The 122553-nt window shown below is 38.9% G+C and overlaps 2 protein-coding genes across 5 annotated transcripts; one reads left to right on the forward strand and one right to left on the reverse strand.

Moving 5' to 3' along the window:
- Window positions 1–244: 244 nt before the first annotated feature.
- Window positions 245–32802, reverse strand: stam (signal transducing adaptor molecule). 4 transcript variants are annotated; one of them, NM_203906.1, is given in 16 exon segments: window positions 245–1615; window positions 3406–3481; window positions 4613–4742; window positions 9062–9234; window positions 12553–12706; window positions 13083–13137; window positions 13518–13605; window positions 14373–14461; window positions 15954–16048; window positions 16638–16824; window positions 17756–17846; window positions 18307–18453; window positions 21157–21252; window positions 22984–23059; window positions 23788–23872; window positions 32363–32470. In NM_203906.1, coding segments are annotated over 16 exon segments (1626 nt in total). In that variant the 5' UTR covers window positions 32403–32470; the 3' UTR covers window positions 245–1571.
- A 6445-nt stretch (window positions 32803–39247) lies between these two features.
- hacd1 (3-hydroxyacyl-CoA dehydratase 1) lies at window positions 39248–73659 on the forward strand. Its single transcript, XM_002939003.5, has 7 exons — window positions 39248–39440; window positions 63086–63203; window positions 65851–65869; window positions 65971–66059; window positions 67032–67153; window positions 70354–70532; window positions 73406–73659. The coding sequence occupies exons 1-7, from the start codon at window positions 39328–39330 to the stop codon at window positions 73486–73488; spliced, it is 723 nt and encodes a 240-aa protein (XP_002939049.2). The 5' UTR covers window positions 39248–39327; the 3' UTR covers window positions 73489–73659.
- The last annotated feature ends 48894 nt before the right edge of the window (window positions 73660–122553 follow it).

A 122553-nucleotide genomic window follows, 5' to 3' on the forward strand; every position in this document is an offset into this window, starting at 1 on the left:
GCCAAAGGTCATAAAAAAATTGGACAAGAAGTAATGCAGCAGAGTGGGCGAAAAGTCTGGGACAGGACAGATAGGGCAAAGAATCAGGGAAGGATGGAGTGGGATGGAGCAGGCAGAGAGTCATTGACAGAATGGAGAGGGCAAAGAGTCTGGGGAACACACTTTTTGGCCCATTTATCCCCCCCTCCATACATTAGATGTAGTGTACAGTGGCTCAAATTCAAAAAAATGTATCTGCACAGGGTTTCCAGGTATCCAGTTTTATTTTATAACATAATAAAAAATGAGATTATTCCAGAGAGCAGTTTGCAACATATAATAATACATAAATGGTAGTGAAATGCATTTATTCCATGTATGAGCAGCTTTCCTGAAAACAAAAGTAACAGCTAAGGTGCACGGCATGTTGCCTGTAGGTGTAAAAACCCAAGTCCTATAATAAAGAAGTTTTCATGAAGCTGAAATACATATTGTACATATTGCCCCCTCTCTTCTAAGCTTATGCTCAATGCTGAATACTGTTCCAGAGAATTTCTGTTTTTTTTTTCCATTTCACGGACCAATGATCTAATTCTTTATATGGTAGTGGTCAAGGATATAATTAAATTACGCCAGAGAAGCCTAATTAACCTTTGGGCAGGATGAAGGCATCAACATAGACAGTCATGTTTTAAATGGAAGTGAATACATGGTTTAAAACCAAATTTCTAACATAAAACAACTAAACCTGCAGAGAACTTTCCTTATGAATCTTCTAGAGAGCTTTCTATTTAACTTCACCCACATACCTTAACAATACTAACATTGTCTGCGCTGAATACCCTATACATGATTTATGTCCTTCCTGTTGTCACTCTGCAAAATGCTACAATGTCAAATAAATATAAACTTCTGATAAAAACTCAAATTAGATAGGTATTTAATTACTCCAACTGTCCGATATTCAATACTAATTATGTTATTAAAAGAGAATGGAGTCACCTTATACCAATTCAGTCCACTGCTAAGGCCTCTCCATCCTGAACCACACCACCCATTCATGGGAATATGGCATATAAAAGCATATAAGCACGGTTGGTGGCTTCCATCTCTGGCTACTTGACTTCCTCTTCCTGGCTCGCTGGCAGGAAATGGCAACCAGAAGCATGTGCAGTTGAAGCTTTTCTGGTACTGCTCCGGTCCTGGCTCCATGCTCCTGGATGCCATACAGTCAGGGAGAAAGTTAAGCAGCCAAAGGTGGCAGCTGCCAACCCCACTCAACTACTCTGCTTTTTATTATGAAGTATGAGGGAAATGGATAAATTTTAGAAGTTCTTTGTTAGAAGGGTTTGGGGCTGGACTGTATAAAGGGGTTCCATTTTGCATTATGAAATAAACTAAGCTTTGCACATTACCAGCACACTAAAATCACTTCAGGTGGAGGTCACCAATACCCAGTTGCAGCAGCTCTTCATTTGTGCACTACTGCTGGGCTCTAAGTAGTTAGCCCCTTCCTTGGTGGTGCGGCATTACTGGAGGCCCCTGACATCACCTGACGTTGGCTAAGGGTCCCTTCTCAAACTCAGGGCAGTTTAAGGCTCATATTGAGAAGGGTCGTTAGGGTGATTGCACATCACTAAGAAAAAGGGCATATAAAAATATTAGTAGTGCTTTACCAATGCATGGATAGCTTTTCCTTACAGGCCAATATTCTAGAATTTAAAAGTAACAAATACTCTGATGAAACGGATGAAGGGGTTGGTGTAAGGGCAACATGCAGCCTGTCTACCCAAGCCAAGAAATAACTTATTTACTAAATTAAACATTTCTATACAACAGTGTATTAAACCTATATACAAGTGTAGGCTTCAATTAAAAAAAAAATCACAATAAAATTTGTTGTTACAAAATAAAAAAAGGTTGGAATGGGTGAACCTTTTTTGTCCCTTTGTCTCATACTGTATTAAGGAGTTAAAATCCTAACCACACTGCAATGGTTTCTGACTCTCAGTTTAAGCTCCCCTTTTTGGCCATGCCCTGTAAGCTCATAACTAGCGATACAGAAAACACCACCTTAGGAGCCATTCAGCCATAATTCCAAGAATATCTAAAAAAAAGTTCATGTGGTCATTTAATATCTCCCCCTAACTTACCTTCAAGCCAAAAAAAGTGGATCTAGAAGAGCAAAAAGCAATCTCCCCAAATCTCAACCTAATAGGCTAACCTTTCCTTTAGCCACAGCTCTACACCCCACTAGGGGAACCAGCCCCACAGTTTAGGAACCGCTGCCATACTGTATTATACTGACCAATGGAATATCAGTCTCATCAAACCTCTTTCTTTGGTGTAAGTACTTCTAGCTGGTCATTTTAAAGATTTCTAAAAGACAACTAAAGCCTAAAAAAGAATAGAGTAAAAGTTCAATGGACTTAGGGGCAGATTTATCAAAACCCGAGTTCGAATCCCGAATGGGAAAAATTCGGATTGGAAACGAAAATTTCTGAAGATCGCAAATATCCCGAAAATGCTTACGAAAAAATCGTATTAGTCAGGAAAAAATCGTATTGGCGATCCGAAAGTCACGTAATTTTCGTACCAAACCATTGCAAACAGCGGCACGACTTTTCGCACGACTTTTTCGTGCGCCCGCGCGAAAACGCCGCGGCTGCTCGAAAAAATCGGGCACGAATCCGCTCGCCGCGTTCTGACCCGTTCGGGTCTTTATAAATCTCCCCCTTAGTGTAGCAACACAACAATATGGCTACCATTGACATAGTAGCTATCCATGCCTCTAAACTTGCATCCAGCATTGCCTCATCTTTCTTGGTTGGCCCTACCCCGAGTGTCTGAGGCATGCACATGCTCAGTTTGTTCTGAATTGCTCTAAATTACATTTAGGGATATTTGTAAAATATCAAATCATAAGCTGAAAGTGAGCCGACATACGTGAAAAACATTTTTATCCCAAATAAGGATAAAGTGTTCAATCTATTAATTCCTTTTTAGGTTACATAAAACGCATGCAGCAGAGAGCTGCAAAAAGACTGAATGTAAAGGTCAATGTGACACATATGGATGATATACTATTCTTTATGCAAATGTGAATAATGAATTCAAACGAATTAGTTTGCTAGCAGATCACATGAGACTAAGCCCCATTTTAGGTGCTTACTTTAGAAGGTTCTGGGTAATTTTATTCATTGCAGTGTGACCCCTGCTGTCAGCAAGAAGAAAGTAGTGATCCCATAGTCCCATACCCACAGTCCCATATTCATCTATCTTTCAATGGAGATATTCCATGCACTTTAACAGTAACCTCCCTCAATAAGGGATATCATTCAAATGTTGATGTATTTAGTTTAGGAGACTGAGTGGAAAAGATTTATTGGTTAACTTTTTATAAAAAATGCATGTCGGACTGCTTACTTGTGATGAGCTCAGATGTATGTTGCAGACTGCTCTGGCTTTTGTTCAAGCATGTGGTGAAATGCCAGAGGGGCTGCTGTAAGATACCATAGACAGTTATTATTTAGTGAGTCTGTTTATGCCTCTGTAAACTTGAAATGCCTGGGTCTATCTTAAATTCCAGTTGGGGAAACACTGAAGTCGGCAGTATCCATGCCAGCTGCCTATCTATTAGCTTTGTAAGATAGGGAGCAGACTTTGTGTGTTGCTCCTAGATGAATGGGTTGCGGGTAGAGTCTTTTTGAGTCTTAGGAAACTTGGAATCCAGATTAGTAAAAGGCACAAACACTAACTCTTAGCCAGTTTGAATGAAAAGGTGAATTTGTCAGACATGACTTTCTGCTACTGTGTACTAATCCCTAAGTCCTGCAGCCTGACAGCAGCCAGAGCAGGCCAAGCATGCCCTATGCCTGAGCAGAAAAGAAAGATCTGCCTCAACTCTGTCAGTAGGAATCCTCAATTCTGTACCTCAGACAGTTGGACTCATACATTCCCTGAAATGGGCATTTTTAGTTTAATCAAGCTCTAGACCCCTTTAAGCAAAAGATAAAATAACTGAATGACAAACTCATTGCTTGTGTTTATATCTTAATTACGCACTGCATCACGGTGACATCCATAATATCTTGTTTCACATTAACAGGAGGTGTCGCACATTACTGCGCCTCCTACTTTGTTCCACAGAATGTGATTACAAGGATAATTACGCTGATATTCTTAATATTTAACAGATAAAAGATCACCACGTTATATTTTGTCATAGTGCATGGGGAAGAGAGGTTGCTATTGGAGCTGAAACCAATGAGCATATTATTGTGATCACAAAACACAGAACATTGCCATTTGCCCACCATGAAAGTGTGACTTTTTGTTTTTAAATATGCAAGCTCCATGCTGGTCCATTTAATTGTTGTATTCTTCCCAATTTTAGTGTTCCGTAGGTAAATAAAGCTGGAAAATTAGTGCACGACAGAATTTTGAACTACATTTTAAAACTGTTTCTATATGGAAAAAGACATGGTTACAGGGACATAAGAGGTCACATTGTGGGTTTCATTGAAATATTAATATACAAAGTCCAGAGCTTAAAGTCCTATAGGAGAGCATTCTGAGCATCGCACTGTTGATGATCGACACTTCCCGATGAGGTTAGTGTGTAGTTTTGTACCTGGGGGGCACCGATTCCGTTCTGATAAGCAGTGATATCGATGGGAGCAGCGCTGGCGGCAGGATTCAGGCTATGTCCTGTAGCCTGGTTCATATATAGATTTCCTGGTGTAGAACTAATCACTGTGGTACTGAAAGACAGCAAAAAGATAAGAACAAAAATGATACAAATAAAGCAGCAAAACCTTTAATGTACGCAGTCATCATATTGAGGTCAATAATTACAGTGGTGTGAAAAACTATTTGCCCCCTTCCTGATTTCTTATTCTTTTGCATGTTTGTCACACTTAAATGTTTCTGCTCATCAAAAACCGTTAACTATTAGTCAAAGATAACATAATTGAACACAAAATGCAGTTTTTAAATGAAGTTTACGTTATTAAGGGAGAAAAAAAAACTCCAAATCTACATGGCCATGTGTGAAAAAGTGATTGCCCCCCTTGTTAAAAAATAACTTAACTGTGGTTTATCACACCTGAGTTCAATTTCTGTAGTCACCCCCAGGCCTGATTACTGCCACACCTGTTTCAATCAAGAAATCACTTAAATAGGAGCTACCTGACACAGAGAAGTAGACCAAAAGCACCTCAAAAGCTAGACATCATGCCAAGATCCAAAGAAATTCAGGAACAAATGAGAACAAAAGTAATTGAGATCTATCAGTCTGGTAAAGGTTATAAAGCCATTTCTAAAGCTTTGGGACTCCAGCGAACCACAGTGAGAGCCATTATCCACAAATGGCAAAAACATGGAACAGTGGTGAAATTTCCCAGGAGTGGCCGGCCGACCAAAATTACCCCAAGAGCGCAGAGACAACTCATCCGAGAGGCCCCAAAAGACCCCAGGACAACATCTGAACTGCAGGCCTCACTTGCCTCAATTAAGGTCAGTGTTCACGACTCCACCATAAGAAAAAGACTGGGCAAAAACAGCCTGCATGGCAGATTTCCAAGGCGCAAACCACTTTTAAGCAAAAAGAACATTATGGCGCGTCTCAATTTTGCTAAAAAAACATCTCAATGATTGCCAAGACTTTTGGGAAAATACCTTGTGGACCGACGAGACAAAAGTTGAACTTTTTGGAAGGTGCGTGTCCCGTTACATCTGGCGTAAAAGTAACACAGCATTTCAGAAAAAGAACATCATACCAACAGTACAATATGGTGGTGGTAGTGTGATGGTCTGGGGTTGTTTTGTTGCTTCAGGACCTGGAAGGCTTGCTGTGATAGATGGAACCATGAATTCTACTGTCTACCAAAAAATCCTGAAGGAGAATGTCCGGCCATCTGTTCGTCAACTCAAGCTGAAGCGATCTTGGGTGCTGCAGCAGGACAATGACCCAAAACACACCAGCAAATCCACCTCTGAATGGCTGAAGAAAAACAAAATGAAGACTTTGGAGTGGCCTAGTCAAAGTCCTGACCTGAATCCTATTGAGATGTTGTGGCATGACCTTAAAAAGGCGGTTCATGCTAGAAAACCCTAAAATAAAGCTGAATTACAACAATTCTGCAAAGATGAGTGGGCCAAAATTCCTCCAGAGTGCTGTAAAAGACTCGTTGCAAGTTATCGCAAACGCTTGATTGCAGTTATTGCTGCTAAGGGTGGCCCAACCAGTTATTAGGTTCAGGGGGCAATTACTTTTTCACACAGGGCCATGTAGGTTTGGATTTTTTTTCTCCCTAAGTAATAAAAACCCTCATTTAAAAACTGCATTTTGTGTTTACTTGTGTTATCTTTGACTAATAGTTAAATGTGTTTGATGATCAGAAACATTTTGTGTGACAAACATGCAAAAGAATAAGAAATCAGGAAGGGGGCAAATAGTTTTTCACACCACTGTATTTACAAGGTACCTTTCCTAGCACACATTCTTGCATTCCCTTGTCTACTAGTCCATGCCCCGCTGGCTTCTTGTATGAGAATTAGGACACCACAGGAAGGTCATATAAAGAGCAAAATGTACAGGAGGTTGGAACTGTTAGCCTTCCCTTCAGACATTGCGTACTCTCCCAAATTGTACCCTACAAATACAAGCTCAGTACAAAACTACAAAAAGAAGAGTACAGAGGCATGCCATATCCATGGACTGTAAATAGCATAGCAGTGCTACACTCCTGCAGGCCTCAATCCCAAACAGGATTCATATATTGACTCATTTAGAGACAATCCTGGACAAGTGAAGAAAACTCAGCAAATCACTTGAAAAAGGGATGTGTTCAGGGAACATGTCGTGATATGCACCAATAAAAGGTGTTTGCAGACTAAACACTGCTGTTCCCTTGTTTGTTTCTACATTTCATTTGATGCAAGTAAAGAAAACCTAAGGACAACTTGACCATCCAGGAAAGAAAGGTCATACAGTCCTTTAAGAACAACAAGGATATTCTAATAAAACCAGCGGACCAGAGGACTTATACTTCTGACTACATCACAGAGGCCCCCAGACAGCTGTCTAACCCCAGTCACTACACCAAATTGTCCCAGCAGGGGCCTACATTAAAGGGGTGGTTCACCTTAAGGTTAACTTTTAGTATGTTATAGAATGGCATATACTTAGCAACTTTTAAACTGGTCTCCATTTTTAATTGTATTTACTTTTTGAATTATTTGCCTTCTTCTTCTGACTCTGCAGATTTCAAATGGGGGTCACTGACCCCAGCAGCCAAAAAATTATTGCTCTGTGAGGCTACAATTTTACAATATTACAATTTAACTTATCTTTCTATGTATGGCCTCCTCTAGTGATATTCCAGTTTCTTTTTCAAATCACTGCCTGGTTGCTAGGTTAAATTGGACCCTAGCAACCAGACAGCTGCTGAAATTCCAATGATGGATGATGAATGGCAATGATGGATGTTGAATATGTGTATACTAACATACCCCATGAAGGTGGGGCAGCAGCATGCAAGGAATTCCTGGAAAGTCACAGACTACCAGCGATACTACTGTAACCCTGATTGGATTCATACTTACAGCACTATTTCTTATTTGGCCAGAAAGTGTGCACCCCAGTATAATAACCTTTTAATGGCTAAACTTGAACAGGATTTCCTCTCCTCCTCCTGTACCACCAAACCCCTGGCATACCTCCACTATATTGATGACACTGTTATCATTTGGGCAGATACTGAACAAAAAATCATTCCACAAACAATTCAATAGCTTTCACCCCACTATCAACTTTTATTAGCTTACTCCACCACCCACATTCACATACCACCTTATATTGGAAACCCACAGACAAACCTTCCAGGTTGATATATGACAATTTCCACCCGGACCACACCAACCACGCCATCATCTATAGCCAGGCCCTACGCTACAACAAAATCAGTTCTAATACCTTAGAAAAGGACCAAGGAAGGAAAGACTTTATTAGTTGAGGCTACAACCCAATGATTGTAGCCCACAACATACACAAAGTTGCAAAAATTACCAGGAATAGACAGCTAAAATACAAACAAAAAAGAGAGACAAACTGGGTACCACTTGTCACAACCCATAGCTAAAGCTCTCAGGAAAATAGCTACAAGGCACACTACAAAAAGATGAAAGGCTAAATATAAGAACATAATTCTGAATCCACTTCTTCTGGCATTTAGAAAACCTCCAAACCTGTGGAAACTTATAAAAAGTTCCCTTTCAGTACCCAGCAGCGATGGAGCCGACCCATGTTGAATGACGAGATGAAAGACACATGCTCTCCTGGCACACTAGAGGAATACAATATCCACGGGCAATACACTTGCTCATCTAGCAATATGGTTTATGCAATAATATGCACCAGTGTCCAACAGGAGGCAGTCATGCAGGGGAAACTGTACAAAGCCTCAGAAAAAGGACTACCCACTGGTTTACCATAAACAATAAAAAACTTGACACTCCAGTAGAAAAGTATTTCATAGCCCCAACCACAGCCTGTATGACAGTTATCAAAGGCAATTTCAAAACAGAAAATTAACAATTAGTGTGGGAATTCAAACTTTTAAAAGTCTGGAAACAGGGCTGAATTTACAAATTTTTACAAATTAAAAATATACATATCAGTGGAGACAACAAACTATTACTGTAATATGCATTCACTTTAGGTCTCATTGGTGCCTTGTCTGGACCCCTTTGCATAACCCACCTCCCCAATCCAAATTATGCTTATGGGGTATTTCTTTTGTTTCCCAGTTTTTTGGTGTACAAAATAATACATATTTATGTCAGAGCAAACATAACGTCTTTGTATTCAGCTCTGAAGGCACTGAAAGCTCCCTGTGATTATCATCTTAGCCAATAAAGGAATCACCTTTACACAACTTTTTGTTAAGCTCCATATCAAATGTTTCACCCTATAACACGGTCTAATATGCAAGCACAGTTATCCATATTATCTGAATGTAAAGTGAAAGTAAGACAGAGTAGTAATATTGTTTAAGTAGAAAATAAATATTCACATTACTTATAGGAAGCTTGTGGGGACTGGCTGGGCAGCTCATTGCTTGCAGGATGTGGAACGGCTCCCTGATTTAGAGAAGGAAGTTGTTCTGTCGGGATTGGGTAGGTCTGAATATGACCCATCTGCGCATTCCCTGTAACAAGATAGGCAGCGTTCGGATGGGGGCCCTGATAGGACTAAAGAGGAAAAAAATAAAAACAAAACAGGAAAGAGGAAGTGAATACAATGCTTGTCAAATAAATTTCCATCCCTATCATTCCCCTCCCTTCATTGAAATATCAGTTGATGCAACTTTGTGGAATTTACAACATATATGTCCTGATATAAACTACATCCCTAAAGAGACAGGAGCCAAAGTGACAAAATATACTGGTTATACAAATGTTGCTGGGTTCTTGTTATCTGCACTAGGCTCCAAGCAGTGCATTCCAGTTTACGATATATTGCTGAAAATATTTTTTTATTCAGAATGAACTTTATTCCCACAAGCAGTCCAACAGAAATACAGGTCCTTTTCAAAAAATTAGCATATTGTGATAAAGTTCATTATTTTCTGTAATGTACTGATAAACATTAGACTTTCATATATTTTAGATTCATTACACACAACTGAAGTAGTTCAAGCCTTTTCTTGTTTTAATATTGATGATTGTGGCATACAGCTCATGAAAAACCAAAATTCCTATCTCAAAAAATTAGCATATTTCATCCGCCCAATAAAAGAAAAGTGTTTTTAATACAAAAAAAGTCAACCTTCAAATAATTATGTTCAGTTATGCACTCAATACTTGGTCGGGAATCCTTTTGCAGAAATGACTGCTTCAATGTGGCGTGGCATGGAGGCAATCAGCCTGTGGCACTGCTCAGGTGTTATGGAGGCCCAGGATGCTTCAATAGCGGCCTTAAGCTCATCCAGAGTGTTGGGTCTTGTGTCTCTCAACTTTCTCTTCACAATATCCCACAGATTCTCTATGGGGTTCAGGTCAGGAGAGTTGGCAGGCCAATTGAGCACAGTAATACCATGGGCAGTAAACCATTTACCAGTGGTTTTGGCACTGTGAGCAGGTGCCAGGTCATGCTGAAAAATGAAATCTTCATCTCCATAAAGCTTTTCAGCAGATGGAAGCATGAAGTGCTCCAAAATCTCCTGATAGCTAGCTGCATTGACCCTGCCCTTGATAAAACACAGTGGACCAACACCAGCAGCTGACATGGCACCCCAGACCATCACTGACTGTGGGTACTTGACACTGGACTTCAGGCATTTTGGCATTTCCCTCTCCCCAGTCTTCCTCCAGACTCTGGCACCTTGATTTCCGAATGACATACTTTGGACCACTGAGCAACAGTCCAGTGCTGCTTCTCTGTAGCCCAGGTCAGGCGCTTCTGCCGCTGTTTCTGGTTCAAAAGTGGCTTGACCTGGGGAATGCAGCACCTGTAGCCCATTTCCTGCACGCGCCTGTACATGGTGGCTCTGGATGTTTCTACTCCAGACTCAGTCCACTGCTTCCGCAGGTCCCCCAAGGTCAGGAATCGGTCCTTCTCCACAATCTTCCTCAGGGCCCAGTCACCTCTTCTCGTTGTGCAGCGTTTTCTGCCACACTTTTTCCTTCCCACAGACTTCCCACTGAGGTGCCTTGATACAGCACTCTGGGAACAGCCTATTTGTTCAGAAATTTCTTTCTGTGTCTTACCCTCTTGCTTGAGGGTGTCAATGATGGCCTTCTGGACAGCAGTCAGGTCGGCAGTCTTACCCATGATTGCAGTTTTGAGTAATGAACCAGGCTGGGAGTTTTTAAAAGCCTCAGGAATCTTTTGCAGGTTTTTAGAGTTAATTTGTTGATTCAGATGATTAGGTTAATAGCTCGTTTAGAGAACCTTTTCATGATATGCTAATTTTTTGAGATACGAATTTTGGGTTTTCATGAGCTGTATGCCACAATCATCAATATTAAAACAAGAAAAGGCTTGAACTACTTCAGTTGTGTGTAATGAATCTAAAATATATGAAAGTCTAATGTTTATCAGTACATTACAGAAAATAATGAACTTTATCACAATATGCTAATTTTTTGAAAAGGACCTGTATATATGGTAACTGCCAGCAGAAGTGTTACAGTCTAAAGATCTAGTAACTATGGTTTATGGGTGTCTTCAGTTTGGTAAGCCTACCTAAGGAACACTTGCAGCACCAAAACTGCTGATAAACTGACTGATTTTTAAGATCTGTGTCCATTTTCTACATAGCCCCAGCCAATCCAAAGGTCATCCACTTATTTCATTTTCAGTGCCATATAAAATACAAGCCACTTCATAACCAGTGATCCTTTTTCTCCTATTTGTCACTGAAAACAGCAGGTTAGAAGTTAAGCTTGACCAATCTCGCCTGGCAATAGGACTGTGGGTCCAAATAAACTAGACCTGCACCCTATGTGTAGTGTGCTTTGTCAGCAAAAACCTATCAATAACATGTGTTTCAGGCTGGCCCATGTACCTCTATCAGGTTCCATAACCGTGCCACTAGTGGCCCAAATATAACTGTATAGCACTATAAAACTTTTCTAAGTTTGTGGCAAACAAAACAATTGGAAGTAGACTGCTACATTATTACAGGTGTGGAACCTATTTTCCAGAATGCTCAGGACCTGGGGTTTACCAGATAAGAAGTTTTTTTCCAGAATTTTTTCTTCATACTTTAAGTTTAGTAAAAAATTACTTTAACATTAAACAAGCTCAGTAGAATTGTTTTGGCTCCAATAAGGATTAATTATATCTAAGCTGGGATCAAGTACAAGGTACTGTTTTATTATTACAGAGAAAATACTAAAATTTTGAACTATTTGATTAAAATGAAGTCTATGGGAAATTAACTTTCTGTAATTCAAAGCTTTCTGTATAATAGGTTCCTGGCTAATGGATCCCATACCTGTATCTGTTTCCTGATAATCTCTTATACAAGGGATAAAAGGAGATTTCCATGCAAGTCAATGAGGCAGTTTTAAGTATCTTGGCACATTGTTCTTGGGCTACTTAAAAACAAGGCACTCAGTGAACCTGAATTGCCCCTTGCTCCATTTCCTTTAAAGCTATGACACACAAAGCTGTTTATAGCCAGCTACTTGTTGCGGCTACAAAATGCCAGAAAATACCCTGCCATAGACAGTACTGAAATTGTCTGTGCTAAAACACACAAATTATTAATTTGTCCATTTTGTAGTTGCAACAAGTTGCTGGCTACAAGCAGCTCTGTGTGTCATTGAGACCCACTCATTTTACATATACATACCAAGGTTGGCAGACATACAGAGATATATGGGTATATAACATCAGCACAGTAACGCAAAAGTATTACCATACGGTAAGGTTTAAGGATCTTCGGTATAGCCGATTACATTTGTGCTCTTTTTCAATTGACAAACAAGATACTTATTCTGACCTATCACTTCCTGCTTAATGCCTTAATAAATTGCAGTCCTTATTTACAGGAATCGTACCTGTTGAGGTGGAACAGCAGCTGACTGCATGTAAAACTGTTGGTTCTGCATCTTTGCATACATAGAATACATTGGATCCTCATTCATTAATTTGGTATATAATGAGAGTGCTTCCATTACTTTAACATTTAGCTCCGAGAGTTCAGAGTGTTTCCTGGAAAACAGTAAATCATTTAACCAGTGCAGGAATAGGATAAATGGAGTTGAAATGTGTGGGATTCATATATTTACATAGGAGTAACTGAATGCATATTCAGGGGAGGTAGAGGTGTAAGTTACACATTATTTTAAAGGTGAACTAAAGGCTCAGGGGAAAAAAAGTAAAAACGCAGATTTACTTCCCTAAACCCTTACACAATGTTCTTCAACCCCAGAGCTGCAGGCACTTGCACAGAAAGGAAAGCCCATATTTCCCCATAAAAGCTAAAGCAAAATGGTTGCATATATCTAAAAGATGAATATTCTTGTTTCTTTGAATGTGCTGTCTAGGAATACAATGTGATGTGAAAGGCTATTTTTATTGTACAGACCTGTCAATGTCTTCAAGTTTTTCATCTATTAATGGTCCCATCTGATGGCAAGCAGCTGAAAAGAAAAAGAAGGTAAGGCCTTTAAGAGCAATGCAAGGGAAACAATAGTACTAGACCATTTTGGTACAGGTGGATATGTATTAGTTTTAACACACATCCCATGTTCCCGCTGATATACCGAATATCTGTCTCATTGTATGCCAGGGCACAGCCAATTAAACATCATCTACTACATCAACCTTAGAAGGCAGACAATTGCCAGGGATATATTATGTTTATGTGCATTTGGCAACAACAAAATAAAAATTGTCCCACCTATTTAAAAAAGAAATGTTGCTAATGCCTTACAAGAAGACTTTCTTATGAATAATAGGCTACACAGGACAGCCAGTCTATTATTGACAGTCTATTTAAAACAGAAATATGGAGAATCACCTTCCAGATGAAGTAAATCTGTAGGATCAGGCAAACCATCTGTTGGATCTGCACTCTGAAGCATTTGTAGTAAGTGATCCATTTTATCCTGTAGAAACATGGGGGGGAGGAAGCATGTTAGTTCACACCAAAAAATTAAATGCACAAAATTCCCACATTTCCTTAGTGTCCCGTAATCCTAAAACACCAGTTTTTATAACATCTTCCACAAATGATGCCAGGTTGAAAAGTAACAAGTGCCATCAGGAAGTAATGGCCAAGGAATGATCTTTTATCCTTCCTTTAAAATGTATGGGCATGTATGTAAAATATAATTTAAAATGACACAAAACAGCAGGATGTAACCTGTAATATATACTGTATGTGCCTATGGTTAATATGGGTACTTGCTGCACCCAGTCCTACTGCCATCTAGTGTTTATAATATGATACGGTGCTATAAGGGGAACTAAAACATAACCATGTGGCAATTTTTTTTTAGAGTAGACCTATAAAGCACATTTTTACCATTTTTCCAGAGAAACTGTTAGTGTAACATTACCTATTACCTTGAGAAAATATTGGGATATTGAGGAATATCAAGATGCCAGCTATTCTCAGTATCGCATTTTCCTTACTTGTTTATTTTACAAGTTTAGAATTTTCTAGATGCTTCTAAAGCTGTATCCTTCAGTACCCCCCGCCAACATTTACTAAAGACCTAACTTTTTATACAAGCCACTTCCCCAACCATTCAGCTCTACTTCCAGATCTCTTATTTCATTGTACTTGCAATCCATTCTACTCTATGGCCTTGATTCCTCTTACTGGAACAACATAGTAAGAAAGCTGACCCTTAAGGACATCTTTACTCACCTCATCAATGTAAACTGGCTCAGGTTCTGGCTCAATGGTCTCTACTTGAACTTCATCACTGAACTGTACAGTTTTCTTCTCAGTTTTTACTTGAAAAAATAATAATAATAATAATAATAATAATAGCATGAAACACAGGACCACAACACTGCAAAGTGTTCTAATGACTGGATACTTTCTCAGAGATCCACAAGGTTACTTGTGCTGTAAAATACTTTCAACATAACTATAGACTGTACAAAAAATACACTTTCAGCACAGACAGGGGTAACAGTGCAACTAAATCAAGCAATCACCAAATTGCTAAACTAATGTCTAGTCACAAACATTAAGGACAGTGTGTTACTTATCAGTATTGTAGCAAGTTTGCATTTGCTGCTTACCCAATCTTACAATTTGCAATATAGGTCTGGGCCAGAAAGGGGTTCTGAGTTTTTATGGCTAAGCAACAGCTGAGAAATGCCAGCAATAAATGTATATAATTGTATCAGATTATACCAAAGTTTAAAGTTATGGAACATGCTAGTCTGGCCTGGACTTGCAATCTGTGGATTCTGGCAAATGCCAGAGGGGCTGCTATAAAATGCCACAGACAGTCACTATTTATTGGGATGGTGGGGGGCCGCTGTACTTGAAATGTAAAAAAAAGAGCCTTGGCATGGGAACTGAGCTTGCAAATTCACCCAGGCTGTACTCAAGCAATGACAATGATATAATTTTTCTATGTTTGTGTGCAGAATGTACAAATCACCTGTTTAAAAGCAAACATATTTGGTTGCTAAGAGTTACTGCATCCGGGCAACCATAGTGCCTTTTATTACATACGGGGATAAGTAGCTTAACCTTTCTTATGGCTTGATTTAAAAAGGTTAGGTACCATTATCTACAGCAGCGTTTTTCAACCACTGTTCCGCGGCACACTAGTGTGCCGCGAGATGTTGCCTGGTGTGCCGTAGGCAGGGCACCAATGTACTAGGGGGGCACTGCTCTTGGCACCAATGTACTAGGGGGGCACTGCTGCTGGGCACCAATGTACTTGGGGGGCACTGCTCTTGGCACCAATGTACTAGGGGGGCACTGCTGCTGGGCACCAATGTACTAGGGGGGCACTGCTGCTGGGCACAGAGAATTTTTTAACATTTTCTAATGGTGGTGTGCCTCGTGATTTTTTCATGAAACAAGTGTGCCTTTGCCCAAAAAAGGTTGAAAAACACTGATCTACAGTATTTATATTTGCAAGTAGTGATCATTTTGATCATCTTTGCAAGTATTTTGTAAAGGGATTTTCTCTCTGTCCTGTGAAACTCCTTGTTTTTAGGACAGGTAGTTAACTTGCTCTTCAGAACAGATAAATTGTCCTTTAGCATATTTTGGTGTCTTTTTGTGCCAGAAGAGTGCAAAGAGACAGAAAGACAATGCTATGTTCAAGTGTGCCAAGTGTGCAAGCTGCACTTTCTATCACTCATTCTATGGTCCCGTTATGTTGTTTTTAACAACACTCTGTTTAAAGCCTGGATGGTTTCAATTAGAACCCTGAGCACTGCAGCATTTTTCAACTATATATCTGATACATGAACTTACTCATCTCCAGCTCAGCAGTAAGGTCGGCTGTGACAAAATTAGAGGGAAAGAGTCCAATTCCTTCATTAGTTTCGCCTTTCCACCAGTTGGGGTCACTGAAGGAAACAAACAGCAGTGATTAGTTATAAAGTGAGGCAATGCAATGCTACATGTCACTTTAGCATCACCCCATTAAAATAGCCAACTGGACATTTATACATCCGTTCAATACAATTCTGGCTGGCCAAGGACAGCATGAATATTGCTTCAGCAGGGCACCTGCTCTGACATGTTATATTACTATAAAAGATATCTAAAAGCAAATGAGAGAAAGAAAAAAAGAGGGGGACAGATAGACATCTTGTACTTTTGGCTTCAGCTGTACTGCACCGTAAGCTGGGACATTTTGCAAAGTTTCAAAGCCATGCAGTTGTTTCTTTGAGGGCACAGCAAAATATTTACCCACAGTGTTTACCCTGTGTGTGCCCATCAGTTCTTCATCTTGCAGTGTTGCCGTGTATATATCGCGGAAGTAGACAAACGTCCTGACATTTTGCATTCTTGCACTACAGTGCTTTTATACCAGTGGCATAAATTATATGCAGGAAATCTCATGGATAAATCTAAAGGAGTTCCATGAAGTAGTGCATAAATTGATAAGAATATGTGTAGTGTTCTACAAAAAAGGCTACAATGTGAACTCACCTGTCATCCAGCACCGTAACTATGTCACCTGCCTTAAAGGTCAATTCATTGTCCTCAGCAGCCTCAAAGTCATAAATGGCCTGCACTTTTCTCCCCTCAGGTTTGAGTGCGCTCAGGAGGCTGGAGCTTGGATATAGACCTGAAACGGTGCTTTGTTGCTTTTGCTCCTTTAGTGATAATTCTATTGCTGCAAAACAATCAAAAAGGATGATTTTATATTCACAATCAATACAAGTTTAAATTGTACCCTGTTTTATGCAGGTTGTCTCACACAAAGAAGGGAGTTATATTTTCAATTCCCCCGCCTCCAGCTTTCTTGCTTTAAGATACAAGCTTCCTTATCACTAGAATATTAACATTGCTATTAGTCGTTAACATTAAGTAAAATACAAAATATAAATCAGACCACTAAATATACACACACACACACAATATATTCCTTGACTGGTAAAAGACGATATGATGTTGCACCAACCAAAGGTATGTTCCTTTGCCATTTCACCATTTATTTTTAAGCTAATGTTGTGTCTGCTGCCACTTCCCTTGTATAACCTATAGTCGACACAGTTTTCAGCTGCAGTTTTGTGAAACTCTAAAATATACATTCTCAAACTGTGGAGATCCAACCAATGGGAAGAGGGACCCAGTCTGAAGGGAAGATGGGGATGAATGCTTATTCACTATACTGAATATTCCTTTAAACCTAAAATAGGGTAACTGTACAGTATGTTGGAAAGCTTATTATGAGCATTTGATATCACAAAGGAAGCCCTGAACCCAGGTACTGAAAAACCCTGCCTAAAACATAACAAAATTGGTGTACTTAAAAGCTTGACAACTTACATTTGTACAAAATAGTAATACAGTACAATGTATGATATTATGCAGCATAATAAAATAAGGAGCACATTTAACTTGTCTTTCTGTACAGGCAACACAGAGCAGGATGGGTCATGCCTCCAGGATAATGGAGAGGAATCAGCTGACCATTCTGCTGCAATACCCAAGAGTTACAAGTACTAATCCATAATGTTTCAATGTGTTTCAAGTGGAAAAACAGATTTGGGATGGGATTCTGCAATCAGTTGCCCCACCAAACGAGATACATTTATCTGTACCTTTTGCAAGATCCTCTTCTTCTTTCTTAGTTGCTGCTGTTCCAGGGTCTTTAGCGACTAATGCAGGACTGGCCTTTGCTTGATCTGCAGCCTTCAGAGGAAGAAAATTTGAAAATCATTCTAAACCTGTAAAAGTACCAGCTCAAAAACAATTCTGGACAGTTCTGCCATACTGTAGTTATGGGTACAATGTTGGCAAGCAATTACATGGTAATTAGCAGAAATATGAAATAGAACTGGTTCTGTAGTTAGGGTTACTTCCTAGTGTAAGCTGATTTTACAGCAGTGCCTACACTGACTTGAACAATATAAATGTACTGTATATGTGTACTCATAAGAGTATATTTAGATGCTTTTAAGAGTAAAGGAGTTTCCTAAAGGTCAGTTAGTTGAACCTGAGATCTCCAGCTCTTTTGGTTGGCTGGCAGTTGTCAACCAACTGTAGGGGCATGCATTTGCCACATTTTGAGGCCACTACCTAGGTAAGTACAGTATATGTATATCCGCCAGTAAGTGTCACAAGACAGAACAGTTTACCACTGGTCTCATACCTGGGAGCCAACTGCAGGGAAAGTGACTCCTTGCTCCTTGAGATTCTTTATCATAGCTGATATTAAACTCAGTTGCGGGTCATTCTTGAACTCGTCAGCCCATTCCACCATCAGAGCTTTTAACTTCTCACACACCTTTGGATGTCCCTGTTAAGAACAACAAACTAGAAGCATTAGAACCACAGGAATGTTTGCCAATTAATGCATAATCAGAATCCAAAGCCAAAGGCACAGGACTGGAATATTTAGTGTATGAGTTCTCCTTAAGTTTGCGTATATTACAGATGGAATCGAAGCTTCAATTGTATGGCTATTTTTATTTTTAATTGCTTATTTTTCTTCTCAGAACCTCTACTATTCATCTTCTATAAAGACTTCAAGACTGCAGCTTGGTTGCTATGGTTAGCAACCAGATTACAGTTTAAATTCCAAGCCAGACAGCAGCATTACAAAAATGTAAAGACAAATCAATAAATAAAAATAACTTTGGAATGTGATGTTTTCTTTCTGTACAAAAATATATAACTGCCTGCACACATTTCTACCCAGAAATGATAGAGAAGAAAGTAGATGCTGTGCAAGATTATAAGGCTGGGGATGGTTTTAAGGCCAAGGTCTGACTGTTTCAAGCATTACCTGAAAGTCTCTAAGAAACCTACAGAGTAACCCTATGGGAATCATGCAGCAACCAGATGGACTAGGTGGCCAGTCACTTGGGGAACACAGAATCATGATGCTGATCGACAGCACTGTAACACCAAAAAAATGAAAGTGTTTTAAAGAAATTAAAATATAATGTACTGTTGCCCTGCACTGTTAAAAGTTGTGTTTGATACAGAAACCCTACTATAGTTTATTTAATAAACTGCTGTGTAACTGTGGGGGCAGCCATTCCAGCTTGAAAAAAGGAGAAAAGGCACAGGTTACATTGCAGAAAACAGATAAGCTCTGTAGAATACAATGGTGTTTTAACGGTTATCTGCTAAGTAACATGTGCCTTTTCTCCTTTGAATGGCACAGCAGCTTTGTTTATATAAACTATAGTAGGGTTTCTTAGGCAAACATACCAGTTGTTCCAGTGCAGGGTAACAGTGAATTATACTGTAATTATGGTTATACACTTTCATTTTTTTGTTGTTACTGTTCCTTTAAGCAAGTCACCTGTGACTGCACTACATACTGGGCTCAAACACAATTTTGAGGAGTACTGACCCATATTTAAAAAAATTGGCATTGAATAAAGTGAAAGCAAATTAATATTAAACGTGTGTGCTATAAAGCCTTAGCCTAATTTTGAGCTATTCCTGGCAAAAGGTGGCCACACACAGGCCAATTTAAAGCACAATCCAATTGGAGATTCTACGTAATGCTGCTCATGAGCAGAGATGTGTATGTTTCACCCCCTGTGTTCATGTTGGACTCATCGAACTGCACCTTATGTGCGAAAAGTAAATGACACAGACATGATGGGTATATAATACAGATGTAAAGCTGCTGCAGCCCATTTCTGTGGCACTTAACTAGCTGGCAATAAACACCGCTAACAAACCCAACAGTATTTCCATTTTCCATATAAAAACTTGTTAATTAGCTCAAAGTGGCCTTTAAGAATGTTTAATTGAATGTGACACAGAAGCAGGAAAATAATTGGAAATATGAGCAAATTAAATTCTTCGAATTGGGAAGATGAAAAGGAGTCAAGTGTTCCTATGGCAACTTTAGAGAGGAAGATTAAACCACAGCCAGTTGTTGGAGAGCTTTAGATGTTCCATCTCAAAATCAAATATATGAAATTAGTTTAATTTAAAAAAAAAAAAAAAAAAAAACCTGCGCTTATTGATTTCATTATTCCACAGAAGAAAAGGCACAGTTCAGGATTATTTTACGGACTGCATTTAAACAACTCAACTCCCACTCTTATAGCAGCACTATTTGTTAAATAAGTGACAGATATCTAATTTACTTGCTATTAATGTTCCCTCTGACACAAAATGTGCGAGTAACACAGTAGGGGGTTCTGAGCAAGTACTGACTGACTGCACCAAACACTGCATTGGCTTTTATGGTCCTATTTATAAATTGTCAAAACAGAGGGGAATTCTATTGCAATGGCATAGACAAATAAAACTGGCTGTCTATGTATAAAGCATTGGAATGGATCTCTTTGATAGCCATAGGAAAAAAAAATGAGAGAGAGAAAAAATGTAATGAAAACATTCATCAAAAATACAAGTGACTTGAAACAAGAGATCTTTATAAATAGCCAAAACAGATGAAATGTGATAATTCAACCAAAAACTATTTTCCTGTAACAACTGTTAATGGCATATATGTGCATTCCAAATGTCTTTAACTTAATTGAAGCTAACTACCTCATGGCCACAGCATTTGAATACCACTACCTGTGCTGTCATCAAAACTCTATTAAAGCCCCATATGGCTTCCCATTAAAATGCCTTGTGTGCCTCTGGGCAAGCACCGCATTGGACATCTTTATCCTACAGGTCTGTTAATATCCCTGGGCCAAGGATCAGATCAGCCTAATTGGGGCTCAGTGCGTATGGGAAGCTTTGATGGTGAGAACCAGGGTAAATGCTTATTTGCAGTCCTAGACATTCCATGAAATCCAGCCAGTTAGCATAACATTTAAGCTCACCACATATATGTAATGTTTTTATACATCTGAGGGCTCTGACCAAACTGGCTCACACTTTAGTCACAAAGTGGGGACTGAGCCCACAGTCTGACAAACCCAAATGTAAAAGGAGCCTAGGATATACAGTACCTTTGAAATTCACATTGCTTTGTATGTGTTTACCATACAAAATCCCTTGCCAACCGATCACTTACCTTATTTAAAACACTGCTGACTTCACTTGCAAAATCTCTGGAGCATACTTCTAAGTGAAAGATCTTTCCACAGTTTGAAACACAGGCACCGAGTAACTGAAAGATAATAAGGGGAATTATACTGAACAAGCACTAGATAACATACAGTATCTATAAATAATGTCTATAAATCTAGGAAGTATTTTCCATGCATAGATAAGCACAACACATTAAGACAATTGCCTATGCCCCAGCTCACATTAATACATATATATTATATATAAGCAATGAAATAAACATAAGCCAGGATTCTCATTCATCCCACCTACAATGCAAGAGATTAAGCATTTTTGTTTCCTTTACTGCTGAACTGAAGGTGTGCTGTTGAATTCATTAGATCAGTATTTTAAACAGGGAAAGAGGGGCAATATAAATCTATATGCACCTTTGTGCAACAAAAGAAAAATAAATTGGACTTGTGTTGGAAATTTACTCTGCTTACTCTTTATTTTAAATATAGCACTAATGGATTATTGAAGTGTTTTATCCTCACTGGTACCTCCACCTTAGAATAATCTTCATGAGTTTGCCAAAGAGCACCATAAAGGCCTTTGTATAATACAAATGTAATATAACTGGTCTGCTACTTGGGTAGAGTTGAAGAGGTGCTTGTTTAGTTTCTAATGAAGGTCGGTACGAAAATTGCTTAAAGGAATACCGACATGGGAAAACATGTTTTTTTTTTTCCAAAACACATCAGTTAATAGAGCTTCTTCAGCAGAATCCTGCATTGAAATCTGTTTTTCGGAAGCACAAACAGATTTTTTTATATTTAATTTTGCAATTTCACATGGGGCTAGCCATATTCTTCATTTCCCAGGGTGCCACAGCCATGTAACCTGTGCGCTGATAAGATTCAGTCACACTTTCCTGCAAGTTGGAATGATATCACCACCTCCCCCCCCCCCCCAGCAACAATCAGAACAACAATGGGAAGGTAGCAAGATACCAGCTATCTAACAACTGTATTGCTAAAAGTGGTAGGTATGATAACAGCACTCAGTAGTAAAAAATTCTGGCTTGGGACTCCTCCAGTTACTTGGGAGTAGGATACCTGAAAGCAGTTCTAATGTGTAGCGCTGGCTCCTTCTGAAAGCTCAGACTCAGGCACAATGCACTGAGATGGCACCTACACACCCATATTACAACTAAAATAAAATACATTTGTTGGCTCAAGAATAAAATTTTAAATGGTAGAGTGAATTATTTGCTATGTAAACAGTGTAATTTAGAAATAAAAAGTAAACCATAAAAATCATGACATAATCCCTTTCCAGGCCTAAACTTTATTCAACCTGCTGAATTCCCAACACCTGTAATATCGATCCACAGCGCATGTCAATTTATCAAAATATCCTACTTATTAACCAGAGTTCCACGGTGACATACTGAAAACATGACTACATTGAAGGCCCAGTAATCTATATTTACAAACCAAGTACAGGTATGGAAACCTTTATCCTGAAACCCGTTATCCAGAAAGTAACGAATTATGGAAAGGCCATCTCCCATAGACTCCATTATAAGCAAATAATTCTAATTTTTTAAAAATGATTTCCTTTTTCTCTGTAATGTTAAAACAGTACCTTGTACTTGATCCCAACTAAGATATGATTAATCCTTATTGGAGGCAAAACAAGCCTATTGAGTTTATATAATATTTAAATGATTTTTTAGCAGACTTATTACGGAAATATCCCTTATCCAGAAAACCTGAGGTCCCGAGCATTCTGGATAACAGGTATTATACCTGTATTAGCAAATAACTGTTATAAAGGGGACACTTACAGTAAGGGCTTGCATTGCCACATGGGGATCCTTATGGTTCACTCTCCTCATTATGGACCGCAGGCAGTCTTTAGGTCTGATAGGGATTAAACACAATGTATTAGAAGTGAGACATTCTGTGCTGTAAATATACTATAAAACACCAATAAAAAGATATTTTGATTTGTTATTGGCAGTAACAGCAGAGAGGGAGGCATCTATGTTTTTGAGTGCAAAAGAAACATTGAGTCATTTTTCTTAGGAATATACACTAACAGGAATGTACATTAATTCCAAAGCAACTATCTGTCAGTACAGTTAGAGTACACAGCTTCAGCACTTGCAATTAAATACATCACAACTTTAGTACTAATGACTTATCATATTTGAGTCATTGACCTGTGAATAATGGAAGCTAAACCTGACTCCTGACAAGCTGCTGCCTTTGACACCTGGAGGCTAGCTCCTAGAAAGCTTTTGTTACACACAATGCACCATAGTACAGACGGATCCAAAGAAAGAATTGCAAAACAAACATACCCAGGCAAACGAGCATATCAAGCTACAGAAATAGAATGGTGTACACCCACACATGCAAACATTTCTGGTCAAAATATGCTCACATAGACTCAATGTGTGTTTTATTTCACACATATATGCACCCCCTATAAACATCACTGTGATTGCAGATGATTCTGGTAACACTGCACTAATGTAATTACAAACTGTGTGTATCAGGCACTAGCTGTTGTGGTACAAATGGTTTGTAATTACATCAGTGGCCGGCTCTGCTCATATGTTATATATAAATATATTAAGGCTTACCCTGTTCGCGACTGACCAACTTTATCACAAAGATCCAGGATAAGTCCCCAATCCTCGGCTGTGTTCAGTTCACTAGTTGCTTTCTCTGTACAATAAAAAAGAAAATATGCACTGTTTTAAGTAACACTGCCTTCAGCTGAATGTTAAGCTAAAGTACTGGTGGGAAATTGATTTACGTATTTATTTTGATTTATTTATATTGGCATTTTTGTTTTTGAACTCTACTTTCCAGCTCTCTGGGAAGCCAGCTGATGCCTCATCTTATAGCTAGGATTCTAGGTATAGGTGGGACGGAATATTTAGTAAAATTCAAATGTCTGCTTATTAAAAAAACTTGAAATCAGCATGCAAAAACTTGAATTGCAGTATAAACTTAAATTCGAACATTGATAAATCTGATAAATAAGCACGATCTTACAATACTTATGGTAGAAAACAATTACCCCTTATCTGTGTTTATTTTACAATTACAATACTGCTGGCCAGAAGACAAATAGGACAGATTTTTGTACAAGAGCTAGGTAGATAGGGAAGGGTATCTTAAGCCAAAGGAATAAAAGTCACAAAGATATAAATTATATCTGCACTTTTTATGTCCACAAGATAGCAATACACTGCTCATGTAATCCAAACTGATGTATACCGTTTAAGGGCCCGTGCGCAGTTCAGCCAAACTTGCTATGGTTTTGTTCATTTGGGCCAACAGCAATGAGTGATATGGTGTTGCAGCTCCTTATCTGTTTATGCAGTGCAATCCACTGGCCAACATGTTCCACTGATCATAAACCTGTCTTATTGCAAACCAACCAAAATCCATGCTACACAGTAATTGCTGGCAATTGTCCATCCAGGATACAATTAACAAAAAAACAATTTTATCAACAAGTGTACAGCCAAATTCAATCACAGTTGGCTGTGCCATGGTACAAGCAGTTCTTTCAGGATTCCCATTAACCATATTTTGTGATGCCAGAAGTTGTGCTGTGGAACATTAAGCCAGCGTTTAGTTTCTATGTACCATTCTATTTACCATGTTTTGTATTGTAGTTCTCTGCCATGTCCCGTACAGTAGGCATAGGGCAGACAGCCAAGGTGTCTCAAAGTGTTCATAGACATTAATGTCAAATATTGGCGACTAGTTTTCTTGAAACGGGTTACATTCTTCTAACAGCAGGTCATGGGATGCAGGTACATAAATCCCTACTGAATCACAATGAATATATCTTGTGCAGAAGCAGTCAAAAGAATGTCAGCTTCGAAGTTGTGACAGCCCCTGAGCCAACATAATCGGTACAGTTTTGACTAAAATAAATTTCATTGTAATTATATAGCACATTACAAACATATTTGTGTTGTTGCCTTTGTGATTTAATAGTGATACATGTGTTTTAAATGACGTACATATTACATACCTTCATAAGTGTTAGGCTCAAGTGAATGTTAATGCCTGCACAAGTGCCCCACCGTATTAGATCAGCACAACAGATGGCTGGTAAGACGATGATACCCATGTAGCTTGAGTCATAAATAATCATTACAAGTAACTGGCAAAAAGTACACAAATATTTGGTGCAGTATTGTATTACTGAGTAAGACAAAATATAATTTTACAGATGATAGGAAGCCAGGTCAGCTATGCCCCACCTATTATACTTAGTACAAGCATGGGATCTATTATCAGGAAACCCGTTATCCAGAAAGTTCTGAATTATGGGAAGGCCATCTCTCATAAACTCCATTATAAGCATAAAATTCTAATTTGTAAAATGTATTTCCTTTTTCTCTGTAATAATAAAACAGTACAGGTATCGGACCCCTTATCCGGAAACCCGTTATCCAGAAAGCTCCGAATTACGGAATGCCCGTCTCCCATAGACTCCATTTTAATCAAATAATTCAAAATTTTAAAACTAATTTCCTTTTTCTATGTAGAAATAAAACAGAACCTTTTAATTGATCCCAACTAAGATATAATTAATCCTTATTGGATGCAAAACAATCCTATTGGGTTTAATTAAGGTTTTATTGATTTTTTAGTAGACTTAAGGTGCTGAGATCCAAATTACGGAAAGACCCCTTATCCGGAATACCCTTGGTCCCGAGCATTCTGGATAATGGGTCCCATACCTGTACCATGTACTTGATCCTAACTAATTGATTCTTAATGGTGGCAAAACAATCCTATGGAGTTTAATTAATATTTAAATGATTTTTCAGTAGACTTAAGGCATGGAGATCAAAATTTTGATGAGATCCCTTATCCAGAAAATCCCAGGTCCCAAGCATTCTGGATAACAGGTTCCAAACTTGTATAAGATTTTGCCAAGGATGAGCAAAAAGTCAAAAAGTTACCATACAACTGTACAGGCTATAAGCACAGCCTAATGTAATGCCTAATGCATTTCAGGTTTTCAGTTGATTATCCCTAAGTACTATACAGGAAGCAGGCCCTGCAACTGCTGGGGGCACAGGAGGCCCAGTAGGGTGCTGATTGATAAGCAGTTATAGTTTACATTTATAAAATGTCTTATTTTGAAGTGTAAAGTGGTTAAAGGATTTTGCAAGAACGCCACTGGTTACCTCACAAACACCCACAGACCAATAATCTTTTCCAAGCCAAATGCATTTGAATGGAGTGCTTTAAGTATGCTTAAAACCGATCTGCGTGTATTATTGGTTTTCAACTGTCAGAGATCCCAGGAGAAGTGCTAAAGGGAGAACGGAGGCAGGATAGCGCTGCCCAGAAATTCTCAAGCAGAGCGATGGGACGTTAAATGAAACATTTATCTGCCCATGATGATTTCAATTACAGGCTTTCAAACCTCACACCGGCCTTAATCAGTAAGAAAAGCTTTTTTACCGCAAGACGCTCACCAAATGCTTATAATTTCAACCATAAATTGGCCCAAAGCAAGGGATCAGCCTGGCTATACCACTCCAGTTAAATACATGCCTCCTTGGGTCTGGGCTCAATTGCTCTGTGGGAGAAAAGTGATTTCTATTTTGCTTTTGTAACAGTGGTTGAAGCACTTATAGTGTTAAAGGTGAACTAAAGCTTAACACAAAAGTAGGCTAGAAATGTTGCACATTTTGTTTTGTGCTTCTGTACCAGCCCAAGGCACCCACAGCCTTTGGCAGGGAAGATCTGTGCCCCCAAAGATGCCCCAGTAGCCCCCCATCTTCTTTCTGCTGATTCCCTGCACATGCTCTGTGCTGCTGTCACTTACTGAGCTTAGGGGCCCACTCACTATATACTGTATATACAGAAAAGTTTTAATAAATAAAGCTGATTGTAAAAATCGGCCCTGTAGCCTCAGCTTAAGTGACAGGGAAACCTCTTTTCAGCTTGGAGATGAGCCCTAAGCTTAGCTTCCCAACAGCTACCTAAAGCACACTCAGCATGTGAGGTCACTGATACTACTAACAAAATCCAAGATTATGACCCCCTGTGCACAACTCTGAAGACCTTCTAGAATCTTTGGGCTGGGGATTAAGCTCTGTTTATAAAATATGGCATTTTCAGACATATTTATTTTTAGGTTGTAGTTCTCCTTTAAGGATAAATACACAGAGCAGACTGCTGTTCTTCTGGCACACAATGAAAATGGCACCCCATCACTGGAAATGGATGTGGTTTTGAGTACCAGATGCTTCAATTAATAATTTATCTACATCCATCCATCAGACCTGTTATCCACAATGCTTGGGTCCTGGATAACAGGATAAGTGGTGTTTCAATAATTTGTATCTCCATACATTAAGCTACTAAAAATCATTCAAATATTAAATAAAGTCAATACGATTATTTGCCTCCAATAAGGCAACAAGGATTAATTATACCTAGTTTTTTGGTCCCACCAATATATAATGCATTTACCAGACATTACACCAAAAAAAGGTAAAGTGGGGGGTTCGTATACACACATATATATATATATATATACACACACATATATATATATATATATATACACACACATATAATGTATACACTGGGGCCACCCATACCATAACTCAGTGCATTCCTACTGTAGCCTGATCCAGTAGGGGTTATGCTGCAAATGGAAAGAAGGGTTCAACATTTAGGTAGCATAGGGTAATTAAGGGGCACAGTGGGTTATAAGAGTTCTGTTTCCATCCCAGCTAAGATAAGTACATTCAGCGACATGCTCCTATAGCCAGCAAATGAAGCTTGTAGCATACTTTTTTACTAAAGGACAAGTTTTATTGCGGGGAGGGTGCTGCCTGAGTGATTTTGAGCTTTACAGGACAGGGACAGCTTTTTTATTGTATCTGTTAATGCTTGGCTTTGCATATAACTGCAAACACTGTACAGTCACATAAAACAGTAAGTACCCAATGGGAATTTCTACTGTTTTCAACATTTTTGTGCAAAATAGGTCAATTATCAAAATCCACAATTACAAGGTGCTTGTAATAAGATGGCCATGGCAAAACCTTCTGTACAACCCTGAGCCTAGCATGAAAAATCATCATACATTTGAAGGACCTTCATTTACCGACCCAATGCCCTATGTGAGGGCATACTACAATATTATACTCAAAGGAACTTTTATGGTCATGGTCTTATTACAACATTCCACACGTACCAGACTGAAGCATGAAGAAGGAAAGGCTATTCTGTTGCACCCCCTTGTCTGCCAAGGAGGGAAAGCAAAGGAAAAGTAAACCTCATGCAATGTATGTTATTTCAAACTTTGAAGTCATTTACACATCTGCAAATGTTACAGTTAAGGTAACTGGTATATATTGCTGAGGACACAGGGTACTATAGCTGGCACCAGATGATACAGATTTTACTATGTTTCCACTTTATTTATTAGGGTGTGTATAGCCCTGCAGAAAGCAGCATCCCAAGCAGCCCATAACTGAGCGCATCTCCCTAATGTAAAAAAGTGCAGGTTGGGAATCTGGAGAGAGCCCTGGGACCAGGCTGAAAGCTTCCAATGCCAATTGCAAGACTGCCTCATCCATTAGCCCTTCCTGTATTACACAGCTTGCTTCTCAGGACTGTTACTTAGCATGCTGCTAATCCTACAAATGTGCCAAAGAGGACAGATTTCAAAACCCTCTCTGGGCCTTACTCTTGAAAGAATGTAACAGGAGTTGGGTCTTATGCAGGTCTGTTAATCAGCTGGCTTGCAACAATGTTTCAGGAGTCAGTGTCAGGAGTGCAGACAGACAGATGATGCTTTCAATAGCAATACCATTTACACCATAGAAACTTGTGATGACTATATATTGGAAAGATTCTTGGAATTACATTTTCTTTATTTATGCAAAAATATTTGTTTTTAGATGAGGAACCCCTTTAAGGAGATAACCTATTTTATGTTCTAATAATATTACATTTATATTAATTTAAATAGGCTCAGGCCACAACAACTGTCTATAACTGAAAAGTCACCTAACACTGATCTATTTGTACATATAAAGTTTTTAAAGGAAATATAAGCCCTCAAAACAAATGAATGGAAAATTGCTCAAAAAATTGCAATTTACCTTCATTTTGCTTGTTGTAAAGGTATTATTAGTTTTTACACTGTTACTATAATAAGTTTGAAAGAACAGTGCCACCTACTGTTCATTTAGGCCAACTAGCAGAATATTAAATTAGGGACAACAAACAGATGGCTTTAAGTGGCCATACATGGGCCGCTAAAAGCTGTTGATTTTGTCCCTATGGACCGAGTCAGCAGCTTATTTGCCCATGTAAGGGGCCCTCCTATGGGCCTATCTGCCCAACATCAGGCTAAAAATTGCACAGCTATTTATCAGACAGGTTTAAAAATCCCATCGGTTCGAAGACCCAATCAGCAAGCTCATCCTGATGGCCTGCATTAACAGTCGTTGAGATTTTGATGGCTAGGCAGAAGGGCCAAGTAGTTGATAATGGGCTGATCCGATCACCTCAAGGTGGGCAACTCAGAGAAAGATCCTCTTGTTCGATGACCTTACCAAACAAGCAATGTATGGCCTACATAAGTTGAAATCTCACTGCTTTACACCTTAACAGAAGTAAATGCACATCTTTAGCGGGTAGAACCTCTAGACCAGTGCTGTCCAACTGGCGACCCCCCTCTGTGTGGCCCCCCACCTGTCTGGCTGCTTTGATGCCTTACCTTTGAGTAAGCATTAAATGGTATCAGTACTGAGATTAACTGGCCCCCTGCATGGTTCTCACCTCAGATTCAGGCTGTAATCCCTCTGTATTGTTTAAAAAATGTAATCCCCTGTGTTTTTCACACCTTTTAATACCTGCATTGTTCACCCCCTGCAGTGTTCACACCTCAGGCTCAGCCTGTAATCACTCCCATTGTTCACTTCTTCACACCTCAGACATAGGTACTGTAGGCAGAGTATGGCACATACAGCCAGCATAGGTCAGGGAGGGTATGGCACACACAGTCAGGGTAGGGCAGGCAGAGTATGGCACATACAGGCAGGGTAGGGCAGGCAGAGTATGGCACACAGAGGCAGCATAGGGAAGGCAGAGTATGGCACACACAGACAGGGTAGGGAAGGCAGAGTATGACACACAGAGGCAGCATAGGGAAGGCAGAGTATGGCACACACAGGCAGGGTAGGACAGGCAGAGTATAGCACACACAGACAGCATAGGACAGGCAGAGTGCTGCCTGTGTGTGCCATACTCTGCTTGCCCTATGCTGCTTGTGGGAGGTGAACCTGGCAGGGGTTTGTTGTGGGAGTTTGTTAGCAGTTGGAAATAGCCATTAAATGGTCCCTAAGGTGTGTAATTATGTACTGGGGGTTGCTCTGCTATCCACAGGGGAGGAGGAGGCATATGGAATTTAAGGGTATATCTTAATATGACATAATTCTTTCACATATGAATGATGGTTGATATCCCCACAGTAAGGACCAAGCATTTGGGATTTTGCTGTGCTACCACCATTGTGATAAAATAGGTGTGGTTTGAAGTGGGTGTGGTTTCAAAAAGGGGAGTGGTCAAAACTGGCTTCCATTAGCGGCCCTCCACCATGTATGCTAGAGAAATTCCGGCCCTCGGCACTGTAGAAGTTGGACAGCACTGCTCTAGACGAAGGGTGCAGTCAAACTAATTTGGCATTTTACATAATACAAAGTTTGATGGAACCGGAAGCATCAAAAGAGTTAGAGTTACTGTCCCCCGACCTGAGTGCTTTCAGTAATTCAGAGATGTCAATCTTGCAGTAGGGCCCTAGTTAGAAAAGAAGGGGTCCCGGTAATACAGTAAAGTGACAGCTGCTGAGTGAGGTTGGAATTGTATAAATAAGGAATATTTGTAGATTGTAAGCTCTTTTGGGCAGGGCTCTCTTCACCTCTTGTATCGGTTACTGATTGCTTTATATGTTACTCTGTATGTCCATTGTATGAAACCCACTTATTGTACAGCGCTGCGGAATATGTTGGAGCTTTATAAATAAATGTTAATAATGATAAAATAATAATTCGACCTTCAGTCCTCCAGGTGTTGTGTAACTACAATTCTCACATACACCTGATGGCTTTAATTTGTTAGTGGGATGCTGAGAGATGCAGTCAATAAGAGCTGGAAGGCTGCAGGATATATGTATTTAAAGGAACAGTAACATCAAAAAATTAAAGTGTTTTAAAGTAATTAAAATATAATGTGCTGTTGCTCTGCAAAAAACTGGTGTTTTTGCTACAGAAAAGCTACTATATAAATAAGCTGCTGTGTAGCCATGGGGGCAGCCATTCAAGCTGGAAAAAAGGAGAAAAGGCACAGGTTACATAGCAGATAACAAGTAGATAAGCCCCATATAATGGGGGTTTGTCTGTTATCTGCTATGTAACCTGTGCATTTTCTCCTTTGAATGGCTGCCCCCATGGCTACACAGCAGCTTACTTATATAAACTATAGTAGTCTTTCTGAGGCAAACACACCAGTTGTAGCAATGCAGGGCAGCATTACATTATATTGTTATTACTTTTATACACTTTCATTTTTTGGTGTTACTGTTCCTTTAACTTGCAAAAGAATACAATATGTTGTGCCAAATTTCTTTGTTTCTCCCTAAACCCAGACCAGCAAAACTAGTTCCAAGTTACTGTGACCCAATAGGCAAGCTGGAAGCAGAAGTCACATGTTCTAGGGTCTTCTGCTAAATTGTTTCAGAAGTCAGAATCAACAGTGCAGCAAATGTATGCCATGAAAAAAAGATTCTGCTATGGCTAGCAATTACATTTCTAGCTGAAGGCTTTTATTAAATGTAATTGCTAGCCATAGCAGAATCTTTTTTCATGGTATACATTTGCTGCACTGTTGATTCTGACTTCTGAAACAATTTAGCAGAAGACCCTGCCTTCAGAAAAAAATGTTTAATACATGTCTGTAGGAAAGTGGCTTAGAAAGACATTTTTTTCTTTCATTGCTCAGACAAGAAGAGTTTTTGGGTGGAGTTACCCTTTAATAAAAGCCTTCAGTCACTCACCTGCCAGTGAGCTCAAACAATGGGGACAGAAGAGCAGTGGAAGGGAGAAGGGAAGAGTGGAAGGCACTGCAGAGCTGAAGACAAAGGGGGCACCTTACCTACATCAGGATCAAATGGGTTGGATGTAAAGAGAGGCATGGCTGCTGCTGTCTGTGTCCCGGGAATTCCTGCCTCTCCCTCTTTCCCTGACCCGCTGCTCTCTTCTTCCACTAAAGTAGCGGCTCCAGCAGCAGCAGCATCTGATCTCTCACAAGGGTCCACTCAGCTCCCTGTGCCAACGAGCATGATGGGAAACAAAGCTGGCTACGCCACTGCCTGTCAGAAAAAAACAGCAGAAGCCGGGATTGGTTTCTCTGTGGAAGCTTGAAAAAAAAAATAATGTAATGACAATCTTGAGACGCAACCCAGCCTCCTGTTGTAGTCACTGGAAAACGCAAGTAATACGGAAGTGAATAGCTGAAGATGACGCTTGCAGTAATACTTGGCATCGGATCCCTAAGTTTCCTCAGGAACGGAATTCATCGACGCTCCCTAAACAGCAAGGGCTGTGTGCGCAGGCGCAGGGGGAGTTTGCTTCATGTATTGGGTTTGTTTTGCCCGCAGCTATGTCCCACTTGTGCGTTTTTCATTTACTACAAGGTTTTTGGATTCGTATTACATAGTATGACTCCAGATATTGCCGTCTCAAGGTGATCCCAACACGTATAGGGGATAACCGCACAAAGTATAAAAAAAAATGTTTTTTGCCTAATTCAGGAAAATCTACCTTTCCAACATATAGTCATCAATATGCCTGTGCTTTTAAAGTTAACTATAAATATAATTGTTACGAGAATAAAATTGTTTAAGAATTATATATAAATATTTACACTGGATTATAGATTCTGTGGCTTTCTAAGGTTCATAACTTCGTTATTGTTTGTCATGGCACACATGATTTTAGAAGGGCTGGGTTATATATATAAGTTCTAAGTTGCGGTTAAAAAAAAAAAAGATATATATATATATATTTCAATCCAAATGGTGTCCGCATTCCAAGGCTCAATATTCTGCAGGGTGCTAGCCAAAATTATGTCTTGTATAGAAAATAATCATCTGTGGCCAGCACACCCTTTAATGTTTCATCAAAATTTTTTTTATTGTAGATATATTGTTAAAACCAACGTTTTCGGTCCTTATTAGGACCTTTCTCAAGGATAACATATATATATATATATGGACAGAGAGCCGCACACACAAGCCGCACACACTTAACGATAAAGTGAAAAAATTTTATTAAAAAAAAATCCAACGTTTCGAGTACTAACTGTACTCTTCCTCTGGTTTGTCCCTGAGGAAGAGTACAGTTAGTACTCGAAACGTTGGATTTTTTTTGAATAAAATTTTTTCACTTTATCATTAAGTCCTTGTGTGTGCGGCTCTCTGTCCATATATTGTCTCATTTTAGCCAGCACCCAGGGCAGTTGAACTTTTATAGGGTGTGCTCCACTCTTCCTTGTATATATATATATATATATATATATAGTCAAGATGTGTGTCTGCACTCTAAACCATTTTTAATAGGTGGTTGCAGAAGTCAAAATAAGCAAATACCTATAAACAGGTGCAGCACACCATTTCACAGCTATTCTATTTATTCGTTTACCGTGGGTAAATAGAAGAATTACTGTGAATTGGTGTGCTGGTCCTATTTATAGGTATATATATATATATATATCGAACCAAGAGTGGCACTCTGCTTCAGTCTTTGTCTTGGGTGCAAGGTGAATGGTTTAAATATCGGAAAAAAGAGCAGCAACACCGAGTTTATTGCAAAAAAATTACCGTATTTTCCGGCGTATAAGACAACTTTTTTACCCCAAAATATCTGTGCCAAAGTCGGGGGTCGTCTTATACCCCGGGTACTGCAACTTGCTTCCTCATATGTCCGGCCAGGGCCAGGGCCGCCGTAATTGGTGGCCAGCGGAGAATTCGATTGGTTGTGCCCCGTGCGTACGTACGCACGCACGCACGCACGGGGCGCAACCAATCAAATTCTCCGCTGGCCACCAATGACGGCGGCCCTGGCCCTAGCCGGACATATGAGGAAGCAAGCTGCAAAAAGGAAGGAGGAGGTACTGTAGCTTGGATGTAGCTTGGATGGGGGAAGCTGAGGGAGGCCGGAGGAAGTTGCTGGGGGGGGAGGAAGCTGGAGGAAGTCGCTGGGGGGGGGTGCTGGAGAAATTCCACTGCGCTGACTTGTACATTGCTAAAGGGTAACTTTAGCCAAGCACTATTCACAAGCAATGATTTGTTTCTTTATGGCTGCAACACAGAAGTGACATTCTGATTCGTTTATGCTCCATGTACACTCACAGCTGCCTACCTGCATGATGTATTTTTTAGGGGGGCCCTGGTTACCAATGTTTTAGGGGGCCCTGGTTACCAATGTTTTAGGGGGCCCTGGATACCAATGATTTAGGGGGCCCTGGTTACCAATGTTTTAGGGGGCCCTGGCTACTAATGTTTTAGGGGGCCTTGGCTACCAATGTCCTGTGTGAGCACTCTAACCAATGAAAGCAGTTGTATAAAACAACCAGCCAGTCGCCTGGCCTTTGGTGTGCGTTGGAAGAGGGGTAGTCTTATACAGCGAGTATATTCCAAACACTATATTTTAACTGGAAAAGTTGGGGGTCGTCTTATACACCCAGTCGTCTTATACACCGGAAAATACGGTAGTTGTGTATTGAAAAGTGCATGAACAGGCTGTTCATGCATTTTTTAATACACAACTAATTTTTTTGCAATAAACTCTGTTTTGCTGCTCTTTTTTAAATAAATATATATACATGTATATACAAACCTACCAGAAGCATGTTTACCCAGCAACAAAAATCTAAAAATGTGTTTATCAGAATCTAAAGGACAACTGGCAATATTTACCCAACAAATATAAAATCTTAGCAGCAGGCTGATAGGCTGACCAGTCAGTATTTTAGTGAGCCATTAGCAAAGTGACAACACCACAGTGGTGTAATGTTAATGATATGTGTGATTGGAAGGTGGAGTTGGGCTGGCATAAGGGAAGAAAGCAGCTGGTCACGAGGAGTGGTGTTGGCCTTCAGCCACAGAGTTTAAGGATAATCGTGCATTGTTTCTCCAGACGCCAGAGTCAGGGGGAGCTGAGTCAGAGGAGAAATCATGTGTTTCCACACTGGATTGCAGCTGGCTCTGCCTTGCCATGCTTTAGAGATACCAACCAAATGCCAGTTGCCTTGCCTTTGCCCTGCAGTCTTATATTGTAATACCCCGAAGAGATATGTAACACAATGCAGTCATTCCTTTTCACAAGTAGTGGGGAACTGATTTAGATTTAAAGTGTTTATACACGCAAAAAAACTGTAAATGTAAGCAGTTTTCTAATATACATTTGTTACAAATTTTCAGATGCTTTTAAGTTATTTGAAAATGTAATTGGCATTAAAGGGGTTGTTCACCTTAACATTAACAATTTGCTTTTGGTTTTCATTATTTGTTTTTTTTATGGTTTTTCAGATATTAAGCTTTTTGTTCAGCAGCTCTTGAGTTTGGTATTTCAGCAGCTATCTGTTTGCTAGGCCAATTTACCCTAGCAACCAGGCAGTGCTTTGAACAAGAGACAGGAATATGAATAGAAGAGGGACTGAATAGAAATAAAAGAAATATACAAAAGCAACAAAGCGATAATCTTTTTGGCTGCTGGGGCAGGGTTGGACTGGGGGCTCCCGCCCTAGGGGCCCTGCAGGTGCCCCCACAGGTGCATCCCCTAACCCTCCCCCCGCAGGGGTCCCCCGAACCCCCCACAGGGTCCCCTACCCGACGTCCTCCCCTGAGCGCACGATTTTTCCCGGTGTCTATTGCATAGTTGCTAGGAATAGGACATTCTATAACATACTAAAAGTTAATTTAAAGGTGAACTACCCCTTTAAAAGCAGTATCTTTTTATGAACATATATTGGAAGGTTCCCTGTTGAAAGTCAAATTAGTTGCTGTACAAATGTTAAAAGTCAGGTTGTAAGAAATCAGTACACCCCTTTTGACTCCACAATATGATATTCCTCCTGCTTGATATGAACCAGGACACTGTTTTTTAATATCATATTTAGAATTTCACAACGTTTGTTAAATCCATCCCCTTTGGTTAACTAAATAGAAGAAAAGTGTGGTTGAATTAACTTCCACAAGATCTGTGCTGTCCCTCTGGAGCCCTTTGAGTTGGATCAACCTGCCAAGGGGTTTTTCTGGCTCCTAGCCCATCTGTAGCCTCCACAGAGTTTTATTTTTCATCAAGATTACTGTATGTCTCCAATAATGAGCCTCTCTTCAGTAATGATAATAAAAATTACATTAACTCCTTGGCCAAATAACTGAGGATGGACCCCCTTAGTTTTTATGGTGTGCAGGTATTATAACCAATGTCTACTTTAGAGTAGTTGTGCCTCTAGTAGTATTCTGTCTGTGGAAACAGCAGCTAGTAACTTTACAGTGGCCATTGTCTTCGGCCTGATATGGGTGGATTCAGTAGTAGCTGTTTTGAGCAGATCACTAGTAGCAGGCTGTATTTAGTATGCAATATGCAATAAAAGCAAAGTACAGGACAGAGCAGAGCTATAAGCATTAGTAAGAAAAAGGAAAATACCTTAAAAAAGTAATTTTAGAAGAAGCAAACTGACCCAGGATTGTTATTCTTACTAGGCAATACTGGAGGAGAGCAGTACAGAGTCTATTAGGTTCCTGCTCCCTACTGAACCTCTGGGCTGGTACAGTATATTCTGTATATAAAATACAACATTTATAGCTGCAATCTTTAGGCTTCAGTTCTCAGTAGTCATTTCTTTATTAAACTTGTCCCAAAACCTGTACACTAGGGGGCAGATTTACTAATCCACGAACGGTCCGAAGGCGTCGGAATGCATTTTTTTCGTAATGATCTGTATTTTTGCGGCTTTGTCATCGGCGTCGCAACTTTTTTTGTATGTTCCGCGACTTTTACATGGCCGTCGCGACTTTTTCGTATATTTTCCACGATTTTTTCGTCGCCGTTGCGAAAAAATCGGATTGGTTTTTCCACTGTTTACAATCGCTCAATACGAAAAAATTGCGACGGCGTCGAAATAGTCGCGCAAAATACGATATAGTCGCGTAAAAAACGATAAAGTCGTGGCGGCGACGAAAAAGTTGCGACAAATACGAACAAGTTGCGACGAAAAGACGGCTAAATTTTCGTTTCCAATCTGAATTTTTCCCTTTCGGGATTCGGATTCGTGGATTAGTAAATCTGCCCCTAAAAGTGGCAGTTTTCTTAGCTTAATTGACATGCAGTCTATTCCAATATCACCTTATTCTCACTATGGTGGACTTTCTGCAACCTTTCTGCTAGTCAGATTGTATAGAAGCTGCCAAGGTCATATATTCGTAGTGGTTTTCCAAAAACTCACAGTAGGAGTAATAGCTACTATACTCTTGTGGATTCTCCATGATGGGCTGCCTTACTCCAGGGAAATATAACACTGGTGACGGAGGAATTAGAATAGAAGAAAAATTGTTGGTGTATTTCAGGATCACTAGGTTTCCCAAAAAAGGGGGAATACATTTATAACCTTGATGTGGATGATGGGAACTCTTGGAGATTATCTACATTATGCTGCTTGTACAAACCATTCACTGTATAAAATCAGCACAGTGTACTGTATGATGAGTACATAGGTGAACTGCTGTGCTGCAAACTAAAAAGGAAGACCCTATACCTATATAGCGCTGCTTAGCTTAACAATAAAATCACATTACCAATAATATCTAATTCATAACACTCAATCACAAGCAATTTGTGAATTCAGAATCTTTGATTTTTTTCTAGCAAATTGGAGAGCCATTCTGCATAGTTTGACTTGCTCAGCTTGATTTCCTTATTATTATTGTAAGGTTTTAAAATAAATATACTTTCCAACATAGCTCTGTACTTGCCACTTTATGTAATAATAACAATACTTCCAATGGCTTCTTTTTATTAGAATGTTACGCTGCAACTGTATAACACACTGGTCAACTTGTTGAATAATGTCATTAAATCAAAGCAGGTTCGGACATGTGTAACTCCGTGACGGTAAAGCAGTGGGAAATACATAAGTATTGTTGTGCAGGAAGGAAAAACATTCTATTATTTCAGTGTGAGGTACAGTATGCGCAGAGTAAAACCCTGACCAGCTCTCTGTTGGTGGCCTACAAAGTTCTGAAGGATAATTTAAACATTTACAACATGCCACAAACCTCAGTGCAGTAACATCTGTTGTTTGAATGAGTGTATAGACTCACAATCCTTTCATGTCTGGAAAACGGCAGGTGAAGGTTGTGTGCAACTAATTAACATAGCTGTGCCCATTCCTCTCAAAACACCACTGAGAAATGGAGAAGGCTGCTAGAATAGGATGAAAAAAATAAATAGAGAATATAGTTCATGGCAACTTTAAGTATTACCTTCCCAATTTATTGACCTTCAAGTCAAATTATAGTGGATATAATGTTCCTACCTCTATTAATTACCAAGCAGTACTTGTCATGCATTATTGCAGACTGTACGCCCCTTGATGGCTTCCATGGGTACCGTCTTATCACAGGGAGCTTGTCTTATTAGTATTCTAGTTTATCATGGCTTTTCTTGTTTAGTAACCTAAGGCTGAAAGTTGCCTTTTTAAAATGATTGCTTGTTGAAGCCAAGCAATTGCTGTGTCATATTCATGTTAATTTATCCTCTGTGGACCACTGTGTCTTAAGATTTTATTACTGTTACTTGTAGAGTTACAATATTTCATGTCTTATTCCAGCTTGTGTTGCTTTGCCTATTGGATATTCTTAAATAACTCCTATATAAGTCATACTGTTTATTGCTATTGCACTGAGCAGGACAAGACCCTACCAATGACCGGCTCCTCCCTTGTGCTCTATTATTGGAGGGCCTGTGTGTCATTTAACTTTAGATTTGTGTCAGCTCCAGCTGTCAGCCTGGCTTGAAGCTGCAGCCTTACTAGCAGCCTGTGTCTGTGAAGCCATGGCATCAAGCGATGATGAAGGTTCTGTGGAAGAGAAGGAACATACCAAGAAAAAGATCGGTCCTTTGGCCACAGCATGGCTCACCTTTTACAACATTGCCATGACAGCTGGGTATGTACTTTTGTTTGGCCAACTTTATCCATTTGTTCATGGCTTAATTTCATGCCTGTAGAAATGTACAGTAATGTGATTGCCTTGAGATAATTATATCATAACTATAGTAAATACTGATTGTATGATTGTACACATGGCTACATTTTATCTTTGTTTGAAAGTTTAATGTAAACTTCAAGGAACATTAATGCTTAAGGGATATGAAGTGCCGTTTCCTTTCTGGACTTCAGAAGTGAGGGCTGGATTGTATTTCCCTTGAAATCACTAGAGGAAGAACCCGTAGAGAAGCCTGGCACTAAAGCTAGTTGAAGCTCTTAGCTCTTCCTTACTAGACATTACTAAATGTTCATAGGAATTCAGGTTTGGAAGTTTGTAATTGAACACCTCATATGTTTCCTCCACCATTGACAGCTGTGAAATATAATCCCCTACTCATGGCTTCAATAGCTTGGTATCACAATAATGGGTGGCATAATTGGCGAAGAGGAGCTAGTCTGTCATTTCAGCTGTTTGATCATGGTGGTTATATAACAACCCTTTCTATGAAATTGCATAGAGGGAGAGAAAGGTGATGGGCTCAGTGGAGAACTGTAAGTTGTACTCCTGGCTTGCCTTGCATTTCCTAATACGGTGCATTACAGCAGCTGTGTCATCCTATTGCCGGTCCCTGTGGTTAAGTATAGCATGATCCAAAAATGCCAGTGGGCGGGGAAAGTGCTTCCCTAGGCACATTTTACAGTAACTAAAGCATGTAGCCCTTAACATAGCTGTGAGTCCAAAGTGTAATCATGCTAAAATAAATCAGGGTCAGTTCCCATTTTGTTTCTACTAAATGGTTAGGGTAGTACAGTTATGATAAGTATTGTTCTTTTATCACCTGCTATATATGAACACATGTCCCTGTCTACTGTTAGGAAAAGCATTAACTATGCAATTGTTTTCTATAGAATGATACCGGATTCAACATTTTTTTAAATATGGTGGCCAAGATGTATAAAAGTGAGGTTAATAGATGAGCTGCAAAGTTATTGCACAGTTTGTATTAAAGAAACAAATTCCCTACTATATGGAGTAGTAAGAATTACTTGTTAAGACATGTTCAACATCTTTGACCGATTTCTGACTCTCATCAGGGACAAACAGAACATTTTTGTGTGTCTACAATTGTTATTTCTTGAAGATGGTCAGATAATGAACCAGATTCAATTTGACAAAAAAAAAAAAGATATCTCCTAATTCAGTTCCCGATTTCCCTCAGACAGCTATTGATTCACACAATGAAATAAGGGTTTTTTATGAAACTTAAATCTGGCCCCAAAATGTTTGAAATAACTAAGAATTTTTAGGCAAGTTAGTTTTACCATGGATTCTTTCAAGCCAATGATCCTTTTGAGTTTGAGAGTGCAGGCAGAAAACCAGCTGTGGATTTCATGCAAATGAAACAGCTATACAATATTTCGTAGTAGCCGATGGCCAATTTTAATCATACTGCCCGGCCATCTGGGCTTGCAGGGCAAAGTGCTGTGGCCATTTCAACAGATAATCCTTTGATCCTGTTAGGTTAAGAATTATCCCTGGAATTAGCACCGCCCTGAATGTGGTGGTAATTCCACAGTTCCCTTAGTGGGTTATGTCAATAAGCGAATGCCCTATGAACAATACACTAATGTAATTTTTGATACAAGTGGTGAAAGTGTACTCAGTCTAAAGAAGCTAGCAGGAACTTAAACTCTATTCACAGCAATGCACAAGGTACTGTGTGCGTGTTTTGACGCATCGGGCTCAATGGCAATGGACACAACTCATTTTTTGGCCACAATGTACAGGTATGGGATCCCTTATCCGGAAACCCATTATCCAGAAAGTTCCGAATTATGGAAAGGCCGTCTCCCTTAGACTCCATTATAAGCAAATAATTCTAGTTTTTAAAAATGATTTCCTTTTTTTCTGTAATAATAAAACAGTACCTTGTACTTGATCCCAACTAAGATATAATTAATCCTTACTGGAGGCAAAACAAGCCGATTGGGTTTCTTCAATATTTAAATGATTTTTAGCATATTTAAAGCATGGAGATCCAAATTATGGAAAGATCCCTTATCTGGAAAACCCCAGGTCTCAAGCATTCTGGATAACAGGTCTCATACCTGTACTAAACTTGCACTTTAAACACTGCATTTGTAAATGAGCATTTTAATCTTTTGCAACTGTTTATATTTATTTTTATTCAATGCAATCGTTTTTCCCCCTGATTGTACTATTACTGTACTGTACAATGGTACAATGCATGGTTTGCAACTGTTTAATTTATTTCATTATGAAAATTATACAATTTTATATACTCAGTTATAAAGGGATGTGTTTTTGGAATTTATGATGACAAGGGTTGTGGCCCAAACCTTTATTTTGTAAATCTGTTTTGTTATACTGTTTGTATGCTTATAAGGCAACTCAAGTTTTCCCATGCTGTTGCAGTTGTCCATATAAAATGTCACTTGTGTCAACTCACTTCTTATGAAATGTATTGCTTATAATGTGGCTTCTAGACAGGATACATGAAAAATAACAGGCAAGCAGTAATTACAGAACTGTTGAGGAGAATTCATCAGGAAGGCAGTGAGACTGTGGAATGAATTACCTGGTGATGATGTGAAGGCAGATTCCTTAAATGTCGTCAAGAAAATAGCCGGAGCTACAGTAATATCTAGGGATATGGTCAGTTTTATATAATAGGCCAAAGGTGTCCATTTTAACATTGTAGAAGGGTTGAGACTGTTGTTGCAGTCTTGGAAGTCAGCTAAGGCAGCTTGACATGGACTTGGATGTTTAATCTGTGGAGACAGGTTTACTATTGGATACCCAGAAAAGTAGAATGTAGAGAATGTTGGAAAAAGTTTACCATTAAATATTAACCTCAAAAGTAGAAGATCTGTTATTTGTTCACATTATTAGCTCTGTGTAGGATCTATGTTACTCTCGGTACATTCACATGTATATTAGTAATTATTATTGCCATATTATATCTTAATTATTGCCATAACTAATATACTATGGGAATATCTCTTTTGGTTGCAGTATGACTCCGAAGAGCAACTGGAAGCCCTCCAGATATGGTTGAACTACTAGTACTACTAACTAGTATTCCTTCAGATAGCATTCTTCTGTGTACGTATTTTTAAGGAAGGATATGTTTACAGGGTAACCCTTTTGAAATAAAAAATAACAAAAGTGGTATAAAGGTGATACCTTTATTGGCTAACTAAGATTCCTTTTTCAAGCTGATTAACTAAAATGTTCTGAAAGCTTGCTATGGTTATCTTAGTTAGCCAATAAAGGTATCACCTTTATACCACTTTTGTTATTTTTTATTTCAAAAGGGTTACCCTGTAAACATTTTTGACTGGCTAACACGGTACATCACCTTTTCCTGCACTCTAAGGAAGGCTATGAAGCAGAGTGCCAAGTTGCGCTAGAAATAGCCAGTTACTTACTAATATCAACACACTGGTATTAAAGCTATATGGTTATTGATGGAAGAATTATTTTATTAGTTGGAAAATATACAGGTATGGGATATATTATCAGGAATCCCATTATCCAGAAAGCTCTGAACTATAGGATGGCCATTTTCCATAGACTCCATTTTAAACAAAAATTAACATTTTTAAAAATGATTTCCTTTTTTTTCTGTAATAATAAAACATCACTATGTACTTTGATCCTCACTAATATATAATTCATTCTTACTAAAGGCAGAACATCCTGTTGGGTTTAATTAATGTTTAAATGACTTTCTGGAGATCCAAATTATGAAATGATCCCTTATCCAGGAAACCCCAGGTCATGAACAATCTGGTTAACAGGTCCCATACCTGTACTTGAAATGGTATTTGTTTTCGCTTTAATTTTTCTATACATTTTTACAGAAACATACAAGACTATATCAGTTTAAATAAGAAATAACATATAAATTGATCATCTGTGATATATGGAAGTGCCCTATCTTTATGTGCATAAAAAAGTCATAAAAAACACAACATGAACAGTTCCCAGACTACATGACTATTTAAGATCCATATCACCAAAAAGTTTGACTGCAAGTATAGTGTGCAAAGTGCAATATCAGATGCCAATCGCTATGTTTTTGTCCACTATTGCAGCATCATTGCATCCAAGCTCTAAGTTGCTCCACCTGCAATTGCATCCAATGCGTACAAGAACATACACAATTGCAAGTCAGGATGGTGTTTCTTCCATCATTCAACTTCACAATATAGATGTGTTTTCTTTTGGAACCATAGAGCTCCACAATGTTCAGGGTAGCAGTAGCTCCAGGGCTCCCCAGGGTTCAGTAGGCGCACTTGTACACAATTAGTTCATGCTGTGGCTTCCCTTACTGGTTAAATGGTTTCCCATTGGCATTCATGGATATTTATGGGAAAGAAAAGCTGGTTGTAGGGCTGTATCTCGTGCTTTTTGAGAACTTGCTGGTCAGTTGCGCAAAAGAAATTTAGAGTATTGCTGTTTTACCATGCAGATCTGACTATTGCTTTGTTCCCGTTAGACGCTCCACATTTCACCTTAATGCTGACACAACAGAATAGCCTGTTTTGTTTCTCTCCATTAAACTGCTGTTGATGTTTTTATGGGTTTATCCATACTGTAATACCTGAGATAAAAATATATATAACCCTAAGGTAAAAGCCATTTCATACACGGAATATGGAATCTGTAGAAATCACTAGAACGATTTCCGTTTTCATATCAAGTTATTTTTATTTTTTACAGAGGTTTCGTATAATAAATCTTAATACTCTAGGTCTCTATTTTTAGAAAAGGTGTCGTACATCAAGTCCAGAAATGCCTGCAAATTGTGTCTTATGAAATATGTCTTTTAGATTTAAAATTGTAGGCATTGTAAGTATAAATATTTTTTTGCGTTTATCTTTCTCCCCTCCTTGCACTTGATTAATTTAGGAGAGAGCTGTTATTATTCTTTATTTATATAGCCCCAACATATTCCTCAGCACTTTATGGAGATTATACATCATCTCCATCAGTCCCTGCCCAAGTACAGCTATTTCTAAGTCCTAGGCTATGGAGTATTGACAGTGGACAGCTTCGCTGCAATTATTACAGTGTTGGAGACCTCAGCTCGATTCCGACAAGCACATTTGTATGACTGGACTCTACTTTCCTCTCAAAAATATGCAAGCAAGTTTATTGTCTCCTGATGAAATCAAGCATAGTGTATATGTAAGCTAATGGTAGAACTTTTAGATACAACAAGGAAGGGAATGACATAGATGATTAATGATATCTAAATCATTGTATAACCTATCATTAATTAATGGATAAATGAAGGATAATAATGATTTCTCTTGTTTTTCTAATTAAACATGCCTAGCAAATCTGTAGAAACCCTACTACCTGTGGTGGTTTCCTCTACAATAAATTGCTTATCATTAACAGAGCTATGAATTTTTCCCTTCTGGTATTTGACTTCAATTTTCTCCTACAAGGTGAAATGGTTGTCTAGATTCACAAGATTATTCACAAGATTTTATAACCTCCCTGATAATTGTTTTCAGCCAGATTCTGTTTGGGCAGGCTATTGGTTTGGGCTCATGCACAATTCAAAAAGTCTGTTACTTATATGGCCCTGTGTATGACCAGCTTTACTAAGAAACTGTTTTTGTAACAGAGCCGCACACATAAATATATGCAGTCGGGGAGCTTACCCCATTTATTGAGACCCATTGATCAACGTTTCGGGGGGGATACACCCTCCCTTCGTCAGCTTTACTAAGAGTCACAAGTAGCTTAGAATACATAATGGATGCATCTTTATTAAAGGAGAAATAGAGCTCACTACAGTCCACCAGGAGCAAAATTCTACCGCACTTCTTGACTATTACAGGAAAATATACAACCATTTATAGAGAATATATACACACAAATAACTTTTCATTACCTACTTTTGGATATAATTGGTCACAAAAATGTTTATAAATATATGCCCTATAGTGAAGGTTGCAAACCTGTGCCAATACTACTAGACAGGCATGTACTGATTACTTCTAAAGAAACTCTCATTTTAAAAACTTATTTTAAGCTAATAAGTTTGCGTTATTGTCAAATGTATTATTTATAAAGACAAATTTATAAGTTTAAACCTTAGCAAAGTCCTCTCCCTTCGTTCTGAGCCAGAAGATATTAAACAAGATATCTGAGAAAGTGAGAAACCAATTTACACTTACACTAGTGAAATCCTTAGCACAAAATTGTCAGTTGATTAACACCCTACATAACCCACCGGGGGAACTAAATACCAATGCTTTCAGAAAATGTTTTTAACTTGTGCCCCACAAAGTAATTATTCTCTTCCTTGGGAATGTTAAAATCTTGAGTAGAATATTGAGTAGAATTATTGGTGAGGATAATTTCAGCATGAATTATAAATCCTGCCATAATGTACGTTTTTTTTTATCCATCAAAGTTATCACAACTTTAACTCTGAGTCAGCCTGTTAAAAAAGATTGGTGAGTGAAAAAGACATTCCAAACAGGTCACTTGAGGATACAGTAGGTGCTTTTAAATTTAGAGCAGTAGTATTTCCTGCAGATGTCCTTCAGATACAGCGAAGCAAGACAGAAAGACTCAGGGCAAATTGGAAGGGGTCCATGAAGTTAGTGATAAACCTGTGTACTTTGTATAGTGTTTATCTTTACTATAAAGCCGTGCTTCACATACTTAAAGGCTAACTATTCAAAAGAGAGAGGGTTTTCTTGCAGCCTTGATTTTGTTGTTGGTCTAGCACAGGGATCCCTAACCTTTCATACCCATGAGCCACATTTAAATGGAAAAAGTGTTGGAGAGCAACACAAGCATGAAAAAGGTTCCTGGGGGTGCCAATAAGAGCTATAATTGGCTACTTAATAGCCCCTGTGTGGACTTGCAGCCTACAGAAGGCTCTGGTTGGCATTATACTTGGTTTTTATGCAACCAAAACTTGCCGCCTTACCAGAAATTAAAAAATGAGCACTTACTTTGAGACCACTGGGAGCAACATCTGTGGGGTTGGTGAGCAACATGTTGGGGAACAGTGGTCTAGCATATACTGTATGGGTGAGATATGCTATTAGTAAGGGATTGCAGGGATTGTTTACAATTCCTAGGTAAACCACTAGGTGCAAAAATGGGCAAATGCTACAGGCTTGCTTATATTCTACTGTCATGTGCAAATTGGATTTAAGATAATGGTTTTGATCTATAACTAACACAAGACAAAGTAACAATGGAGTGGCTTCCGAACAAGAAGGCTAATGTCTACTAGTGTTCTGGGCAAAGCCTTTATCAGTCCAATCGAGAATCTGTGGGTCTTTTTCTAAACTGTACAAGCGTCATCTGACTAACCTGAACAACCTGGAGACAGGGCAGCTTTATGGAACAAACCTGCCCAGGTTCATGGCAAGATCTCATTGGTGGGCCTCCACAACCCCAAGGATATTGTCTTACAGCTTGAATCTAATACATCATGCAACAAAGAAATGGTGTGGTCTTAACGAAATAGACCTGAGGTTTGGTATGTCCAACTGGACAATCAATAATGGAAGTAGATAATCAAAAACAATACCATCTTTTATTAGAATGTAAAGTAAAAAAAGAAAATAATTTAAATTAAAATATTGTAGAGCTCTTTCACTTGATCAAATAAGGGGTCTGTCATTTCTGGGGTTGCTTCAGTTCAAAGTTATAGCAGTTGAAAGGTTTGATGGTGGGGCCCTTGTACTATTGGACCATGGGCAGAAAGCCAATTTATTAAAAAGGTCCTGTCTGGAGATAATGTAAATACAATTGCACGGCACTGTGTCAAAAGGTGAACTCTGTTTTCAGCCTTGATATATACTTCTATACAAGCTGTAACATTCCCCTCTGGTGAACTCTAGTCTAGATTTGCCCCAAAATGTCATGTATAAAAATGGTAACTGATGCAAACATACTAACCCCAGTACCTGATGACCTGAGGATAACACTTTTTTTTTAACTATTTCAGCTTGAAAATCCAACACTTCACTGACCACCAAAAGTGATTCTTACCTATTGGCCAATAGTGGAGCATTATAAAAAATAAACCAACTACATATTTCATTATGCTTAAATATAATATAATCTTTCCCATGGAAAACCATCTATTTTTAGCCTTGTCAAAAACAAAACTCACCCTCCTTCCCTGCAATGGGAGCAACTTTACTTCTGTTGCTGAAAGTTGGGGCTGTAATTGAAATAAAATTTTTGATGAATTAAAGAGATATTCCCAGGACATAGGGTGTGGATAGTCTGCAACAGTCAGATGAAAGGTTCTTGCTGGTGTGTCAGTATTGCTTTAAAGTTAATGCCATACCAAAACTTCTTGCTCAGTTATGTCACTGCAAGGGGCAGAAATATCACATAACAGTTGCATTGTGGAGAACCGGAAATATATTATGCATAGAATTCTTGCATATAGATAAAGTGAAGACAAAAAAAATAATCAAACAACCCATTTCTTGGATGCACCACTACCCTTGTCAACCAAAAAAAAAAAAAAAGTATCTATAGTACATTAAATATGTAACTTTTAATCTTCTATTAAGTTAAAATAAGTGAATCTGCCAATTAAAAGTAGCAGGAGTTATTCCTTTTATACTCAAAAGTACAGGGCAGTTTTAAGAGTAACGTGTAATGTGTAAATCATTGAGGCGGTAGTTAAGTTTACTTTTAGTAGGTTATAGAATGCCCAATTCAATTAGGCTTTATTTTTAATTTGTTATAGTTTTTTAATTATTTACCATCTTCTTTCAAATGGAGATCACTGATCCTGTCAGGCAAAAACTATTATTCTATGGGGCTACAACTTTGTTGTTATTCTTAGTTTTAATTGCTTATCTTTAAATTCAGACATCCGCCATTTGTATTTCAGCTTCTCATTCAAACCACTGCCTGGTTGCTAGGGTAATTTGTTTTTTTGTAAGTCTTTATTTTCATTTTCACTTTTTGCAGGTAGGGATACAGAAAGGAAAAAGGGAGGGGGGAAAATACAGAAAAAAAAGGTAGCATTGGTACAAAGGCATGGCAATTTTCCCATTGCTGTGTTATACATCGCGCATGGTATGCATAACATACACAATCTTTCATATTGCTAAACATAACTCTTGTTATGGGAAGCTGCCTAGGTGGTAGGGGAGGGAAGCAGGTAGGCTTAATAAGGTGCTATTCTCTTGTCACTTGTTGACCTTTACTATTGGTGCCTGTTATTGAATATATTATTGTATAGTATAAACGTTTCCTGTTCTTGTTTACCTCTTATCTTACTGACTTGACCAGTCTGTTGCTAGGGTAATTTGGACCATAAGGGCTGTGACAGACGGGGAGATTGGTCGCCCGCGACAAATCTCCCTTGTCGTGGGCGACTAATCTCCCCGAAATGCCATCCCACCGGCTTGAATGTAAATCGCCAGTGGGATGCCATACGCGGCACTGTGATTTCCCGAAATCACGGAAGTTTCCTCTCAAGACAATTTCCGCAATTTCGGGAAAACGCGGCGCCACATATACCATCCCACTGGCGATTTACATTCAAGCAGGTGGGATGGCCCTAAACCAGATAGCTGCTAAATTTTCAAACTAGAGAGCTGATAAACAAAAAGCTAAATAACTCAATTAACAACAATTAATAAAAAAATAAAGACAAACTGCAAAGCGTCTCAGAATAGCACTCTCTACAGCATACTAAATGTTAATTTAAAGGTGAACAACCCCCTTAACACTACATCTACACAATTACTGACTACATTATATATTAAGGGGCACATTTACTAAAATTAGTTTTTTTTCTGGCCTTGAAAGTCGCATAAACTCTACATGGTATAAATTCTAATTAAACTCAATCATTGCTGTATTTATAAAATGCCCCTATGTATGCCATAACTAAGTCTACCTTAATGTCTCATTACTGTCTCTCATATTAATTGCTAACAACACTTTAAACATGTTTATTACATCAGCCCGGACAGACGGCTCATTAGCCAGAAAACATCACTGATAAAAGGACAAATGATATGTAAACACAGCAAGTGGAACATGAAAACGCACCACCAAGGGCACTGAGCATAATGTGGCCATTTCCACCCAAAAGGCTACTTATGTGCTTTGTGCCCTATGGCTCCAGGGATAATGATGTTTCTTCTTGAATGATGGTTTATGCTTTACTGAAAGTGCACAGTTTCACTTGGCAGGTGGTTTTGTTTGTTTAAGTGGATGATTCCCATTTGCCTTTTTTTAAAACATATTGCAAATTGTTGCTGAGCGCCCATTTCTCATGCCAGCTCTGAGGTAGTAAACAGAATGTGCTCAGAAGCCGTGAAATGTAGGTGAGCATATGATTAATGCTTGAGGAAGCTGCACTTGTCAGTGGCTCTGAGCAAAACATGGAGACAGTTTTACTCCCTTCACACCGGTGTTATTTTATTTAAATCATTACTTGAAGTCCTGGCATCTGCAGCCTCTGAGCAGTGCGTCTTGGAGGATGTTGGGAGTTGAAGGCCATAAGCAGCAACATGGTAAAAACCCCTTCTACACTTTATATTTATAACATCATTCATTTACAAGAAACCTTAAAGAAAAACTATACCCCAAGAATGAATACTTAACCAACAGGATAGTTTATATAATATTGGGTGGCCTATTGAAAAAATCTTGTCAAACTGAAATATTGTCCTATATATATATATTTCCTTGAGCCACCATTTTGTGATGGTCTGTGTGTTCCCTCAGAGATCAGCTGACAGGAAATAATGCAGCTGTGTGTGGGAGTAAAAGACAGAACTTTGTCTATTAATTGGCTGATGTGACATAACACGTATGTGTGCCCGTGGTTTGTTTGTGTGCTCTGTGAATCCTATGATCCCAGGGGGCGGCCCTTAGTACTTAAAATGGAAGTTTTTAATTAGGCTTACCCAATGGCACATACTACAGGTACTAAAAAGTGTATTTTTTATGAAAATAGTTCATTTAGATGAAGCAGGGTTTTACATATGAGATGTTTTATACAATGTATTTTTATAGAGACCTACATTGCTACATTGCCTTCAGAATAATAACCTGTGCTCTCATTACCAGGAGTGTACACCCAAAATTATATCATTTGTAAATGTAACTGCAGCTGAAAGCTTTTTGTTTCTTATTGTTCTGACTTTTGACCAATGGGAAACCCCCCTAATTAGCCAAGTCTTTGTTTTCTTACATTGCCATGCTTCTGCAACATTTTTTTAGTAGATAGCAAAGAATAATAAGGGGCAGACAGATACTGCATTCAGTAGCAATTACTTTTCCACATCACTCTAAAACAGATGAAAATGTGTAAAGTCGTAGATTGAAAAGCGACTTAGAATGACATAATGACATTGATTGGATTACACATTGACCAGCTGCACAAATACGTAAACACTTCCATGCCTTTATATGTGAGACTACAGGGTTAACGGCCTTAAGGGCTCTGGCACACAGGGAGATTTGTCGCCAGCGACAAATCTCCCTGTTCGCGGGCGACTTATCTCCCCGAAATGCCATCCCACCGGCGAAAATGTAAATCGCCGGTGGGATGGCATACGCGGCAGCGCGATTTCAGTGAAATCGCGGAAGTTGCCTTGAGAGGAAACTAGCGGGCGACTAATCTCCCCGTGTGCCAGGGTCTTATACTTTATACTGTATGATTAACACTACGGGGGCTGATGGGCTCCTGTTTAATGCATATAGATGCAGTATGGTCATTAATTAATTATGGTAATTAATATATATATATATATATATATATATAATTATATTGTTATCCTATATCCCATAAGTTAACTATAGGTAAACCAAAAACTATGTTGCTGGGTCCATAATAGATAAAATATATATACTGAGCATATGCTGAAGAAAAGATTTTGCAGAACATTCTTTGAGTGGCGAAGCAGGAATTTCTTCCAAATACATTGCAGAGCTCCCACGTTACACATTATACTGTGCTAAGCTGTGCAAGTGCTGACTGTGCTGTACAACAGGTGTCATGTATCAGGTGTCCGACAAGCTTCATTACACTTTTGTGCATAGTACATTTGTCAAATAAAGATTTGTAAGTGTCTGGTGTTGCACCAGGTAATATTACTGGTAGCGTAGTTACTGGTCTCAGGTAGCAGTCAAGGTTCGTGTTGAGCTTAATTGAGGATTATGGGAACTGTAGTTTTAACTAACAGCTTTTAAGCACTTTTAGATAGCATCTTCAGATTATATGCTGTACCACCCACACTAAGGAGTGACCTGATCAAAATCAGAAACATGTGAGGGCTTATTTAGTGACAATGTGCAAGAAAAAACACCAGACCCATGCCACCATGTTTTTTACCCTGCTGTCAGCGTCTCAGATGGACCTTTGTTCAGGAGGGGTGGGCAGATAAGTTGATAATATTTTACCCTATGAAAAACACACATAGATATCTGTTCTTGTTGGGAGCAGGTTAAATTATTGAGAAGAAAATTTCCACTAAATTTTCCGCTAAATATTAAGATTCAGTACAAATTGCACTCAGAGAAGTTTTAAAATTATGATTAGCTTCTAGTCTGATTCCTGCATGTCCTTCTGCCAGTGCTGGATCTGTGATTGGAGTAGCTTTAATTGGCGTACCATATACTGTATACTACGCACATTATACTGATTGTAGGCAATAGAAGGGAAGAAGCACATCATGGGTTCTCTGTGTCCACAGATACATCACTTACTTAAACGGAACTATTGTTAAAAGTAATATAAGCGTCATCTCATGAAAATAAGAAACTTTCTATAATCAATGTAATATTTTGTGCTATTTGTATAATAAATATAGTCTCCACTTTCCCCCTCTAAGCAGTCTGTCTCTCTACATGCAGGCTTTGTGTCACAGTTAGTTATTTTAAAAGGCAGTTAGCTCTAATACATCGTCCATTGCACCAGTGTTTTTGACCTAACAGTGATATGATTAAGCAACAGTAGGGCTCATTTGTTGCATAAAATTGGGCATGTCGTTGCAGGCACTGACATCACTAATTAAAGGCAAGTATGCCTTAACACATACCCCAACATCATCTCGTAAGCCCAGTCTGTTCTACTTCTAATGAATTGTGGGCAAGTGGGCCTATTCATGTAAGGGAAACTTACTCCAGGGTTCCCACTGTGGGCTATGTCAATGGGTGCAGCAGACATAATTATATCCAAAATTGCAGTTTGCACACTACTCTCACATTTATAAATGAGCCATTGTACAGTATCTTAAGAGCCATATTGTTAGCTTCATACACATACCTCCCAACTGTCCTGATTTTCACAGGACAGTCACTCTTTTAACACCTCACCCGCAGTCCCAGATTCTTATTAAAAAGTCCCTTATTTCCCTTTGATCTCCTGCACTGAATGCCAACAAATCGACAAAGTTTCTCAAACTTAATTAGATAAGTAGCTTTTGGCAGAGCCCAGAATACTTAACACCTGTACTGAGATACAACTGTAACTAATAGGCTAAACAGGTCTCCTGGGGGAACTGAGACTTGCTGCTTAAAGGGCAATTTCACCTTTAGCAAAACTGTAATAACACATAAAACAAGACCCCATGTTTGGAGGTATGCATACATGCAGAACCAGGGAACCCATTTCCTTGAATATATAAACATTGTTCTCCACTTAGACACTTAGAAGTGTCAAAATTATAATGTCATTGTTATTTCATAGTGAGAACCCTGTACTGTAAGGTAAATGGCCAATGACTTGGATATAGTTACTGTAATAATAATAATCCTAATGAGGATTAAGTGTGTGCAAGTGTTCACTAGTCAAATCAATGCGGATACCATGGATATGTTCATAGGATAGACTGCATGTAGCAGTAGCTTGAGGGCACATTTATGAAATGATGATCATGCAATAAGACCTAACTGCCTGGACTGCATGACATATCATTGCATATATGCAGGCTTTTATTAAGAATACACTATTGGGCGTGATGGGTGAATACTGCATTATCCAGCCCTTTTATTTTCCCAAATCTAAGAAACTATGTTCTAGAGCAGGGACCCTTTTATACCCCTGAGCCACATTTAAGTGGAAAATGTGTTGGGGAGCAAGACAAGCGTGAAAAAGGTTCCTGGGAGTGCCAATAAGTTGCTATAGTTGGCTACTATGGACTGACAGCCTACAGAAGGCACCCCCTAATGCCTACAGATGGCATTATACTTTGTTTTTATGCAACCAAAACTTGCCTCCTTACTAGAAATTCAAAAGTGAGCACCTGCTTTGAGGCTTCTGGGAGCAACATCCAAGGGATTGGTGAGCAACATGTTGCTAGTGAGCCACTGGTTGGGGATCACTGGTCTAGAGTGTGCAAAGCAAACTATATGGCAGCTTCAGATATGTCAAGGAGGAGTAATATCAAACTCTCCTCCTTGACTGGAAAAATACATGCTTATTAAATATATGTCATATATTTTCCCATACCACATATACCCAATTTCTATGTTAGTTACAATATATCTATACCATAGACTTTGCAGTTATTTAACAAACCCACAGATGTTTATTGATACAGCTGAATTAGGCTAGTCATGCTTGGCAAAAGCCAGACAGTAACTATCCCCATGAGGCCACAGCTGTGTAGCCATCTGGGGCTTTAGAATGTATTGTCCTTTCCATTTCAGCTCTAGATATATTTGTGTTGGCACTCCGCATATACCACCTATAAAGTAGAGAATTGGCCTATTCTTAATAAATATAATAGGCACAGATAGTTTCATATGTTTGCAGCAGTGTAACATATGGTGAATAAAAGTACTGGGTAATTATATTCTTCTGCAGCTTAGTGGTATAATGGATGGAAGCTTACTGTTTAGAAGCGAGCCTTCATGTGTACAAGCCTGCTGTGTATTTAGCTTCACAAATAATAGGCTCAGAGTAATAAGACTTTACTGTTATTAAAGGCAAAATATACTGCTAGCACAAGGAGATGGAAATAGATGCAATCACTTTATGGCGGTTTGAAGCTGTTAAAGAAATTGTTTTTTCTTCTTGAGAAATAGGATATGCACAAATGGAGATAATGTTGTACTCTAATGTATGAGGCCTGACACTTTTGCCCCTGATAAACCCCAAGATGCAGGCTCTCTGGTTACTCACATAGCAGTACAGGTCAGTGATTGAGTAAAGATGGGCAGACAGGTTTACCATTTGCCCTTTTATGACTAAATTCTATGAACAGCTGTCAATATATACATCTCTATCAAGTCATACTGCCAGTCAGGCTTGGGGGATCTTGTCCGCACTGATTGTCCAAAAAGAGGAAACCAACCAATAACCCTTGAAGTACAAAACGAGTTTACCCTTGACTGTAAGCTATGTGCAATATGGTGTAGTTTCAAAAATACAAAATTGAACTTTCCCCCTGTTAAAGTCAATGGTACTTGTCACTATTTCTATTCCCTATCTTGCCTTAAGATGGCCACCTTTACTCTGCTTTATGACAGGATTTCTACATATACTGGGTCGGAGTTTTTGAATAATGCTATAAATTTTTTAACTTGTCCAATCGACTGAAAGACCAATCACCATGGTACGAAAATTGTCAGGGCGATAATTCTGAGCCCACAAACAGGTTTCCGAAAATCATAGGAAACCTTGTTTGTACAAATATATCAGTGCATGTATGGCTAGCATTATAAAAGGTGCAAAGTTTCTTAGACATCCATATCAACAAATCAAATATTTGCTTTCAAACAGGTGACTAGTATGTGTGGCCTGATTGGTTACTATAGGTGATTAGACCAGCAGCAAACTTCGCACCTTTTATTACATTCCCTTCTCTGAAGCAGTGCACTAATTTGCAATCATTTCAGCATATGATTCTTCTTACAGAGCATTATTAATAGAATAATATGCTAGATTATCAGTATGCAGTTATTGAGCCTCCATTAAAGGTGCGATTTACCTTTAGTTTGAGTTTTAGTATGTTATAGAATCGCCTATTATTAGCAATTTTTCAATTGGTCTTCATTTTTTTAATTTTTATAGTTTTTGAATTATTTGCTTTCCTCTCCTGTCTCTTCCCGCCCCCCACACACATGTGGGTCACTATGGGGAGGGGGCAAAAACTATTCTATTATGAGGCTACAATTTTATTGTTACTTATTATTACTATTATTTACATGTATTTATAAGGCATCAACTTAATCAGAAGAGCTGTACAATAAATGAAAAAAGAAATACAGATTAACAGACAAGCAAACAATAACCGAGTACTCTCTAATATCTCTCTATTTGGTTCCTCTTCTATTTATATTCCTGTCTCTTATTCAGATCACTAATTTGGACCCTAAACATGTGTAAACCAAAAGCTCAATAGTAAAGACCAGTTGCAAATTGCCTCCGATTTTCACTGTCTGCATCATAATACAGGTTAATTTAAAGGTAAACTATCCCTTTAAAATGCTTTAGTTACTGAGCCTGCACTGAAGAAGGCTACCGCAACTTACCCTTAGCAAATGTATCCTTCTGTGGGTCATTCTCTATGTTACTCTACTCAAATGTTACAAGCTAGGAAAGCAATAGAGTTAGCAACAGTCTCAATATTGGCATCAAAAGCTTAAATATAATCCCACTGAATCCTTCTCTGCCAAACATTCCATCATGTCTCAGATCCTGGCTCTCCTACAAGATCTGTATCCAACTCTGTCACCTGCAGAAAGCTCTCATAGAGTAGCATTCTTCAGCCTTTGGCTCTACATCATTAACTAAACTACAGACTCTCAGCACCACCCAACCAACCATCTAAGGAGCTTCTGTGGCTTCTGGGGAGGAATAAACTGAGCTCTGGAAAAGCACAAATTGAGCTTCTGGAGGCACAAAATTGAGAACTCTGAGGGCAAGTAAATGTTTTTGCTACACTGGAGAGAGTTAAGACTTTTAACTGTTTGGGCCTCTGGGGCTATTATTTTCATAGTGGCTGGATTATTTCCATAGCACAGTTAAGGAAACTGCATCAAACTGCATCAAATGCACATATTATCCTAGTCTAAAAAAACAATACATAGTTACATACATAGTTAAATTGGGTTGAAAAAACCCAAAGTCCATCAAGTTCAACCCTTCCAAGTGAACCCAGCACACACAAACCTATACTGATTTATCTATATACTCACATATAGACCCATACTGACCTATCTATACACTCACATACAGACCCATACTGACCTATCTATCCACTCATATACAGACCCATACTGACCTATCTATCCACTCACATACAGACCCATACTGACCTATCTATCCACTCACATACAGACCCATACTGACCTATCTATCCACTCACATACAGACCCATACTGACCTATCTATCCACTCACATACAGACCCATACTGACCTATCTATCCACTCACATACAGACCCATACTGACCTATCTATCCACTCACATACAGACCCATACTGACCTATCTATCCACTCACATACAGACCCATACTGACCTATCTATACACTCACATACAGACCCATACTGACCTATCTATCTACTCACATACAGACCCATACTGACCTATCTATACACTCACATACAGAGCCATACTGACCTATCTATCCACTCACATACAGACCCATACTGACCTATCTATACACTCACATACAGACCCACACTGACCTATCTATACACTCACATACAGACCCACACTGACCTATCTATACACTCACATACAGACCCATACTGACCTATCTATACACTCACATACAGACCCATACTGACCTATCTATCCACTCACATACAGACCCATACTGACCTATCTATACACTCACATACATAAACTATATATATACCAACATCAATACTAACTGTAGATATTAGTATCACAATAGCCTTGGATACTATGCTTGTTCAAGAACTCATCCAGGCCCCTCTTAAAGGCATTAACAGAATCTGCCATTACAACATCACTAGGAAGGGCATTCCCCAACCTCACTGCCCTCACTGTGAAAAACCACGCTGCTTCAAATGAAAGTTCTGCTCCTCTAATCTAAAGGGGTGGCCTCTGGTGCACTGATGTTTTTATGGGAAAATGGACGACTCTCCAGTACTAATGACCCTCAGCCTAACTATGGACCTGTGTGTTTATATATCCTCCTCTGCATACCAGACCTTAGCATACCGACAAATCCACCTCAACTGTGACCCACAAGGCTTACCTTTGTATCACTTAGGGCCCCTCTCATCCATAGGGCCCATGATGCACAGAATCTTAATACACAGAATCATGTTCATGATAACGATATATAAAATTCAAACAGCATGCACACTCAAACCTAACGAAAAATAAGCGAGTCTTCTGGGATAAAAACAAACCTGATCAAGTAAGAAGCAATAACATATGTCAGGATGTTCAGAAACCAAGCCAACCATCAGGGACGTGTCAAGGCTGTTTACTATTTTAGCTTGCTCCTTATTCTCCTAATGCAGTCTGGCTTTCTGCATCTACTTTTATATTTTCCTGAATTTCCCAGTTACCTCTTTTGTTTGAGCAGATCCTTAGAGATACAATAGGTTAACAAATATTGTGTAGAATTGCTAATCTTTCTTTGCCCGAGACAAAATGTAAACACCTAGAAGTGCAAAAATGTCGAGAGACAGGACCTCTCTGGCCCTGCTGTCCAGCAATGAATGTGTTCAACAAGCCACTCATCCGGGGAAACGAAACCACAAAGTATAAACACACAAACTATAAATTAGAAAACGTGCTTTCAATAACAATTGTGCATTCTGTATTATATACAGTCGGATGTATAAATCTGCCAATATGCACTCGGGGAAACATGCCGTTCTCTACTCAAGATCTGTGCTGTTTACTGCATGAAGATTAGGGGGTTGCAGAGGTGCAGAAGCCAAGCATATAAAGGGTAACTGAGCTACATCTGATAAAATCAGTCTTTTTTTCTCTGTGCTCCAGGGTAACTCTTATTACCATTTTATTGAGGGATGAGTCTTCTTAAACTGTGTGTGGTGTGGGGTGGTTGGTGAAGAATTTTAAAGAGGTTGGTCAACATAGGGCTAAGGCTAGTTACCAATGATGAGTCCTTAGAGCTGGAGTTTATGGAGCTCCGTTTTTTCAGAGCATTTGGGATACTTGATGTAAAAGGACAATAAGTAGATATATACCCCTTCTAAGGCTGAATGCCCTCACACCATTTTTCCTTTGTTGAACCATTCCACTGTGTTTAGGTTGTCACACTAAGGGGCTGATTTACTAACCCACGAACGGGTCGAAATGAGTCCGATTGCGTTTTTTTCGTAAAGATCGGTATTTTACGATTTTTTCGTATGTTTTGCGATTTTTTCGGTGTCTTTACGAATTTTTCGTTACCAATACGATTTTTGCGTAAAAACACGAGTTTTTCGTAGCCATTACGAAAGTTGCGTAAAATCTTGCGATTTTTCGTAGCGTTAAAACTTGCGCAAAAAGTTGCGCTTTTTTCGTAGCGTTAAAACTTATGCGAAACTTCGCACCTTTTAAGTTTTAACGCTACGAAAAAGGCGCAACTTTTCGCGTAAGTTTTAACGCTACGGAAAAATCGCAAGATTTTACGCAACTTTCGTAAAGGCTACGAAAAACTCGCGTTTTTACGCAAAAATCGTATTGGTAACGAAAAATTCGTAAAGACGCCGAAAAAATCGCAAAACATACGAAAAAGTCGCAAAATGTTCGTTTTCAAGTCGGAACTTTTCCAATTCGGGTCGGATTCGTGGGTTAGTAAATCAGCCCCTAAAAGTTTGGAAATCAGGAATCAAGTGTTTCACGATATGAAAGTGAATCTAAATGGAACTGATCCATGCATTTTCTGGGTGTTTTTGTGTGGTTTCTGAGATATTAGCAGTTGTAGATTGCTTATTCCAGGCTTTTGACTCAACAGCTCTCTATGAAGGCCAGAGTGTCGGTGACATAGCGAAAAATAATGAATGATTATCTATTGTCCTCTGATCTAGTTTTTAATATTCCCAAATGGTTTTATGTATGTGAAGTTTCTCATTCATTTTTAAACCTTCACCTCCCACACTTAATCATGTGACCAGACCTTCAGCTCCATCTTGTGGCCAGAAGGTATTATTTTACCCAAAGAAATTTTCTATAGGGCACAATCTTTAAGGAAACACCAAAAAATTAAATTGTTTTAAAGTAATTAAAATATAATGTAATGCTGCACTGGACTGGTAAGAGAAAAGGCACAGGTTCTATAGCCAATGACAGATAAGCTCTGTAGAATACAATGGTGTTTTACAGAGCTTATTTTTACCTGTACCATTTATCCATGTATCGATTTCAATGGCTGTCCCAGTAGCTACGCAGCTGCTTTGTTTATATAAACTATAGTAAGGTTTCTGAAGCAAACACACAATTTTGTACCAGTTCTGGGCAACAGTACATTATATTTTAATTATTTTGATACTCTTTTATTTTCTGGTGTTATTGTTCCTTTAACAGGTCTGTCCTCAAAATCTGGTCTGTCCTAGCACCACCACCACCATTGTTCCCTAGGCATGCCTAGGGTTGCCTCCCCATAGTTCCAGCTCTTACTCTGGGATGTATATTACATGGTGAAATAAAATCTTTCTTCAATAAACATTTTAAAACAGATAAATGTGTCATCATAAATAAGTCTGAACAATGGGTAGCCATTTTCCAATGTGTGATGATGAAACTTCATAAATATGTTTGTCCTGCTCACAGCGGCTGTTTATCTTGAATGAGCAATGTCCATAAAGGTCTCTTTTCAGATAAACCAAATACCGGCACTGCCACTGTGTAAGCAAACATTTAATTTGACATTTATTTTCCACTCATCAAACCACTAAGGTTAAACAGTATTAAATATGATTGCTTTTGACATTCTGTGGCACAAACAGTGCGCTGATAAAACATTCACGTATAAAGTTGCTTTTTTCTACCCTTTATTTCAGCCATGTCTTCAGATCTGACATAACGTAGCCTACACAGTACAGGAAACATTGGGCCCCTAGGGCCCTCACATCCAACATGCTCCCAAGCTGATGGGACTCAACTGCAAATCAGGGTTCTTTTACTTGTAGACCATATATGTCAAACACAAGGCCCGGGGGCCAAATCCGGCCCACCTGGCTATTTTATGTGGCCCTTGGTGAGTGTGTCTGACCATCCAGCCTGATCAGTTTCTATTTTCCTCACATAGTAACTAAGACTAAGGGGTATATTTATCATGCTGTGTAAAGAGTGGAGTGAAGCATTACCAGTAATGTTGCCCAAGGCATCCAATCAGTAATCAACAGTAGCAAGCATCTATTGGCTGCTATGAGCAACATCACCGGTAGTGTCTTACTCCACTTTTTACACGTTGTGATAAATATACCCCTTAGTATCTTACTAAGTATATTAATAAAAAATCTGGCCCGTGTTTTAGATTTCGGCCCACTTATGTGATTGAGTTTGACACCTCTGTTGTAGACAAACATTTGTAAAGATAATTTACTGCAAACAGACTGACTGACAAACACAAATACTGCATTGTCTGACTCCCCACACTCTATGTTATGTTATGTTTTACTGGCTAAACCTGCTCCGATTTGTCCTGCCAACTCCCCTTTATCAGGAATATATCACTGTTAGGACTGTGTTCCAGGTCCTATTGAGCGGGTTTATAAGTCTGATGGTAATTAAAGGCCTCACATTGAGATGTATCGTAGTTTAACAGCAGGTGGCAATGTTTTGACAATAATAATAAAACATAAAAGTCTCACATGGCTGGCGCTTCTATCAAAGCTCATTTCTTTTGCAAGATGTTTGAATTGAAATTTGCTACTCTATTACCTCTCTAGAAGGGTTTCATATATTGTAGAATAGGATGGCAATTTATACACGATAGAAAATAATGTGTCTAATAATGCATTTTATTTCTCATTTGATTGTCGCCATAGATTGGTCCTCTTATTAATACACACTAGGGATGTTATCAGGTTTTCACAAATGATTTTTCCATATACCAGTGCTATCCAAGCTTTTATATACAGAGGACCATTTATCTGACTCCCCCAGTGCAACGACACTACACATCCTAGCAACCATCATACATGGAATAATGTATGATAATGATCTGTTTCAATGGTGTGATTTTCATCCTATTCAAAGGTTTCATAGAGTTCTTTCTAGAACATGATATCCTAGAAGGAAATTAATAATGCCTTTGGATAGGCAGGGGGAAATAAAGATGCCTTAGGGCAGTGATCCCCAACCAGTGGCTCAGGAGCAGCATGTTTCTCACCAACCTCTTTGATGTTGCTCCAAGGGGCCACAAGGGAGGTGATTATTTTTAAATCTCTGGCTTGGAGGCAAGTTTTGGAAGCTTAGAGACACTGTTTTACTCCAAGCAGAGCCTCCTGCAGGCCAGCAGTCCAAATGGGGCTAACAACTAGCCAATCACAGCCATTATTTGGCATTCCCAAAGAACTCTTTTCATTCTGGTGTGGCTCACAGGTAAAAAAAGGTTGGGGATCCCTGCCTTAGGGTTATATGTTTGTTCTGTGGGCCTGTGATTGTACAGCCCTATTTTATACTATTTAGAATTATTTTTGTTAAATTTGTTTAGGGCCCCTGCTACACCATAACAAATTTTACAACATTTTATTGGTAATCTTGTGGCAAGGACCTTCTTCTTCCTCTGTCTCTGCAATTGTGTATATTCAGTGTTTATTTTAAGTATTTCAGTGTTTGTTCCCCATTTGTATACTGAATGTATTTTACAGTACTGTCTATACAATTATCCCTATATGTATGTAAATACAACGTATATGTAAATACATACAAATATTTACAAGTACCCCAAACAGGGTTGCCACATTTTTTTATTCGTAATGCCAGATCAAGAGCGGACTGTGACACCATTTTGGGATGGGGCTATGGCATAAGGGGCCGTAAAGTAAATTGCTGGTTAATTTGTAATACTAGTATTGGCCCTAGCTGGTGATTTTCTGCCTAGGCCAGTTAAATACCAGCCAGATGGCAACTCTAACCCCAAATGTTCCTATGTCTTTAACCTGGGTTTAGTAGAACATGTGTCACAATGAATAAGCATGTACTGTAAAAGTCATGCTAACTGGCTTTTTTATAGGAAATGTATTTTGTGCATATAGCATTCTAACCCCTTTCTTATGCCCAGCACTGTCAGGTGCAACTATTTGTGCCTCTAATAGGAAGGGCAACGAGTTGTGCCCTAATGTAAATCCAGCATGTGCCCTCAATGGAAGAGAAGGGACCTGAATGTCCCCTTGGGTTTCCCTTCTTTGTGCATCATTCATCTGGTGCAAGGGGTGCATCCCTTAGTAAATGAACCCTATAGTCATAAACTAAATATAAGCTTCCTTTAAGCAATCTGGCCCCTTTAAAATCTATGTCCACACAAATAAAATAAATTATTGCTCCTTGGTTTTTTGTGTAGATATCTTATATTGACTGCAACTTGGCTTTATATAATAAATAAAATGTATGGAATATTAAAGACTCGGTTTTACATGTAGAATTGTTTTTTCTTTTTCCAGATGGCTTGTTCTTGCCATAGCCATGATCCGATTTTATGCGGAAAAAGGAACACACAAGGGTCTGTATAGAAATATACAGAAGACACTTAAATTTTTCCAGACATTTGCTTTACTTGAGGTAAGTACCCATACACCTGTATTCTTACTTCTAACGTAGCCATAGACCAATATATATTATATTACATTTTATTTACTGTACAGGTATTGGACCCCTTTTCCGGAAACCCATTATCCAGAAAGTTCAGAATTACGGAAAGGTCATCTCCCATAGACTCCATTATAATCAAATATTTGTAATTTTTCAAAATGATTCTCTTTTTATCTGTAATAATAAAACAGTACCTGTACTTGATCCCAACTAAGATATAATTACCCCTTATTGGGGCAGAACAGCCCTATTGGGTTTATTTAATGGTTAAATGATTCCCTTTTCTCTGTAATAATAAAACAGTACCTGTACTTGATCCCAACTAAGATATAATTACCCCTTATTGGGGCAGAACAGCCCTATTGGGTTTATTTAATGGTTAAATGATTCCCTTTTCCCTGTAATAATAAAACAGTACCTGTACTTGATCCCAACTAAGATATAATTACCCCTTATTGGGGGCAGAACAGCCCTATTGGGTTTATTTAATGGTTAAATGATTCCCTTTTCTCTGTAATAATAAAACAGTACCTGTACTTGATCCCAACTAAGATATAATTACCCCTTATTGGGGGCAGAACAGCCCTATTGGGTTTATTTAATGGTTAAATGATTCCCTTTTCTCTGTAGTAATAAAACAGTACCTGTACTTGATCCCAACTAAGATATAATTACCCCTTATTGGGGGCAGAACAGTCCTATTGGGTTTATTTAATGGTTAAATGATTCCTTTTTATCTGTAATAATAAAACAGTACCTGTACTTGATCCCAACTAAGATATAATGAATCCTTGTTGAAGCCAAAACAATTCTATTGGGTATACCGTAATTACTTCTTAAATAATTTTTTTAGTAGACTTAGGGGCTGATTTACTAATCCATGAATCCGAATCCCGAATGGGAAAAAATCTGATTGGAAACGAACATTTTGCAACGTTTTCATATTTTTTGCGATTTTTTCGTCGCTGTCGCGACTTTTTCGTGAATTGTCGCGACTTTTTTGTATTGAGCGCTAGTAAACGGCGGGCAAACCTTTCCGATTTTTTCGCTACGGCTACGAAAAAGTTGCGACAATTCCCGCAAGTCGTAACGGCTACGAAAAAGTCATGACAATTTATGAAAAAGTCGCGACAATTTACGAAAAAGTCGCAACGGCGACGAAAAAAACACAAAATACCGATCATTATGAAAAAAATGCATTTGGACGCTTTCGATCCATTCGTGGATTAGTAAATCGGCCCCTTAAGGTAGGAGATCTGAATTATGTAAAGACCCCTTATCTGAAAAACCCCAGGTTCCGAGCATTCTGGATAATGGGTCCTATACCTGTATTGATAATCATTATCATTTTTGCTGCACATGATGATTCAGCCGACATTCTTTCAGTTTACTATTCTGTAGAATTCCCAAGACCAACAGACTTGCCTGCTTATATATACAGTATATATATATATATATATGTGCATTAGCGCACAAATATAGTTTGAGCATATGTTATCATTTTTTGGAGGGGGTTTCACCAAAACAGACCTGAATTTTAATTCTTACCAAAGTCTGCTATAAAACAAGATTATTGAGGCCAGGTCTAGACTGGGATTCAGACTAGGTCCTGGCATTTCAAGTACAGAGAGGCCCAAACAGCCCCCCACCAGCTCCTGAAGAAGGTGTCCTGTAGTACAGGGAAGTGGGTTAAAGAAGGAGTGGACTTTATATATAAACCTATTAAGGAATTTTAATGACTGTGATACTGTAGAAGCCTTTTGGCACATATTTAATCATTTTAATACATTGCTATTTCTATGTAGTATTCTTATTTTTGAATACGTGCCAAGTTGCTGTAAGACATAAAGAGTAAAGCCAAATGAAAAAGCCTCAAGAAGACAGATGCTCAGTTGTTCTGCTTGTTCTCAGATAAATGCCTGAACCTTACTATAACTGTGAGAGTATCAGAGTCAGTTGCCATTGCTCAGCATTGTGTGGACCATTACAAGGTTTGGGTTAACCTTCCTGGTTTGTGACCTCATTAACTTGGAAACTTGGAATATTATGGCATTTTCTTACTTTGATTGTTCCATGTCTGTCCTGCAAATTGTACTTGATCCCAACTAAGATATATTTAATCCTTATTGGAGGCAAAACAATCCTATTGGGTTTATTTAATGGTTACATTATTTTTAGTAGAAAACCCCAGGTCCAGAACATTTTATATATTTTTTGACCTGATAATTCACATTCTCCCATGAACACAAGCTTAATCGTTTAGTAAATGAAATGTACATGCAGAAATTCATTTGAGACTAAATTATTTAGGTAAAATCATGAAATTTAATAATCATGGATTAAAAGAAAAATAAATTCCCAACAAAAACTGGTGCAGGCCTGAGGCAAAACAATCGCATAACAGTGAATATTCTTGCCTAGAAAGTATGCATAGCCCCCTTTTTAATTTTGGTACGTGATTTCTCTGTGCCCTGTACATGGCCAGTATCCCTGGTTCCAGTATGTGGTTACCAACATACTTGGTGAGGCAAAAATGTCTGGCTGAGTAGAAAGTGAGGATACCTGTTGTGAAAATGTAATGAAATGTATTTAAACTGTGGCCCCTTTTCTTTTACAGCTGGTCCACTGTGCACTGGGTAAGTTTTGGCTTTGGATACTTTGCAATAATCATCTGCCAATTCATTTGGATTCTACATAGCGAAGATGTTTGATAAGAGCTCTGTCTCCTCTTTTTAAGGAATAGTGCACACATCGGTGCTAGTAACAGGGGTCCAAGTCAGTTCAAGGATCTTCATGGTCTGGTTTATTACAAGCAGTATAAAACAGGTGGGCTTATACTTATTTTCGTCTGTTCTCCTACTTTGTGGCATTGAGTTTTTCAAGACCCCAACCCAAGATCATGTTGAGTTGATCTAAATGAGATAAAAATATACTACATTCTTAATATGTGGGTATTTGTGGTTAATAGGGTTGTTAAAATAAAGACTCTTACTCTACTAAATGATATTTATATCATTTAGCTTTCAAAAATTAGCATTATAAGTGTAGTTAGGAAATGCATAATCCCATGAAGCCCACTCTTGGCATGATACAGCATCTGAACCCTTGATAGAGATGGTCTAAAGATGATTGTAGATGCACCTTGTATACACCTTTTTCAAATTAGTAGCCCATGCATTCCTGCCCACTCTGGGTTACATTTCATTTAAAGCTTGTACTTCTTGGAGTAGCTCCTTGCTAGAACTATGTGAAGGTGGGGCTGTTTAGGAAGGAGCAGAACATATCTTTAGAACTCCTGGGATCTATTCCATAATTTTAAGTAGTTGCTGCAGAGAGTTTCAAACATTCTGAAAGCGAGTTGTAACCGATATTCTAGATGATTACTTCAGACTAGACTTGTCTTTAAATTCCATGATTGCTATGTTATTTAAGCCATATTGGACAAATGCCCATTTTACTCTGCCCAGCCATAGTCTCCTTCTGACCCCACTTCTAGGAAAGTAAGTCCAGAAGAAGAACAACATGAGCAGGGATATACAATCTGTAGCCATCCAGCAGCTGTAGTTGAGCAAACGAACCCCCAATGGCCTTCACCCACAAGGCTATAGAGGGGGTCACAGGCTGGATGTCTATACATTTCCATCTGAAGGCAAAAAATTATGGAAAAGTGTGTACAAATAGAGTAAAGCCTCTGAATTTCCTTGTTGAAAGAAAGTTCTTCTTATGTATTCTTTTGCACCATATGTATATTTTGCTATTCAGTTATATAGGTCTTCAATCCATCATCTTCCTCTCCAGGTCCAGAGTGAACACGGCGTTCTTATTTTTCTTGTCGTATGGACTGTGACAGAGATCACGCGATATTCCTACTACACATTCAAACTTCTCAACCACTTGCCATACTTCATTAAATGGGCCAGGTGGAGACATTACACTGCTATATGCTTGACTGGGTTCCGCATGTTCTACTAACAAACTAGGACAGGTTGTGCGGTTTGGCTAATCATCTCTTATGTCCCATCCTTTTTGTTGGCTTTTACTACTAACAGGTGATTTTCCCAGATTTTAAAGACTGGTTGTTTGCAAAGTGTGCAGAGCAGATGTAGTCAGGAGTATTCCTAAACGATCAGGCTATGCCAGCTAGTTAACCCATATGCTTCCCTGTAATTACTGTCGACCAGTAAATTGAACATAAAGGACACGTTACAGTTTAATTCAATTTAGAATAATTATTCTATTATTACTTATTCATCATTTCAATAATAAAGGTAGATCATTCAGAAATTTCAAAGTATGTTCTTGTACAAGAATACACATTTTCTCATCATGAATACAGCAACATAGTACAAATAATTTCTTTGTGGTACTCAAATGATTGCAAATTACCATCTGGTTTGGCACCCAGCACTTTATCTGCCATTATTAATTGAATTTTAGTGTTTCATAATACCAATCATGCTTTTTATTAGCTTTTATTCTATATGGCCAAAAGTATGTTGACATCTGCCTGTCCAACACCTCCAAAGCCAACGGTATTTATAGAAAGCGCTCTTTGCACTCTGCTTTTCTAAGAAGGTTGTTTTTTACTAGATTGGAACATTGTTGGATGGGATTTGTTTCCATTCATGCTTAAAAATTTGGCCACTGATGTTGGGGATTAGGCCTGGCTCCCATCCACATTTCAATTCATCTCACAGGTGGTTAGTTGGGTTGAGGTCAGGGCTCTGTGCAGGGCAAACAGGTTCTTCCAATCCAAATCCAATTTTGAATAGACCTTGCTTTGAACCAGGAAAGAGCTGTTCCCTGTTGCTAGAAAGGACAGGATTGTCATGAATGCTATTGTATCATGTATTGGTGCCTGTGTCGGCAAATAGATAATTATAATTTTAGCTATATAGTGATATCCAAATGTTAATTTTAACTGTTAATGTGTTTGTGATCATTTGCGGTGTTAGCATGGAGTACATGTCCTCATACTGCATTTAGGTATTCATTATTGTACCACTAACTGTACTTTTATTGCAAATGCTTCCAGTTTGATGTTAAAGAAAAGGAGGCAAAAACTGCTCCTGTATAAAGAAATATTTTATTCAAGATATGTTTAAAAATATTTTCATGCATTTGGATAACTGCAAGCAATTGCAAAGTGGTGCACTGAATGGGCTGGTTGGACTGGGAAAGATTCTGTCTCTAAAAATTCTCCCTGCATTCTGGCATGTTACCAATAGGGGGAGTTCCTAAGGATGCAAGTCAGGCTGAATACAGAGAGGCCAATGTGGGTGAGAGATTAGAATGGGGAAGAATAGAAAATAGTTTTGTTCTGCAAACTGGACAAAGAAGTCACCAGTGTAATAATTAAAGAATATCTACACCAACTGGAATAGCCAAAGCTCATACTGTTTTTTAACTGGTTTCATGCAATATTACAAGGCAGAACAACCCTGAAGCAGAAAGTGAAGTGCACGGAGTGCTTAATTTACTTTTTTCAAGCATGTTGGTAAAAGCTGGAGATTGACTGGGTAGTGGTTTGCCCTAACCTGATATGTCACACTTAAATATTAATAGCTGTTTAGAACAAAACAGTGAATCCTGTGAAAAAAAAAAATATTTACGTTTAATCACATTATAAGTAGGTAACTCAATGCCATTTGACCCCAAGGAGTCTTAGTTAGGGGTATATCCCTAACTGGTTTACAGATAGTTTAGCACAGCATTTACTTCCAGCTTCCTACAATTGTTCATAATCAAAGGGCCGATCATCTAAAATATAAAGTTCTCTGCCAGCACCATATTTCAAAGGGCAATGTTTTTTTAGAAAGGATAGCGTAGGGAAAGGGATCCATTCATCTGAGTTTCCAGCCAATGCAAGCTACATTTTCCGGTACCAATTTTTCCATATGAACGTGTTGGTTTGAGGAGAAACTAGTTGCCCTTATGTATTATTACATTTCGCTAGTCTGTTCCCTACATTTGTGCATTTGTACAAGCAAATTTAGAGAGAGCAGCTCTGTCATGTTCCATCACAATATGTCCTTAATCACCCCTGGCATTTCTGAATCATTTGTCTCCTCCAGAGATTTTGTATTCAGCTGCTGCTATTTTCATCCTACATGGAAAAGGTATAAATTGCTGGCTTATCTGATGATCCTGGGTGTCATAACTAAGTTCATTTTGCCCTTTAGTGCTTGCAGGATGAGGATTACCCTGAGAGGCTATAGGAACATACTGGTCCTTGATTTGTCCATAAATACCTGGCTATGCTGTGCTTGTCATGCTGCCTGCCTTTTGCGTAAAGGAAAGTAAATGGCACATATTTTTGCCATTTGCTTCTCAGGTTAAGATATGTAGGGGCTGATTTAAAAACATAGTTGCTAAATTGCACCAGCAAATTGAAAAAAACGCCAGTGGACACATACATCTACATGAGCAGTGACCAAAGTGCACAATCGCCATGTTTTTTTTCCACAATGTAGCATTTTTTGGCACAATAACCGGCACATTGCTGTAGCTAAGGCAATTGTGTCTGATTCAGCAAAATGACTGCAACTGTGCCCACATTTGGACGCAAATCAGACGCAATTATGCAGCAGTCTGTCTGGCGTTATTGCCGCTGTCTAGGGTGCGAGTAACAGCTGCACCTTATTCTTTGGGTGTGTGTGCTAAGGGAACCCTGTAGCTACAGCCTGTTCAGGGGGTGGCGGTAGCTCCAGGGTTGTTAAAAGGCACAGCAGCACTTCACCGAGCACAACTGTACAGAAGTGCAAGGAAAGTGGTTTTATACACAACTGACAGCATGGAAAGTGCAGGGACTGCAACTGCTAGACATACATACATACACTTGCAGCCATACTCATTCTGCTGGTATCATTACACACTGCATCACCTCCTACTTACTAAGGTGCTGATTTCCCATCTGGAAATTCTGCAGGTTTCATAAAAAAAAAATTGGTTTCAATCAGTCTGAACTGGTGCAATCATTTCAGTGCCATCTTGGTAAAATCTGCACATTTTGACTATTTTGCTCAACTTCAGCACCTCCTAAAAGGCTACAGGTGAAATTAAAAAACAAATTATGATGAAATGAAAAAGATGAGCATAACAACTTGTTTCTATGTTCCAGGTATAATTTATTTATTGTTTTGTATCCTGTTGGCGTTGTGGGGGAACTGCTAACTATTTATGCTGCTCTGCCCCACGTGCGGAAGAGTGCAATGTATTCTCTGAGACTTCCCAACAAGTACAACGTCTCTTTCGACTACTACTACTTCCTGATCATCGCAATGTGTTCTTATATACCACGTAAGTTATCTCACTATGTCTTCTCTTTAATTGCTATATACAGTATACCAGATCTGAATGAAGGGGTTCTCTGATAATTTCATTCCCTTAAATATAAAATAAAGTAATGTGTGATATATAATGTAATAAAAGTTGTCAGACTGCCCCATTTCACACAGAACACACTCGGTTACCATAAATAGATTTTGCAGTAAAAATATTGCACCTCCCACTCATATGTAGCCGTCTTCTATGGGATATTCGGGGTACTATATATTTCTGCCACCTTAGGTAACCTGTTGTGAAACTCACACCCCTTTGGTAATGTTGGAATGAAGACCCATGCTGCACCCTAGTACAAGCTACCCACTGTCTCTCCAAACAAGAATGGCATTTTATCCCCATTAATCTTACACCTTCCCCCCAATTTGCTATCGACCCTGAAATCGTTACAAGACCACTGACTAACAGACCTGTGAAGAAGAAGTATCACTAAATTGTGCTGTAGGAAATAGAATTCTGCTTTTATAATGCAGCATTTTATATGGGTTTACAACTCTTTTAAGCACACGATTAAACACTGCAGCATATTTCCTATCCCTCCCTTCCATACCCACCATCTGTTACATATTACTGAATTTATTTTTAATTCACTCGTATGGCTTGCAAATGTGTTTATTTTATTTTTACGCCTTCCATCCTAGTTGAATTGCTGCTTGTCTCTGTGCTCCATTCAGCAGCACTGTATTCATGAGGGGCAGGCAGGAGGGGCGGACTTAAGCCATGGGGGCTTGACCACAGACAAAAGTACTCTCTGAATAAGCATTAAGGGGCATGCTTTTCTGCTCCTGCCCTTCCATTTGGAGGTCTTTGTAAATGACCCTGTAATCTAATATTGTTGTGTTTTCAGGGATATCCAATGATTACATAAACCTTTATTTCTACAATGGCTTAAATTGGTCTAAAATTGGAAAGAGATGCCAATATTCAGTTGAAGAAATCAATACAGAGCTGGGCTAGAGGTTAAAGGAACAGTAACACCAAAAAATAAAAATGTTTTTAAGTAATCATAATACAATGCACTGCTGCCCTGCACTGGTAAAATTTGCACATTTGCTTCAGAAACACTTCTGTAGTTTATATAAAAAGCTGCTGTGTAGCCATGGGGGCAGCCATTCAAGCTGGAAAAAGGAGAAAAGGCACAGGTTACATAGCAGATAACAGATAAAACACCATTGTATTGTACAGAACTTATCTGTTATCTGATAAGTAACTTGTGCCTTTTCTCTTTTAAATGGCTGCCCCCATGGCTACACAGCAGCTTTATTTACTAAACTATAGTAATGTTTCTAAAGCAAATACACCAGTTGCACCAGTGCAGGGCAACAGTACATTATATTTTAGTTACTTTTATACACTTTCATTTTGTGGTGTTACTGTTTCTTTAAGGGATCAGCCTTTGACTCTCAATCCTATGCTACATGAGGCAACTCGGTGTGACCTCGGACTTAAAGGAGAAGAAAAGGCCATTTGCCTTTTTACTGCCAATAAATTAGCCACAATAGTGCAAGCTAGAACACTATATTTATTCTGCAGAAAGCTTTACCATACCCGAGTAAACAGCCCTAAAAGCTCCTGTTTGTTTAAGATGAGCTGCCATTTTAGCTTGGTCTCAGTAGTTTCCATGCTGCAGATCTGGCTGCTGGTAGCTCAGATTACACATTGTTGAGAGAGGGGAACAAATTCTGATGGGAGGGGGAGGAGGAAGGGGGGGAGGAGCAAACTGCCATGCCCTGAAGGATTTTTCTGAGAGCAGGAAATCTCACACAGAAGAACATGTATGCACAAAAGAAGAAAATAAATCTTGTGTTCCTTTTGATAGAGGACTCAGTGCAGCGTTTCTGTGAGTGCTTATGGCTGTATTTAAATAGACCCTTTTTGATAAAACTTACTTAGTTTTTACCTTTCCTTCTCTTTTAAGTCACTTATTCTCCAAATGTCCCATCATGCTTTGCACACCTATTATAGCCACCTCATTTCATATAAATCACTGATTTCAACAAACCCTATTGGAGAAAAGTGTTTAATGTGTATAACTCTCTATATGAGAAAGGCTGAAAATTTTTATTGGTAGCGATCTATAAATATAGAATTGTCCATGAAAAGAACATAGAACAACAATTTCCATTTGATCTCTGGCTCTCTGAACCCCTGTAAAGTTCTCAGGGAAAAAACAGCCTGTCCTACCTGGGCACCCTAATGTGCAGCGGTATCCTATACTCATTAATGCTCATCTTGCTGATACTACCTACAGATTTCTGCTTTCTCAGTAGCATGAAACATTTGTTAAAGGAAACAGTATTTCCCTATAGCTTAGGCAGTTCTTCCTCTAGCAGAGATGCAGAATCTGCTTTAATTTGTTTTCCAACCAATAAGAATCACCCATAATTTGTAAATGTGTCCCATATGGGAGGCAGGGCCCACCAGCTGTGGCACAGATACATGCAAGCTTTCCATACCAAGGCGCTACTTCACTACATCCAATAGCATTCCTTTATTATGACAAAAATGCAATAGAATATGAATTGCATAACCAGATGTTTCTGGGCCCTAAGGCAAGTTTTGTTTTTACCTTGAGAAGATGATCAGGGTCCCAGTAGGCCCTTTACACTCCCAGGCGCCCTGCAGTTGCAAGGTCTATACCCCCTATTATTACACCTCATACATAGAATGATCCATCATACTATGTATAAATCTTTCACTAGTGGAGAGAAACATTTATTTACAGTTGTTATTATACACTCTATGAGAGATGCATCTGCCATAGATGACAGTGTTTTTCTATTATTTATGACAAGCTTCATTCATTTATTTATTGCTCTCTCTCATTGAAGTGTTTCCCCAACTGTACTTCCACATGCTGCGCCAGAGGAGGAGAGTTCTGCACGGAGAAGTCATCGTGGAAAAGGACGACTGACCCAAATCATTCAATCCTGGATATCCTTGTATCATATACAATGGACATTCTTGTTTTTTTAATCAACTTGAAACTATTGTTATCAACTTTATATGTTCCATTTTTCCTGCTCTGTCCCTTTCCCTCTTTTTTTTTTAAGATATAAACCAATGCCCACATCAATACCCTCATCAATGTTTTCATTGGGAGTCATTTGTACTTAGGGTAAATTCTTATAAAGGTGAAACAAAGGCAGACAATCCTAATTGAATTATGAGTTCCATATTATGTTTCTTTGCTCTACTCTATGTTGGTTGGACATTGCTGCTGAGTTAGTGAGAACATTAAGGGCAGTAAATAGATGAGCACAAAAAGCAATAGTGATAGGTGGCCAATGTCCTAAAGGTTCCCTCTATGCAGTGCCAACCCTGTGCATGACCAGCCTTACAGTGTTTTTTTGCTCATTAACCAACAAGAATTAGATCCTTTCAATGAAATACAGTAATCCCATTCAGGAATGCCATTGATTGTTTTTCTCTTGGTTTCCAGAATGATCTATGTCTGTAGCTTGATTATTGGCATAAGCAAAGGTAGAATGTCTCAAGAGCTGAGAAGTAAATACCTAATCAATCAGCTTCACTCAATTATTGTAGGAAATCAGATGTTTAATAAACCGAGGAGGGGAGGCTTCAAACAGGTGTCACAAGCATTGGAAACATGGCACGGTTTTTGTTTAGTCCATATATACGTTCTCTGTTACATCATTCAAAAGAAGCACTAAAATCACATTTTTTAATATGATCTATTAAACTGTAGTCCATTTTTGAGATACTGACTTTAGCCACAATTTTTCTGCTCTGTCCCATAAAACAGAGAACATCTCCTGTTAATTTGTAGTGTTGATATTTACTTTATTTCTGTAGGAATGTCCAGTAAAACATATCATTTATCAACAGCGTGCAAATTTGCCCATGGGCAGTAACCCATAGCAGCCAATCAGTACCTTTTTTCAGCCAGCTGCAGGTAGAATAATTTGTAACAATTGTATAGGTTACCATGGGTTACTGCTCATGGGCAAATTTGCCCACTGTTGATATGATAAATGACCCACATTGGCCTAGATCAGTGCTTTCCAACTCATTATATGTAGTTGGCTGATTATTTCTCATACTTTGTGCTCAAGGGCTGGATTATATGAAAATGATGATGTCATGCAGTGGTCCCCAACCAATGCTTCGTGAGCAACATGTTGCTCTCCAACCCCTTGGATGTTGCTCCCAGTGGCCTTAAAACAGGTGCTTATTTTTTAATTATTGGTTTAGAGGCAAGTTTTGGTTGCATAAAAACCAGATGTACTGCCAAACAGAACATCCTGTAGGTTTCCAGTCTATATAGCGGCTACCAAATAGCCAATAACAGTCCTAATTTGGTACCCCCAGGAACATGTATTATGCTAGTGTTGCTCCCAAAGTCTTTTTACATTTGAAAGTGGCTCACGGGTAAAAAAGGTTGTGGATCCCTGCAGTAAAGTCTATAGAGCCCTCGAGCAGCCTGGGGGCCATAAAAAAAATGTTTGGTGGACTACGTCATAAGGCCCACAAGCCTCCAGTTGGGCAGCCCTGGCCTAGACTATTTTGCCCTGGGGGCTGTGGAAACCACTACTCATCAATAGTTTCCAATGGCACAGTGACCTCTAGCATGACCATGCAGTTACTCTCAATGCTAGACATGAGCACATCTTTGTTGTACTTGACAAAAAAAGGCCATGTTGAATATGTACTGGTTTCAAAATTCATAACTGATCAGTATAATATCCCCTTAAACCAGTGATGAACCACCTGTGGCTTTTAATATGTTGATGAGATGCTGAAAGTAGTAGTTCAACAAGATCTGGAGGGTTGAAGGCTGTACATGCAGGCTTGACAGGATCACTATAGTAGTTTTACTTAGCACAAGGAATAACTATGAGGACCTATATAAGCCATGAGCAACCTTAGCTCTGAGTTGAAGCTGTTGCCAAAACCTGGAGAGTTGAGGCGACAATTTCACATAGACATTGGCTATTGGGCCACATCTCTGGATGTAATGTTCCTGTAATGTAAACGGTACACAGATTGGTGCAGTCTATGTTAATCAGGTCAAAACTTCAACATTTTTGGATGAGGCTTACTCAGACTGATGGGGGGCAGAAGTTGGCCTTTTTAAAACCCTCACCATGGTGCTATCTTCCATTAGCCTAAGGTAATTATTACACAAAAGGGAGGTTATTGGAGGTAATAATAAAGACTAATATTGGCCAAACTGTGGCTACATAGGCATGGCTGAGCCAGAGGCCTTCTTGGAGGCTTGAAGGTTAAACCAGAGGATAATTATCAAATGTTTACATTACACAAACACAAAAGGAGAATTAAAAATGAAGCAATAGTGGCCCCTTAATATATAAGCACAATAGATGTCTGTAATAAACTACAAGACTACAAGTAAACACTCCATTTTATCCTATGAGAGTTCTACTTGGAAAAGGGTAAGAGACAAATCACAATTGCTAATACATGCAGCTGACTGACAGTAATTTCTGCCTTTGCTCACTTTCCTCACTGTTCTGTTCAACTCATATCATTAGAACTTCGCAGATTGTCAGAGAGCAAGAACCCGGAATGTGAGCGCTAAGCAGGAAACAGTGACTGGCACGCTGTTTGTATTTTCTCTTGCTCTCACGAGAAACATCATTCTAAAAATTTAAATGCAGAATTTCAAGTATCCCTCAGGAGCCAGAGCAAAAGAGATGCTTCCCTGACAATGCACAAAAGGAATTAATAAATGCTCAGCGATTTCAAACCCTCTCGGAGCTGATAGAGTCTGATACCCCGGCTAAGCTATAATAAGGTGACCCAGTTTTCTAATGTAAGAATATGAGTTGTAAGTTTGTATGTCTTTTATATTAGAATAAAAACATTGCAGACAAGACATTTAGGCACAATTGCAGCAAGTCTAGTGTCAACTTTTCATAGATTTGGCCAAAATGATTATGTTGGAGCAAATTATATGCTCCAATTATTTCAAATGAGGGGAGAACAATTGCTAAAATGGGTATTCTGCTCAATAGCGAACACATATTGATTGAAAAATATTCATTAGTAATGAAAATGGAATGGAACATAATGCACCCCTTGACCCAAGGTTAATGTAACTCAATGATACAATAATAAGGGACATTAACATTTTTTTTCTTTAACATTTAATTCTATTGGTGTTTTTCATGTTTAAATATGTTTAGTAACCTTAAGGCAGTGGTTGTTGGACTGTCTCCTTGGAGGACTAGTCTTTGTTCAGGGCTTTCCAAAGCATCTAGCAATAGATATAGGAAATCATTGTTGTATAAAACATTCAGCCATGTCCAATAAGTGTTCACCCCAAATCACACCTAATCTGATTAGTGATGATTGAATCATTTAAAAAAAATTTGCGAAACAGTGAAAATGTTGCGCAGGAAAAAAATTGTCGCCCACGACTATTCTTTTGAGGCACGACTATTCTTTTGACGCACGACTATTCTTTTGACACCCGCGTCTATTCTTGCAACAATTTTTTGGACGCGCGACTATTCTTTTAAAGCTTGCGACTATTCTTGCGACAATTTTTGGACGCGCGGCTATTCTTTTGACGCACGACTATTCTTGCAACAGTGTTTGGACGCGTGACTATTCTTGCGACAATTTTTGGATGTGCGGTGAATTTTTCTGCGGCAAATTTTTTCATCCGTTTCGCGAAACAATCCGCCAATGGTGAAACGCGGAAATTCGCTGTGATTCAATGCCTGGCGAAACATTTTGGCCATCACTAAATTGGATCTTAATGCATATTTAGCAGAGCAAATTCTCCCCAAATCTCACCCTAATAGTCCTTCAGGCAGAGCACCCTGGCCACTGTTTCAAGCCCCGTTAGGGAGAGCAGTTACAAAGCTTGGAAACCACTGCCTTAAAGGGGCGGGTCACCTTTTAGTATGTTATAGAAAGTCCTATTCCAAGCAATTTTGCATTTAGTCTTCTTTATTTTTTTTATATTTTTTTAATTATTTGCCTTCTTGTTTTGATTCTTCACAGCTTTCAAATGGTCATGGAGCCCAGCAGCCAAAAACAATTACTCTGCAAGGCTACAATTTTATTTTTGTTACTATTTATTACTTGTTTTTCTATTCAAGTCCTCTGCTATTCATATACCAGTCTCTCATTTCAAGCCACTCCCTGGTAATTTGAACCTTAGCAACCAGATAGTTGCTGAAATTCCCAAAATGGAGAGTTGCTGAACAAAAATAATAAAAAAAACACAAATGATAAAAAATGAAGACCAATAGCAAAACTGACTTAGAGTATCATTCTTTAAATCACACTAAAAGTTAACTCAAAGATAAACAACCCCGTTAAAGAATGATACATCATATTATGGAAGAATCCCACATCCCAAGCCTGCTAGATAAGAGATCTTATACCTACAGCTCACATACAAATGGTTCCCATAAACTCAAGTACTGTGCTACTTTCTTAAAAATGTATTTATTTCCTTTCAAAAAACATAGAGGTTCTTGTAACTTTATGTGCTGTCTATTAAGGGAAAGGTAAATATAAGTAGAACCATTGACTTTCTGCAGTTTTGACAGTTTCTTCTCATGGTCTGGAACATAACCAGCCTGTACCCGAGTTACAAATATCCTAGTTTTTCTAATAATGTCCTTTTCTGTAAAAAATGTACTGAAACATCTTTCTTCTTCTGTCAAGGTTTTAGCTTGTTCAATCCTTAACTGTGGAGGAAACTTGTCATTGTACACGAGGGCTTTTCAGGCGGTGAATTTTCATTTCATTTCATGGAACCACGCACGAAAATGGTGCAAATGAAAAGCTTGAATTGCTTGAACTGAACACGCACATGTTTACATAGACACCTGTGTCGTGCAGCAGCTCTTTTGTTAAGAGGTTATTTCTTTTCTTTTTTTTACATATTCCAAACATCAACAGGGCACGTGTATCGATTAAAAAAAAAAACATTATTTTGATGTGGTGTGTCACTTTCTCCTTATTTTCATGTAAAAAAAGCACTTTCAAAGACATCATGTTAAAGAAATATCTTATATCTAGTACAATCGTAGCCGTTGCTAGGGGAATTTTAATTTATTATAATCAGATTTATCTAAAATGCATCAGCCTAGTACATAAAACTACATAAAACTAGGTTTAATGGAAAACTAAATCGTAGACATGTAGGGGTAGAAAAGTTTTATTTTCAATACTGAACTTACTATAACAGCAATGATTCAGGCCTTCAAAGTTGTGAACAGAGGGGTGTCACCATCTTGGATTTTGTTAGGAGTGTCAGTGGCAGTGCACATGCTCAGTAGGCTCTGGGCAGCTGCTGGAAGCTAAGCTTAGGGGTTGTTGCAAATTACCAAGCAGAAAATGAGATTTACATGCCATAGAAGATGAGGCTACAGGTCTGATTATAGAAATCTGATGCAAATTGTGGTGATATTTCAGCTGCCATGTAAAGAGAATCTGAATTTATTACTAATCAGCCTTATATTGTGACATTTATATTCTATATATACAGTATATAGTGAGTGGGTCCCTAAGCTCAGGTAAGTGACAGCAGCACAGAGCATGTGCAGGGAATCAGAAGAAAAGAAGATGGGGGGCTACTGGGGCATCTTTGGGGGCACAGATCTTCCCTGCTAAAGGGCTGTGGGAGCCTTGGGCTGATACAGAAGCCTAAAATATAATGTGCAACATTTCTGTCCTACTTCTTCTTTACTTTTTAGTTCTCCTTTAATGGAAACTGTACAGCAAAATGTAACAATGCTGTAAAAATGCTAAATAGTGTCTGACCCTCCATATGCTTTTGCCATGGTGGTAACAGTTAAAGGCCCCCTGACCTTACCCTGTCATTATCAAGATGCTCTAGTGAAGCACAATTCTTCTGATTTTGGCCTCACATAAGATAAAGGTGTCTGTTTATAGTCATGGCATAGAGCATTAGTCTTCAGACATAAGGGTTGATTCACTAAAGTGTGATAAACGTTATCGCATGTTTTTTTGCGTTAAAATTGACGCAAAAAAAACCACGCGATTTGCTAAAGTATTATCGCATGCGTTAAGTTGCATATCGTGTGCGTTAAATAGCGCGCAGAAATAATACTAATGCATGATTCACAAACACTTAGACGCGCTAAATATCGCATTAGTCTGAGCAAAAATGAACACCTACTTGGGGCAGGCGGTAATTATAGAAAAGTACAGTTCATGAGCTTTTGGCAACACAATATGGACTTTGCAGTGGGATTTATTCAAGTCTGTGTTGGCCCTAGAGTGATGCAGCCTCCAGTTTGCAGGGAAATGGTCATTTTCAGAAAAGTAGTTATGGCTATATATGTATGGCTAATATGGCGTGCGCGCGATAAGTAGCGGACGTGCGTTAATTAGCGCGGGTTGCGTCGAATACCGCACGAAAATATTCTTCGCGACTTAAATACGCACACAGCATTGTGTCTAAATTAACGCAAATATACTTTTAGTGAATCGTGGGTTAAGATGCGAAAAATAAGATGCAATAAAATTTTGAACGCATGCTATAAATAGCGCACGTTTTAACATACTTTAGTGAATCAACCCTATTGTTCGTTAAAGCCTGACTTTGAGTTCCAACACCTGGATAGGCCCCCTTAGCCAACAGTAAGCTTAAAAATATATGAAAACATTTTAACAGATGAAAATGTTTTCTATAAGATCCATAGCCATAATTCCATATACAATTCATATAAAAAGGTAACCCAGCCCTCACACTTACTCACCTAAAGGCTGTGTTCCCAGGAGGATCTAGGAGAGCATGTAGTCACTTTCAGGCTGGGCCCTGCTAGCCAAGGCTCTGTGACTCACAGCTATAGGGGTTGCCTTGGTTTTTATCTCTGTTATAATAAGCACATTGGCATTTCTTCCTCATATGACATTGTATAGAATGTATAGCTTGCAGGTAAAAGGTTGGAGACCTGAGATACAATGTGGTACACTAGCCCAGACCAAATTTGAAAAAGGTCATTTTTGTTATTCTTGTGTAACTGATTTACAAACGTGTGATATTGTGAACGTAATAACTGACTTGTTCCTAAAAGTTCATTACCCATGAGAACACATGAGAAACATGAGTTTCACTATTACTCTGGTACAGGTATCGGACCCCTTATCCGGAAACCCGTTATCCAGAAAGCTCCGAATTACGGAAAGCCCGTCTCCCATAGACTCCATTATAAGCAAATAGTTCAGAATTTTAAAACTGATTTCCTTTTTTTAATGTAGAAATAAAACAGTACCTTGTAACTGATCCCAACTAAGATATAAATAATCCTTATTGGATGCAAAACAATCCTATTGGGTTTAATTAATGTTTTATTAATTTTTTAGTAGACTTAAGGTATGGAGATCCAAATTATGGAAAGACCCCTTATCCGGAATACCCTTGGTCCCGAGCATTCTGGATAATGGGTCCTATACCTGTACTGTATTTGTTGTGTAAGGAGGGGCTTGAGAAACGGATTTCTGGTATTAAAGGAAAAGGAAAGGTAAAAACTAAGTAAGCTTTATCAGAAAGGTATATACAGCCATAAGCACTCAGAAATCCTTCAGGGCACTGGCAGGAGTCTGCTCAGTTTGATCCTTTCTCCCTCTCCCCCTCACTTTTCCTCCTTCCCCTCCAATCAGAATTTACTCCCCCTCTCATCAGAATTTGTTCCCCACTCCCAGCCCTGTGTAAACAGAGCTAACAGCAGCCAGATCTGCAGCACGGAAGCTGCTATCTTAAACAAACAGAGGGAGCTTCTATGGCTGTTTATTCAGGTATCGTAAAGCTTTATGCAGAATAAATATAGCGTTCTAGTTGGCACTAATGTGGCAAATCTATTGGCAATAAAATGCCAAAATGCAATTTATGTACTACAATACTTGGGGTCAATGCCAGTTCCCATTGCTATTCCTATTGCAAAGCCTGGTTGTTTCCATTAGTGCCAAACTCCTTGTGTGGCAAAGCCCAAACAGTGCAGATGTGTGGGTTTATAATCCCTAAATTAAGCCTCCCCTTATCTCAAAATGATCCAAAGCAAGAAAAAGTCTAACAGATACAGATGCATTGAAAATACAGCAAACATCTTACTGAATTATGAATATATCACTGACTGGGATTTTTAAAGAAACTGTGATTTCCTTTACCCACACATAAAAATACAGATGGGAAGATTGTTGGAGGCATGCCCAAGGCATATTGTTAGAGGTCTTCATAATCAGACCTGGTTTGCGTTCCCTTGCAAGAACTTCCGTGCCCTAGTAACATGTTACAAATGGGATTCAATAAATGAATAATTCTACCTGCCTTCAAGCTACAGCAACATATGAATCATAAAGGCTACGATGCCAAGTATCCTTATCTGGCAATAAGTACATTAATTAAGGCTGATGTGCCATAAATAAAGCATTCTAATAAATCAGACATTCTATACATTGCATGTAGGCCTCTACATATTTCCCTGCTGAACATGTTTTTATTTTCTTTTTTCGAAGTATGAGTTGTTGAATTTGTTGAGTTGCAAAGTCCATGAGCATGTTTTATATTAAATCTAAGCTGAAATATATAGAAATATTTCCTAGACTCTCACTCTTTGGTGGTCAGAATGGCCTCTGAGAATTGCCATTCATTTTTAGAACATACATATTTAATGAGCTAGTAAAAACAGGAGAATGCCCAATATGTATTTTGCTTCACACTTTTTTTAGAAAGCTCGATATTTTTATTTGGAAATAACCTTGTCATCTGGCATGGCTTGTCAGAGGAAGTCATAAATAGGTATTATCTGATTCTCCAATGGAGTCTGAGCACCCAGAAAGCATTGTCAGTGCTATACAATGCAAATGATAAGTCTATGGAGCCATTAAGTAGGGCTGAGAAAATCCTTTGGAGGGCCACATTTGGCCCGTTGGCGGCCCGTTGGCTTCCAGTTGGACAGTACTGTGCTAGGTCATGGGTCAGGAATAAGGTAACTGAAAAGGATCAAATGTGGTACTGCAAATAACAGAAACGTGATGCTGGGCAACAGGGCTGCCATCAGGGGGGCACAGGGGGACTGTTGTTTCTGGCCCGGACAATCCTTTGCTTTAAAGGGGGCCGGCCGTGAAACAGTTTTTAAGCTCGGGCCCCCTTTAAAGAATTACGGGCCCTGTCATTGGTGGCCAGTGGGGATTTCGATTAGTTGCGCCCCATGCGTAGGTGTGGGTACGGGGCACAACCTTATAAAGAGTGGATGCAGCAGGGAGCTGGGGGACATTGCAAGAGGATGCAGCCGGTGGAAGGACCCAGAACATTTTGTTGTGAGGGGCCCCGTGATTTCTGATGGCGGCCCTGCTGGGCAATTGCACCACCAGAGGGAGCTAATTAAAAAATAATTTAGGAGATAGCACTGGTGGATTGGGCAAGGGTTCAGGGAGTAGGGTAAAATAAGAGATGGGTGGGGAAATAAACAATAAACTGGTATTGGGGCATGCTTGGGGTGGGGCAACAGCAGATTACAAATTTACTGTCAAGTTCATTGCTGGTAATTTTTGTTACTCTGATATTGCCTGGTATTTTAGCAGCTGGACTGGTTAAATACTGGCCAGGTGGCAACCCTAGGTTACAAGCTTGCAATCTGTCCTTTGAGGGAACGTTAAAAAGAGCTGATCCCAATCAACCTGCTGCCGTGGGATCTTGAACATAAGGAGTCAGGTTATGAGTGAGGGTATTAAAATATGACTGTACATTACATTTGGTAGTTTAAAAATACAACCTGTAGTATGGGTTGCACACCTGTCACTAAAGCTATTTTTAAGTGACACATGTAACAGGGAAATAAATCCCATGCTCATTATATATTATTAGAGAGATTTTTCATGTACTGAACGGCCATGTTATGACAATGAAATTAGCCAGCAGAAACGGCTAATCTCTCATTGCAACTCTAGTGACATAATAATAATAATATTCCAGTCTTTCCCACTGTCATAGTGATCATTCCACACAGCTTACTCACCAGCATCTGTTCAACACAGAGATAAAATATTATTTATTAACTATATAACTAAATATTATGCAATGTATCCAGTGTTAGGTCTTTTTTGTGGGTCAACCATTAAGTCAACCAAGTTAAAGGAGTTTTTTGTTTCTGGTGAAACAAAAAATGTTTCCACCTATGCCAACCCTAACTCACCCTAATCCAAGCCAGCCAACCCACGACCACCCTGCCCCAGCACAAGTATATAAGTAAGCACCGCAACTCATTTGCAGAGTCCAGCCTGCGACCCACCTGCTCTACTGCCAGATGATGATATTGGAAGTCTAAAACTGCTAAGGTCTCAGAAACAGCTAAAAATTAATGTAAATTGCAAAAGTGCTCAGAGGAGCAGTCTAATGGAATATACAGTACATCAATATTTATATTTGGGTTTAATTGCCTTTTAAGCAGTGTATTTTGCAGTTTATTTTTGTCACCTGGATTACAAAAATATTGATACTCATCATTATTTATTGAATCAATCAATCTAACCTGTCCAATTGAATGACCAGTTGAAACAACTCCTAAAAATACATGGCCAAACAGAATTTGGGAAACTTACAGGTAACCTATGGAATTCCTGGTTCTAATTTTGATACATTAGCCCCTAAGTGAACATTATATGTAAAAGCTTTTAGCACACTTTCACTTCCAGGTACTACTGGCCCTTCAAAATACATTATGTAGGGGTAGCATCCAGTACATTGGGCACTGGATACTTAGGCTCAAATCATCTGCCGGTAAATACTCAGTACAGCGCATTTGTTCAGAACAATGCTGAACCTGGTCTTTATTTAGTTATTCGGTGCCCTTGTGTATCTTAGCCATTACCTGAAAATTAAATAGCACATATGCCACATTTAGTTCCAATGCCATAATAAAACGGACTGGATCCTAATGCATTTCTTTAATAGGGTAAGAGTCTCCAAATTTCAAAATAATTTGTATAAAGGAATACATCATATTCTGTATGTCACAATAGTACAGTAAAAACAGCAACGGGTCTTCATAACCTGCTCTGAAATATGTGCTTTACCCCCAAACAGAATTGCCTATGGCTACCTATCTTCTTTCCATCTTCTTTCCAATACAATTTGTACAGAAGTAAAAAAAGGTCTTATATTTGTAAAGTGGCAATCTTAAAGGTAAAAAAAAAACATGTTGTAAATTTCCATGACTGTTGTGGATGACCCAAAGGGTTAATTCCCCATACTGGTTCTGTTGCCTGTGTTTTTGTATGTTTGGGGCAGGTATGGCCACATTGCAAATAGATGTCCCTGCCAAATTCTATTTAAGCACCTGCATTAGTTATCTGGCTTTGACACACCCTAGTCCTCTATAACCATGGCCCCTCTCTTATCCAAATACTTGTAGGACATTTAGGGCCACAGAACCAAATTTAGAGCAATAAAAACTTTTTTCCTATTTTACCCTAAGAAGTTGATCCCTATGCAGTGTGCTTTATAAAGGAAGCCTGTTGAGCAAAGGAGCCCTATATTCAATCATTCTTTTCTAGTTCACCTTTACTTTTCTGTAAGAAGTCATCTGTCTTCTTATATGGGGTCTTGGCACCATCCTTGGCTCCACCATTTCTAAGCTCCATCTTGGTCAAAGTCTTTATTCTCATGGCTAACAATAGGTCCAAGGCTTGTCTGGATAGCTGTTTGCTTAACACAGCCAAGAAACAACAAGATGCTATGAAAGGATTGTAGGATCAAGTTAGTAAACAGCTGAACGCACTTCGGTTTGTCTAAAGGTGGCCATACACTATAGGATCGAGCTGATCTTTCCATGGAAATGGAATATCAGAGTAATCCTATCGTAATCAATGAGCCGATGCGGTCCCTGATTCAACAGGAAAATTAAACCTGCTAGATATCGGTCAGGTAGGCCCATTGGGGGTGCCCACATGGGCAGATAAGCTGCTGAATTGATCTGAAGGACCCCAAACGGCAGCTTAAATCTGCCTGTGTATGGCCACCTTAAGGTGGACCCTTTCTGCACCCTTCCTGGATCAAAGAGTTAATTTCAGCAACCTCATATCTTTTAACTTTCTAAAAGAATGGCATCCAACCCTTTCTTGAAATTATCTCATGTATCTGCCAGAACTGAACAGTTTCAGGGAACAACCATTAACACTATTTTTCTGTGAGGAAACCTATAGTTACCTGTAATTGAGCTGCATTTTTGTTGTGGGATTGAGATCATCAAGATTTAAAATGCTGATGTGGTGAAGAACAGTGACTATCCAGATGCTGAATTTCTATAATAACTGGTACATTTAGAGGCAGCCAGTGGCATGATTCAGGCAGTACAGACATAAGAGTTAATGATAGATGATGACAGTGGCTCAGAGAGACTTCAAGGTCTGAATTACTGTGCTTTTTTATATGTATCCTGACTCAGAGCCTCAGGTATATGAGCTGCTTAATGCTAGCAGTCATTGTGTTATCTACACAGTGTATTAGATATTCCTAATGTGTCAGATAGGTAATGTAAAAGCACTAGGCAGATACTTTTATGGTGAAATTCTAAAGCTCATGCAAAGACAATGTTGTAAAAAAGGTTTAATTTCTGGTGTCAGAATCTCTTTATAGGAAACTAAACCTTCAGAAATAGTTTCACCCTTTCATGGGGGTTCTGAAGCACTTCCACGTACAGCAACCTTACATCGTACCTACCAGCTCTACTGTGGTTACATTCTGGGCCTGACACATTGAGCATTGGCCAGTCACCAAACAGTTACGTCTTACGTGAGGGGGAGTCAGGCTGCACCAGAAGCAGTTAAAACAAATGAAGTGGTCACCTTCCTTTTTATATTCTGTCTGCCATTTTCTTCCTAATGTATGTATGTATGTATAACTTTATTTATAAAGCGCCACAAGGGTACGCAGCGATGTACAATCTTACAGAATACAAAATTACACACAGGGAGGACGAGTGATATAATAAATAAATACAATAAATACATATATGTATATATATATAAGTGCCATGTGGTATGAGACACAGTAGGAAGGAGGTCCCTGCCCCGTAGAGCTTACAATCTGAGTGGTTGGGTAACATACAGGCACAAACTGGAAGGTAAGAGTGCACCAGGTATGGGCATTTGCCCTTAAGCGCAGGACTGGGCAAAATAATGTCTTAGTGCTCCAGAAGGTAACAGCTGAGTTTTTTCTAAAAGAGAGTGGGTGAGTTTTCCCTACGGAGGGATTCAGGGATAGAGTTCCAGAGGTAAGGAGCAGCGAGATAGAAAGGTTTAAGACGATAGAGCGCAGTGGGTGTGGATGGTGTAAAAAGACGGAGGCTCTGAGAGGAGCGGAGGAGACGACCAGGAACATGCAGGGAGACCAGTGAAGAAATGTAGTGAGGAGCAGAGGAGTGAAGGGCTTTGAATGTCAGGAGAAGGATTTTGTAAGCTATCCTTCTAGCCATGCTAGAGAGCTTACTTGGGGCTGAGCAGGTTCCCTCTTAGGAGAGAGCAGGAGGATCCTGGCAGCAGAGTTTAAAATTGATTGCAGGGGAGAGAGGTGGGAGTCTGTTGCTTGTGAAAAAAGGCAGTGTTATTAATATGGTTAGAGAAGGAGAGAGACTGGTCAAAGATAACCCCAAGGCAGCGTGCAGAATTTACAGGGTTAATGGTCATGCCATCAATAGTAATTCATTGTCATTCCCTAAAATCAGCCTCAGGCTTCAAAAACATCTTGACGCTTCCGCTGCCAGATCCCAAATTATTTGCATTTATGTCACATTGCCCAGCAGTGATCTTTACTTCAATGACTTCACGCTCTCAATGGTATAACCCCCAGACAGTGACAATATTGTGGTTTTGCAGAATTGGGAATATTTCTATACAATAGTGAGAATTATACAATCATTTCTTAACCAGAGGCAGTGGGGTTTAGAAGCACATTTATTCTGCTCTAATAATAATGTAAATGTATCAGTGCCTCCAGTGTTATAGGAACAATATAAATATATTATTGACCCCATTTCTATAAATTGAGAGCATCACTGTCTCCAGTAATAAAAGGTTCTCTGTACCTTGTGTGTTGGTTGGGCTTTGCCTAGTCAGGATCAGGGGTGTAACGAAGCAGACCGTTTGGGGGGGACAGGAGTGTAGAGGGCCAGTATGGCCCAAATGAATAATTAGTTTCAATATAGCTTGGTAGAAACTACCAATGTTTTAGGGCCCCAAACCTAATTTGCTGTGGGGCCCAGGAATGCCACATCTAGTTACACTACTGTTTAGGATATGTCTGGATCTTCTGGCACTGACTGCTTGAAGCTTCAATGAGTATGTGGTTGTCCCTGTGGTGACGTATGGTTGGATATAACATTAGATGTAACTGCCATACCCCAAGCAAGTTGTATAAAGGATAAGTATAGATGTAATATGCTGGGATGCATTAGGGAACACCTGTAAATAATGAGAAATATACACAATGCACACAGCAATACATTGTTCAAGCTAGGGAAGCAATGCAACCCCTACTGGGCAAAGTTCAGTGAAAACTGTAATTTGCTTCCTAGTCTTTCAGTAATACAAACCGTTAAAGAGACACATGACTATCCTCATTGTCAGCATGAAAAAACATAAAAAAGCATTTGTTCCTTACAAAATGTATACCTGGTTATTATTATATATTTATACCCTATGGAGCTTGAAATATATATATATATTTATCTAAATGTTGAAAGCCAGATCGGAGTACTCATTTTATAAGAAAGCACATTAGTTAAGATTTTTTTGCCTAAAATCTGTTGCCAATTTTATATAGTAAATTTGTGCTACTGTGTCTAATGATTAAATGGTTTCATGTGGACTCTGCAGTTTAGTGTACACATGTTGCTAGCACTATGGGAGCCTGAGCAAAGAATATTATACATTTCCTGTTAACTGTAGCCAATCCAATTGGGTTTTTTTTTAACTTGTAATTTTTATTGTTTTTGTAGAAGTTAACAAGGCATATTAAATCATTGTGTGCAATTGTTCATACATTTGTCATCATTAGTAAATAAACAACAGAAGTCATAAGGAAAAGAGAAAACGGTAAATATAAAGAAAAATAAATAAATAAGGGTACTTGGCTGTAGCTATGTGAGGGGCATAAATTTGCGATTATGTCTGGTGGAGAGTAACTCCCAAGGAGACCATATTTTAGGAAATCAAATTGTTTAATGCTATTAACCCTCTGTTTTACTTCTGAGAGAGAGGAGATGGTGGGCATCTTCCATTTAGCTGGAATAGAGATGCGGGCAGCTGAGAGTACCTGATTGACCAGCCAAGCAGATAGCAGAGTTAAGTACTTAGGCCAGAGGTCAGGGCAGGCAGCACACAGATATAAAAGTTCAGTACTGAGGACAGGCAGCAGGCAGACAGTAGAGTTTACACTTGATAAAGGGCTGCCAGTTATAAGAATTTTGCAGTTAATACTGCCTTGAACTTTATTCCTCCATTCTCATTTTTTGGCTATGCTATTGTAGGCGCAGGTCAGGGCACCTATAAAAAAGAAGCTATTGAATATTTACAGACAACCTACAAAACATTTTGGAGATGGCAGAGTTCTCTAATCAGGCTAGAGGCCAGGGCAACCAGCAGACAGAAAGAAAGTCTACCACTCAGGCTAGAGGTCAGAGCAGGCAGCAAATAGATATCAGAGTCTAATACTTAGCCCAGAAGTCAGCGTAGAGAGTAGGCAGTAAGAGAAGTCCAATATACAGTCAGAACAAGAGCATATACAAAGTGAATCTTATATCTGTAGCTTTGTTATGAGGTAAGGGGGAGCCCTTGCCCAAACAGTGGACCTCCAATGGTAACTTTAACTGAAAAAGTCCAACCATTACTGACATAGTGCATTATGTAGCACCTGCTCTAATGTATAAAGGTATGAGAAGACCCCAAGGATTTATTGTATTTATAGATCAAACTACATCAACTCTAAAAATATTCAGACCCACAGCATGTCTGCAGTACATTGGCTGGGATCTCATGCACCTTGACCCCCCACCCCCCACATATACAGGGCCATATATATAAATATATATATAGGCACCCAAGAACCATTGCCTAGGGGGTGGCCCTCGGGTGCCTATATAATAGATTACTATAAAAAGAAAAAAAAACCCTCCCCAGCTGCCATTGGAGACTTGCCTTGTAAATCCAGTGGTGGAGCTGGGGGGTTATTGGGCATCCTGAGCAATGACATCCATACAATTAACATCATTTCCATACACTGGGGACACATTTAGGACCGAGGCCTAGAGTGACACCAGACCTAAATACAGGCCTGCATGTATTCCTGCAAACTTTAGTTATCATTCATGCAATAATACATTCCAGCACAGAAAGAGTTCCCTCCCGTGGCACATGTTGATTTACCGCAGGGCCAATGCAAACACCTGGGACAGAAAGTGGCGCATTAAAGGGAACTGCAGAGATTGGCGCATGTTGAGACAGGAGCAACGTATACCTGTGTAGCAACACAAACTACAGCAATTAGCTTCAAATTCCACTGGAACTGGGGCAAAGATCCCCCGAGTACTCATTTAGCAAGACTGTAAAATATTATAGGCTTTTTAACAGGAAAGGGAAAAGATCGGATACATTTCAAAATACACTTATTCTTATAAAAATAAATACAGTGCATGGGAAGGCAAGGACCTGCAACCCCCACTCTCCCTGGGATATTGCCAGTAGCATTTAGGGGGGCTCATCCAAACCCAAGTACACCTGCTGTGTGAAGAGCAGATTTAAACCCTGTCTCCTTATCAATAAGAAGAATATCTCTAGAAAATTCAAAATATTCAAAATATTCCTTATGTTAACCTATATATAATTATCTTTATGGTTAAATGAGCTGATTAGCCATATCAACATGCTGATTGTTTTTGTTATACAGGTATCGGATCCCTTATCCGGAAACCCATTATCCAGAAAGCTCTGAATTACGGAAAGCCCGTCTCCCATAGACTCCATTTTAATCGAAAAATACGGAATTTTAAAACTGATTTCCTTTTTCCCTGTAATAATAAAACAGTACCTTGTAATTGATCCCAAATAAGGTATAATTAATCCTTATTGGATGCAAAACAATGCTATTGGGTTTAAGTAATGTTTTATTGATTTTTTAATAGACATAAGGTATGTAGATCCAAATTACGGAAAGACCCCTTATCTTACCTAATACCCTGGATAACAGGTCCTATACCTGTACATGAATTCTATAGACTACATACACTATTACAGGGATTGCTTATCAAGTGGAGCTTAAGGGCTGTGACAGACGGGGAGATAAGTTGCCTGGCGACACATCTCCCTTGTCGCAGGCGTCTAATCTCCCCGAAATGCCATCCCACCGGCGAGAATGTAAATTGCCGGTGGGATGGCATACATGGTGCCGCGTTTGCCGAAGCCGCGGAAGTTTCCTCTCAAGGCAAATCGTGGCACCACATATGCCATCCCACCGGCAATTTACATTCTCGCCGTTGGGTTGGCATTTCGGGGAGATTAGTTGCCCGCGACAAGGGAGATTTGTACCAGGCGACTAATCTCCCCGTCTGTCACAGCCCTTAAGCTCCACTTGATAAGCAATCCCTGTAATAGTGTATATAGTCTATAGAATTCCTGTATAACAAAAACAATCAGCATGTTGATATGGCGAATCAGCTAATTTAACCATAAAGTCGCCAGGCGACTAATCTCCCCGTCTCTCACAGCCCTAAGTTAACAGTACATATTCAGATCTCACCATATCAGTGGTTCCTTATAAGATTTGGCCACCTACTTGCTAGACCAGATTGGGCTGATCTGATCATATGGCCCCCAGGCCAATAACTGGATCATAATGGGCTTCTATGCATGTCTGTCAGGAGATTAACATTAACCTGCCAGTGCAGTCCTCTCCTGATGGGATTTATAACCTACCTGATATTTATCTGTCCAGAAGGCAGTTGGGGAAGACCCATACATGGGCAGATAAGCTGTTGACTTGGTCTGAAGGGGCTAAATTGGCAGCTTAAATCTGCCCATGTAGAGACAGCTTTACACTCTAAAGGCTTGGTTTATTCAGCGGGTATTGAACCTGCCATTATATTTTTGGGATATAAGAATAAACCAGAGTGCCTTGAATAAACCAACATGGGGAAATCATACAAATGCCATACAAATAGAGTTCTGTTAGGAACTAAATCCAGACCTCTAGAGCTTGAACGAAGCAATCACTGTATAATTGTGATTTTAAATACAATACCATTGTATGTGACTTTACCAGCATGATATGAGTGACTTACAGGGGAATCATTTGTGGCCCTCAAATGCTGTGGATCCTTTATTTGTGTTCCCACATTTGCCTGACTTCTCAGTGGGGAGTTCATATTATACAAGACTCCCTTGCTGCCCTTAGACTTGGAGCCATGCCCATATAAAAGAATGCATAGCTTTGTAATGATGTATGGTATTTCAGTGCCAGATGATCAAAATAGGGGCCAGGAGTTCTTTATAATAAAAAAAAAAAACTGTTGTTACTGGATAGGAAATTGGGAAAACGTACACTAAAACAGATTTTAAGTATGGAACTTCACTTTTAAAACTTCAGAATTTGTGCATGTGGGCTGCAGATACATGTGGCAGCAATGGTAATTAACACAGTCACAAGGCTTTATTCCTTTTATAGCCATTAATAACTGAGTGTGTGTGTGTTGGGGGGGGTAACATATGTTGGCTGATTTCCACATGCAAGTAACACCCATATGTAGTTCATTTATTCCAGAATTTGTAACTATATAAAATCATGAGGAATATACGCATTGTTAAACAAAAGAAGAAAAAAGCTGGAGGCCAACATTACTAGAATATAGCCATAACTATTTCACTGCAAGCAATGCACAAAGCCTGGGTTTCAGGAGCTTGTATGATTAACTGCAAATTTTCTTTCTAATTGCTTACTGTGATTGGCTTGTGAAAATTACTGAGTAATAGAAAAATAAAAGTTATATATATATATATATATATATAAACATATATAAACAAGAGGCCCTCTGCACTCACTATTATCCATAAGTTTAGACATTTTTGAATAAAGCTACTAAAATGTCCTCCCCTTTAAACAAAACAGGGATTGTTTGCCCATATAATGCAATATATTCAAGCTGGCCAACTACGTCAAACTCATCCCGGTCCGGTCAGTCCTACAATTACTTTTATCTGATTCATTAGGAATTTTATTACTTTATAATAGATTTTTCAACTCAAATACTTGCCCTTTTAATAGCCAGCACTGGGATCAAATGATGGTAGCTGGGAATGATGGAAGCTACAGCAAGGAGCTGGCCACTGTTCCTGTATAAACTATAGCAAACAAAGGGAAAGTTGTGTTTATGACAAAATATTAATTAGGCAGGGGGGCAATGAGGTTGTGACCACAAAATTAATAGAAAAACTAGTGGTCCTCTGCACTCACTCATTATCAATCTAAGACAATACACCCCCCCTTTCATATATATTTCAGCTGGCCAACTACATCAGTCATCCCTGGTCTGGCCAGTTCTACACTAACTTTCATCTGATTCACTAAGAAGTCTACTGCTCCGTTATACATTTTTCCACAGACAGGGCTATATTTGGGTCCGGTGACTCCCCCCCTCTGGTTGCAGAAGTGATGTCAGGCATACAACTGCACGTGGCTTCACTTCTGCTGGCAGCTGGGTGTTTTTATTTTTAAAAGAAAAAATAAATTACTGAATATATAGGCACCCGAGGGCCGCCCCCCTAGGCACAGGCCCTTGGGTGCCTATATATAGAAACACGGCCCTATTCCAAATGGTTGCACTTTTATTGGCCTCCGACATTACCTGACTGTATCTGGGAATGATGGGAGCTATTGTAGATAGCTACTCTACTCAGGGCCGGATTTCTCCGTGAGGCGCCCCGAGGCCGCCCCTGTGGCTGTCCCCCTCTGCGCATGCGCGAACATGGCCCCCTTTAAAAACCCTCTTTTAAACTCCCATACGGAGCAGTGGGGAGAGGTCCCAACTGCTCCGTATGGGAGCCAAATTTAAAAATTTTCTTGCTGCGGGGCGGCATGCCGCCCCTAAACTTCTGCCGCCCTAGGCCCAGGCCTTTGTGGCCTTTCCACAAATCCGGGCCTGACTCTACTGCCATTTTTTGCAGAGAAAACACAATATTTAACTGCTGGGTTTGCTATGGATTTGCTGGAAGGTGGGTCTTTGTGTAGTGATGGCTGATTGCAATAGGCTGCACCACCCTGTTATGACATACAGACCGTGTTATTTGAATTCTGGTACAAAGCAGAGCTAATTTCATTTGCAAATTAATTGCGCATGTTATTTAGAAAGCAAATAGAATTAGATGAAATATTGTTTACTGATGAAATCATAAAAAGACAGTTGGATAGATTACTAAAGGTCAGCTTTATCACACAGGTGATATCTCTGAAATTGCAGATGGCAACTGGCTTTATAAACCCAACCTCTGCAAACAGATTTCTTCCGGTAACTCGAAGTGAATATGTCATGCCTGGCTGCCATCTTAATCATTTCTGAAGTCCTTAACATTGTATATTGTAATACATTGCCTCTTCAGGTTTACTAAAATTCTAAATTAATTTTGTAATTCTCTCAGAGCATTTCAGGAATAATGCAGAACACTGCTTCAATTTTTATTTCTCAGGTGTTTATTCTTTGTAGGGTTACCAATGTTTTTCTTAACCTGCACCAGGTTACCATAGGGAAGAGTTCAAGAATTCTTGAATAAGCACACTGCTAGAATGATTTCCCACATATGTTCCCAATAGTTTAAAGGGATTTCAGCTGCAAAATTCTTTGGGAATGAGAAGAAGACTTAATAAACATCTAAAAATCTCAGGGAGATTTAATATAATATAATTGAAAGTCTGTGAAGTTGGTGCTGAAGTTGGTACAGTGAACTCTATGCAAAATTGGGTGCGAGGGTGTATTATAGTTTTGGTCTACTCTTAAATACGGTACCATTTTGGAAAGCCAATCTGACAGTGACAGATTACAGCCAAAACTCCTTTGTTTTATAAGTGACTGCCATCAGAACACATGCATGCATTGTATGCAAGGCATTATCTTACTGTCAGTCTAAAGCTGGCCATACACGTGGCGATCTGAACATCGTGAGATCCGCCACACACAGACAGGGCTGAAACAGCAGATAAGGAGGTAGAAACAATAGGATTTCTACCTCCTTCTGCCGATTCAGCCCTGATGGCAGATTTTGGTCAGACGCCTTCTATGGTGCCCGATCAAAATTTTCTAACCTGGCCGATCGGCGAGTCGACCGATTTCAGCAGCTTCCTGCGATATCGGTCGACTCGCCGACATGCCATACACGCACCGAATATCGTACGAAACGAGGTTTCGTACGATAGTATCGGTGCGTGTATGGCCAGCTTTAGGTAAAGCATCACTAAAACCAAAAGCACAAACTTTTTATGCTGAAAAAGTGTGTTAGTCACTGGGCCCAAACTTCTGGAGCCAAGTGCCATTTATTTACAGAGGTTTGCGAGCAGGAGCACAAGTACATCCTAGGGATCATTTAACACAGAGTCAGGTCTAAGTTTGAGGACACCCACAGCAAGCCCCACTCCAAATGCCCCCAAATGCCCCAAACCCCTCCCCCCCTGTTTGCAGATCCCATACCTGTACAAGTAAAGCCTTGTGAAAGGAACACAGTAAAGCATGGCAGCAGAAAGCAAGAGGTAGTCTTGACTGTAATGAATGCACTCTGCTGATATTTTACTCATTATGAAAGAAATATATGAAAGAAAAAAATGGTATCACTGTTTATACATATTTGGTTAAAGTATTTTGCAATGAAATAACGAGCAATCTCCTAAACACCCTGCAATCTATTCTATTGGTTATTTTTCAACATTGAGAAGTTTAATGTGAGTTAGCAACTAAGAACTAATAAAACTATTGATCTAGTAAAAGACATATGGACCTACTTACATATCTCTTCCCCAAGTAAATGGAACTACTGTGTTGGCTTCATAAAAGTACAGATTTATTAGAAGTAAGTACAGTAGTGGGGCCATTAAGGGACACAGAGTCATATATCTGTGGAGCAATATTTCCCTTTCTAATCAGCAATGCTGTTGTTATTCCTCACAATTATATCCTTCTTTATTTTCTTTCTAAAAGAACACTCAATAAACAAATACCGACGGAAAATTAGATTTTTTTTTCCCTGCGTTTCTATTTGTATTATTTCACATTCCCCCAAATGAACCATTGGCATCTGGTTAGTTTTACTTTAGTGTAAAAAATATTTTTTTCTTAAATTGTATTAGCCAGAAAAATTCAGAGATTGTTTGATGAATGCAATAACTCAGGAAATGTGTTGGCTGGAAATGCTTTTCTATCTCAGTGCTATTTCCTTCTTCTTCAAAATGTCCACATGCTTTATATAACAGTCGCAGCCTGCAGTCATTTTCAGCCACCCTTTCATATTTAATTGGTGACGACTGGAGATGAATTCATCATACCATCAGAAGCTTAGTGCCCTGTGCTACTACTGTCAAGTGCCACCGTTGCCCAAACATTGCCATGCCTACCTGGGAGCCTAGCTAGGGCTCCTCAAGGTTGGAGCACACATATTGCTCCATAAGGGAATATCCAAGCTGATTTAGATTTAATATAAGACATTTGGGTTCATTTATGTCTGCAAATGCAGTAAGCAAAGTGCAGTTTTGAGCCACAATTATGCTATTCCTATAACTGGGCATGGAGGGAACCCTAGAGCTATCTCCTGGTTTGAAGGTGGCAATAGCTCTAGGATTCCCCTGCGTCAATAGGTAAAGCAGCACTCAATCGGAAACTGAAGGCAAGAACGTCTGAGCCCGCAACTATACGAAAGGGCATGGAGAGTTTTTTGATGCAAGTACCTTTATTGAAAGGTTTTATCTGCAACTGACTGTAGGGAAATTTGCAGGAATCCAAGTGAAGTTACTGTCATAAATGAGCCCTACTGTTGCTATAGCTACATTAGTCATACCATCGATATACTGTATACTGATTTTTTTAAATACAGTTAAGTTGTCAATTCCCATATAAAATAATAAAGAAAATCAAATAAAATGTATAATTGTGATTTCAAAAATAAATTTGAAATTCCTTTGTTAGGAGGCTGAATAAACAGTGCAAGAACAGACTGTAAATAGCAAGTTAGAAAAAAAAACACACATATACCATACAGGAAAGGGTATTTTATCAGGCATTTTATTAAATATAATTATTTATCTGCAATTAATTGCTTGGATCACAATGTCTCTTTTGTGTGTTTCAGGCAAGGCAAGCCAACAAATATGTGGCTGGTTGCTATGGGTTACTAGACCATAGCATACTATCGCAATATCATAAGCAACCCCTACAAACCCCAACCCCTTAATATCATACACACCCCATAGTTTGTAGACGTAATGACTTGACTATGAGTTTATTTTTGGTACCCCCAAGAAATACAAACAGATAAGCCACTGGTTCGAGTGGGAACACGGTTGTCAGACCTGAACTTTCCCACTGCAAGACAAGAGATATTTACTTCTTTAATTAATTATAATAAACTACATGTTGTTAACTGGGACACAGTAAAAAAACAAAACAAAGCAACACATCAAACAGGATTGTAATGCCTATTTTGGTTTATGCACAATGTGGCACCATTCAATCAAAGTAGATTATTAGGTTAAATGACACTTCATACAATGGTTACCACCATAAATGGAGCTAAAAGATGCACCTGCTGTGCTGAAAGGCCTCTCTAGTGGCAAATGATACCAATTGCACAACTTTCTTCATCTGAATACTTTACCTCGCTCCATATTTTTGTTGTGAGATAAAAATACATAGATAGTAGGAATATTGATAGTACATATTGCATATGAGATAATACACTCCACACAGTAAATTATGAGGGTTTTAGTAGTCAGAATAATCTACTACTGATAAAAAACAAATAATGCAAATAATGAGATAGGAGCCTCTATTTTTCATCCTTACTTCCTTATTGTCCTTTAGTTTCCTATTTCCTCTGACGTACATAGGAGAGACATATGTTTGTTTCAGTCTATTAAAATTTGCCTTGAGAAACAAATCTAGTCATTATAGATATATCTGGGATAAACATTGTTATATTTTATTTCCATACTGAGAAAATCTTATTATTATGTGCCCAGGAAGTCTATAGCCCCTAGCCCAAGGTATGGCTGTAGAAATGACCTGTTTCCATTGTGATATATGTACCACAGTACATAAAGTTGGATTTTCTGAGAATGCTCATCAAAGTCGAGTAATGTGAAATGTTCATGAAAAAAGGAAAGCAGAGGAAGCCCCAAGACCATCATATAGCAACTTTAATAAAAAGGTATAAGCTTAAGAGCATAATAGTGCATTGGTAGATAGGCAGGTATCATACAGGATTTATTAACCCTATTCTACTCTCTCAACAAAGAGTACTTTAAATTGCCTGGGGCACATTAAAGATCACCTATATATTGTGCATATTCACTCTGTTACTTCTCCCAGCCGTGCCATCATACCTGAAAAGATTACATAAAGAATTGTCTTGTTCTTGGTATTATAGTTGGCCACATGGTTAGAAAGCTGTGGTAGCTGCTGTATGTCCAATGAAGAATTACAGATTAATAGTCTCTGGCCATTTGGGTGAGTGGCCAAATGGCACAATATCTAATCCCTGCCTTATTAGACGGATACCAAAGAAATTAGCCCCTGTGTGGCCCACTGCTAAAAAAAATCACCTTATAAAAAAAGTAGTTCATTGTGGTCATTTGGGAACAAGGACAAATACATAAGGTTACAGACTACGCCAGAGGGTCAGAAGGAGCTCAGAGAAGATGGTGGCACAGTGCTCACTGCACTATATCCCAGCCAGGGCATTTTTAGCTGATGAGGAGCACTTTCATAGAGTTAGAAATTGTGATAATTAACTTATTGTCACTCCCCCATAATTTAAAGGTTCCTTGTCCAGTTGGGTGTTTAGTGTATCTTTAGCCTTCAGACAAAAGCACCCCATTGGTGCCATAACACCCCGCAGTTTAAATAAACATAAAACACTACAATATTTCTTGCAAGACTGTATCATCACATTCATGGCATCATAGCAACAATAAACCCTCCCAGCATCCTCCCTGGAACATTTTATAGCCTAGAGCGCTACAATATTTCTAGTAAGAATCATGTCAGTGACTATTTTAATGATCAGCCTGGTTTAGATTCCAGTGTAGCTGCTGTTGCTATAGTTATGCCAGTCATCTCATTTATATGTAGGATTCTCTTCCTGAATTTGGTATTTCACATAAATATAGTAACGATAAATGAATACAAATAAAATATATAAATATAATTAGAAGTCCAGCTATTATTTTCTATGTTCCTTTGTTAGGAGTCTAAAAAAACCAAGGCAAGGATGGAAAGATAACTAGCAAGATGGGGGTGGGGGGGTCACAAATACCATACAGTAAAGGTTATTTTAACAGGCATGTTTGGAGCATAAATATTTTGTTCATTAAAATCTTTTATCTAGATTGAATCTAGCTTGACATTCAATGTCTCTTTTGTGTGTTAAAGGCAAGGTACATAATTTTGCTATTCTGTTTGCTTTCTAATGTCATGTGCTTATTGGCCCTCCTTTGTTCTTTTGCTGTAGTATAAATAAGCATAGAAAGTAGCAATATGTACTGTATATGAGAATACACTCTGCACAGTGAATGATGAGGGTATTTGGACTCACAAAATGATCTGCAACTGAGAAAAGAAACAAGGCAATAAAGAAGAGCTGAAATGTAGAGATTCATGTTTTGCAATAGGATTCTCTATGTATGATCTCTTGATTACTTCCTCATACTCCAAAGTCCTCCTGGTTCTGGTCTAGTTGGTGATATTTAGGCGATCACCCTCTCCATTGAAGCATGTAAGGAAGTTATCTGTGTTTGTTCCGATCTATTCTGGATGTTTTGGGTTTACATCCCCTTTAAAATGCAAAACAATCCTCCAGTGAAAATCCACCCTTATCTGTGTATATCTGGCTTCATGTTCTTTGTTCCTGCAAATGGAGCATGAAGCCGCAAACACATTTCCATCACAAGATCTTAATAGCAGTTATGTTTTTCCTCCAGTGGTTTGATTACATGAAACAATAATCTCCATATGTGAGATAAGAATAAGATGACTGATATATCGCTTTTAAGCTGCCTTCTTGTTGGTGAATACTCCTGCCTCTGTAGTTATTGGTCATCTTTTTTCACTAGGGGACGCTGTGATGATTTTAAGGAGCTTTAAAAACAGCCCCAGCTTAATGGGGGTTCATGTTGTTTTCTCAAACTAGGATTTCAAGGTAAAGTGACTGCTTTATATCAGTGCATAGCAACGAAACTCCCACCAGCCATTAACTGATTATTATGACAATATAATTTTAAAGTAGTGAAATAAATGTTTACAGTATAATGGTATCTATTTCTAACAAACCAAAGTGCAAAATGATAATATTTTGCAGATTGCTCCCCTTTTTGCACTTTGCACCCTGCCTTCCAGTTAGTAAATCAGTCCTCCAACCTTATTAGATGATTAAGACTTGGTTTGGTGACTTTTTTACATTGGCAATAACGAGTTTTATTTATTTATTTATGTTTCATTTTAGAGCAAAGCTCAAGGCTGGTTATAAAAGCCTCAGCAACTGAAAGTCCAAAAATATTGCAGGAATTTAACCACCTTAAACAACAAGGGGCTTTCAACCTAAAGGCTTTTATCTTTGCTCGGATATGAAAAAACCGAAATATTTGTGTATTTTCTTCAGCCCATTTCTGAAAATGTTGAATGACTAAGATCAAGCAATTACGGAAGGCTGCTGACACCGTCTCTATAAAAAACAGATGTTTCTTGTTAAGACAAGAATAACGAGCAGTGATGGCTCCTCATTTGATCCTTTATCATAAGGTTACATACATGTGAGACACTTAACAAACAAACCAGACAAATAGCAGCATATTATATAAAATGCCAGTAGGAGGCCACCATTCTCAAACATCGCAAAGTCCCCACATGGCTGCTATCAGCAACAGGCAAATATTATTCTCTATATTGTAGAGGCAATTCCGGTATTGTATGCACCATTGTAGCTGCAAGAGTTGCCATTACAAATGAACACACACAAGATGGTGCCAATAGGAATCTATGCTTAACAGTTGACAACCGAAATTAAGGTTCAAATGCTTCTTTGGTTTTCTTCAAATGTAAACGGGCCCAGGAGAAGGAATGCATACAGGTTTTGTGCCCTTTATACTGGGTTTTGTGTCTTTGTACTTTGGATCAAGCAGTTTCAGGAGAGCAGCACTTCCATAAATTCCAAGTTTATAAAGCTCACAAAATTCAGTATTAGTTGAAAGTGGTTGACAGAGGTGTAAGATCAGTTCAATGTTTAACCTATGTTATAAAGACTGTGCCCTTGACATGATACACCCGCAAATCTTGTTAAAACTCACACAACCAATCAGACAAGAGGAACTAAAAACATATCCTTGTATAATAACTGGTTATAGCTGGTTTCCATATATGCAATGTAATTAACTCCAATATTTGGGAAGCAAATATAGATAATTTCATGACAAATACACTTTACCATGCCCTTAACCGATTTTATATGTGAGCACAACCTATAATCCTGTAATTCCAATATCCTTTTGTGTTACCTTTTTATGTAACAAGGCTAAATGGGTTGGTGAGCTATCATATGCCCTGCAGAGATAATTATATTAGAGGAAGAGGGTCATGTTTTTTAAAGGGAAACTATACTCCCAAACAATGTAGATCTCTATAAAAATATACTGCATAAACCAGCTCATATGTAAAAGCCTGCTTCATGTATGTAGTATGTGCCATTGGGTAATCCCAAATAGAAAACTGCCATTTTAAAAATTAAGGGCCGCCCCCTGGGATCATAGGATTCACAGTGCACACAAACAAGCCAAGGCACACATACATGCTGGGCCCCATCAGCCAATGAATAGGCATGGTTCTGCCTTTTACTCCCACACTACTTCCTGTTACAGTTAGAGCTGCATTATTTCCTGTCAGCTGATCTCTGAGGGCGCACACAGCCCATCACTAAATGGTGGATCGGATGTAAAAGATGTAAAAGGGCAATATTTACTGATCTATGTATTCAGGTTTGGCGAGATTCTTTAATAGGTAACTTAAAATATAAAAATCTAAACTATCTGCTGGTTAAGTATTCATTCTGGGGGTATAGTTTTCCTGTAATAAGCAGAAATATTTTAGCTCTAGTGAAACATTGTTGTTAGTTGCGTATTCCAAACATGGGTCAGAATGTCACTGATTATAAAAGAAAATCTGATTTCATATCATGCTTTCTAGAAATGACTAGAAGTGATATATGCCATACCCGTGACTAGAAGTGAATATTACTTAGAAATAGATATAGAATAAGAACAAGCAAAAGGCTTGTTACTGCTCTATATTTATTCTATAAAGATTGATTAGTTAACTATTGCAAACCCCAATAGCTGAAGGCTTAATATGAAGGATTTGTATATATATATATATATATACAGTGGAGGAAATAATTATTTGACCCCTCACTGATTTTGTAAGTTTGTCCAATGACAAAGAAATGAAAAGTCTCAATGGTAGGTTTATTTTAACAGTGGCAGATAGCACATCAAAAGGAAAATCGAAAACTTTAAATAAAAGATAGCAACTGATTTGCATTTCATTGAGTGAAATAAGTTTTTGAACCCTCTAACAAAAAAAGACTTAATACTTAGTGGAAAAACCCTTGTTTGCAAGCACAGAGGTCAAACGTTTCTTGTAATTGATGACCAAGTTTGCGCACATTTTAGGAGGAATGTTGGTCCCACTCCTCTTTGCAGATCATCTCTAAATCCCTAAGGTTTCGAGGCTGTCTCTGTGCAACTCTGAGCCTGAGCTCCCTCCATAGGTTTTCTATTGGATTAAGGTCCGGAGACTGACTAGGCCACTCCATGACCTTAATGTGCTTCTTCTTGAGCCACTCCTTTGTTGCCTTTGCTGTATGTTTTGGGTCATTGTCGTGCTGGAACACCCATCCACGACCCATTTTCAGTTTCCTGGCAGAGGGAAGGAGGTTGTCGTTCAGGATTTCACAATACATGGCTCCATCCATTTTCCCGTTAATGCGAATAAGTTGTCCTGTGCCCTTAGCAGAAAAACACCCCCAAAGCAAAATGTTTCCACCCCCATGCTTGACGGTGGGGACGGTGTTTTGGGGGTCATAGGCAGCATTTTTCTTCCTCCAAACACAGCGAGTTGAGTTAATGCCAAAGAGCTCTATTTTGGTCTCATCAGACCACAGCACCTTCTCCCAGTCACTCACAGAATCATTCAGGTGTTCATTGGCAAACTTCAGACGGGCCTGCACATGTGCCTTCTTGAGCAGGGGGACCTTGCAAGCCCTGCAGGATTTTAATCCATTGCGGTGTAATGTGTTTCCAATGGTTTTCTTGGTGACTGTGGTCCCTGCTAATTTGAGGTCATTAACTAACTCCTCCCGTGTAGTTCTAGGATGCTTTTTCACCTTTCTCAGAATCATTGACACCCCACGAGGTGAGATCTTGCGTGGAGCCCCAGAGCGAGGTCGATTGATGGTCATTTTGTGCTCCTTCCATTTTCGAACAATCGCACCAACAGTTGTCACCTTCTCTCCCAGCTTCTTGCTAATGGTTTTGTAGCCCATTCCAGCCTTGTGCAGGTCTACAATTTTGTCTCTGACATCCTTGGACAGCTCTTTGGTCTTTCCCATGTTGGAGAGTTTGGAGTCTGCTTGATTGATTGATTCTGTGGACAGGTGTCTTTTATACAGGTGACTAGTTAAGACAGGTGTCCTTAATGAGGTTGACTAATTGAGTAGAAGTGTCTAACCACTCTGTGGGAGCCAGAACTCTTAATGGTTGGTAGGGGTTCAAAAACTTATTTCACTCAATGAAATGCAAATCAGTTGCTATCTTTTATTTAAAGTTATTTTTTCGATTTTCCTTTTGATGTGCTATCTGCCACTGTTAAAATAAACCTACCATTGAAATGATACTGTTCTGAGACTTTTCATTTCTTTGTCATTGGACAAACTTACAAAATCAGTGAGGGGTCAAATAATTATTTCCTCCACTGTATATAATCTTGAGAAAGAATCTTGTGACAGAAACGTTGATTTGTTTGCACCAATAAAGGATATTTTTGATAAAAACCCTGCGAGTGTTGTGTCTATTCGATATTTACATTTTTGGTTCCCACACCTTTGCTACTATGGTATATATATATACAGTATATACTGTATATATATATATATATATAATATCCCGCTATCGGCACTCACCGACCTAAAAAAATACATATAGTCCTTTAGAAAGCACTCACGGCATAGGCATCTCAAAGTTCAATTCCTATGCCGTGAGTGCTTTCTAAAGGGTTATATATATATATATGCACAGGTCTTATGAGGAAAAAATAGATTTTAATGCAAAAAAATGAACTAACGTTTCGGCTGTTACGCCAGCCTTTGTCAAACTTTGACAAAGGCTGGCGTAACAGCCGAAACATTAGTTCATTTTTTTGCATTAAAATCTATTTTTTCCTCGTAAGACCTGTGCGTGCGGCTTTTGACTCTGTTCGTATATATATATATATATACAGTATATTTGGGATCTGTTATCCAGAAAGCTTAGAATTACAGGAAGGCGATCTCTATACCTGTATATATATATATATAGTATGGGGCTATTTGCACAATGCCCCATGCAAGGTGCTTGTAGTGTAGGGCATTGTAAACGAGCCCTAAGTTGTTTACCCAAAATAATTTACATTTACACAATACCAAACTGTCAATTTTGTACCGGAACTGCCCTTCTGGAATTCTGTGACTTTGCCACAGGTGTAACAGCAGGCAAGATGATTTCATATGAGAGACTAAATATATCATGGAAGTTTGGTGTTATATGCCATACCTACAATGCTCACTGGAGGCATCACTACATTAAGGTGGAGGGTTTCCTACCACTTATATATTATGCACAAGCATACCAATAAATTATTTTTATTAACAAATCTTTAAATAGAAGCCTTCCAGTGCATGTCATAGATAGCATATAGAATTTATATTTCTACTTATTGTTATGAAACCACCTACACCCCCAGTGATCAAATTCACCTTTTCTTACCTTAGTTCCATTTAACCATTTGTGCCTGCTATCTACGTGCCTGCTGGCATTCCTGATGATTCTGCACCTCTGGCCCAACCTGATTATTCCCTCACAGCCTTTCTGGGGTTTCGGATAGACTAGCATTTTACCACCTTCAATGTCAATTAGTTTGCACTTTCTAAATACTTTGGTCAGAATGACAAACTATACTACACATTATTTTTCCAAATAGCAAAATTAGCTGCCAATCAGAGAGTTATTTTTATTATTCTATCTTCAACAGACTGATTAAAGGTCTGCTGTAACTATTATGGCTTCTAGCACTACTAATATGTTTCTGAATCATTGAGAACAATCAGGGACAAATTAAGTTTTACTTTTTAAAACCCAGATATTTGGTTTCATATTCTATCATATAGTATACTTATGATAATGGATATTTGGTTGCTATGGGTAAATGCAATAGTTCAAGCGGCCCCAGCCCAGAAACACAGCAGGAGTATATTGCTGCAAAACTTAAGGCCAATTTTGGCCAAAATGTATTCTATGCTCAGGCTTACTCATTTATGTGACACGTATTGATGGCCACACACTTATAGGCAGATATCTGCTACTATAGCCTCAACTTGCTTGGCTCAGGGTTGGAGAGTAATACAAACAGTTACAAACAGTTTTGGTCCCCAAAGACCCATATTTGTCAGGATAACACAAATGCGTACTGATATCACCAAAGCTGTGAGTTGAGGTACAGTGGGTGTTATTAATCAAAGGGGGTGAAGCTCTAGGTGCTATACATGAAGACTGTCATAAATTGCACCTAGTGCTTTTCCCATATACCATGTGTTTTCCCCAAAATAATTCTTCCTATTAATTGTACCCACTACCCAGAGCCCTTATAGTTGTGCCAGTAATAGTAAAAGAGGTCCAGTGTCATAACCTACAGTATGCAATATGTCTACATGGCACTGTAATAGAGAATATCTCTGACACTGAGGCAAAAGAACTATGTTTGGTTGTATTGCACAACTGTGGAACCAAAGGTAATACAAGGATTCTGTACTTCTTGGATTTTATATTGGGAACTATGTGTAAAGTTGAAAATTTGGGGAGTTTGCCTCTTATGTATCATTAACAGTCTCTTTACTGTGACTGGGTTTGTTACCCAAAGGCTTGACCTCCTTCATTTAGTCCCTGGTACCTCTCAGAGTCACTAGCAAACAGGAGTAGGAGAAATAAGGGGGGGGAGTAACATCCCCGGGTTGTCATTATACATTCTAGGCAATTCAAACAGGAAGCCTATCCTATATGGGGACTGTTCCATCAATTAGCCCTTTATTTACATTTATCCTGTTTGCCATATATAGCATATTGCAATCACGCTAAGCCCAAAGCACACAAGCAAAATATCCTTTCAGTGGAGTCAAAGGAATTTCCTTACAATGAAACTTCCTTTTTTGTACACAGATCTAGATTTTTTATTGTTTGGTTTAGGGCAATGCCTATAAAAGCTGCAGAGCATCTTAAACTTTTAAAAAACACAATTATTTTTGAAGAGGAAAAAAATAACGACTGCAGTTCTATGAAAAACTTTAGGAAACAATGCCAATAAAGAAGTCACAAAAAACAGGGCTGCAAATTTAGAATAAAAAAATCTGTTTACAATGCTTATAAAACACCATGAGCTTTTTATAATGAGGGGAAACTTCCCTTCTAGTAGGAAAGAATAACTTCAGGCTTGAACTGGGGTTCATTTGTAGAAGTGGACAGGCTGTACTTAATGTATTTTATTGCTTCAAATACAAGGCACTAAATGGATGCAGAATTGCACCCATCAGAATTTCATCTCATCTGTGTTAGAGCTGTGCGCCGACTTGCCAGTTGTGCCTCCTCCATAAAATGAGAAGCTGCTGCTGGTGAGAAGTTGCCCAATACCTAATGCCTGACTGGTCGGTATGCACTGAGCTCTCCCTGCATTTTGTACCAAAAGGAGCTGCACCACTAGAATTGCATGTAACTGATGAGTATGCCCTTCCTAGTGATGTTGTGATGGCAGATTCTGTTAATGCCTTTAAGAGGGGCCTGGTGAGTTCTTGAACAAGCATAGTATCCAAGGCTATTGTGATACTAATATCTACAGTTAGTATTAATGTTTGTATATATGGTTTATGTATATGAGTGTATAGATAGGTCAGTATGGGTCTGTATGTGAGTGTATAGATAGGTCAGTGTGGGTCTGTATGTGAGTGTATAGATAGGTCAGTGTGGGTCTGTATGTGAGTGGATAGATAGGTCAGTATGGGTCTGTATGTGAGTGGATAGATAGGTCAGTATGGGTCTGTATGTGAGTGGATAGATAGGTCAGTATGGGTCTGTTATGTGAGTGTATAGATAGGTCAGTATGGGGTCTGTATGTGAGTGGATAGATAGGTCAGTGTGGGTCTGTATGTGAGTGGATAGATAGGTCAGTATGGGTCTGTATGTGAGTGTATAGATAGGTCAGTATGGGTCTGTATGTGAGTGTATAGATAGGTCAGTATGGGTCTGTATGTGAGTGTATAGATAGGTCAGTATGGGTCTGTATGTGAGTGTATAGTAGGTCAGTATGGGTCTGTATGTGAGTATAGATAGGTCAGTATGGGTCTGTATGTGAGTGGATAGATAGGTCAGTATGGGTCTGTATGTGAGTGGATAGATAGGTCAGTATGGGTCTGTATGTGAGTGGATAGATAGGTCAGTATGGGTCTGTATGTGAGTGGATAGATAGGTCAGTATGGGTCTGTATGTGAGTGTATAGATAGGTCAGTATGGGTCTGTATGTGAGTGGATAGATAGGTCAGTGTGGGTCTGTATGTGAGTGGATAGATAGGTCAGTATGGGTCTGTATGTGAGTGGATATATAGGTCAGTGTGGGTCTGTATGTGAGTGTATAGATAGGTCAGTATGGGTCTGTATGGGTGAGTGGATAGATAGGTCAGTATGGGTCTGTATGTGAGATAGGTCAGTATGGGTCTGTATAGTGTAGTTGGTGATGTATGATAGGTCCAGTATGGTCTGTATGTGAGTGGATAATAGGTCAGTATGGGTCTGTATGTGAGTGTATAGATAGGTCATGGTTATTGGGGGTCTGTATGTGAGTGTATAGATAGGTCAGTATGGGTCTGTATGTGAGTGGATAGATAGGTCAGTATGGGTCTGTATGTGAGGGGATAGATAGGTCAGTATGGGGTCTGTATGTGAGTGGATAGATAAGGTCAGTGTGGCGTCTGTATGTGAGTGTATAGATAGGTCAGTATGGGTCTGTATGTGAGTGATAGATAGGTCAGTATGGGTCTGTATGTGAGTGTATAGATAGGTCAGTATGGGTCTGTATGTGAGTGTATAGATAGGTCAGTATGGGTCTGTATGTGAGTGGATAGATAGGTCAGTATGGGTCTGTATGTGAGTGGATAGATAGGTCAGTATGGGTCTGTATGTGAGTGTATAGATAGGTCAGTATGGGTATGTATGTGAGTGGATAGATAGGTCAGTATGGGTCTGTATGTGAGTGTATAGATAGGTCAGTATGGGTCTGTATGTGAGTGTATAGATAGGTCAGTATGGGTCTGTATGTGAGTGGATAGATAGGTCAGTATGGGTCTGTATGTGAGTGTATAGATAGGTCAGTATGGGTCTGTATGTGAGTGGATAGATAGGTCAGTATGGGTCTGTAGGTGAGTGGATAGATAGGTCAGTATGGGTCTGTATGTGAGTGGATAGATAGGTCAGTATGGGTCTGTATGTGAGTGTATAGATAGGTCAGTATGGGTATGTATGTGAGTGGATAGATAGGTCAGTATGGGTCTGTATGTGAGTGTATAGATAGGTCAGTATGGGTCTGTATGTGAGTGGATAGATAGGTCAGTATGGGTCTGTATGTGAGTGGATAGATAGGTCAGTATGGGTCTGTATGTGAGTGATATAGATAGGTCAGTATGGGTCTGTATGTGAGTGTATAGATAGGTCAGTATGGGTCTGTATGTGAGTGGATAGATAGGTCAGTATGGGTCTGTATGTGAGTGTATAGATAGGTCAGTATGGGTCTGTATGTGAGTGGATAGATAGGTCAGTATGGGTCTGTAGGTGAGTGGATAGATAGGTCAGTATGGGTCTGTATGTGAGTGATAGATAGGTCAGTATGGGTCTGTATGTGAGTGGATAGATAGGTCAGTATGGGTCTGTATGTGAGTGGATAGATAGGTCAGTATGGGTCTGTATGTGAGTGGATAGATAGGTCAGTATGGGTCTGTATGTGAGTGGATAGATAGGTCAGTATGGGTCTGTATGTGAGTGTATAGATAGGTCAGTATGGGTCTGTATGTGAGTGTATAGATAGGTCAGTATGGGTCTGTATGTGAGTGGATAGATAGGTCAGTATGGGTCTGTATGTGAGTGTATAGATAGGTCAGTATGGGTCTGTATGTGAGTGGATAGATAGGTCAGTATGGGTCTGTATGTGAGTGTATAGATAGATCAGTATAGGTTTATGTGTGTGCTGGGTTTATTTGGAAGGGTTGAACTTGATGGACTTTTTTTAACCCTATGTAACTATGTAACTCATTGATAGATAGGTCAGTATAGGTTTATGTGTGTGCTGGGTTTATTTGGAAGGGTTGAACTTGATGGACTTTTTTTAACCCTATGTAACTATGTAACTCATTGATAATTATGCTTCTAAAAATCCCATAGGAATTAATAGAAAGTGGGTGAATTGTTCTGTGATGAGCTCTAATCTCACAATTTTATAAATCTGCCCCATAATGTCAGCACAGTTAATCTGGAATTATGGGGAGACATAATGCATTGTTGATTTAAAAATGGTGATTTCTTGATTTTTTTCTCCTTTTAGCAACACTTTAATTCATAAGTCCTAAGCTTTCATTTTCTTATAAGTAGGTATTAAACCACATCTACGGTATAAACCACATAATACTGATACATTTTATAGAAACAAAAGGAGAGAAAAGCTGTGACCTATTTCTATTAATTTAGAAATATTTATTGCTCTGTACCCATAACTGATTGCCCCATTGGTCACAAAGTTTATCTTGGATAGAACTGCCTGCGGAGCAATGCCATTGGACACAGACCACATAATGTGCTTCATTTTCTACATTTTCAGCATTTGGTCAGCAATTTCTTTACTTGTGGCATTGTCATACTTATCCGATACCAATACAGACCAATAAAAAAAGTGCAAGACACTTTTTCAATAAAAATATTTTTGGTCTCTTGTGCTTTTGAAACTGATGCCCAAAAGCCTCGGGGCACCCTGTGCCAATAGCACAGCAGTCCCCATTTCAGAATGGAAGGCAGGAAGGACTTTTTGGTGCAACTCACTGCCCACTGCACTTAGGGATGTAAATGAGCCCTATGTTTTTCCCTTATGTTTTTTTTTTCTACCAAAACTGCTTATTGCTGCACAAACAAAAGATATTTCATCAGCAGGTCTGGGCTGGGATTCAAAATAGGCTGTGGGATTTGATTTACACAGAGGCCAAAACAGCCCCCGCCAGCCCAATAAACAGTGACTGTCTATTGAATCTTACAGCAGCCCCTCTGGCATTTGCAGAATTTACAGATTGCCAGTCCGGGATCAGCTGAACCCTGATTCCATAGTGAAAGGGTTGGTGGTCTTTCCTCGTCCATTTGGCACCACACCAACAGACATTTCATAAAACACCAAATGATTTATTCTAAGGATAAAATATTTTATTACTGACTCAAGGGGTTAATCATTTGTCTTAGAGCAAATGGATACTGACAAACACCACAGATCAGCATACATTTACTTTGAAGTCTTGTTGCCACTGCAGAAATAACTCACTAAAAATATTTGCAAAATGTCTGGCTCCACTGTCTAGCACTATATCAGCCATTAATAGCTGTGGCTTTGTGCAGTTCTTGAGGTTCCCGCAGTGCCATGATGGATCTCCTATTTGAAGCAATGACCTGGATCTCAAGTGATTGCAGAGTGGTTCTCCAGTGGAAAAAACACACAGCACATGTATATATCAAATAAACTGTAAGATTAACTGAACAAATTAGAGTGAATCAGTGCCGCTTCAGTAAGGAATAATATACTTAGTATAGAGAGAACAACAGAGGCTTGGCAGAGTGCTATTCTGCATTTTTTATTATTTGTGGTTTTTGAGTTATTTAGCTTTTTGTTCAGTAGCTCTCCAGTTTGGAATTTCAGCAGCTATCTAATTGCTAGGGCCCAATTTAACCTAGCAACTTGTCAGTGGTTTGAAAGAACGACAGGACTATTAAAAATGGAGGGTCTAAATATAAAGATAAGTAATACAAAGTAACAACAATAATAAAATTATAGTCTCACAAAGCAATAGTTTCTTGGCTGCTGGCACCAGTCACCCTCATTTAAAGCTGGAAGGATTTAGAAGAGGAATGCAAATAATTGAAATATAAATAAAAAAAACAGACCAACTGAAAAGTTGCTTAGAATATTTCTATTCTCATATTACAGGTATAGGATTCCTTATCTGGGAACCCATTATCTGGAAAGTTCCAAATTACCATCGTCCATAGACTCCATTATAAGCAAATAATTATAATTTTTTTTATAAATGATTTTCCTTTCCTCTGTAATAATAAAACAGTACCTTGCACTTGATCCCAACAAAGATAAATAATCCTTATTGGAGCCAAAAGAAGCCTATTGGGTTTATTCAATATTTAAATGATGTTTAGCAGATTTAAGTTATAGAGATCCAAATTAAAAGATCCCTTATCCAGAGCATTCTGGATAACAGGTCCCATACCTGTATTAAATCCCTTAGTAAGGGGCTGGTCGCTGTGTTGCCTGAGGGCACATTAAGGTGGTGTAACTATGTAATGAAATTGGGACTGCAATATTACAATAGTTGCCAAAAGTACTGGGGTAACTGGTGGGGTTTGACTTTCTACTGTAGAAGTTTCCTTAGTGATGGCATTGTAGGAGTCAAGATTAGCAACAAGTACAGGAAGAACGTGATTTCCCCTGCTGGCCTAGACCAGATCCCTGCTGTGCTTATCTCCCTCGGCCTGACACGTCTGAAGGTAACTATATTTTAGGCGCCCTCGAGGGAGGGGGTTGAGCAGGAAATGGGGGGCCCCCGGGTATTGTGGGACCCCCACCGCGGCAGCCCGGTGGGCCCTGCACCCCCCAGTCCAACCCTGAGAATGCTTAACCCATTTCATCCCCCCGGAGTACACAACAGTTATAAACAACACTAGAAGTTGAGGTATTAATATTCACTTTTACAAAGGTGCAAGCACAAAGCAACAAAGAATTAGAACAACACTGAATATATAGCTTCACTGCCAACATTGTTTTCCTACTTGCTGGGGTTACTCACCCCAATTACCTAAGAGCACTTTCAACTGGAGCTGCAGAAAGAGGAAGAATAAAATGACAATTAATTAACTTTAGATGAAAGACCTATTAAAAACTTGCTCAGAATCAGAACCATCTATAACTTACTAAAAGTTCATTTATATGTGAACTTCTCATTTGACATAATGGCCTCCTTCTTAATGGTAGTATAAGGCTATAAAACGAAAAGTGAAAACATCTTGTAAACTGTACATTTATAGATTTTATCTGTCTGCTCGGCGCCTGAAAATAAATATTTATTGGGAGTCTTGTTTTGTATAAAACTGCTTTTTTATGCTGTAAATGTGTAGAGAGCCAGAAATGCCATCATCAATCAATACAAAACCACTGCATCCTAAATAGCATATCCTTTTCTGCTACAGAGAAGCCTATTTATATGAATTGTATGTGACTTTTTCTACATACAGTGGTCAGAATCCTATGGCCCAATAATACAGACATGTAAATTAGAGAAACTAGATACATGGGCTTCTGCCTAGTACCTAAAGGAGAATAGAACGGGTAGGGATTTAAAGCCATAGGAATCATTAAAACTATTGGTCCCTACATGTATATAAATCTCTCTCTATTTATTCTTGGTGTTATTGGTCTTTTAGATAACATACTGTAAGGCTGATGCCAGACGTGGCGTAGGGCTGATATTTTCGGCAAGCAGAAAAACGCGAAAATACAGCCCTACGCCTGCTACTTGTGCCTGCACCCGAATGAATGAGATACGCTCAGGTGCAGGCACATGTAGCCGATATACGCATGAAAACACGAGATAAGGCAAAGTCTCACGTTTTCATGCGTATATCGGCTACATGTGCCTGCACCTGAGCGTATCTCATTCATTCGGGTGCAGGCACAAGTAGCAGGCGTAGGGCTGTATTTTCGCCAAGCGTTTTTCCGCTTGCCAAAAATATCAGCCCTACGCCACTTCTGGCATTAGCCTAACACTGCCTTTCTGCAATGAATTATAATCAATGGAATCTGAAAAATACCAAAAAGTATTATTTTCCTATTCCTTTGCTGTATGGTATTCTAGCCCAATTCAATGCTCTTAGGCCTCTTAGACACACAGTCACATTTTCAGGGTTTTTGAAAGCTGGGTCTGAAATGGCCCCTGATGGTATCCATAGCCATGGTATTAAATGCCTATTGCCTGAAAGTGCCAGTCTCAAAGGTCCATAGTATGCATTTTCACAGGTCTGTACACCTAGCTTCTGCTACACTGTTAAAACCAGAAGTGCAAAGAACAGAAAGGGAGAGACATATGGCTTCAACATCAAATGGGTAGAGATGCCTAAAGGGCAATGTCCAAACTATGTATTGTTTATTTTATCACTGCTTTATAATATATTCATAAAAATGTTTAATTGAAATGGGCAGAGATGTCTAAAGGGAAATTACTGAATGATCACTGCTTCATATACTCATAAAGTCAAAGTGTTTTATTGAAGAAGTGACTAAAGCAACTACATGTTTGAGGCCAAGGCCGAAATCATAAATGTGCTATATTTGTTTTATCTGTCTGATCTTACTCATCTTATATTGTGATTATAGGCGAAACAGTGGTTGCTATGTGGCACAACATTGGTCTGTGGGTATAATCAAAACAAGAGAAAAAAGTTTTATGTACTATGGGCTCAGTGCCACACTATTCATGGGTCAGTTACTTGTAGTGATGGGTGTGCAGCTTACAGTACAATACAAAACTCCTATCAGGGAGCAATAACACAGATTAGCTCTCCATAAATGCAGACTACGCTAAAACAGCACCACCCTTGAAGTCTAATTTTAGAGACAGCTGCATGATGGAAAGAACAACATAAGTCATAAAATACATAACTTTTATTGTGTTCCATTTTAAAATATACTGCTTTGAAAACAATAGGCGCTTGATTCTGATTCAAAGCTTTTGGTTAAATATATAAATCTTTGGCTGTGCAGGTATGGGATCTTTTATCCAGAATGCTTGAGACCTGGGGTTTTCTGAATGGATATTTCTCTAATTTAGATCTCCATAATAGGTATATTCATGAATTAAAAATCACCATGGTCTACTTAATAGACTCTATAGTTTTGCAAGTTACTAGATGTGTTATTACAGAATGCAGAATTTTCCTTTCCTTCTCCTTGTTGTGTTTACTGGGAAGCCACATCTAGAAGTGATTATGATTGGCTCTGACCTTAGCTCCAGTTGTGGCCACTGCAGATTGAATCTCCCCATTGGCCACCACCCTGATGATGTCCTTTTGATGACAGGGCTGATGAGTTATAAAAAAGTAATCTGGTATCTACATTTTGCCTTGACAAAGCCCACATTTCTGATGGGTGAAATGAACATTGGCCTCTCTGCTGATTACTTTATCATGGATTGCCTGTACTTGCCATTGGAAATGATCCCTATATTTTTTTCTAGCCCTGAATCCAGCAGTATAAAGCGTGACATAGATGGGGACTTTTCACACTTTTAGATGTATATGTCACTTATACACCTGTCACGCTCATCCACATACCAGGAAATATCACATGGTGCAATCCTAGATTTCCCTCTTTGAGAGTCAGAACCTAATGTTTGTAGATTCCCAATTAAAGTTATTTTTTAACTGTCTGTCAAGGGCAGTGCGTCACCACATCCACCTATGATTATAGATAGCTAATCTAGGCTACTACTTCTGACAAAAGTAATTGTATTCTTGCTGTACCTTCCCAGTTAATATTCAGATACTTGGGGGGGCACAGAGCAGGAAAACAAATACACTGTTATACTGTAAGGATTTTAATAGTGAGCAAGGGTATTTGTTTATTTGCCAAGGTGCCATGCTAACTTGCAGTTTGAGGCTGGAACTGTATAACTTACAAGCCACGCTGTGATAGTTTCTATATGCCCAAAGCAGCAGACAGAAGACAGTATGCGGGAGAGGCAATAATCACTCTCATACAATGGCATTAAAGGGTTTAGAGTAGTGCCTGAGCAGCAAGACTGCACTTACATCCATGGAAATGATCTGCTGCAGAGCTAATACTATTAGGGTTTCAGCAATGACATCTCTCTCCTTTTGTGCATCATGTAGCGCATCAGTGAGCTGCTCTAATTTCAAACACCTTTGTGATCGTGATGTTTCAGAGGCATAATCATAAGTGAAGGAAATGAATACCAGGCGTATTTTTTCCTGCACTGTTTGCATTGTAGCTACAAGCATCAAATCCATATAACCCATGCCATTTCCCCCTCCTTATATCAATTTACCTAGGGGCCAACAGATCTTGTTTAAAGGCAGATGACTCACACATAAAAGGAAAGTAAAGGTGTGCTGTGCAAGGGAAGAAAGAAGGAAGCCATGGGTACTGATTGGTGAATGGAAGGAAAGCTCTTGTTAGTGGTGTAAGTACCATACAGCAGGCCCCACAACCAGGCCCCCCCGACCAATACAGGATCTCCTGTATGGTTCCAGCAAGGAGTAGGGTTGCCATCCAGTCAGGAAGAGAAAAGCTGAAGGGTCTGGGACAGATGAACTTGTTAAACCTTCTGGATCTCTACACACTTGAGGAGTGCTTACAAGATGTTCTCTAGGAAACCAGAAGCACCCTGAGAGGGCTCCGTGTTACCCAAGCTAATTTGTCCTGGACTATATATTAAGACGCCTGTAAACTGCTAGTATCAACTTCTTATGTGTAGCAGGAGTGCCCTGCCAATACTGGTCTTCAACGACACCCTTTTAGTGCCCCTGAACTTTCTAATGCTGTGCTGACAGGGATCCTACACACTGCCAAGGTTGATCCAGAGAACATGGTACAAAGGGGTCAGAAAGAGCAAAGTCAGAGTCAGGCAGCAAAGATTTAATGTCAAAAACCAGGAAAGGTGTCAAAACCAGTAAAACAGACAAAAGCAAGGCTTAGCAAGGACTGGGAATCACAGAGCCAGCTTGGGCAATGAAAACAACAAAGCGGCACTACTGATTTTCAAAAGTGACATCAGCATGTCCACTGACATCATAACGTGGCACCGAGTGACGTCAAACTTCATTGGGCAAATCTGGACACATGTCAGAGCAATAGCATGTGAGTCCGGGGACTGGCATACCTGAAGGTAAGAGCACCAGTCTCCCAGTGCTCATAACTAAACCATTCCAGCCAAACTTCCAAACCAACAGTGCACAGAATTTTAAGGCAGACACACCATTTTTGCCTAATTTCTCACTGGACCAGGAACCTGGTGGACACTGCTTTCTTTTCCCCAGAGGAAACCCGAGAGCTGAAATATGTCCCTCTGCATCGGCACCGGCAACTATCAATATGCTGTACCATAAAACATACAGGAAATGAATCATCATCATCATGATGTATTATATGATTATATTTAGAGCTACGTTACATCATGAATACTCTACAGATCTTGCATATTGTCAATAGAGACCCTTGTGCAGCACAAGTCAGCTAAGGAACGAGTGACTCAGAGACCTATGAAATTCATTAAAAGCACAGATAGATCATCGCTACCTGGACAGCAGTGGATTTTAATAACACAGCTTACTATGTCATGAGAAAAGCGCTGTGTTCTTTGACAGCAGTGAATTTTCTCTAGATAATGATATTTTTAAAAAGAAATGCATGAGAAATGTTATGAGAACATGTGAATCCGAGATACTCTGCGTGACTACATCTTCTTTTTACATTGTATGTCATGGGCCAGATTTATTAATGTTCCTATTTTAAAAATCTGTTGACATTTCTAATTAAGGTTAAGATTAATCTGTAAGATTAAAAATAATTATTCAAAAGCATTCATTTTTCTTTATTATCAAGTACAGGTATAGGACCCATTATCCAGAATGCTCGGGACCAAGGGTATTCCGGTTAAGGGGTCTTTCCGTAATTTGGATCTCCATACCTTAAGTCTGCTAAAAAATCAATAAAACATTAATTAACCCCAATAGGATTGTTTTGCATCCAATAAGGATTATTTATATCTTAGTTGGGATCAAGTACAAGGTACTGTTTTATTATTACAGAGAAAAGGGAATCATTTAACCATTAAATAAACCCAATAGGGCTGTTCTGCCCCCAATAAGGGGTAATTATATCTTAGTTGGGATCAAGTACAGGTACTGTTTTATTATTACAGAGAAAAGGGAATCATTTAACCATTAAATAAACCCAATAGGGCTGTTCTGCCCCCAATAAGGGGTAATTATATCTTAGTTGGGATCAAGTACAGGTACTGTTTTATTATTACAGAGAAAAGGGAATCATTTAACCATTAAATAAACCCAATAGGGCTGTTCTGCCCCAATAAGGGGTAATTATATCTTAGTTGGGATCAAGTACAGGTACTGTTTTATTATTACAGAGAAAAGGGAATCATTTAACCATTAAATAAACCCATTAGGACTGTTCTGCCCCCAATAAGGGGTAATTATATCTTAGTTGGGATCAAGTACAGGTACTGTTTTATTATTACAGAGAAAAAGAAAATCAGTTTTAAAATTATGAATTATGTGATTAAAATGGAGTCTATGGGAGACAGGCTTTCCGTAATTCGGAGCTTTCTGGATAACGGGTTTCCGGATAAGGGGTCCGATACCTGAATAAAAAACACCAATACAAAACTGCACCATCTAAAAGCTGGTGAGGTCATATAAAAAAGTCAATGGAAGCTGTCCTAGGCAAACTGTAACAATCTAATTTAATATGGGGTTTTAGAGGTTTTTGTGATTTTTTTTTTCTTTTGTAAGTGCACAAAAATTAGGATTTTGAGTTTATTTCTTATTCTCATTTATGTTTGTTCTGTGCTTTTATTCGTCCATGCTTTTTATATTTGGATTTTTTAATAAATTAGTCAAAATGTGTGAGTTTTTTTTCATGGTAGAAAAATCAATGAAAATTACACAGATTTGAATTCTGATAAATCTGCTGCCTTGTGTCTGAAGAGAGAGCTTTCTCACAAATATAAAATTATTTGACCAATGATTGTAAGTAGCTCATTTTGAGTTGCCATTCATTCTTTGCTTAATTTGAATACCTATAAACAACACAAATTTTCTGCTTTTTTCTTAAAGTGGACCTGTCACCCAGACATAAAAACTTGTATGATATACGGTAAGTCCTTTTCAAATTAAACATGAAACCCAAAATCATTTTTTTATTACCACATCCATACCCATTATAAAGGCATTTAAAATCCCAGCTGTCAGTCATATATTGCCTGCCCCGCCTCTATGCCTTAGATGTTGCTGCCCTCCTCACATTCCCCCTCCCTCCTCACCATGTAATTGTGTAACCAGTGCAAGGGCCTGGGTATCAGAAACAAGATTTTGGCAGGATGCAATGCCTGCTTTGATAACAGTGCCACAAAATGGTGCCTGCCTGCTTACTGCAATTGTGAATTCTAAGGCTGAAGAAAAAAAGATTAAAATAATTTATATAGTGAAAGTAAAGTTTATTTTGCTTGACAAACACAATATAAAACAATTTGGAATTATTTCTTAAGATGACAGTTCCCTATCCTAGAAGATATAAAACTAGTATGTGGGTATAGTCCTTCAACCCCTGTCCCCATAACCCTTTACGCACATCATTTCATGGCAATATGTACTGTACATTTTAGGGGCACATTAATTACTTTTAGAGATTTACGAATGGGGTTTTGCCAGCACTCGATTTTTCTTATATTGTTTCTTAAAAAATTCAAGTTTTTCATACATTTTCCTCCCAAAATTCAAGTTTTTGGAAAATAACTCCCATAATTTGTGGTTTATTAATATGTTTAGTTAAACACATTATTGTTTTCCAAAAATGAGCATCAATGCTCCTAAAATGGGTGCTGGAGCAATTCCTGTTCGGGAAAAATAAAGAGGTTTCAGGAGTTTTTTGAGTTTTAATGATACTTTCAGCTCCAAAAATTCAGGATTTTCTATTGTAAACTTGAAATTTTCATACAAACGATTCAAGCATTATTGTGACATTTTATAAATACAACATTATCGAGTTTAATTTGAATTCATACCATGTTGAGTTTATACGACTTTCCCCTAAATGTCATTTATGCTTTGCTTGATTTGACTTTCTGCTAAATACATATACATTTTTTGGGCAGGTAACTCCTTTGTGTTAATGGTAAAAAGCAGTCAGGCATGGATTCGCTGCAAAATTCTGCTACAAAAATTCAGTGCTACAAAAAATTCATATCCCTTTACTTTGATCTTGTCCAGATAATCTTTTGTAGATATAGAACCAAAAAAGCTGAATGTCTGACAATTCCTAATAAAAGGCTCATCCTTGGGGTATGTTATGTTTTACCATTCCAGAACTCTGCGGAGGTGATTTGTCAACATTTAAATTTGACATATATATATTATATGCAAAAAACCTGTTACACTTAAATGTAAAAGCACCTAAGTGTTTGCAAGTTTATGTAGAAGTCAATGGGAGCTGTCCTAGGCAAAATCAGCCATATTTTTCATTAGAGATTTTAGAGTTTTGAAATTGTTTTTTAAGCTTGTAAACTCACAAATTCATGGTTTTCGAGTTTTTTCATTCAAACGAGTTTTTCATATTAATAGATAAGCAAGCATTCAATTAACTCTCAATTAACAAACTCATAAACTGATAAATAAGCCCATGTGTGCAAGTTCTATACATTAAATCTTGGTCTTTTTACATAAATTTGCCCATTTTATTCCAGCTAGCACTGTCATTAGCCCGGAGCCTTCTGCTTAACAACTATTCAGCATTATTTTCTGAAACCTGTCATTTACATTATGGGGCACATTTACTAATCCACGAACGTCCGAAAAGCATCCGAATGCGTTTTTTTCGCAATGATCGGTATTTTGCGACTTTTTCGAGCGCGCAATACGAAAAGTCGCGACAATTCGTGAAAGTCGTAATGGCTATGAAAAAGTTGCGACAATTCACGAAAGTCATAATGGCTATGAAAAAGTCATGACAATTCACGAAAGTCATAATGGCTATGAAAAAGTCGCGACAATTCATGAAAGTCATAATGGCCATGAAAAAGTCGTGACAATTCACGCAAGTCGTAACGGCTACGAAAAAGTCGCAAAAAATACGAAAAAGTCGCAAAATGTTCATTTTCCAATTCGAATTTTTTCCATTCGGATTCGGATTCGTGGATTAGTAAATCAGCCCCTTTATGCCGAGGATCATAGCATCATTGCTAGCACTACCACCATACAGTGCATTACTTTCATCCTGCGGGAATTGCTTATACAATCTCACACCATTAGTGCTCCCACATAAGCAACCCCATCTAAAAAGTACAAAATTTGAAATTGTCGGTGAATGTATAAATAAAACCATGTAAAAGTATTTTCTTCCTAGTTGTCGCTCTGTGCTGCAACCAAGCTATAACTGCAATATCCAAAAAGTATTTTTCAGGGAAATAGAATTATCCAGTTAGTTGTTGGGAAACACAGATCTCCTGCCGTGAATGTGCATAGGTGAGTTACCTGTCACAGGAAATAGTTGTATATGCTGGCTGGCACAGGTAATATTTAATGGAATTGTTGCATGATTTGCATTTCCTCATGTAAAGGTAATTGTATTTCACCATGTATAGTTAAATCCAATGTAACTGTTGCATGAATACATTTTTTGATCGCATATTAACCCTAGACATACAAGTATAATTACTACATTATACAACAAGCATATTAACCCTATATGGCCCAATGTGTTTATTGATAATAACCCCAGACATGCCAGTGAGACTGCACAATATGGGCAATGAGGACTCCAGACATACCAATAAGATCACTGCAGAAATGGATAGATTAACAGCATTACCCTACATACAATTGCACAGGCAGAATACCAGCACTAAAGTTCTTCTTTCCTGCTGCTTCCACACTGCCTCTCTCTCTCTCTCTTACTACCTCCCTTTGCCTGGTTTAAACTCCTGTAAAATGTTCAAGATGACCATGCATTCCACAGTGGAACAGATGGCCATTTTAAATGTATTTCTTTGAGGAGCAGGATGTGGAGAGCTGGCTGGTAAGAGCCAAAGGTGAGTGGGCCAATGCTGGACATTTTAACCAGGGCCAGAACTAGGGGTTATAGAACTGGGCACAAGAGGAACCTGCCTAGGGTGCAATGGTGGGGGGGGAGGGCACTAGGCACATACCTCTCTTTTAGCCTACCCCTAGTCAGGTCCCTTGTTTCACCACAGTTGGTTTTCACCACAGCTTGTCAGTGCCTGCTCCCCCCCCCCCCCACATTATCACTGTGCAAATGCTCACTGCTTCACACACGTGCAGGGTTGGAGGGCGAGGTGGCTGACAGGGTTGTCTAGGGTGCCCAGACGGCTGTCTCTGATTTTATGTATGTATAACTTTATTTATAAAGTGCCACAAGGGTACAAAGCGCTGTACAATCTTACAAAATAACACACAGGGAGGAAAAGTGTTATGATAAATGAATAAAATAAATATATATAAATGCACAGGGAATAAGTGCCATGTGGTATGAGACACAGTAGGAAGGAGGTCCCTGCCCCGTAGAGCTCCACAATCCGGGACAGCGGGCTGTGCTCTGAAAATCAGGGCTGAAGTTTGTACAATGTATTTCCTTCTGGTGGTGTCAGGACTGGCCGGCTAAGTGTAGGCAGGTTGGAGTCCCTATGCTGGATAGCATTGGTAAAAGGAAGAAGCTGCTTATGAAAATGAATGCACTTAGATGCAGAGTACAGGTCATTGCAGGCAACATGCTAAGACAGAGACAGTACACAGGCCAGAACCTGGAAATCCACAAAAATTGGGCAAGGAGTAGGGACTGGAACACCGGAACAAGGAGGGGACTCAGGAACCAGGCAGGGAGTCAGGAGTACAGGCTGGATCTTAGCAGCAAGCTTAATGAGCAAGCAAGTAGCTGTTGCACGAGGCAGGCTTATCCCACCCCTTTATTTTATATCACCCCTTTATTGTTTATCACTCCTTTATTGTATATCCCCCATTTATTGTATATCACTCCTTTATTGTGTATCACTCCTTTATTGTATATCCCCCATTTATTGTATATCACCCCTTTATTGTGTATCACCCATTTATTGTATATCACCCATTTATTGTATATCACCCCTTTATTGTATATCCCCCATTTATTGTATATCACCCATTTATTGTGTATCACCCCTTTATTGTGTATCACTCCTTTATTGTATATCCCCAATTATTGTATATCACCCCTTTATTGTGTATCACCCCTTTATTGTATATCCCCCATTTATTGTATATCACCCCTTTATTGTGTATCACCCCTTTATTGTATATCCCCCATTTATT

Source organism: Xenopus tropicalis, chromosome 6, assembly GCF_000004195.4.
Source record: "Xenopus tropicalis strain Nigerian chromosome 6, UCB_Xtro_10.0, whole genome shotgun sequence".
Classification (NCBI taxonomy): domain Eukaryota; kingdom Metazoa; phylum Chordata; class Amphibia; order Anura; family Pipidae; genus Xenopus; species Xenopus tropicalis.

What these genes read in the sequence shown, in the direction of transcription:
- stam (XM_012964453.3), bottom strand. Translation starts at nt 32,402, where the DNA reads ATGCCTCTCTTTACATCCAACCCATTTGATCCTGATGTAG. An exon ending in TCAGCAGTGTTTTAAATAAG is followed by an intron (nt 18,454 to 21,156) that starts GTAAGTGATCGG and finishes TGTTCTTAACAG; the next exon opens with GGACATCCAAAGGTGTGTGA. An exon ending in AGAAGAGGATCTTGCAAAAG is followed by an intron (nt 16,825 to 17,755) that starts GTACAGATAAAT and finishes ATTGTTTTGCAG; the next exon opens with CAATAGAATTATCACTAAAG.
- hacd1 (XM_002939003.5), top strand. Translation starts at nt 39,328, where the DNA reads ATGGCATCAAGCGATGATGAAGGTTCTGTGGAAGAGAAGGAACATACC. An exon ending in AACATTGCCATGACAGCTGG is followed by an intron (nt 39,441 to 63,085) that starts GTATGTACTTTT and finishes TTCTTTTTCCAG; the next exon opens with ATGGCTTGTTCTTGCCATAG. An exon ending in TTACAAGCAGTATAAAACAG is followed by an intron (nt 66,060 to 67,031) that starts GTGGGCTTATAC and finishes CTTCCTCTCCAG; the next exon opens with GTCCAGAGTGAACACGGCGT.